At 41.6% G+C, this 122,532-nt stretch overlaps 1 protein-coding gene and 1 long non-coding RNA gene across 5 annotated transcripts in view; both read right to left on the bottom strand.

Moving 5' to 3' along the window:
• The window catches only part of LOC308595209, an 18,200-nt gene extending 6,990 nt beyond the window's left edge, over positions 1-11,210 (bottom strand). The window contains exon 1 of the long non-coding RNA XR_014011918.1: positions 10,947-11,210. This is a non-coding gene — a long non-coding RNA (uncharacterized lncRNA). The remainder of the gene's footprint in view (positions 1-10,946) is intronic.
• A 50,725-nt stretch (positions 11,211-61,935) lies between these two features.
• VEGFC (vascular endothelial growth factor C) lies at positions 61,936-105,677 on the bottom strand. Of its 4 annotated transcripts, none has more exons than XM_081208980.1 (7): positions 104,746-105,677; positions 80,383-80,602; positions 73,995-74,185; positions 71,857-72,008; positions 69,814-69,923; positions 69,230-69,563; positions 61,936-64,556 (listed from the first exon to the last, which is right to left on the bottom strand). In XM_081208980.1, exons 1-7 carry the CDS (start codon positions 104,890-104,892, stop codon positions 64,442-64,444), a joined length of 1,269 nt encoding a protein of 422 aa, XP_081065106.1. In that variant the 5' UTR covers positions 104,893-105,677; the 3' UTR covers positions 61,936-64,441. The 4 variants fall into 4 exon arrangements, with proteins under 4 accessions (XP_081065106.1, XP_081065105.1, XP_081065107.1 ...); XM_081208979.1 differs by having other exon boundaries at positions 80,383-80,605; positions 104,746-105,676; XM_081208981.1 differs by lacking the exon at positions 104,746-105,677 and adding an exon at positions 102,155-102,219 and having other exon boundaries at positions 80,383-80,605.
• Between the last annotated feature and the right edge of the window lie 16,855 nt (positions 105,678-122,532).

Raw genomic sequence — 122,532 nt, 5'->3', positions numbered from 1 at the left:
CAGTGCATGAGTGAATTGCAAGTGGCTCAACTCTTAAACTGAAGGTTCCTTGATATATGTGTGTGAGTGTATGTTTATAATGGGTGAAATCTGGATACCAGCATCTGGTTTTAACTGGTCTAGTAATCTCATTGGTATTAGTGTATATGATTTAGTAACATAAATCCCCCCCACCAATGCCTGAGATGCTGATAACTGCCAACATGCAATAAATATGATAATGTTCAGAAGTCTTTAGGGACATAAATGTCAAAGATATTTGGAGGCGGGAAGACTATGTGAGACTTTGTGTCCATGTGGCTTCCCCCCTCCTCTTTTTTGAATAAGTCTTCTGACTATAAATGGAACAAAAATGTTTAGTCTCTTAATCTAGAGATTTGTCTCCTTGTGAAAATGTCAGCAATGCCAGAACATCTGATAATACTTACTTAAAATCTGATTTAGAATTATAGTTATTAATACATTTAAGTAAACGTTGGAAAATATTCAGAGTTCTGAGGGGCTTTTTATATAGGGTATAAGATCATCTGTGTAAAATAAGTATATATAGATCTGTCTCACTACATATTCATACTGTGGTGTCAAAGCTGAAGCCAGTAACTGAAAGAACTCGGAATAATAATAATAAAAAGGCAAAATTCTATTAACTGATAATGCAATACACTGTAATGGGTGATTTCTGAAACTATATTATTTAGTTGATGGAAGCATGTGGAAAACCTCTTAGAAATTTGTACAAAAAGTGTCTAATTATCAGATTATGTACTGTTCAAAGCAGTCTGTGAACTCATGCAGACTTGAGGGTTCTTAAGACTGAGGTCACTTAGTTCCTCAGTACTTGCCAGCAGAGACCACTTCATCTCTTCATGTATACTCCTAAAACAAATGTTCTGTTATTCATCTGTAATCTTTAACCTGGTCAGTCTCTAGACAATGTGACCTAAGGACTGGCTTCCCTGCTCTTTTAGTAGAATGTGTTGATTTGTATTTTCATGTTCCTAATTTAAGTAGTTGAACTAGGCATTAAGATCAGCTTTGTCACTTTGGGGCATCTTGATCACCCACATGGTGTGCCACGACTAAACTAGCCCATCTACTTTACATGTTCCTCTTTCCAAAGTGTAGGAAACTGGACTTGCATGAAATACCACAAGTACCGAACGCACTCATAGGAACTTACCTATGTCCAGAGATTTCCTCAAGATTCTGCTTTGGAGGATGATAGATGCTTGTGATTGTGCCTTTTCACCATGAGCACTGAGATAATGCAATTTCCTCTCAGAGAAGGGAGGGTTTCATTTTTGGCATTTTGACATTGCAGGTAGTTCTTTTTTTGGAGGGTCTTTGAGAACCTCTAGTAATGTCTCTCTGCTTCTCTTTTGCTTTCCCCACCAGATTATTTAACTAATTATCCTCATGGTTATTGTGGAGTGTTGTTCTTTTTATGTGTACTATGGAGCTTTATAATCATTTCCAAGCTGCCTCATAGAGTCAAACGATATAGATCATTTCAGAGCAAAAGGTGGGATGCGTATTTTGTGCTATACAAAGAAACAAATATATACATATTTGCATGCTGTAGAAACCTGAGTTTGATTTACATATTAAATATAAATATTAAGTGGACCCATATTCTGTGATTTGCTGTTGTTGCAACACCACAAGTAGTAACTTGCACTGCTGCAAGTAACTGAATGCCTTGGGAATGTGTCCCACAAAAAATGGATCCCTTCCTTTATGAAAGCTAATTGCTGGGACATGTTTGTGCAGGACTGCTGTACCATAGAACGGAAGGGAAAGTAACCCCTTCCTGCACAGTGTGAGGGAGGCATAAAAGCAGATGAACTTATGTTTGGTGCTAGTACCAGAGCAGGGTTCCTAAAATAAGATAGGTAGTCAAATTAATAATTTAAGGCTGCAACCCTATACCTGCTTTCCTGCGGTGTTACAGCATGAATGTTTGGAGCCACTCCTGTGCTTGGTATCAGCAGCCTCTTACACTTGGGGAAAGCTCCGTTTTTCTTCCCTGGTGCCCCAGCCTGCTTGGTCCCTCCCCAGGATCACCAGCCAGCAAGTCTTTGAGCTCCTTGCACCCCTCATCCTGATCTGACCAGCCCCTCCAGGTCATCTCCTCAGGGCTCATGACAGAGAGCTTCACAACCTTTGCAATCCTACACCTAGTTAGGCTCGGGCATAAGAAGGACACCTCCTCTAGAGTAAATTTAAATTGGTTTATTAAGGGAATTTTTATATACCTAAGGGGAAATGGAAACCTATATTGGGCATCTAAGTGCTAGGTGGCAATTTCCACAGACTTAAGAGCCACAGCTACTATCTTAAGCGGGTGGCGTTGTCAGTTAAACCACAGAGCCTAGGGCTTGCTGATCAGAAGGTCGGTGGTTCGAATCCCCGCAATGGGGCGAGCTTCCGTTGCTCGGTCCCTGCTCCTGCCAACCTAGCAGTTCGAAAGCATGTCAAAGTGCAAGTAGATAAATAGGTACCACTCTGGCGGGAAGGTAAACGGTGTTTCCGTGCGCTGCTTTGGTTCGCCAGAAGCGGCTTAGTCATGCTGGCTACATGACCCAGAAGCTGTACGCCGGCTCCCTCGGCCAGTAAAGCGAGATGAGTGCCGCAACCCCAGAGTCGGCCATGACTGGACCTAATGGTCAGGTCCCTTTACCTTTAAGAGCCACAGCTTGAGATAGAAGCTTAATTTTCTACCCCCACCAATTTACTTCCACTCCTCCTCTCTTCAACCAATTCCCAACTATCTCTCTCTCTTTGATGATTGACCCCCAACTGAATGTTGCCCCTCCAACTGACTGGAGCCTCCAACTAATCAGACTGAAATCTGTCAGATCCAAGCTACTAAATCTTAAAACAACCCAGCTCTGCCACAAGTGGTCACTAAGCAACCACAGGCTTGTAACATCCGGCCAATATAAGGCCTCCTGACACTCAGGGAGGCTACAGAATATATCTTCCTTCACAGCAATGAACCTAAGCAGACACCCATACAACTTTCTCCACAACCTGAATTAACTTTTTGCCTATAATGATGTTATTAATGGCAAAGAATCTCTGTCAACACTCTTCTTGTAGGGAAGCCAAGGCATCTCTCTCCCCTGACTAGAAATTGAGATTCCACTCTGGAGCATGCTCAGTTGGACACTTTGGAGAGAAATTTCCAGGCTATTAAACAGCCTCTCAGAGAAAATGGTCACTGAAGAGAGTCAAAGGTCCATGCTTATGTCAGAGATTTAGAAAACCGGACTCCATCCATTTACAGGTATGTTTTAGGGTTAGTGTCCTACCTTAGGAAACCTGTCAGGAACTGTTTTTGTTTTAAGGAGAAGTTACAGTTTCTACCTTCATAGGCTTCAGGCCTGTTTCTGTCAGCAAGTGCCTTTGGATGATTGATTATTTAATTTCTAAAACACTTAGTATGTTTACAATATCTCAAAGCAACGTACAAAAAAAACAGCCAACAACAAACAACTTAAAATATAGCAAAAAACAAGCAAACAGTTACATATAAAAAAATTACAAAAATAGTTACATATAATAATGTTACAATAATACAAAGTTACACACACACACACACACACACACACACACACACACACCCCTCAATTCAACTTCCTTCTGACACACCCTCCCATCTCAGTCTCTTGATTCTCATTCAGGGTCCAACAAACTCTCAGCTCATCCCCGAAAGTCTCACAACAAGAAGAGTTCCTGGAAACAGCAGACATCACCCTAGTCTCTCATTCTAGACTTGCTTTTTATGAGCAGGCCCAAGGTGGAGGGTACTTCCTTAGGCTGCCCACAGCTGTGTCTCATTCAGCTACACTCTCCACATCCAGTTCCATGCAAAGCAGGCTTGTTGAGTTTCTCAGGCACCCAAAAGATGGGAAGGGGCTTCCCTTACACTCACAGCTCTTTCTTTCTTTTTAAAGAAATAATTTGTATTAAAGATTTTCCTTGTTTACAAATGCACATGCATTCAGTTTGCGTTTTTTTACAAATCAGTTACATTTGTCATGAGACATTGGTGTTATCTGCAACATAGGGTGGATGGAGTGGAAAAGTTTGTGTTCTTTTACTTAGCGTATTTTTTGCGTCAATGTCCCTTGGGTGAGTTCTCTATTCGCTTGTTATGTTTTCTTGGTGGTGAGAGAGGCTGGGGTAGCCTAGGGTGTGGTTGGCTGCAGTGGGATTTGTTTGTGCGTGCGTGAGGGGAGGGAGTGGTTGGGTTAAGTTTGCCACATTGAATCATTTGCTGTTGGTGGGTTTGTGTTGTTGGGCTGTGATGGAAGGCGTCATCTTCTATTTGTCCCCATGTCACGTTTCAGTCTATTGGTTAGCTTTTCTAGTAAGGCTGTTTCCAATACTACTTGATACCAGTGTTCCATGTTTATCCCTGACAGGTCCCTCCAGTGTCTGGCTATGATGTTTCTGGCTGCTGAGAGTAGGTGGGTTATGAGCTCTTTATAGTGTGAGTGGGCATTGTGATCAGCAGGGCCACTTCTGGGGTGACTTCTAGTACCTGTTTAGTTATTTTGCTTATTTCTTGTATGACTACTGACCAGACAGCTGGGTTTTGGGGCATTCCCTTTTCTCTGGCTTTAGATAAGTTCTGCTAACAGTTCTATTTGCTGCTGCTTCCAGTGCTTATGGCAGGGTTGTTAATTGTTTCTTGATGTTGTTTCTGTTATCTTTAAAATATGTTATAAAGGTGTTCTAAATGATATTAGTGGCAAAGTCGGATATAATTATTTTGTAAAAAATCAAAATGGGGTGGTATCAAGGATTTCTACATGATGCAAGCTTTGAGCATACTTACTAAAACATATGTTTGACTTTTTACACTTTCACTGATTGTAAAGATGGAACATTAGCATCTGCTTTGTTTCTGAGATGACCTTAGTCTTTTAGTGCCGAGGTGTGGGAACCTGTTTAAATATCACCAGGAAACATTTAGAAGACTATTGTGTGCACAAAGTTTTCCTGACACAGCATGGGGCTTTCAGATGAGAGCTCCACAAACAAGAAGTAACTATCGGTCAGTTTGGGTTTTGTTGATAAAAGAAAATGTGCATGTCCCACAGCCAATATTTAGAAGACAAAGACAGCATAAAGGGATAGGATGTTCTGTTCATAGGATAATTTTGGATCCTTTTAACAGTTCTTACAATGTTTTTATTCTTTTGGGTTGGGGAAAGTTTTTGTTGTTGTAATTTTGATTGTTAATGCTACAAATAGTTTTCGCAATGCCAGAACCTTTGGCCCAACATGGGGCTCAAACTCATGACCCAGAAATTAAGAGTCTCATGCTCTACCAACTGAACTATTGATGGGTACTTTTCAAATTTGGAAGGTGCATTTTCTTCTGCTAGGCCTATTACTCTGCAGATAATTATTTCTGTATCCAAAAACATCCAGTTCATTCTAACAAAAACTGATGCATGCTTGGTCTCCTCTTAGATTGAAAGAAAGATATTTGACATTGTGGAAGTTGGTTTAAAGGAAAATTTGTGACTGTATTCAGCATCGGAGGAAGTAGCTCAGACACCTGGGGTGACGCGCCCAGCGGTGGGGCGAGCTGCCCATAACGGCAGGGCACACCACGGGGCCTCTGGAGTCTGCCTGCCTCCTCCCACTTAGCTGCCCTACAGCTGGGGGAGAGGCAGCAGGTGGACCGTTTGGGCAGTACGGAGCCTGTCTGCGCCCAAGCCACCATGTCTCTCCCAGGAGAGATGCATGGCTCGGGTGCGCTGCAGGCCCCGTGGTGATTGCCGCCCGGCATTTTGTCACCCCCCTCAGTGGTGACATCTGGGGCAGTTTGCACCCACCGCACCCCCTTCCTCCACCCCTGACTATATTCCACAGGGGAAATGGGTTTGTTCTATTTTTTAATTATAAGAATTGTTATTTTTTCAAAACAAAATCACTTGAAAATATGTATTTTGATCATTTATATTGAAATATTGTGCAGTATAACACACACACACACACACACACACACACACACACACACACACATGAACATGGATACAAAGGGTTGAGGCACTTACAAGTTTTTTCATTCCCCCAAATTGTGGATATTGTAGGTGATGGCACCTGCCTTAACACCATGTAAATAGTATGTTTTGCAGTCTTATGTAGGCTTCTATACCCATGCTTTTCTTTACTTGCTTCTACTGTAGGTTGGGCTCAACCACAGCACTGAAGCTGGAGTCTTTAGTATGTCAAAATTTAATGAGATATATGTGTTTACATTCTAAACCCATAATTATAACTGCCAGCCACTTGCATAGCCTTTCTTAAGCTGCAGAGTGCATTCTTGTACATATTTTAACCAAGAGTAAAACAAGCAATTTATCCCAAGCATTGTCAGAGTGTTAGACAATTCTAACTAATTTTAAATGAAGCCAATTTTTGCAAAGGTGAGTCATTTACATTTTTACTAAGAAATGGTGGACTTCTCAAAAGAGTTGTGTGTGCCATCTTATGATGAAAGACGCTTTCCTGTTGGTCTCCAGCCTTGTATCCCTTTCTTCTCTACTCTCCCTAAATTGTAGATAGTTAGAACTATTTATTTATTACATACCCTCCAACATTTCTCAGATGGAAATAGGGACATCCCATTCCATAATGATAATTTTACTATTTATACCCCACACATCTTACTTGGTTGCCCCAGCCATTCTGGGCAGCTTCTAACATATATAAAAACATTATAAAACATTAAACATTTTAGAAGAACTTCCCTATACAGGGTTGCCTTCAGACAGCTGGGGGGGGGGCAGATAACTCCATACCCTCCAACATTTCTCCAATGAAAATAGGGACATTCTAAGGAAAAGTGGGACATTCCAGGATCAAATCAGAAAGCAGGACAGCTTCTCTAAATCAGGGATGTCCCTGGAAAATAGGAACAGTTGGAGGGTCTATTAGTCCATTCTCTCTCAATGAAAGCTTACAGGAAAAGCAGTAAGCTTTAGTTTTCCTCCAGCACTGGAAGAGAAATCAGGGTGGAAGACCAGGGAAGTATGAGTGCATGGAAGTTCTAGGCAAACAAATATAGGAGACTGAAATGTGTTTAATGTTGACATGGAGTAGAAGTTAAAGCAAGTGCCTTAACTTACAATTTCCATGCTTTTTGGTGCATGAGTAGATTTGTAATTGCCTTAAGTGTTCTCTTAAACCAGACGATTTTTTAAAAAACCCTAGAATAGGATTATAATGACTGGCAGCTATTAATATTCATAATGTTGTTCCAAAGTATTTTTTTAGTGTAAATTCAAAAGCACAATTCTTCTTGCTTTATTATGCAGTGTTGAACCAACACTAGGATATTCTTTGCACACACTTGTAAAGTTGATTATTAATATTGATCTCTTGCTTTTAAAAATGTCTGCAATTAATCTGCTCATAACGCGTACAGACAAGCTAAAGCTGGCTTATTTAAAGAGCAGTAGAGTAGCCTTCAGATTAGCATATATATTTTTTGTTTTGTTTCCTAGGGACCAAGTGCTAAGTCTATTAGACATTTCCTGCTATTCTTTTGAATTGTAAATACTATTCTTGTGCCTTGAAAAGGCTAGTGTGGAGAGAAATCCATGAAATGTCCCAGCTTCTATGGACAAAGATTTGAAAAGCAAGAAATGATTTTTAAAAATTCAGATAAATTAAGTTCAGTACATTTAAATGTGCAGTTCCGAGCTCTGGGGGTTATGTATTTGGGATTCCCCAAGCCTTGCTTTTGACCTTTTGCCACCGTTGTTTTAAATAAAAAAGAATGTACTGATAATTTCATAAATATAAGTATGTTCATACTTGGAGAATTGTATTTGTACCAGTTCATACTCTGGAATAACAATGATAAGCATTTGGCCTTGTGGGTATGTTCTGCTTTAAAATGTTCCTCCAGTAGGCAAGTGCAGATGTTTTCATTCTAAGGTTCAACTGTTTGTTTAGTTCATGGGAAAAAGTATGTTCTTAAAATGCAGAGAGACTGAAACACAGTGTACACTGTGAGACTTCTGATGTTTACGGCAGGAAGCAGCTGATTGAAAAAGACAAGAAATCACACAACCTAATGAATGTTAGCTTTGCGTAAGGTACTGAAAATGAAAGAAGACCACCCATGCAGAAGACAAGTGTGGTTAACTTTTCCTTCTGTTTCTACACTAATTTGAATGGCAGTATCTCTCCAGAACTCAGTCACTGCTGTTTATACCTATATTTAAATGTTTTCAATGCCTGGCGCACTTTTTGTGACCTTAGTTTTTAGGATGCTTCCAGTTGGAGCTTAATATTGCGAATGGGTCATTTGGATATTAGATGTTGGGAACAGTAAAAAAAATAAAATAAAAATACTTACCAGATTTTCCTCAGAAAGGGTAAATCTGAATTAAATGGTGGTGGTGGGGATTTGGGCTTGCATTTTGATACCAACTATGTCATGTGAAAAATGTGAATGTATATGGAGCATAGATCGAGCAAGAAATCCTGCCTAGGTATTTATTGAGGGTGGGGAACAATGATGACCTGGTCTGATTCATTTCTACTGAGGCTAGGGATTACTTTTTTAGATTACAGTGGTACCTCTGATTGTGAACAGGATCCGTTCCGGAGCCCCGTTCGCAACCTGAAAGGAACGCAACCCATGTCTGTGCACGCACAGGTTGCGATTCGCTGCTTCTGCGCATGTGCATGATGTCATTTTGCGTGTCTGCGTGAGTGGCAAAACCCGGAAGTAACCCTTTCCGGTACTTCCAGGTCGCCGTGGGACACAACCTGAAAAGACGTAACCTGAACCGAATGTAACAAGAGGTATGACTGTAGTATGTTCTTACTATAGTGGACCACTGAGGCTATTCTTATCATCTCCATATCAGCAAGGGCTGCAACAATTTTCAGATATGGGTGAGCTAATGATGCTTTGAAAACTTTTCATTTGGCTTATAGCGTGTTGTTTTGAAGAGAGGGAGTCCTCCCTTTGAATTTGAAGGCAACTCTCTAAACTGAGAGAGGAGGGGAGGATATTGCTCTTTCATAGAGGAAAAGGTGATCAAATGGGGGACAGCTGCCAGTGGGCGTGGGGACGCCAGGCAGGGTTGCTGTTTTTATTTCCTGCAATTTTTGGCGCTCTGCAGAAATGCAGGAATCGTTAAAGGGCTGGGGCTCTGGCCAGCGATCTAGGTGAGACAAGCACAGGAGCCCTGAGAGAACAAAACATTGGCAACACAAATAGACAGAAGCTTCTACTGGGGTTTCTCCCCTTTTCCACCCTTCCACCCACCTATTTCCCCTCAGCCACCCTGTCCATTTGTGACATCACAGGAAGTTTGTAGCCAGCGCCAACTGCTAGGAATGCATCTGTACAGCCTCCCATCCTGGTACTGGAAAGGGGAATGTCATGAACATTACTTAGATCAGTGTTTCCCAACCTTTTTTGGGCAAAGGCACACTTGTTTGATGAAAAAAATCTCGAGGCACACCACCATTACAGCCCCGTGATGTCAGCGCGCAGCGTCACGCCGGGAGGGACGCACGAAAGTGTAAGTTTCAATTTTTTCCCCTCCCCCTTGCCGGGGAACCTCCAAGCTTTGGGGGTGGGGGGGGGAGGAGGCAGCAAAGCGAGGCAGGAAGGAGAGTGCGGCTTGGCTGGGTGAGCTTTGGCAGGGAATGAGAGCCGCGAGGCGGGCGCTGTGGACGGAGGCGCTGCCCGCCGAGCTCGCAGGCAGCCAGGCAGGCAGACGGCGAGAGCCCCGCGCTGGGCGGCCTCTCCTTGCCGCCACCGCCCCGCCTCTCGCCGCCCGCCTCCCTCCAGGCAACATCTCGCGGCACACCAGGCAACATCTCGCGGCACACTAGTGTGCCGCGGAACAGTGGTTGGGAAACACTGACTTAGATGTATTTAGAAATACATTGATTTAGAAGTAGAAGATGGCTTGCTTAAGCTCTGCTGTCGTCTTCACTGCTGCTTTTGGGGAAAGCCTTATTGGCTTCTGACATCCATGAAAAGCAAACACAGATACAGTGAGGGGAATGACCATCATTCAACAGTATCATCCAGCCACCTCCATTGACCAGCCTGACAACCTCCGCTGGCTTCCACCGATGAATATCCAGTGGTTCATTCACCCAGAGCCTGAAGGGCAGCTTACACTGCTATCTGAACATGCAATTCCCAGGCATACCGTGTCTGGTGGGTGACCTATGTCTATTCTCCATTCATACTTATCCCAGCATCAATCCACAAATCATCATCATCATCATCATTTTTTAATTTGTATACCGTGTTTCTATCTTACAATACTAAAGGCTGTTTACAAGCTAAAGAAACAAAAAATGTACTTCTTATAACAATCTAATGCAATACAAAAATGTGATAATAATTTTTTTAAATAGGCAACCTACATCAAAAAAGTAACATTCAACAATAATTAGAGTAGTATTGAATAATAACATATAAAAGTTAAACAGAAATTCACTCAACAGTTACAATAAATAATTTCTAAACTATAATCAATAAAACAATGGCAAGCCACAGTACATAAAATACAAATTGAGAAGCAGAGACTAGAGGGTGGGGCAAGGCAGGTGGAAGGAGGCCTTGCCTGACGAAGTCTCTCCCCTCACAGTTCTTCCTCTAGGACCTGCTCCCTTATGAGGACTCCGAGGTTGGAGGGTGGGGCAAGGCAGGTGGAAAGAGGCCACACAGCTTTTGTCAACAGCCTTCTGAAAGTGAATTTCAATCAGCTTACATGCACAAACTTCAGCCTCCTTCAGACCTGCAGCATCCCGGGCTTCCACATGCTAATAACAGCTTCCGCCCACCAATACCTGCTAGCTTCTGCCAGGTCCACCACTAGCTTCCAACCATGGATATCTGCCGCTTTCAAACCATGGTCCTACTCAGCAGGTACACTTGCCTTCTCGTTGCTCCACATCATCTCATTGACAGATGATGGCCTCCTTCCATTTTCCACTTCGCCTCCATGTGGAAGGAGACCACCAAGTACTGAATAACACAGCTGTTGTCCACTGTGTCCTCTTCAAGCTTTTGCCTTGGCTTTCCCCTTGGGCTGCTTTTGTATATCCACTGAGCTGCCATGTGCTTATGTGACATCACAGGACTTCCACAGCCAATAACAGCAGCTGGAGAGGCATCATCATCATCACTTCCTCAGGCCTCATAATGGTGGGTGGAACTCAGCAGCCATTTCCCCTTTGCTTGTTTATTATGTACAGCTCACGCCTTATCTGTAATGACACCAGAGAAAGGGGTTATTTTTCATCCTGATGGCTGCATTCCCTTGGGTCAGATTTTCCAACTCCTAAGGGCCAAGGTCTCTTCACATCCCCTCAAAAATATTGATTAGTTGATTAGTTGCATCAGGTGTGCTTGAGACAACACCTGTTTTGTGCTGTTGTGAGGGATTCTATTCAGGGGGTTGAACAATATGCCGGAGAAGCCAGTATAAACTGCAATTTCTGCTGATTTTGGGGGAACCACTTGAAGCATCTGCTGTGTTGAGCTATTTCAGTTGCTTTTGTTTGATTTGCTCATTGCCAACAGATAAAAGTCTGTAAATTTTGATAATAAACCTGATTTGCAATGGGGGAAAAATGGGGGACAGCTCTTCTATTTGAGCCCCATTTCCTTGGTTACTAGAGGAGCCAGTATGTTGAAGTGGATGAAATATTGGGAAGGCCTTGGTTCAAATCCCTACTTGGGAAATCACTGTTTCCCAGGCTAATTTACCAGGTGACTTTCATGAGAATAAAATGGGACAGCAACAAATATATAATCCTGAACTCCTTAAAGGAAGGATAGGATGAAAATGCAGAAATTTTTCATTGCTGTTTTTAAAATAGGATTTTGCAAATCTGAATCATGTAACCAGGCTGCTTATAGTGTTTGTGAGTTTGAGTTTGTATGACAAGCGACACCTGCTGACATTCTCTTTTTGTGCAACTATTACGTTATTGACCATTTTGGCCAAGAACCTTGAAGGCTCCAGTTTTTATATTCTGGTCAGGCAAGCATTAAACCATTAAACAAGTCTTACTCTTTTCAGGCCTTATGCCTGCAATTCACCACAGTCAAGGCAGATTCTGTGCGAAGGGTATGAAATGTAGCCTTAGGAGTTTTTAATTTGTTTCAGAGTCCTACAGTATTAATGTTCAGTGGACAAATTTAAGCTGTCTCTCTAGTGCCTTGCTCTCTTACTACTAAATGAGCAAATAAAGAAATTTATTAGAAACTAGTTCTGAAATGTATAATCCCATAAAAGGTAAAGGTACCCCTGACCATTAGGTCCAGTCGCGGATGACTCTGGGGTTGCAGCTCTCTTCTCGTTCTATAGGCCTAGGGTGCCAGCGTTTGTCCGCAGACAGCTTCCGGGTCATGTGGCCAGCATGACTAAGCTGCTTCTGGCGAACCAGAGCAGCGCACGGAAATGCCATTTTACCTTCCCGCCGGAGCGGTACCTATTTATCTACTTGCACTTGACGTGCTTTCAAACTGCTAGGTGGTCAGGAGCTGGGACCAAGCAACGGGAGCTCACCCCATTGTGTGGATTCAAACCGCCAACCTTCTGATCAGCAAGCCCTAGGCTCTGTGGTTTAGACCACAGCACCACCTGTGTCCCTGTATAATCCCATACAGTACAGTAAATCCCCAAAAGGCATAGCCCACCATCTTTTCAGCACTATATGACAGTACTTGAGGTTCAGACATATAAAGACTGAAGACAGTCAAGTCAACAGCATCCTGTATTCATAGACCCCCCTCCCACCCTGAATGTCTGTGGACACACACGGGCCAGTTTCTATCAGTTTTCATTCCCCTCCATCCTCTTCATTTTTCAACACTCTTACAAACAAGTACTAGAAATATGGCCAAGCACATGGAGGTTTACTAATCAGCAAGTAGGTGGCAATAGTGCAAAGACATTTTACAATGTGCAACGTGTATTTCCAATGGAATTTTTTTTCTCTTCTTTGTGATGCTGTTTAAAATCAAGCCTCCTCCAACTAGTCGCTAATTGGTGTAACTTCCTCATATATCAGTGTTCTGTATCTGAGAAACAAGTGCCAACATGAGATAAGACACCTAAATGGAAACACATTTAAATCAAGATTTTGACAAGATTTTAACGTTTGTTGCACCTCCAGCTATAGGAAGGCTCACATGCTTCCTTAGGCCCCCAAAGTCTGCAGGTACAGCTGTGTTTTCCTTTCTCCAAAAACCCAGTTCTTCTCTTCTTTGACTCACAATGGGTGTGCTTTGTTCTTTAAGATAAATGTTGCCTAGTTTACAGAATAAAACTTTTTTTTGGAGACTAGCTGTGAGGCCTGACATTATACTGCCAAGAACCCCATCTTCAAAAGCTCTTGTCCTGCTAGCTATGGCAAAGTGATGCATCTCCTTATAGTTCTCTGCTGGAGAGGAGGCTAGAAAAGGGTTATAATCTGAATGGACAGATGACGGTCTTGCACCTGATGGAATCACTGGGTATATTGTTATTAGTTTTTTGCTAGAATCAGGAAGCAGTCCAACATATGCTCTTCAGTCTCTTTCATGCCAAGTAAGGTGGACTTTAAGTAATGACCCCTATCCCGCACACTCTTGAAGTCTCCCCCTCTCTGGGTCAGTGATTTACGAGCATTGCACTTTGCAAAAAGGAACTTTTTAAGGCTAAACAATGTTTCATGGAGACTTAGAATAAAGCATAAAAATATAATAAATAATAAAAATAAATAAGTTACTATGACCAGCAACTAGTTTCCCAGATTCAGATAATAATAATAATAATGATAATGATAATTTATTATTTATAACCCCACCCATCTGTCTGGGTTTCCCCAGCCACTCTGGGCGGCTTCCAACTGAATATTAAAAACAGTACAGCATCAAGCATTAAAAACTTCCCTAAAGAGGGCTGCCTTCAGTTGTCTTTTAAAATTAAAATAGTTGTTTATTGCTTTGACATCTGCTGGGAGGGCATCCCACAGGGCAGGCACCACTACCGAGAAGGCCCTCTGCCTGGTTCCCTGTAACCTTACTTCTCTCAATGAGGGAACTGCCAGAAGGCCCTCGGCGCTGGATCTCAGTGTCTGGGCTGAACGATGGGGGTAGTATGACAGCAGCAGTTGTTACTGGACTGGGAGAACTTGACAGCAGTAGTCCAAGCACAGGTGATGTCAGGGCAGGACTACTGCAGTGCTGTCTATGTGGGGCTTAGCCTGCATTTGGTCCAGAAACTACCATTGGTGAAGAATGCTACAGCACCATTGCTAACTGGAGTGAGACCCTGTCAGTGTTGTTATACCTCTGCTCAGACATCTGCATGGGCTGCTGATTTGTTACTGGGCCAAATTCAATGTATTACTGTTAGTATATAAAACCTTTCACTGCTTGAAGCCCGTCTGCTGCCTTACCCTCATTTGTCCATTCAACCACTTTAGTCTGTGGAACTGGCACAAGTGCCATGCAACGACTTTTCTGCACTTGAAAGGGATGTATATTTTAAACTACTTATTTTATTAACATTAGGAATTCTTTATATATCAATTTGTTGTTGTTGTTTTTAAAAAATCTGACTATTATAGTAATTTCAGGTTTTATGTAAACCATGGAGAGGTTTCAACAACGAAGCAAGTATACAAACTTATTAAATAAAAAAATAAAGAAGAAGAAGCCATGATTGTCTGAAAGATTGATTTTATGCATGGGTTCAACCTCGGCCCTCCAGATGTTTTTGGCCCCATGTTGTACTCCCATGATTGCTAGCTAGCAGGACCAGTGGTCAGGGATGATGGGAATTGTAGTCACAAAACATCTGGAGGGCCGAGGTTGAGGAAGCCTGGGTTAAATCCATAGCTGTCAACTTTTCCCTTTTCTTGCGAGGAATCCTATTCGGAATAAGGGAATTTCCCTTAAAAAAGGGAACAGTTGACAGCCATGGTTAAACCATGCATCTTTTATGTCTTTTTTAGAGCTAAGTTGTATCTCATGGGTACAGTGTCATATTTTCCTTCTTCTAAAACTATATTTTTTCTTTATAGAACCATGTTTTCATGGTGTTTATCAGCTAGACTGGTAAAAAAAAGTGATTTATATGTGTTGTATGTGCGATATAACATTGTGCCGTCAGATGGCGATGTGGAGTCTCGTTTTTCTCTACCTGTTTTCCCTGTTTAAATTTACAACGCTTTAAACTGAAACACTTATTTGATGTGTCTAGATCCAGCCTAAGCATTGATAATAGAGTTTTACATTTGGAAATGCCAGAACCCCTGCTTCTATTGATTCATACAATATGCTAGATGGTACTCTTGCTATTTTCCCTTTTTATACAAAAAACAACATAGCATTTTAGTAGATAAAGCACTTCCAGTGAAATATTGAGAGAGAGAAATGCAGATTCTTGGGAATAAGTTAATTTTAAATTCTGGTAATTTACCCAGCTTTAAGGTTTTAAATTCAGTCCATTTTGTTGAACCCTTTTTATTTCTTGTAGAAGTTAAATTATGATTAAACTGTATTAATTAATCCAAGTTAGGTGTTAATCAAACTCTTGTACTGCCCCCCTCCTCCCCACCATGGGACAGGTCAGGTCCACGCTGAATTTTCTTTGGTCTTCTCCATATTAAACCCCATCTATTTGGACTTGGTTAAATTTACCCTGTAGGCTAGTATTTGACTATTCCCCCATCCTCCACCCCCCCCAACAGCCTTGTCATTCTCAAAATGGTGCTCACTCAGAAACAGTACTACATCATCTGTATATAGGTTAATTGTCAATGATTCTTTTCCTACCATTATGTTTTGGTCTGCCCATATTGGAAACCCTTTTGTGAACAACAGTGGAGACAATGGGCAACATTGCCATTCCGGTTGCCAGTATTGAAGCTATGGTTTTTCTGATATATTAACTTTACCCATGCCATTTTTCTTCTGTTCTAAATTAAGGGCTTTTTATTATAATTACATACGTTATGTTTAAAACTAGCTATTTTCACTATCTGCCTCTATAATATATAAACCCTTTACCTGCAATTATATTTTTAACAGTGAACAAAAGAATACCGGGCACTATGCCAAACCCATAATGTGTGTGTGGAGGACACTCCAAGAATCAAGGGTTCCCTAAAGGTTCAAATGGATGACCTATAATAAACTAGCCTGGCTTCGGAGGCTGATAAAGATGTGGATGTGAGTCTTGTGAAGTTTTCTTTATATAAATAAATTGCATTTATTTATAAATTAGAATAAGACAACTCCTCAGTGGTGGGGGCTGACATAGCTCTAGGGTTATATATCATGTTTTAGCTGAGCCAATGTCAGATTCTTGTTCCATAGAACGTACAATCCTCAACTATTCATAGATCCACTTGTAAATACAAGTGGATCTACAATAGAATGCCATGCAGGGTGCCCTTGTTCCAGGAGGTAGCCAGCCATGCCCTCTTGCAGGATACTCCATTTCACCTCCCTGTTTTTGGCATTCCATGGACACTAGCTGCTCTATTGGACTGTTTAGGGCTGTTTACTGCTTAGGATGGTCTTCCCCGACTAAGGTCCCCCCTCCCCCGTATTTCTGTGACACTTGGGACTTCCCTGAGTCTCTTGGGCATGGATAGTACCTTATTGATTGCGTAATGATCCATACTTGGAGAAGGAATTTTCTATTAGAATATAGGATTGCTTACCAGAAGTTATTATGTGTTACTGCACATTGAGCTGCAGGCAATGTTAGCAGACCATGCTTTCAGTAGTATAGCAGGGGAAACAAATGGAGATTTTCCATGTCTAAGTTTTCGCCAAAGAGGAATCTGTTTAGAAAAGAAGGTTTTAGAATTATCACAGAGTCCAGAAGATATAGAATGGGATAGTAATTGAAGAGACAACTTTATTAAATAATACTTCAGGGATACATGGTACTCTGTGTGTGTTGGTTTATGATGAATTATATAGGCTTAGCCATTTGAGAATGAGCGAAAATAAATTCTGGTGCTCTGGAACTGAGTGATTTACATGATGTCCCTGTAGCTTTTTAATGTTTGGTTTTGGATAATAATCTAGGTGTTTCATTTAATGATTTGACAGCATGTAGCACTAGCTGGAAAAAGAAGTTTTTCAAGTTGCACATGGCACATCAACTCTGTGTTAATATAACTGCAGTCTGAGATACTGAATCTTTTTGTCTTTCTTTTTATATGTCCAGTATTAATTGATATAACACTGCCTTTGTGCAATTCAGATGAGTGTGTGAGAGTTTAAAACATATCAGTCGTTGTACCCTTTCAAACACCAAGCAAAGTACATTTCTTCATCTTAAAGAGTACCACCTATGCCTCTCCAATATTTTACCTAGTTTTTAATCCATTTTTGATGAATGTTTTCCACATAAAATACAATAAAAGCCAAACTAAATTAAAAAGCCACAATAAAACAGAGAAAAAAGAAAAAAGAAAAGAAACAAGAAAAAGAAAAGCCCTCTATCACAATTTTATCATACCCCTATTTCCACACACACACAAAAGTGAACCCTCCCAGCTCTCACCGGGGAGCTTCCTCCTCTTCCTCCAGCCCTCCCACAGTGGAAATCATCTCCACCCTGCCTCTTCTTTTCCTGTCTTATCACCTTCCTGTGTGTATCTTTGTTTTTCCAAAACAGGGAACTTCAAAAATTAACAGAAGGAAAGCATAAATTGTCTGTCCAAAATTTTAGAAGATGCAAGGTAATATCCAACATACACTGAGAGGCGCTTCCAGAGCCCTCTTATGCATATGTGGTGCTGGGGTGCAAAGATCCACCCGGCACCCCCCCTCCCCAGGTTGCCTAGAGTTGTTGACCTTTTTTAGGGCAGGCCGCTGAGGTGCGCACAGCAGAGCTGGCCTAGCTGGCCGCCTCAATAGCAATAGAGGAGCCCGAGGTGGCGGCAGCAGCAGCAGAGCAAGGGGGGGGGGCAAGCAGAGCCCAGCGCAAACAACAGTTGAGCCTGAGGTGGTGACTGAGTGAAGCTGGATGCCTTGTGTGAGCAGTGTGCACTGGGCGGGCCTCTCGCGGTCTGCCAATCCCAGGCCTGCCAATCCCAGGTGCACAGGAGGGCGGAGCCGGCCGGTTGGCTCAGCACCTCGCAGAAGAGCTGTGGCGCTCCGACGGGCTCTGCTCTGCTCAGCAATGGCTGTTGGTTCTTCCCAATCCCCAGACTCCAAATCTTGCCCCGGACTCTCAGCCTGGCACCCCTGAGAGCCCAGTGCCCAGGTGTCCCGCACCCCTAGCGCCTATGGGTAAGATGGCCCTGGGTGCTTCATTATGTTTAAAAGAAGCAGCAGCAGAGAACCACAAGTAGCTTGTGTTTCCTGTCCCAAACCTGTAGGGCCTTATCTGAAGGAAAATATGAGCAGATGCTCTTTGCAGTGATGTGCATTCTTTCTCCGCATTGGGAGAGCACATGTGTCTCCCTTTCCATAGGGCACTGAAGTGTGGGGAAAGGAATCTCTGAAGTCATTGCCACACAAGGTCTGCCCATCAGATCAGTAAAACTTACTGTGCTTGCTTAGACAAACTTTAAGATTTGGACCTTCCAGAGTTAACACAGTAAAGCTGCAGAAAGTGTTTTGTTGTTTAGTCGTGTCCGACTCTTCGTGACCCCATGGACCAGAGCATGCCAGGCACTCCTGTCTTCCACTGCCTCCCGCAGTTTGGTCAGACTCATGTTTGTAGCTTCGAGGACAGTGTCCAACCATCTCGTCCTCTGTCGTCCCCTTCTCCTTGTGTCCTCAATCTTTCCCAACATCAGGGTCTTTTCCAGGGAGTCTTCTCTTCTCATGAGGTGGCCAAAGTATTGGAGCCTCAGCTTCATGATCTGTCCTTCCAGTGAGCACTCAGGGCTGATTTCCTTAAGAATGGATAAGTTTGATCTTCTTGCAGTCCATGGGACTCTCAAGAGTCTCCTCCAGCACCATAATTCAAAAGCATCAATTCTTTGACGATCAGCCTTCTTTATGGTCCAGCTCTCACTTCCATACATCACTACTGGGAAAACCATGGCTTTTACTATACGGACCTTTGTTGGCAAGGTGACGTCTCTGCTTTTTAAGATGTCGTTTAGGTTTGCCATCGCCTTTCTCCCAAGGAGCAGGCGTCTTTTAATTTCGTGACTGCTGTCACGAAACTGTAACAGAAAGTGTTAAAGTGTATTTGAGTGCCGACCATCTGGTAACTTGTGAGAAACCATCTTCACCAAAACACCTGATTAAGCAGCTATTAATTAACTATGTGCAATTATCCCAAGGGAAGTTTAAGTTATCTCAGCACAATTCAATTTATAGAAACATGGTAGTAAAGCTGTTGTTAGATCTTAAAGGAGCAAGCATCTGACCACAGGTTAACTCCTTATAAAAATACAAATGAGATTACATAACATGTGACCAAGAAGTCATGTTGTTCAAAAACAAGCTAATTGTGACAATGAATTAACAGATTATGGCTGGCTGGCAAAGTGATATATCTTAGCCTGCATCTGATATTTTCTAAGTCTTATTTTTCTTCTTGTTGTCAGAAAGAAGTACTAAAATGTATAATATGGAGTACATCAAAGAGTCATAAAATGTAAATTGATGGTATAAATTATTCTTCCAGAGTAACTGCTTTACAGCATTTCAGTTGGAATTGATTTTGACCTTTATAGCACGAACCCCCATATAACCACCACCAGTTTTTGATATGTTTTATAACATTGGGAACTTAGGACTTCCCTGTAAATTTTTGTCCAACCATGGAACTTGAATTGTATGTGCATAGTCCTCATTCTGGCTTATGTCTGAGATTTTTTTCTCAAGCAATCAACCCTTTCAAATAGGATAGTGGCTCCACTTCTTTTCAGAGAGAAAAATAAACCCCAGAGAGTTAGTGAAGTATAAACTGGTTTTAATCTGTAAATGCTATTGTACCACGGAGTAATATAGAGGACAGTAGGGTTTCAGTTTCATTTGTGTTGTCAAATTGATGGATTAGCAAATATTATTCATGGGTTGCATGCCAAATGACATCTTTTGAATTTGGTTCCAAGGAAAACAGCAGGAATCCCAAGTGATGAAAGCCCTGAAGGAGTTGTTAATTCTGGCTATTTAATAGAAGTAATGGGTGACTGGAAAAGTGAAGCATATCAAAATATGCAAGCCATTCCATTCAAGGTAGTTTGTCCATTAGATGAAGTGAGATGCAGGAAGTGCATGACATGTCTAAAAAACTGTTGGGAGATTTCATTGCACTTGACATCACCCCAGCAACGCTTCCATAGTCCAACCCTTTGAAAGACTGCTGCAAACAACAGAAAGTGAACATGTGTGGCAGTTTACAGCACAGGCAAAGGAGATGAAAACCATATTGTTTAAACCTTCTGTTTGTAGTTTGATAATACAAATGAGTTCTTGGTAATTGCTGTTATAGCCCTTTGGGTCATATGATTTTCACAAACACAGGGCCCGGCACATCTGTTTGCATACTAATAGGTGCAGTTTCCTTTACCATTACGATGTGCTTCTGTCTGTAATAATTAGAATAAGTATTCAGTCTGAGGCCTGTTCAGATTTCAAATAATAAGAAACCTCTTGACTCTGTGATTGGCTTAGGATGCATGGATTCAAGTGTGTGTGTGTGTGTGTGTGTGTGTGTGTGTGTGTGTAAAAGCAACTATGTATAGTGGGTTAGACTGGGACCATGACATGGGGGGGGAGGGAATTTAACCCTTTCTTTGTGCTAGAAAAAAATTGCTTCCTCCTTATTACATTAATGGAGATTCTGCTAGATCAAAAGCCATTCCACGAGAGGAGTGCAGCACTGGATATCATCCGTTATTTCTGTTTGAATCTTGGCTTAATGCTGAAGCTTCTAATTCTTTCATGCAAATACCGTATTTTTCGCTCTATAAGACGCACCAGACCACAAGACGCACCTAGTTTTTGGAGGAGGAAAACAAGAAAAAAAATATTCTGAATCTCAGAAGCCAGAACAGCAAGAGGGATCGCTGCGCATTGAAAGCAGCAATCCCTCTTGCTGTTCTGGCTTCTGGGATAGCTGCGCAGCCTGCATTCGCTCCATAAGACGCACACACATTTCCCCTTACTTTTTAGGAGGGAAAAAGTGAGTCTTATAGAGCAAAAAAATACGGTATCTTTGCTTTCTACAGTGCAATCTTATCCCAGGTTCCCAGGTGTGCATGGTGCAGACCCATTTGATTTGCATGTTGTCCCACCTATCAGTTTGTAGTGCAGAGATGTCAGGGACTGGCTGGGCTCTGAAGTGGAGAGGAGGGGACCAGGAGAGGGGACCATTGTTGTATGGGGTGCAGTACCAACCACAAGGCAGGAAACAGGGCAGGGGCAGGAGGAAGAGACAGGGTAGTCTGAGAAGAAGGAAGGCACACAGGATGTGGTAGAAGAAGAAGAGGCTGCTCTGGTGACAGATGGGCCAGTCGACACCCCGCTTTTGCCCCCACTGTCTCATAGAACCAGGCACAGATCTGAGGAATGGCTGCCTGGTGGCTATAGCATTTGTGCATGTACTTCTTTTGTCAATAAAGGCTTGACTATCAGACATGTGCCTTTCTTAGCTGGCTCGGGAGAAGATGTGACGCTAACCTGTGACCCTCCAGATGCTGCTGAACTACAACTCCCATAATCTAACCACTGGTCATTTTGGCTAATGGGAGTTGTAGTTCAACAATATTTGGAAGTGCATTGGGTACAGCTGTCACTGAGTTAATGATAAAACACGTTTAGTTTAGGTTGTCCCAGTAGTTTGTGCATGTTTTAGATCCTGAGCTTATAAGGGGGAAAGCAATGGTGTTGTTTGAGAAGAATGTCATATGGACTGCACAAATTAAACAGGAATGCAAACAGCTACCAACACACAGTCAAGTCTGATGTGGTCAAGCCCCTAGAGATATACATGCATTTGTAAATAAACAAAAATTTACCAGAACAAAACTGCAAATTGAGGAGCAAATACTCAGCCTTTTGTTGATTATCCTATTATGGCTCTACTTCTAACTATTGTGTCAGTCCATCTAGGCAGGAACTATAACACGTTTTATATGGTGCCTAGCATGTACTGTAGCACTAACTAAATGGTAAGTTGCAATAATAATGTACAGAATCCAAGTGTATTAATTGTGTGAATAATGTTAGTTACTTCAGATGGAAAGCAGCCCAGTCTCAAAATTTTTATTACTTTAAACTTGTGAGGTACGTTGACCAGCAGGGAACTAGCAAGCAAATACTTTGCATCTCTTTCAAAACACCAGATGTTGTACTGATATGGTGAAAAAAAGAGGATGGGATATTGTTCATTAGCTTATTGCTATGCCTGGAGGATGCTTGGGAAAATCTGTTGTTTCCTCAGCCGTGTAGCGCTGGCTGCTTTGTGTCTCCTCTCTCTCTCTCTGTTTTGACTATGATCACGGCAGAGAAATTAAATAGGGAATATTGTTGAATATCTTGTTTTATAAGGATATGTAACATTTGCATTACTTCTGGCACACGTATTTGCCTTGGGATGTGAGAGTGATAATCTCTGCCTATTGAGGTCATGTATAAAATTAATCTTGTCTATAAAGATTCGTATAGCTGTAGCATAGGCTTTCTTGGGGGAAATGAAACAGCCTAGAAATAATAATGTATCATGATTCAGGTCAAGTCTAGCTATTGAGCTTTGCAAAAGGCCTCTGGATACTACTGCATGATAGCATTCGTCACCTTTCCATTAACTGGTAACCATTTTTGTCCATGTTTAGGGACTGGAGTGACTAACATTGTAGTTTTTCCAAGCCTTGATTTCCATGAAGGATTACCGTACTTGCCCTGTTCCCAAATATTTTACTGGCTGGATGCTCTCTCTCTCTGTGTGTGTGTGTTTAATAAAACCACCAGAGAATGTACAAAAGAATGGTCTTCAACATTTATAATGCTGTTGCAATATAACGACATTATACTGGTATTTGTTTTTCCCTCAATAAGCCATCTATATGTGACTGCTCACCTCTCACAGAAGGGAAGAATTTAACTCAGACACTTGTCACTTCTTCATGTGTTATGCTGAACACAGATAGAGGAGGTAGCAGGGTTGAGCCAATATGCATATTTCACATGATTTATGAAAGAGCCTGCTGACTTACAAACTATGTGTGTAGGTTTCATCTATGTGACTGGGAAGCCTGCCAAAATTTGGGCAGAGCCAACATACAACAAGTAGGATCTTTTGCAAATTATACAAAACTTGTATAGGGGTGGGGGAAGGGCCAGTGGGCGCTATCATACTCCCCTCTCTTTCTGTGATTAGTGTCATGTGTGAAGGGTTTACTGTTGGCTCATTCATTCTAGAATGGTGGTTCCCACTTAATGATTTTTCTGCCTCTTGTAGCAATTGTACTGTGCTGTATGCATTTTAATTAACAACAACAACAACAACAATTCTGAGTGGCTTCCAGCAAAATATATATAAAAAATAAAATGTCATTCATAAAAAACTTCCCTTCTGATGTTTTCTAAAAGTTGTGTAATTCTTTATCTCCTTGGCATCTGATGATAGGGCATTCCACAAGGAGGGCGCCACTGCCGAGAAGACCCTCTGCCTATTCGCTTCCCCTCATTCTGTCTTTCTGGCTCCTAATCCTCTCCACTCCTCTCAAATCACTTCCTCTTGCTCTGTCACATTGTTTATCTTCTCAACTCCATTCAAGGGGCTCCCCTCCCTCCCTCAGCACTTCTGGTCCATCCTGCCTACTTCCTGGGTGAATTGCTGGGTTTTTAGGATGATGCAGCCACTGCATCCAGCTTTCATGAGAAGAGGGAATCATGGTTTTTTTGGGGGGGATTTTTCATTAGGGTCTATTTTTCTTTCCTTTAAGCACTTCCCCAGAGATTGCTGTGCCATGCTAATAAAACTGATAGGCTAAAGAACAGGAGCTCTGACTAGAACACAGATTGACTGGCATCATAAGTGCACCAGTGCTCAAAGGTTAATTGCTTCAGCAGGGATGGCTAACCTGTCACCCTTCAGCCCAAGCCAGCATGGCCAATGAACGGGGATGATGAAAGGTGTAGTCCTGCAACTTCTGGAAGGTCACAGCTTGGCTTAGCTGCTCCTGTGGAACATCATGCAAGTGAGCACCTGTAGCAAGAACTTTTTGCATTTCAAAGGAGGAAAAGTACATAGAACATAAATGTATGCATTTAAGAAATTCTCTCTCTCTCTCTCTCTCTCTCTCTCTCTCTCTCACACACACACACACACACATCCCCCCCTCTATCTCTATCTCTTCAGAAGACCTTGCTTTATTTCCATCAGACTGGAGCTGTTCCATGAATATGCAGGCCATGTATATAAGGCATGCACTGCATACCAATCTCTTGCCTGAAGAATAAACACTCTTTAAAATAAGAGGGTTAGGAAAGATGTAAAGAACCCCGTGGCCTTTTGAAACATAAGCTTTCCCTCTTAAGGGCATACAGAGCATGAAGTGTGCTTTCCTGTTCCCTTGACAACTTGAAATTAATTTTCTTTCTTAAAGTTTCTTTTGCATTTCCCATACCAGCCAGTGTCCTGGAGAAAAGTGTTGCCAGGACTACATTTTTCATGGTGTGGTGAATGAGGGACAGGATAACTTTTTGGCAGGTGCTTATTGCCTCTTTTCTCCTGAGCACACAAGGTGGTTTGCAATACATTTAAAACAATACAAAATGAAACCTAAAGTTAAAAACAAAACTAAAGCACAAACACACACATTGCACACAAATGCATGTAACACTATAAAAAATATATAAAAGCAAACTTCAGGAAGAATCAATTCTGAGCTAAGAAGGAGCAGGAGGCAGAGGACCACTTAAACGGCTTTCACCCTGTATACCTGAAAGAGCGTTTCCACCCCCATCATTTAGCCCGGACACTGAGGTCCAGCGCCGAGGGCCTTCTGGCGGTTCCCTCTCTGTGAGAAGTGAAGTTGCAGGGAAGCAGGCAGAGGGCCTTCTCTGTAGTGGCACCTGCTCTGTGGAACGCCCTCCCATCAGATGTCAAGTAGATAAATCTGACTTTTAGAAGACATCTGAATGTAGCCTTTTTTCGGGAAGCTTTTAATATTCAATGTTTTTGTGTGTTCCTTTATACTTTGTTGGAAGCCACCCAGAATCAGTGAGATGGGTGGGGTACAAGGGAATCATCATCATCATCATCATCATCATCATCATCACCTCTTCCCACATTCTCTGCTTGAAGTTGCTTCCCAGTCTCTTTCCCAACAAGATTACAAACTTGTTTGCCCTTGTAGCCAGGCCTCCTGGGCTTCACCATTGGTGCAGATACATTCAGCATTCATTCTAAATCACCTCTAACACACTTGTGTAGTTATGGCTAGCAACGCAATATCTGTAATGGTGACAAACTTTATTGGGAAGCTAGTCTAACATCGGTAGCATTATCACCGAGGAACCCAGGATTCAATGAATACTTTGGAAACTTTTGCCATGGGGAAAGACAACCACTGCCCTCTTTGAAGTGTGACTAACCATCACATTCCTTAAGTATTAGAGAACCTAGACAGGGCACAGGTCTAGTCCACCTGTAATTCTGTCTTTATATGGCTGTCCTTGATGCCCTAAAGCAGGGCTAGCCAATGTAGTAACTTCCAAGTGTTGTTAGACTACAACTCCCATCAGGCACAGCCAGCATGACCTGTAGTCAGGGATGATGTGAATTGCAATCCAGTGACAGCGGAGGGCACCATGTTGGCTACCACTGCTAGAGGCACATTTCCTTATTCCAATGGACACAAAAACAGAAGCTCACAGGATAACCTTCATAAATGAATCTAGTTCTTTTGATCTTTAGTTCATTTTGCTGACAGTCTAACAATTTGTGCTTATTCTTTTTTTTAAAAAAAATGATGGGTTAGCCCTGGGAGTAACACTGACCTTGTGATTCCTCATGCATGTTGATCCTACAGTGCTTCATGGTGCAAAGGGTTTTTTGGCTGTCTTCGTTGTGATAATAATAATAATAAAATAATTTATTATTTATACCCCGCCCATCTGGCTGGGTTTCCCTAGCCACTCTGGGCGGCTTCCAACAAAATATTAAAATACAGTCATGACAACTACACATTAAACGGCCATGTTCTGTACGCTGATAGTATTGGGAGTTGGTCTGGTTTTGCTCTATTGCCTTGGTGACTGGATAGAATAACTATTTCATCACATAGCAATTCCATTTAGGAAGCCTTTGGGTGTTTTATCCCGTTTTGGGAAAAGCCTAGTTTGGCTAACAGCAACATGAAAACAGCCTGCTGGATCAGGCCAATGGCCCATCTAGTCCAGCATCCTCTTCTCACAGTGTCTAACCAGATTCCTGTAAGAAACCAGGCGGGCAGAACCTGAATGCAAGAGCACTCTTCCCTCCCAGCAACTGGCATCTGGAAGCCTTTGCTGCCTTCAGCTGTGGAGGTGGAGCATAGCCTCATGGCTAATGGCCATTGATGGTCCCTTCCTCCATGAATTTGTGTTTGTGTTGTCTAGTTGCTGCTAGGTTGTGAGCCTGATGGCAGGATTTCTCACCGCCCTTAATGATGTGTCCTGTTTGGGGAGACTGTGAAAGCAGGATACGAATACTGAGAACAAATAAATTTGTGTACCGAAATTGTCTTCCATAATGATGCAACAACTCTGCAATTTTGACATCATGACTTGTTACACTCTGCTAACTTTGTCAGAGCTCTCCCCTCTCTTAAGAACTTTGCTGTAAGATTTTTTCTCTCCAAAAGAATGCTTAACAAGAGCAAAACTAATCTTACCTTACCATTCTAGATCATGTTTGTTGCTTTAGACTTAATATAGACAGCAAATATTGGGTGGTTTTATATAGCAAGAAGAACTGTTTTTGATTAATGTGAATATAGTTCAATTTGGTAATTATATATCTAGAGCTACTATCTTCCCTCCCCCTTTCATCCCTGTGCCACTAACTGTGACTAAGAGGGAGTATTTCTCCTTCACAATAAGAGGAAATCTCATTTGTTAAACTTTTAATGTTATCTCTCTGAGCACTACTTAAAGATAAACGACAATACCAAACACTGACTTAATGGGAAAAAGAAGTTTGTATTTAACATGAGAAAATACAATAAAGTGAAGATGATTTTCTTAAACTGTATTGCTTTTACATTTCCCATCACTTTAACAAAATGTTGAAGAAATATTATTTTCATTGCTAAATTAAATATATTCTTAGGGAATGTTCATGAGCATTTCGTCTTTTTGTTTTGTTTTTAACCAGTACTAAAACTGATTCAAAAAGGTGTGGAAACCATGATGTAGGCATTCTGAATGGAATTCTGAATCCATAGATTCAGGGGATAGGTTTTTTTGCACAGTTTGGGGCCTAGTCTGAATTTTGCCCCAAAACAGTAGTTTATGGGATATCTCCTACAGGCTGCACATGCGGCTCTACATCTGTAACTAGTGTGACTAAATGACATTATTGTGTATTAGCCTCTAGAAACCTCTGTGAGTGGACTTCCGGTTTGGATCGCCAGCAGTATGGGAGCATAGAGAAGTTGCTGCCCAACTTCTCCGGACTGCACAGGGGTTTTTGAGGGGGCAACGCAAAGGCACTGCGACCCCCGAAACCCCAAGGGGGGCCCCCTTGGGGGAAGCGCGACCAGCAGCGTCGGAGGGACCTGAAGCTCCCCTGAGCCTTCTCTATTCCGGGACGACTCGGGAGTGACGGGTCGAGAGACGCATCATGGTAAGCCCTGCGAACCCCGTGCAGTAATGCCCTAAAACTCCCACTGAAAGCGGCGACAAATCTCCGTAACTTTAAAAGCAACCGCTTTTGGGGCTGTTTAGCAAATGTCAGAAGTGAAGATTTGAAAAATAGAGCCCAAGGCGTGTTGGAAGCAACCAGATTAAATCAAGGAGCCCGATCTGTATGTTCGGAGTAAAGATGGCGCTGGGAAGTGAATCGGGAGAGTGATACAAAGAAACTGTTACTTACCTGCGGTAGAACATAGAAGGGGAAAGTCCCCGCTAGGAGTTTTACGGGGCAAAGTGTCCAAGATAGAAAGTAGCAATTTAGAAGAAAGAATTTTGAGACTTTGTATCGAGCGGAGGGCTGGGAGCGAGCCCAGGAGGAGCCCTAAGGGGGTGCTTGGTGAGACTGAACAGGAGAGACGGAGCAGAGACGGAGACGGAGAAGGCGGGGAGGAGAGGGGAGAGGACCTAGTTTAAAGCACAAAAGAAATAAGACAACCCCCCCCGCAAAAGCCAGCGAACTGTGTTAGCGGCAAAAAAGAAAAGAAAGAAGAGGAATAACTTCAGAGCTCCGTCCCCCCCCTCTCCGCTCGCTAGTGCAGTGTGCCAGCAGCGGGGGGAAAGCCCGCGTGAATTTCTGCACGTACGCCAGCTTCCTTCATCATTGGGTTGCACTTAAGTTGGAACTTTGATATTTGCCCTGCAGATGGCAGTATGCTGAACTTTGATAATTGAAACCTTTGATATTTGACTGGATTTTAACGGATCTAATTATAGCTCTGGAACTAATCCAAAATACAGAAGCTACCACCTCTCAGTTTTGATCTGAGGAACCCCTTTTCCATCTAGAGGTAGCAGAATCCCTGCATATTTACCCACCTTTGCTCTAAAACTAAGAGTGAACTCCAACCACCACCTTTCTTTGTGGACTACTCAAACCTCTTAGAAAGACCTGAAAATCTGCAGAATTCCAACCCCTGCACCTGCCCTGTACCCAACCCAAACCCCCCCTTTTTATTTTTTTTTATTTTTTTTTTGTCTGCCCCCCCAAGCCTTACCCCCCCCTCCCTGTTGGAAACCTGCGCTGCTGTTATGGAAACATTGACCTGACTAAAGGACCTGTCTAGTTGGAAGTAAGGTCTAAAACCTAGCCACCCCTCCACATTCCTTACCTGCAGAATACCTAAATCCTACAGAAAGACCTGGAAACTTAAAGGACCTTAAGCGGTGTACCACCCTCTGCTCATTTTTGCCCCCCTTTTTCTTCCTTTTTATCCTTCCACGTGTGCTCCCCCTCCCCGCCTTTCCTGTTTCCCATCCTTGATCTGTAGTTCCGGCTGCCCTCATGGAGACATCAAGTTGAACCTGAATAAAACTACTACCTGAACTAAATTTGAACATTGGGCTGCTATTAAAACCAGAACCTTGGATTAGGCCAAACAAGTGGCTGAAACCAACTCAGAAGAAAGATTTACAAGCTTTCCCTCACTGCTTTTGGACCTTTGGACTTTTTATACCTCTTTCTTGCCTCTTGTTTCTCTCCCCTCTCCAACCCCCCTGCCCTTCCCCCCCTCATCTGCGTAACCCCCTCTCCCCCCTTTTTTCTCTACTTATTGAACTTTAGTGCCTTAACCTATCAAAGGAGCAAGCCAACGGAATCTCCTTTTAGATTGTACGCCCCTTGGGGGTCAGCAGAAAGAAATACAAGGCTGGTTATCTTCTAAGATTGGGGAGGAGAGAGGGAATAAACCGGGAGGATGGCGGGAAGAGATGGGAAAAAGTCGGTGGGAACACCTATAGAGAGGAAAATTTCAAGGCAAGAGGAAATAAGGGACCTAGATGCCTTATGGCTGAAAATAAAAGAGGAATTTAGACAGAATGAAACACACATGGAAAAAAAGCTAGGAGAGATGCAGGACTCCTTTGATAAAAAAATAGAGGTTGTTGTAGGGGAATTATCAAACAAAATTAAAGATCTAGAGGTCCGAACAAAGTCCCTAGAGGACTCAAATAGGAAAATACAGAAAGAAACGAAAGACCAGCGAAGAGAAGTAGAAAAAATTAAGGAGAATTTTGAAGAACTAAGTAAAAGTCAGGATCAAGTTTTAGACAATTTAGCCATGATGGAAATGAAGCAAAAGCAGCTAAATCTGAAATTTAGAGGAATAGGGGAGGCAAGGGAGGAAGATATAAAGGGAAAAATGACAAAAGAATTGGCGAGGTGGCTAGCACTGAAAGAAGAAGAGGTTGCACAAACCATAGAAAACGCTTTTAGAATAAAAATAAGACCGAAACAAAACAAACAGAAAAGGACCCCAGGAGATTGCTTAGTGATTTTCAGATCGATAGAGATGAGAAACATAATTCTGAGAGAAAGCTACCAAAGGAAATTAATGATTGATGGGAAACCAATCATTATTTTCAAGGAAATACCAATCAGGCTCCTTCGCAAGAGAGAGGGCTACAAACAGATAGTCAATACTTTGAAAAAGAATGGCATACAACACAGATGGGAATTCCCTGAAGGGATCTCATTTTTTTACAAAGGGAAAAGATTCAAGATAACAGAGATTCAGGAAGTCAGTAAATTTCTTCGCAGATACGAAAAAGAACTCGGGGGGTTGTTGGTGAGATATGGGGAGAGAGGTGGTGAGAGGGAGGGGAGGGGGGGAGCAGGGGGAGGGGCGGAGGGAGGGGGTGAGGAGGAAGAGGGTGGGGGGGAGGAAGAAGAGGAGGAGGCGAAGGAGGAAGAGGAAGGGGAGGAACAGGAGGAAACAGAGAATCAAAACACCCGAATCTAAACTAGTTAAAACTTAAAACCGAAACAGACAAATTACTGACTTCTTAATTAGATAAAAGTAATAATGAATCTTAAAATTTTAACATGGAATGTAAATGGATTGAATGAAAAAACAAAAAGGAATAAAATCGCAAATGTGTTGAAGAAGAAAAAATTAGATGTAATTTGTATACAAGAAACTCATGTAGCCAAAAAGCACAAGCATGTATTAGTAAATAAGAACCTGGGAATAGAATTTATAAATTCTGGGAAAGAGAAAAAAAGGGGAGTGGTAACATATGTCGATGAAAAATGGGAACCCAAATTGTCCTACAAGGATGAAGAAGGGAGAATTTTGGGAGTGCAAATAAGCTTTCAAGGAGAAAAGATTGACGTGGTAAACATCTACGCTCCAAATTCAAATAGGTCTGAGTTTTATAAAAAATTGGAACAAGTGTTAGTAGAACTAGGAAACAATAAGTTGATATTATTAGGAGATTTTAATGCAGTGCCGACACTAGAATTGGATAGGCAAACAGAAAAGAGAAAACGAAAACAAGGAAAGTTACCGGAATCATTCCAAGATCTGAAGGAGAACATGGAACTAACGGACGTGTGGAGACACAAGCACCCAACAGAAAAACAATTTACCTTCTTCTCAGAAGTACATAAAAGCTGGGGAAGAATAGATCAAATTTGGACCTCAAGAGAAATTACCCTAAGAGCGATAAAATGTGAAATTCAACCGAAAACCCTCTCCGACCATAACTCAATAACTTTGGAATTAAAAGGAAAATCAAATGGAGGTTTTAGATGGAGATTGAATGACTTTCTGTTGGACAACGATGAGGTGATCGAAAAAGCCAAAACTACATTAAAAGAGTATTGGGACTTGAATCTTAACACAGGGATAAACATAGAAACAGTTTGGGACGCCAGCAAGGCGGTCTTAAGAGGTTTCTTTATCCAGCAAAACAACCACAGGAAAAAAATAAGGCAGCAAAAAACAGACGAAATACTTAAACAGCTGAGGGAGTATGAAAAGAAATTAATAGAACATCCGAAAGACGAACAAAGTCTACAATCAATAAAAATACTACAAAGACAATACTCAATATTAACGAACCAAGAAGTAGAATGGAAAATCAAGCTAATGAAGCAGAGATACTTCGAATCAGCGAACAAAACAGGAAAATTCCTAGCCTGGCAACTGAGGAAAAGACAGAAGCAGAATGTGATAAATAAAATAATGGTAGAAGAAGAATCAATAACCGACCCAAAAAAAATACAAAAAAATTTCCTTAATTTTTATGAGGAATTATATAAGAAAGGAGAAGACCCAGCCCAAATAGAAAAATATTTAGAGAACTGCATAGGAAAAACTGTCACAGAAGAAGAAAGAACCCAATTAAATAGACCTATAAATATGGAGGAGATTGAAAATGCGATAAAAAAATTGAAATTAGGGAAGGCACCAGGCCCGGATGGGCTATCGGCCAAATATTACAAAGTGTTGGGAAGCCAATTAGCACAAGTACTCTGTGACACCATGAACAATATTTTAAGAGGAGGGAAAATTCCTGAGACGTGGAGAGAAGCCTTTATAACACTAATCCCGAAACCAGATACGGATAATTCGAACATGAAAAATTACAGGCCAATATCGTTATTAAACAATGACTACAAAATATATGCGGACATCATGGCGAATAGACTGAAGAAATGTTTAATAAGGATAATTCACAAGGATCAAGCGGGTTTCCTCCCAAACAGATTCATGAAAGATAATGTGAGGCACGTCATTAACCTAATTGAATATTTGGAGATTAACAATAATATTCCGGCGTCCCTGATTTTCATAGACGCAGAAAAAGCGTTCGATAACGTTTCCTGGTGGTTTTTACTAAAATCGATGGAAAAGGCAGGGATTGAAGGTGAATTCTTAAAAGGAATACAGGCAATATATTCAAACCAGCATGCTAAATTGATAATAAACAACAATTTTACGAATAAATTCAAAATAGAGAAAGGAACAAGGCAAGGATGCCCCCTCTCCCCGCTTCTATTCATTCTGGCCTTGGAAGTCCTGGCGAATAAAATTAGGTCCAAAACAGAGATAAAAGGGATCAAAATAGGATTTAAGGAGTTTAAATTAAAAGCTTACGCTGACGACCTGATGTTATCCCTAGAAGAGCCGCAGGAAAGCGTGGGCAAAGTATTGGAGATCATGGAGGAATACGGCAAATTATCGGGCTTCAAGTTGAACAAAACCAAAACAAAAATGTTAACGAAGAACCTGAGAAACGATGCGACGGAAAGATTAGAGAGACAATTTGGAATTAAAGTGGTTAAGAAAATAAAATACTTAGTGTCAGGGAACTGCCATCAGAGCATCAGGTGGTGGAGGGACTCAGGCAGGATGAAAGAGACTCAACTGCTGAAGCAGGGACCAGCAGGGGGAGGAGTGGGTCTCTGAGGGAATGCGAGCAGGAGGGAGGGCTCAGGGAGGCTTCCAGCGAAAACAGTGGGGAGGTATCGGAGTCTCCCATAGGGAGACCCATACCTCGCAGGAAACTGTCACGCCGTGAGTCCAGGAGACGCGTTTCCGTTAAGGAACTTCTTTGTTGGAAACGCTTCCGCAGACAGCCACTGTCGGACTCTACTAGTGACTAGAGCAGACATGTCTGAGGAGCTCCGTCACACACGGAGGTTTGTGGGGGCGCACAAACTCTGAGGGAGCACGTTTTCACGCACAAGCAGCTAATCAAACCCTCACAGCAGTCCGACAGTCTTTGTACGCTGCCTGTGCAAGAGAAGGCATCATGAGCGAACCAACCGGAACCGGAGGAGCAGGGGCTGGAGCTGGTCCAAGCTTGGAAGATAGATACCGAGCGTTGGAGGTTCAACTGGCCCTGCAGACGGCGAGGCTGGAGGAGAGAAGGGCTCAGGATGCAGACAAGAAGGGGAGAGCCACTCAATTCCCCAGAAAGGTACCAGGATTGGTGCAGAAATTTGGGGGGGACCCCAAGGACTACCATGCTTTTAGGACAGAGATGCAATATGCCCTTAATGTGCAGTTCGATGAGTTCCCTGATGAGGAATCGCGAGTTGCTTTTGTAATTGGGCATCTTGAGAAAGGGGCTAGAGACTGGGTGCGACCCCTAATGGCAACGCACAATGACATACTAAAGGACACAATGAAGTTCTTTCGTGCAATGGATATCATGTTTTCCAGCGATATTGAGGAAGGGGTGGTGCGCAGACAGCTAATGGCTTGTAAGCAGGGGAGTCGATCTGTCCGTGAATATTGGACTGAGTTTACCATGCTGATTCACAGACTGAGTTGGGATTTATCGGCGGCACCCGTTCAAATGCTATTTGAAGAAGGTCTTTCTTCGGGGGTGAAAGACGAGCTGGCACGGAGCCCCAGGGCGGAGTCTATGGATCAGCTGACCAAATCTGCGCTGACCATAGGAGCGCGGCAGGAGGCAAGAGCCTTGGAGAGGCGGGAAGGGAGAGGGGAACGTTGGAAGGAGTTCCGCATTCCAGACATTCCTGAGCCAGCTTTCCCGCCGGCAGAGCCGATGGAAATCGGAACAGCGCGCGCGCGCGCATTTTCAAAAACCAGCGAGGGAGCTAAGAAGGAGGGAAAGGGCCCCCGGAAATGCTATCTCTGCCAACAGCCAGGCCACTTTGCCAGAGTCTGCCCCCAGAGGAAGGAATGGCAAGGGATGGTGGGAGCTGTTGAGGGGGGAGAAGAAGGGGGAGCGGAGCAGGTAAAAGCCAACGCCTGGTTGCCACAATTGGGGCACTGCAGCCAGGCCAAAGAGCAGTGAAAGTGCCCGTGCCAGAAGCTCCTCGACCTGCTCTAGTGATTGAAGTGTCGCTAGAGCTGCAGAATGGGCACCCCCTAAAAATAAAGGCGCTATTGGACTCAGGCAGCTCCTGCAATTTTATGAGCAAGGAGTTTGTTGCTGAACACCAGATACAGACCATCCCTTTAAGCAACCCCCTGCAGGTGACCACGATTGATGGCAGGGAGTTGTTGGGAGGAGGAGTCCGCTTGCAGACTGTCCCAATGATAATGAGGGTGGCAAGGCACACAGAACTGATAGCGTTTAATGTGGCCACCCTGGGAGGCGCTCCCATTATTTTGGGAATGAGCTGGCTAGCTCTACATGATCCGCTGGTTGGCTGGCATCAAAGAGTGGTGTCCTTTGGTTCAGCACATTGCCTAGAACACTGCAAAGGGGAGAAGGGTTCAGTAGGGGCCCAAGCCACCCTAGCAGGGACTGAAGTAATGGGAAAGGTGAAGGTACCACCACAGTATGCAGATCTCAGCGACGTGTTCAGCGAGAAGGAAGCTGACCAACTACCACCTCATAGACCCTTTGATTGTCAGATCAATTTACTCCCTGGAGCACAGCTTCCCGTGGGCAAGTTGTATGCCATGTCAGACAGGGAAATGCAGGAGTTGCGAGGGTTCATTGACAAGAACCTGAAGAGAGGCTTCATCAGAGAGTCCAAAGCAGCAGGGGGGAGCCCAGTGTTCTTTGTGGACAAAAAAAATGCGGACAAGCCGAGACTTGTATGTGATTTTAGGCGGCTGAATGCAGTGACTGAACCGGTGGCGTTCCCTATGCCCAGAATTGATGATATTTTGACCATGGTGAGGAAGGGAAAGATTTTCACAAAGCTGGATCTAAGGGGGGCGTACAACCTGATACGCATAAGGAAAGGGGATGAATGGAAAACCACCATGTTTACCCCTTTGGGGGCGTTTGAATACCTCGTTATGCCATTTGGATTACAAGCAGGCTCCGCGTGTTTTCAATCTTTTATGAACCACGTGCTGGGCCCTTTGCTCTACAAGAATTGCGTTGCCTTTCTAGATGATGTGTTGGTGTATTCTGAGAATGAGGAGCAACATGTGAGAGACGTCAGAGAAGTGTTGAGCAGACTGCAAGCCAACAGGCTGTGGGTCAAACTGGAGAAGTGTCGGTTCCATACCAAGGAGGTGGAATTCCTGGGGTACCGCCTGTCAGACAAGGGATTGGCCATGGATCCCGGCAAGGTACAGGCAGTGCTGGAATGGAAAACACCCAAAACCAAGAAGGATGTGCAGAGGTTCCTAGGGTTTGGAAACTTTTATCGTAAGTTCATCCGCAACTTCGCCCATCTGACGGCGCCCATCACTGACTGTCTCAGCAGTAAGAAGAAGTTTGTATGGACGGCGGAGGCGGGGCGAGCGTTTGAGGAACTGAAAAGGGCCTTCGCCTCTGAAGAACAACTTCTGCATGTGGATTTACGAAAGAAGCTAAGGGTTGAAACAGACGCATCTGACAGAGCCATAGGGGCGGTGCTTCTTCTGTAGCCGGGGAAGGAGGAGTCGGAGTGGCGTCCGTGTGCCTTCTTCTCGCGGAAGCTGAACAAATCCGAGAGGAACTACACGGTGTACGACCGAGAACTGCTTGCTATTCATGAGGCGTTCCGGAGATGGAGGCATCTGCTAGTTGGTGCACAACATAAAGTGCAAGTGTGCACGGACCATAAAAATCTAGAGTACTGGAGAACGGCGCGAGTGCTCAACCAAAGGCAGTTGAGATGGGCCCAAGAGTTCTCCAAATTTAACTTTGAGATTTGTTATGTGCCAGGCCCAGAGAATGTTAGGGCGGACGCTCTCTCACGCAAGCCTGAATATTTGGAGGGGGAGGGAGCACCCGAAGAAACCCATATCATTCCAGAGGACCGCTGGGTGTGTGGGGCGACTTTGGTGGGGCAAAGGGAATTGGTAGAGGGTACGGTGCAGGATGCATACGCCCAGGGGAAACTCAGGGATCTCAGAGGGGAGGAAGACAAACCCGGTGGTTTTGAGGAGAGAAATGGGGCATTGTATTATAAGGGAGCGTTATATATACCTGAAGGGGAATTGAGGGAGAAAGTACTCAAGCAGCTGCACGATAGCCCCACAGCAGGGCACTTTGGGCAACACAAAACCATGTGGCTGGTTACCAGGGAATTTTGGTGGCCCAAGGTCAGGGAAGATGTGCGGGAGTATGTGAGAGGGTGTGAACAATGCCAAAGAGCCAAGGGGGAGAGGCAGGCGCCGGCTGGTTTATTAGAACCACTGCCCACACCTGAGAGACCGTGGGAAGCAGTGGCAATAGATTTCATGACTGATCTGCCAAGGTCTAGAGGGAAAACAGCCATCATGGTTGTAGTAGACCTGTTAACTAAAATGGCCCACTTCATAGCCTGCTCACATGCGGTTACAGCAGAAGAAACCGCCAAATTGTTTGTAGAGAATGTGTTTAGGTTGCATGGCGCCCCCTTGAGGGTGGTTTCAGACCGAGGGAAACAATTTACTTCCAGGTTCTGGAGGAAGCTCATGAGCTTACTGCATGTAGAGGTTAATTTCTCGACGGCCCGTCATCCTGAAACCAACGGGCAGGCGGAAAGAGCAAATGGGGTTCTCCAACAATATTTGAGGTGTTATGTTAATGACAGAGAGAATGATTGGGTGGAGAAGCTGGCGTTGGCAGAATTTGCCTACAACAATGCAGAGAACGTGTCCACGGGGATGAGCCCCTTTTTGGCTAATCACGGGTGCCATCCCAGAGCCTTCCCAGGGGGGGAGGGGGAGAACTGGAGCGTTCCAGCTGCAGAACAGTTCGTGGAAGAAATGGAAGCGATCCATCGCCAGCTCCAACTCAACTTAAACAGGGCTAAGGAGGAATATAAGAGGCAAGCAGACAAAAACAGAAGGGAAGGTGAAAGCATCAGGGTGGGGGACCAGGTGTGGCTGTCAACCCAAGGGTTGCCATTCAAAGGAGGTTGTAAGAAATTAAGACCCAAAAGGCTGGGTCCGTTTGAAGTCATACAGCAGGTCAATCCAGTGGCTTTCAGGCTCCGGTTACCGAACCACATGAAGCTGCACCCAGTTTTTCACAGGTCGTTGCTGTCACCGTATAGAGGAGACAGTGAGGGGAGGGTCACTAGGGGACCAGCAATGGAGGAGAAGGAACACAGCTACCATGTAGCGGAGATCCTCGATTCCAGGTGGAAGGGAGATCAAGTAGAGTATTTGGTAATGTGGGAAGGGGAACCGGAGTCGGAAAACACCTGGGTTAGGGCAGAGGATGTCAATGACGAGGTTTTAATAGAGACTTTTCATCAGAGGTTCCCACGTAAACCTCAGCCTGTAGCGAGGTTCCGAAGGGAATACTTTGCCACCACCGACGAGGAAGAGGAGTTGGAGGGGTTCCCAGATTCTGAAGAGGAGGAGGATTCAGCTGGCCAGGACGACGATCGATGGAGAGAATTGTTCGAGACGTCAGAAGATGAGGAAGATTCGTTTCGGGGTTTTAGCCCTTCACCTCCCAGGGGGGAGGAATTGGGAGGGGGTGAGGGGGGCCCTGGAGGGGAGGTGGATGTCAGGGAACTGCCATCAGAGCATCAGGTGGTGGAGGGACTCAGGCAGGATGAAAGAGACTCAACTGCTGAAGCAGGGACCAGCAGGGGGAGGAGTGGGTCTCTGAGGGAATGCGAGCAGGAGGGAGGGCTCAGGGAGGCTTCCAGCGAAAACAGTGGGGAGGTATCGGAGTCTCCCATAGGGAGACCCATACCTCGCAGGAAACTGTCACGCCGTGAGTCCAGGAGACGCGTTTCCGTTAAGGAACTTCTTTGTTGGAAACGCTTCCGCAGACAGCCACTGTCGGACTCTACTAGTGACTAGAGCAGACATGTCTGAGGAGCTCCGTCACACACGGAGGTTTGTGGGGGCGCACAAACTCTGAGGGAGCACGTTTTCACGCACAAGCAGCTAATCAAACCCTCACACTTAGGAATTTGGCTTACACCCAAAAATATAAATTTAATCGAAGATAATTATACACCAACATGGAACAAAGTGAAAAAGGACCTGGATGTTTGGAACAGGGTGAATCTCTCGTGGTTGGGCAGGATGGAAGCAATAAAAATGAACATACTCCCTAGGATGCTATTCTTATTTCAAAATATACCTGTCATCAGAGGGTCTAAAATATTTAAGGATTGGCAGAAGATACTTTCAAGATTCATATGGCAGGGAAGAAGGCCAAGGATTAGATTTAAACTACTAACAGACCGTAAGGAGAGAGGAGGACTGGCAATACCTGACCTAAAATTATATTACGAAGCGGCCTGTCTTTGCTGGGTCAAAGATTGGATAACCTTAGAAGATACGGACTTATTAGATCTGGAAGGGGCCGATAATAGATTCAGTTGGCATGCCTACCTCTGGTTAAATAAAGAAAAAGTACACAAAAGGTTTTCGAGCCATATCATAAGAGGACCCTTGTATGAAGTCTGGGAAAAAAATAAGAAATTGTTGGAACAAAGAGTACCCTGGTGGCTGTCCCCAACAGATTTGTTATCAATCAAAAAAACAAACATGGAAGTACAAAAACTGACATATGAAGACCTATTAGTGAGATCCCAAGACAGCTGGAAACTAAGACCATATGAAGAACTAAGGGAGAGGTTGTCGGGTTGGATACAGTATCACCAAATTAATGCAATATGGACAGAAGATAAAAAATTAGGAATGAATGAAAAGAAGTCCAAATTCCAGATTGAAGTAGTCGAAAGTAAATCGAAGATACTATCCAAGATGTACAACATACTACTGGAATGGGAAACCAAAGATGAAAAAATCAAACAAGTTATGGTCAAATGGGCAAAAGATCTGGGACATGATATAGAATATGAAAAATGGTCAAAGCTATGGAGAGAGGGATTAAAATTCACGGCAAGCGCTGCAATCAGGGAAAACTTAGAAAAAATGATATACAGATGGTACCTCACACCAGAAAAATTGAATAGAATGTATAAGACCACAGACAAGGCTTGCTGGAAATGCAGGACAAAAGAAGGTAATTTCATACATATGTGGTGGACTTGTGAGGAAATTAAAAAATTTTGGGATCAGATATACAATGAGTTAAAAAAGATATTTAGATATACATTTCCCAAGAACCCAGAGGCCTTTCTATTAGGGATGGTCGGGAAAGAAATTCAAGAAAAAGATAAAATTCTATTCCAATATTCAACAGCAGCGGCCAGAATGCTAATTGCTCAAAATTGGAAAAGCACAAATCTTCCAACGGTGAGGGACTGGCAATTAAAACTACATGACTTTATTGAATTAGCAAGATTGACACAAAAAATCAGAAATCACAAAAATACAAAGTTAAAAGAAGACTGGAGTAAATTTATGGCCTATTTTGAAGGTAATTTTAAAAACTTACCAAATACAGCAGGTCTGTTGTAAAACTCCCGATGTGCAAATCCAAAACAAAAACCAGCGGTAAAAAGATAACTACTGAAAGTGGAAACCCGAAATCAGTAGGGAAGGAAGTCGACAGTTTTTATGTCTTTATGTTGTAGTTTTTTGTCTTTCTTCTTTTCTCTTTTGTCTGATTCTTTATTTCTCTTTTTCTTTCTTTTTTTTATTTTCTTTCATAGTACTTAAGTGTCGTGATTTTTTGCTGAATGTTTTGTTTTTTTCTTTTGTGTGCATAAAAGAAATTTAATAAAAATTATTAAAAAAAAAAAAAAGAAACCTCTGTGAGTGTTCATGGTCTGCATGCTGCAAGAGCTGAGACTTCTATAGGACCTCTGTTGGGTGTCCCTTTTGTGAAGTTAGTTTAATGGTGGGGAGCTGGCGGAAGCTCATTTAGTACTGGCCAGAGATGGTTACTACTATCACACATGATCAAAAACACCCAAGCTTCTGTGGTTTATTACAACTAAAACATGTTCAGGAGCATTCAGGGCCTTGCCCTGGCTATAGTCAACACAGTGGTGACTGCGCCTTCCCTGATGCCCCACTCCTGAGTAGCTCCATATAATTGGCAAGGGGAGCAGGAGAACTGTTGTGGTGTCTTGCAGCTATTACCTGCTCCCGTTAGTGCTGAAAATGGAAAGAACAGCAGCAAGAATACAGGATCACGGTGCCCAATCAGCAGCCCCAGGTCATAGAATCATTGTAGGAAAGTTAGGAAAGGACCATGAGGGTCATTAAGTCCAATTCCGTGCAATGCAGGAATCTTTTGTCCAGTGTGGGCTCGAATCCATGACCCTGAGGTTGAGTCTTATGCTGTACAGACTGAACTATTACAACCTTGGGAACATTCCAGAAACAGAGCTGTCCCAAAATTAATATAAGAGATTATTTAATATCCTTAGAGCAATTGCAGCCAGGTCCCTCCTTTAAAAACACATACAGAGAAACCCAGCGGTCACTTGAAATATTGTTTCATAGATGTTCACATTCCATCCTGCGCCCAGTTAAGCAGTAACTGAGTAGCAGAGAGAGGTTGATATGCAGCCTGCTCTGCACTCTTTAAGCTTGCCTGCTGCCTTCAGGTATAGTGGAGGACCCTGGATCCAATGTGGATCCAATGTGGAAGTAAGATTCACCTGTCAGTCTGTACATGGAATGGGGGAATGGATGGACAGGACCACCTTTCCTTTCCTTAGGGGGTAGTAAAATATCTTGTACTCTGTATGACTCATCTGTGCCAATGGCTATCTAGGTTTCTGCACAGTGGTCTTTCCCAGGCCTACCTAGAGATGCCAAGAATTGAACCTGCCTGCAAAGCATGTACTCTACCACTGAGCTATCGTGTCATGGGCCAGGAGTCAGCTTTGCCTGCTGAACAGCAGCCTGATGGGGGAGAAGGTGGAGTGATTTCACCTGCAGCTAATCAGCAGAGGAGAAGGCACTGATGAGAACCAGCTGGTGTCAGTCTTCTTAAGCAGAACTTCCAGCAGCAGTCAGATGCTGCTAACAACGCTTGTAGTTCTTGGCCTTACCTTGCTGCTTCCTTCTCTTCTTGACCCCTGCCCAGTATCATCGGATTCACTGGCCCCAGGACTGTCTGACCACATAGATTGCTGTTTGCCCAGCCCTCAGACTGGTCCTGACTTTGGATGCTGACTCTGCATTTCAGGCAAGTTCACCTCAGAGACTCTTCTCTTTGATTGGCCTCCCACTCCACTGAGCTCTACACGTTGTAGCTCAGCAATAAGACTAGGACACATTGCTGTATTATATATAGAAAGTTGCCTCACACCAGGCCAGATAATTTGTCCATCAAGCCCAGCATCAGGTGTGCCAACTCTAAGGGACTGGGGTGTCTTCAGCCCCTGAAAATATGTTGTAATGGGGCTGGGTACTCTCAGTATTGAGGGAATGGGACATGCAGTACAGTATCAGTGGCCAGCTTCTCCAGAGAGCTTGGCCTCTTCTAGATGATGTGACATCACATGCGCGTGATGCACGCCAGATCCCCTCAATCATGGGGACAACCTGGTGCCTCTGCTCAGCATTGTCTACTCTGACTATTTAATGGGAGATGCAGAGGATTGAACCTACCACTGAGCTATAGGCTCTACTGGGCCATAACCAGTGGATTTTTGTCTGGAAACAAAATCTGTTCTGTTTTGAAAGACCTTTTAAAATGCATGTATTTTGCATGAGTTTTTGTGTTTCTAAAGAACTATGCAGATCACGTCTGTTTTTACTGATGTGCAATCAAAGTAACTTTTTTTAAAAAAAAATATCTATAGGATTGATGAAATCAGTGTTTGGCCCTTAATAGCCCATTCACGGAGGTTCGTTTTTCTTGCAAGCTACCATACAGCACCTTCAAGTTACAAAGGAAATAATTTCTTAAGATAGTTTCTTTAAAAAATACTCTGTATTTTCTGGCTCATAGCTAAATCAGTAATGAAGAGGCAAGCAGGAAACGCAATGAAAATAATACAAGGAAACCTTTTCATCAACACCCATCCTCAAAGCTACATCTCACAGGTCACTGTTTGACTTTTCCAGGACTCCTTGCAACACAGCCTATGTGAGAATTGCTGATCAAAGACCAGGCAACTAATAGTTTTCTCATATTGACATAAGTATGCTAAGTACTGCCAAGCAAGCAAGCAAGCAAGCATCAATTAAAATCAAATTTTCTTTTTTCAGGAACTGCATGTTTATGTAGCAAACTCCCTATCTCATTCTTGCACTCATCACATGCTCTCTCTCTTTTTCATATGATTGAAAAGGCACCAGGCTAATTCATCCAACACATATAGTTTTTGCAGCATAGCCATCTAATTTGAATCATTTTTTTAAAATAACCTTATGCTTGAAATCATGTTGTGCTTTAACTGTCAGGTCCTCTGGCATAATGGTTGTTAAATGGATAGTATTTTATTAGTGCAGTGATATTTTGCAGAGGTACTGATTTTGTTTCGAAAGCCTGAAGTGAACACACCCTAACCGTTCATTTTAAAATGTTTATAATGTGTCTTCTCATGTGAAAGGAAATATGGAAAGGATTCTAATTAACCTTAAGGAGTGTAAATCATATTGCACTTTTATTTGTTTAGGTAGGCAATTACGTGATAGGGAGGAGGCAGGATATCCTATTCATCATACACTTTTCCTAGATGATGGGCCCTGCACAACATTTCTTGCTTGCAATACTCCCATTAGACTCAAATGAGTTTTTAACTATAATAAGGAGTGCTGACTAGGATCCTCTAAAAGACAAATGGACAAAAGGCAGTTGGACCCAGCAAAGCACTTTTTAATGAACGGTGGCATACTCAGAACCACATATTTCAAATTTAATGTTAAAGTGAAATGTTCCCCACCCCATTCCAGAATCCCATGCTTGGGGTGTGACATCAGGGTATTTCAGGGATTTTCAGGATGGCAAAGCATGGGGCAAAATTTTCTGCCAGTGCTGCACCACCCCCTGGGCTCCCAGCCACTGGTTTTTGTTTTTTTTAATGTCACAATTCCCTAAAGTGAGGCACCGTCCTTGCACAAGCTGCTTTTAGAACAATGCTCTATAATGGGATATCATTATTCTGAAACGAGTCAAAATGAGAACGGTGCCTCCTGCCTTCATGGTAAGGGAATAATGGGGAGGATGATGGGTTCTTGTTCACTTGAAGATCTCCAGGCGAAAGAGACCTTAAGCTGTTTTGGGACTACAATTCCCCTCCCCTTCTATTGTTCTAAGGGTGCAGCCTTATCCACGCTTACCTGGGAATAAGCTCAACTGAAATCAGTAGTACCTGATGCTGAGTGAACATGCATAGGATTGCATTGTAAGCCAGTTAAAGAAAATTACTGTGGAATCTTGTAAATGTGTCCAAAACATTTTCACACAATATTTTGAATTTCAGTCAAGACTTTACTGTGAGCTAACTTAACCACAGCCTTTTCAACATAGCTCGAGTAGCTTTTGTGCATATTTAGGCAGTTTGACAGAATCAGTTATCGAATTATTTGTATGTGGCTTATATTTAAAGATGAGGTCTTGAATGTGCAGACATCCAAATTGGGGTTTGTGTGCTAAGTCCTATAAGGAGTCTTGTCCCTGCTCCAGAGAGATGAACATTCCTACATTCTGATGGTATGGAAGGGTAAATAACAACAACAAGAATAACAATAATAATAGGAGGCTAGGAAGTAGTAAATAACTGAGTTAATGTCCAACTTTAAAGACAATAAATAGTTAAAGTATTGTGCTTAAATACAAACCCATTTCTAGCTCAGACACAAAGGCTTTAGGAGGCATGGAACTATTCTGCATTTATTTCTTCTACACCAGTCCGTAAAAAGGTAACCTTAAATTAAGCTTCCACAAAACTGGATTTCATGGTTCTACAAAACCTTCACATGTTGTATTCCACAACATCTGGAGGGCACCACGTTGTAGGGACTTACTGAAACAGTTTGCTTTTGGCATGACGACAGAGTAGGCAGTGAATCAAAGCTAAATAAACAAAAGCAAAACCTCCTGTGTAATCAAAGGGACTAATAGTAGTGTATTCCTGTACACATCTATTCAGGAGTCAGCCCCGTTCTGTGCCATCAGACTTAGTCCTAGGTGAGTGTGTACAGAATTGCTGTCTAAGTACATTTTTACCATGCATAAATGCAAAGCATGCATACAATACACTTTGGATAGCCTGCAAATAAAAAAGGATAGAAGAGAATAAATAACAGGGAAACAAGGGACAGGCATCAAATGAGAAATAACAATGTATCTTACTGTGCTATTTCAGTGTTAAAATATATCATAAAATTTAAGGGACTGACAGTCTTCCAGGAAACTGACATGGCTTCAAAATTTGTTTGCAGAGCATGCATGAGAAAAAGGGTTTGGCAGTTTTCAAGCTTGGGAGTTTTCAAGTGTGCTGCATTGTAGTGGCATCTTTTAGCAAAACCTTCATTTTAAAAATAATCTTATAGGCTTAATTTACTTTTATGTGCCCTGACCCCTGATTACTGTTTTATGGTTAATTTATTTGTGTCTGTGTTTTCAGGGGAATAAAATATGTATTTGCGTGTGTGTGCACGACCCTTCAACTTCCCCAAAATAAAACTTCAATGACCTCAAGAACTGTAAATAAAACTTCTAAAACATAGCTAGATTTTACAGTGCAGGAGTATTTTTATAAGGACTCAGCTTTTCCACATAAATTATATTTCAGTTTGTTCACAAAAATAACAGTTTTGATTGCCAGACTTTGAATACTCTCTAGAGCAGGGCGGTCCAACTTTTCATACCAAGTGGGCTGCAAGAGCACTTTGACATGGGACCCACGGACCACACACTGCCTTGTCATGCATGTGAGGGGGGGGGGCAGGGCGGGAGGCCAAAATTTGATGCCCCCGCAAGGCCTCGTGTTGCCTTCCCAAAGCTTGCTAAGTGAGGCACCAGGCCTTGGGAAGGAAACATGAGGCTCTGGCAGGGTCCTAGAGCCATCCCACCTCCTCCTCAAAGCTGGGCTTTGGGAAGAAGACAAGAGGAATCTAGGATGTTGTCAGAGCCCTCATGCCTCCTTCCCAAAGCCTTGCTTACCCAACTTTGGGAAGGCAGCACAAGGGTGAGGTGAGGGAGGGGGAATCAAAGGTTGCTGAGGGCTTCCCAAAAAGGCTTTGAGGGCTGCATGTTGGATTTCCATGCGCTAGAGCCTAATGGAATGCTCGAAACCAGCCAACTTCTGACAAAAATCTGGTTAACTACTGATTGCCCTGCTCTCATCATTTTTGCTTTCTTCTTTTCTCCCTAGTCATTATGAAAAGGACTATATAGTAATAATGGCATAACACTAAGCTTATTCATGGAACATGTCTTTGTATATATACCGAGCCGTGGATGGGGTGGGGTGAAAACACCACTAGCTGGCTTCAATATGTTCAGCTGAAAGGCAACTGCAGATTCTGCCTTCTACAGAGATGTGGGCTCTGCTTGTGTTGTGCTCACCTCTGTAAAAGGCAGTGTCCCCAATTGCTCTTTGGCTGAACACATGGTAGCATCCCATTCCTCATACTCCCGGGCATGTTGTTATCTTACGGATGGGGGAGAAATTAGATTTTGTTCACATTTAAAATTGAGCACAGCTAATTCACACTTTTCAAAACAAGATGGAAACTAAGAAGTATGCATCCTTTGAAATTTCACACTTCTCTGAAATTTGAAACTATTATTCATTATATTTTTTAGATGCTTTTTCTTGTCACGGGCGACTCAGAGTGTCTTGACGAAAACAAAACAAAGCAAACCAAACCAAACAAACAAACAACTGCCCCTGCCAAATAATTAAATGAAAACCAAGGCAGGGGTAAATACGTTTTAAACATCCCTTTCAATATGGCTTTGAAATGTGGCATGTACTATACAGGGGCAGCGCACCTGGTTTCACTGCTTGAAGCAAAATGGGAAGTGCAGACCTGCCCTACTGCTCTGCCTCTGGGCCCCTCACCTCAGCTGGCACTGCCACTGCACTACTCAGCTCTGCCAGCAATGCTGCCGTGCCCCCTCTGCCACCAGCACTGGTGCCAATTTCCTTTTGATTGACTCCAGCAAAACTCACAACATCCTGTGAGATCTGGGCATCCCGAATAGATTTAACAAACATGACCTAAAATTTAACCTCAGTTTTTATGTTTTCAGTAATGTCTCCCTACCCAGGTTAGGTACTCCTAGACTCCTGGTATAGTGGGCCCACTGTATTCGCATACATCTCCCATGCTTGGGCCCTCTGAAGGGCTCTCACATGTGGTATTATATGTGTACAGACAGGAAGGCAACCCCTTTTTCCTTTTTGCACGTAGGGCGGCCAGTTTCACCCACCTTTGAACTGGCCTCCAAACAACTTGAATTGCTTCCTATAGTCAGTGGATCCAACTTTGAATACTTAGAGCTCTAAAGGGAAGGCAGTTCCTCCTTCACACTATCCAAGAGATCTTTATCTTTGCTATGACGATATCCAAGGTTATTAAAACCAACTGCCCTGAGCAAGTATAATGGGCGGTAAGGATGTTATTGTTTCCTTGACCTTGACTCATAGTATTTTATCCTACGTCAACACATTTTTAGTGCAGTCTTTCACTTGAAAAAATACAGAGGCAGTAAAGAGTACAGTGGTACCTCAGGTTAAGTACTTAATTCGTTCCAGAGGTCCGTACTTAACCTGAAACTGTTCTTAACCTGAAGCACCACTTTAGCTAATGGGGCCTCCTGCTGCTGCTGTGTCACCAGAGCCCGATTTCTGTTCTCATCCTGAAGCAAAGTTCTTAACCTGAAGCACTATTTCTGGGTCAGCGGAGTCTGTAACCTGAAGCGTATGTAACCCGAGGTACCACTGTACTAGATCTTTTTTTTTTGCAAGTAAATTTTTATTCAGAATTTGTAAAAGAAAAAAAAGGACAAACAGATACAAAAATAAACATTTTAACATAAATTATTCATCCTATTTTCGTGCTATACAAAAAGTAAGTGTACAATCATACAAAAAAATAATATAAACATTAGGCTCTACTTAGCCTTTGACTTCCCTTCACCCTTTTGGTAAGTATCAAATAAATCCCGGATTGCGTAATTAGTTTATTAAAGTTTATAATTATTAGCTGATAGTTTTTCTAATACCGCCAGTTCCTCCTATATATCCGTTCCAATATATTTCCAAAATTTACTCCATTTATTTTGAAATTTCTGGTCGTCTTGGTCTCGTATTCTGCCTGTTAATCTATCTAGCTCGGCATAGTTAATCATTTTGACCTGCCAGTCACTTACGTTAGGTATAGTTTCTGTTTTCCAGTTTTGTGCCAGCATAATTCTTGCGGCTGTGGTGGCATAGAGAAATATTTTTTTATCTTCATTTTTTATTTCCTTACCCATAATTCCCAGCAAAAAGGCCTCAGGTCTTTTGGGAAAAGTATATTTAAAAACTTTTTTAAGTTCATTATAAATTGCTTCCCAAAAAACCTTCACCTTGTTGCATTGCCACCACATATGGTAGAGGTCTCCCTCCACTTCACCACATTTCCAGCATGTCTTATTTTCTGATCTATAGATTTTAGCCAATTTTGCTGGCGTAAGATACCATCTATAGAGCATTTTCCAAACATTTTCTCTCAAACTCGTACAGGCCGTAAATTTAATATCTCTATTCCACAATTTCAACCACTTTTCAAACTCGATGTTATAGCCGAAGTCAATTGCCCATTTAATCATTGCCTCTTTGACTTCCTCGTCTTTTGTATGCCATTCCAGTAATATGTCATATAATTTAGACAATGTTTTGTTTTTACCTTCTATTATTTCTATATTGAATTTTGATTTCTTGTCCTCAAAGCCCATTTTTCTTTTATCTTGCTTTAACATATCATTCACCTGATGATATTGTAACCAACCGGTGAATTGATCCTTTATTTCCTCATAAGGTTTAAGTTTAAGCCCTTGTTCTGATTTTCTTACCAAATCTTCGTAAGTGGCTGTCTTCCCTTCCATGTTGGTTTTTTTTATTGTTAAGACCTCTACCGGTGAGATCCACCATGGTGTTTTTCTTTCAAGAAGGTTCTTATTTCTTTCCCAGACCTGATATATTGGTCCCCTGAAAATATGATTTAAGAAAGCCCTGTGGACTTTCACCTTCTCATACCAGAGATATGCGTGCCACCCGTACCAATTATTGAAACCTTCTAAATCCAATAGGTCTCTGTTCTCCAGTTTTATCTAATCTTTTAGCCACTGTACTAGATCTTACTAAAGGCATCTTATTGTACTAGCCAATAAAGTGAAAAACGTCACATTCCCATTTCTTACAAAGAATTCCTGTGGAAAACAGAAGGCTTGTCCACATACACCTTTCCTCTGCTTTTTCCAGGCACTGTCTGCAATTTAAAGCTCCGTGTCCAAGTCCACCCCCCCCTTTTTTTGTTGCTCTGGAGCTTTCCCTGTGAAAACCCCCTCTTTAAAGCTCAATCACAGCAAATGTCAATCGGTGAAAAATCTGAATTGATGACTGTCCCAATTCAGCTTTAAAGAGTGGGTTTCTATGGAGAAAGCTTGGGGCAAAAAGAAGAGGAAGAGAAGCTTGTACACAGAGAGTTAAAGCATGGACTTCTGTCTGGAAAGAATGGGGGAAAATGGTATGGTGCAATTTAGGGCCAACTAGACATGAACGTTAAAAAGTGTGAAAGCAATTAGCATGCATATTTTAAAAAATGTAAATAGCAGACGAGGAGTAGCCTGAGCCCCCTCAGGACCTTGTGAAGAGGGGGCAATTGGAGGTTTCTCCCATGCAAATTGCCTTTCTTCCATGCCTGGGTCCCAATATGAATCAAGGCCAGTGCTAGCTATTTCTGAAAGAAAAATGGCAGACTCAGAGACAAACCATGTGATTAACTTCATGTGTAGCTTGGCTCTCAGTTTAGTTTCTGAAAAAATCTTACGAACATTTTCACTCTAAAGTCAAATTATGAAGTTTGTATTCCTCCTGTTTGTTTTTTTAAGGCAGGTTTATGGTTGCTAGAAAAAGAAGCACCTATTTCTGGATGTATATTTTACAAGAAATGGAGAAGCCATAAATTTAGAGAGCAAAGGACAGTATTGCAACACACTAGGTGGTGCTGTAATCCTAACTGGAGTCTTGTGAATGAAAATGTAGTATTATAATAAAAAAATTGGAAACACACCTGTTTAGTTTGCATTATATCATTACAAAATATTAGTGTCCCTTTAACTCAGTTTATTGGCAGTAATACTAAGCATATACTGAGTTCCTTTGAGCACCCAGAAAGCATGACAATAGGGTTCTGGGACATGTATTGAGATAATTCTTTGAGGTTCTAGACTAGAGGGTTTACATTAAACAGTAGCTGGCCACACACAACATAGAAAGAGTGCTGTGTGATAAAATTATAAGGATGGTAAAGAGAGATGCCGCAAAAATGGTGTAGAATATTTGGAGAAAATTGTACAATGTGGTCTTTTTCTACTTGGGGTGAGAAAAAGAAAACTCAGAAGTTTTCTCAGAAATTTTGGCTCACTCTGAAAGAAAGATACTAGAATTCTGGCTCAGTTAATGAAGTTAATTAGTTAGGCTCAGGCTGGACTAAATAAGTTCTAAAACACAATTATATCTTGAAATTCACAACTGCAAAGATGTGGTGATAAGTTAGATGGCTTTTAAAAAGATTAGACAAATTTATGAAGGGTATGTCTATCAATAGTAATTAGCCATGATGGCTAAATGGAGTCTCCAAGATATATTTTTCCAAGATATATTTCTCAGTACCAGATGCTGGACACAATCAACAGGATATGATCACCACCTTCATGACCTGCATGTGACCTTGAAGAAGCATCTGGCTTGCTGCTGTTGGAAACTGAATGCTAGAATGGATAGACCTTAGTTCAGTCCAGACAGTTATCTTTTTTAAATTACCTGGAATATTTATGCTCTTTACTACGCTATATATGTTACAAGCTGTAACCCAACAAGGCCAAAATATTCTACTAAAAGGTTATCTCACGTTTTCTGGTAATCATGTCTACAATAATAAATTGCACTGGTCTTCCAGCATAGCAGCAGATGCTAAACAGAGACCTTTTTCAACAGTGTGTGAGAGTTCTAGATGGATGCAATGCCAATTGCCTGGAGAAAATTGAAAAAGCAGTGAGGTGCCAATTCAGATTTTTTTATTGTCTTCTCCATTTTGACGCAGAGGGGGATAATTTGATTGGTCAAACGTTTTGGAAACTCATATGAAAAGTGGCAATCTTCTGTAGTCTCTCCTTTTCTGAGCAAATTCTTCAATCATTTACAACTTGGAGGCAAGTGGGAGGCCAAAAGCTGTTTGCCAGGGATGAATACCCCCACCTGTACAATAACTCCATCAGGGCATTGTCCTTTTCCAACTTCGGCTCGGGCTTTCCTTGCTCATCCCACCTGATCTATTTGGCATGTGAAGGAAACATTCCCGCTGAAGTAAAACATTTTATCATCCTCTGTATCCTTTAGCAACTTCCTTATCACAGACCTCTTTGTCATATTGAGTTCTCTAGCAGCTGTGTTTATACATGGGCACATGATCATAGTGTGCACTCTGTTCTTTCTGTTAGATTTCACTCACAGCTTTATGTGAGTGAAAGGTATCATAGGGAGTGTAATGAACTTTTGTGATTTGTGGTGGTGTGGGACAGAATGGGATAAAGCTGGCATTCAGAGAGTGTGGAAATACTCAGTTTAGCTGACAGGCAGATATTTGTTAGTGATGTTTGAGGCACCCAACATGCCTAAACATCAGCAACTTTGATCAGGAAGGGGGATTGTTTTTCATATATTCTTTTTTTTTTTAAAGATACTAAACACATTAGAAACTATTTGTTGTTGTTTAGTTGTTTAGTCGTGTCCGACTCTTCGTGACCCCATGGACCAGAGCACGCCAGGCACTCCTGTCTTCCACTGCCTCCCACAGTTTGGTCAGACTCATGTTGGTAGCTTCGAGAACACTATCCAACCATCTCGTCCTCTGTCGTCCCCTTCTTCTTGTGCCCTCCATCTTTCCCAACATCAGGGTCTTTTCCAGGGAGCCTTCTCTTCTCATGAGGTGGCCAAAGTATTGGAGCCTCAGCTTCAGGACCTGTCCTTCCAGTGAGCACTCAGGGCTGATTTCCTAAGAATGGATACCTTTGATCTTCTTGCAGTCCATGGGACTCTCAAGAGTCTCCTCCAGCACCATAATTCAAAAGCATCAATTCTTCGGCGATCAGCCTTCTTTATGGTCCAGCTTTCACTTCTATACATCACTACTGGGAAAACCATGGCTTTAACTATACGGACCTTTGTTGGTAAGGTGATGTCTCTGCTTTGAATGCTACGTAGAACAGAGGAAGTGTGAGAGAGCTTTGGCTGGGTTTGTTTTTGGTTCTCTTGTCTGCTGGAACATATAAAGTGCAATATTATGTAGAAATATGTGAGCTGTACGTCTGTGGCATATTCAGGTGCACATTGGAGAGATGCTCTAGTTTTTATGTAGCAAACTATACTGGAAGTACAAAAGGGGAGGAAAATAAAGGAAAACTCATCATCCACACTTCCTTTGATGTTTTTCTTCTTAAGTCTGAAGTCTCCTGAACAGTCATAGACAAACTGAATTAAACCTGAACTACTTCTGTTTCTCTGGTCTAGAGTTCATGAAATCCTTACGGATCAAAGGAAATGCAGCTTGGTGTAGAACTTCAAAACTGCTGCATAGCTTTGCAGTCAGCCATTAAATCTGCGGCTAGCTGTTCTGTATTTTTAAGGCATGTCCAATAGCCACTGAAGCTGACAAAAATGCTTGGTCCCTCCACTGCACCCAGAATGGAAATGAAGTGAACTGCCAGAGGTGGGAATCTTGCGCACAGTGGGGATGGATTCCCTCTCTCCCCCTATCTCCTCTGGCAGACCCCAGGAGGCTGGCTAGCTACTTATTTATTTATTTAGCAGGTTTGTAACTTTTGTGGGATTATTTGCAAGATCGGTAGCAATACCTTGCCTACATTCCAAACAGTTGAAATTCTTATTTTAACTAGGCTTGCCATATTTCAAAAAGTTGAAAAAGTTTTGGAGCTATTTTTGAGGAAATCAGCCAAAATCTACACTACCGACATGGCTTGCCATGCGTCCACATTTCCCTGGACATTTAAGTGATTTCTGCCCAGGCACTGTTTCCAACTGCCTAATCCTGGGTATGTCCAGGAAATTTCGGACGTATGACAACCCTATTAACTCTTTGTATTAGGGATTTTGGTTTTCCAACAACTCAGAATCATGACGAATGGGTATTAGCATGGGTTAGAAAGTTTGAAGGACCTTTGACCTGCATAATGACATTGAGTAAATTTCCTGAAAGGCAGAGAGTCAAGAAGACTTGCTCATAGATAATAAATGTGATTCATATTATCATGTTGCACTTTTCTTCCTCTTTATTTTAATGGGGACTTGAGAAAAAGCAAGCATTTTAAACACTTACTTGAATAAAGCTTCCAATCTTAAAGTTAGGTTTTCCACTTCTTTGGTGTACGCTCTGTTTGCCTCTAGAGCTAGATGGTTTGTTATTTCAGCAGTCTTCAAACATGTAATAAATAAATTTCCACTGGGTTGGCACTTCCTTTTTTACTTCCTTGTTGCAAAGCTTGATTGTTCTTTGGAACTCTCTGGGGATTCCAAGGGCTTTCTCAAAATGACCAAAATGGTCAGAAGATTCAGTTATCAGATTCCTTGTGCCATTTTCACACAGAAAATTCAGCAAATGCAATTTGGTAGAACAATGGAGGTATGGCCAAGCATTGCGATCACAAGAAGGCTGAGGTGGAATAAAAATCAAACATTGATAGGCATATGTTCCTTCTAGGATTCATTACTCCTTTGGGCTAATGTGTGAACAAATGAAGGCTATTAATGACAGCGATTATGGCTTCTTCAGAAAATATCCCTTACCAATTCATAATAACAAAAGATAAATAAATAATAAAAATCAGTCTAGGCAATATTGTATAAAACAATATAAACTAACCAAATTTAATAACAGTCCTATTTAGGACTTCTCAAACTTCACAGACTAACCTGGTATAAATCACCCTGTACCTTACATGCAGAAGTAGTCGTGCAGGTTTCTCTGTCCTGCATTGTTAACTCTTGCAACAATACTCTGTATGTTTGTGATTCTGTTCTTCATGCTCTGCAGGCTGCAATTATTACAAAATTCTGAAAAGTTGGAAATATGGTCACAAGTGGTCTGCTGCTGCTTTAAACTATGGCAAATTCTAATCGAATAGTAAAGCTAAAGGTAAAGGGACCCCTGACCATTAGGTCCAGTTGTGGCTGACTCTGGGGTTGCGGCGCTCATCTTGCTTTATTGGCCGAGGGAGCCGGCGTACAGCTTCCGGGTCATGTGGCCAGCATGACTAAGCCGCTTCTGGCGAACCAGAGCAGTGCACAGAAACGCCGCTTACCTTCCCGCCGGAGTGGTACCTATTTATCTACTTGCACTTTGACGTGCTTTCGAACTGCTAGGTTGGCAAGAGCAGGGACCGAGCAATGGGAGCTCACCCCGTTGCGGGGATTCGAACAGCCAACCTTCTGATCAGCAAGTCCTAGGCTCTGTGTTTAAGCCACAGCGCCACCCGCATCCCAAAATGAATAAAACAAGGTGTTTTCAGCACAATAGCTGGCTTAAATGATATTTCAGCCCTCTTAGGCATCCCATTGAATAGGCGTTTATTATACAGCCAGTCTATATGTTGTGGCCATATAATCATGGCTGCCTGAAGCAGCCTCACTATGGCTGTTGCTCCACACTTGTAGCCATAAAATCAAGAGTTGCTCACTATCTAGGTTGCCCAGTTGCATGTCTTTCCCACAATACTACTAGATATTGAAGGGATAGAAATTCTCTGCACACAGAAGGGAAAGTCACATGGAGCAGCTGACACAAGAAAGCTGTTTGAAGAACTTCCAGATACAGACCATGCCTTAGGTATCTGCCGAGAGGTGTTTGGCACTTCAAAGCTGAAAATGATACTTGCGTAGGAAAGAGAATGAAAACACAGACACACAATACCTACTATGGATGCTCCAGGAAAATGTCAATTCTGATATGAACAGATTCTGATTCAAAACTCCCATTGTTCTAGGCATGTTTTGCGACAGGGAACTTCATAAACGCAAGCTGTTTCTGAGCTCTGGGTGCAGTACTGCACCTAAGATTTCAGATTAAAATTGCCACTGTTACTCAGAAGTAAATCCCAAGCAAGTTTAATGGGGCCGCCTCCCAAGTAAAATGTGTATGGATTGAGGACCTGAAAACTTTTTCTTTTCTTTTCTTTGAAACCCAACATGTTTTGTTTAGGTTTTAATTGCCTTGTTTAATGTACTTTTAATGTATGATGTGCTTTTAATTTGAAATATGCTAGCCAGTTAGTTATGGTGGTTTAAGTAGTGCATATTATAGTGTTATCTACTTCAGGCTCTCACAGAGATGCTTAAAATCAAAACAAATTTTGGAGTGGGATCACTGAAGGACCCTTAAGTCCTAGGTTTGTAAACTGGACACTCAAGGTGGGTGTCTCTGCCATCAGTTGTATAGGCCTTTAATACGTGTTAATTGTGGTGCAGGAAGATATATTTATATCAAGGAAAGGGGGTGTAGCGATAATCCAGGACTTGTCTGCCAGGTGGAGGGAAAGGAGGACCTTTTCTGCCTCCCCACTTCCAGCTACTCTATGAAGACTGCAGAAGGGATCCTCCTAGGACCCTTAAGTCCTAGGTTTGTAAACTGGACACTCAAGGTGGGTGTCTCTGCCATCAGTTGTATAGGCCTTTAATACGTGTTAATTGTGGTGCAGGAAGATATATTTATATCAAGGAAAGGGGGTGTAGCGATAATCCAGGACTTGTCTGCCAGGTGGAGGGAAAGGAGGACCTTTTCTGCCTCCCCACTTCCAGCTACTCTATGAAGACTGCAGAAGGGATCCTCTTCAGAATATTAGGGTGGCAGGCAGGGGAAGCATGGCTTTGTTTTTCGAAATCTTCAGATGAGGACTAGACCATGTGAAAAATGAACATAGGATTTTAGCTGCAGTTCATTCATTTTCAGCTTTGTATACTTGTTATAAAAAAGCGCACCTAGACGTTCTGTTGTTGCGCCCATAACCTGGGTTAATGTGTTCATTGGATTGGATTCCACACTTTTCTGAATTTTGCAATACATTTCTCATCTCAAAAAAATGTACTGAAATGCATTTAAAATATGCATATAGATAACATATATAATCAAATCAAACACAATTTTAATATGAATTTTCATGCCACTGAAACATTGATTAATGGGAAAATGGGGGAAAATGGACTTATGAATCAATACATGGCAGAAATTGGAAACAGATTAATCGGCCCAACCCTAGCATCTACCAACAACAACCACATTTCCACATTATTATTTTCTCAAAGATGACTGCAGAGGCCACTTGTGCTAGATAACAATGATGTAGTGAAATACGGCCATCAATAGATGCTACACACTGTTGCGTTCAATTTTCCCCCTCATTATATTTTACAAACTGGAAACAACTTTGGGAGACCATGGATTTAAATAGAAAAGCTCTTGGAAGGATTTTAAGTGAGACAGCAGCCAACAGGATAATGGTTAAGTAGGCCACCCTTCTCTGTTTGTAGCTTTTCAAGGCTGCATTTGAAATTTAAAAAAAACCTGAGAAAATTGTATATATAAAGTACAGCTTTTGTCTAATTGGTTCATTTAGTACCAATCTGATACTGTAATACTGAACAAGGATGTTAATTATTACAGTCACTACTCTCTGGCTTTATTGAGCTCAGAAGATTTACAAAACCTGTATAGACACAGTAGCCCTTTTAAAAATGATTCCAAGGTAGCCTAAGCTTGTGTCTATTATGTCTATAGTGCTGGTTGGCTGCTTAAGAATCAGTGTTTCCCCCCCCCCCCCTGCAGTTATGATGGTGTAGAAATATGCAAGGGTTAAAAAAAAATCCCTGTACATTATTTACTTGCTACAAAAAGCTGAAATTAATATTGTGACATTTAGCTCTGAGTACGTAAGGTCTAGTAAAGTAAATAGCAAGACTGCTAGATTGAAATTTATAGCTGCATTAGGCCAAAACAATTAGAAGACTTGCCAGAAAGTGTCCTTGCTTGAGAGAGACTAGTGGCAGAAGAATTCTTGAGTGCTGCCTGCAAAATGTAATTGATTGTACAAACATATGCACTGTTGAAAGAGTCACAGAAAATGCATTTGCTTGTTGATGTGAGCCAATTCTTCCAAAACATATTAGCAGCTTAAAGTGTGTGTGTGCGCGCATGCGTGTGCACACATGCATGCATGTATTTAACAATGTTCAGAGTTGTTCTGTACTGTTCCATTGCTGTATGGTTTAACAATCAGATTGTTGGGTTCGAATATGGGAAACACAGATTAAAAACCTTTATAGACACAATGAAGCATATTGGGTGGTACTGGGCAACCACTAGCTCTCAACCTATCTTTGTTGTGAAGTGAAAATGCTGTTTTGTGCTTTTGAACAATACAAACTTAAAGAAATTTACACTTCTGTTGTAAACGGTCTTAATTGTCAGGATGTCAAGATTTTGGGAAACTGACGATTTGAATTTCTGTGCTGTGGTGCAGTCAGTATTTGTTATGAAGCTGCATAAGATTGCTTTGATGGTATTGTTTATTCTGTTAGCCAAAGCTCTTAGATGTATTTGTAAAAATAAAACAAAAAACATTTTTTCATATCCATGTTCTAGAAGTAAGTACACCATGTTTCTTTAGTACCTGACTATATTCTGTTGCACCAAGCAGGGAAAGGCTCATAGCTCTGTTGTAGGGCATGCATTTTCCATGCAGAAGGTCCCAGTTGCAATTTGGGGCATCTGGTTAGGGCAGGAAATGCTCCTGTCTGGGAGCCTGAATAACTGCTGCCAGTCAATGTCGTCAGTGTAGAATTGATAGTACTGTGTTTAATGGACCAATTGTTTGCCCGGGAGTAAAGCAACTTCCTGTGTTCCCATGGAAGGGCAAAATAATGGAATAAACTATTTTAGGAATGTCTTCTTTGATTGTCATGCATAGAAGCAATGAGCAGAACGGCACAGATATCTGCAGACCCCCAGAGCACATTACAGTCTTTTTTTGCTCATTGTGCAGCCTTAGCAGAAGTGATTGAAAACCCAAACCCTCAATTATTATTCCCATATCTGGGATTCAGATGCTCATCAAGAATCTGCCCTAGTGATTAAAAAGGTGGAGGTAGTGCTTAATTTGCCTAACTACCAAGGACTTCCTTGTGACTTTTGTTCCTGGGTCCTTCAGTGTATTTGTCTCTTAATTAGCCAAAGCCAATAATTTCTGCAAGTCATTTATTACCTTTTAATTATTGGCAGAAATACAGCCTCACATTTTTAAAAGCTGAGAGCCAGGATAGGAAGGAGAATATGGTTGTTAACAGAAATCAAAGGACACCTTTCAAAAAACACTTTTGCCACCAAATGAGATGGATCCTATTAATATCGTATTCAGGCACTGAAAATATTCCAGAGCTAAAATAACTTGATGAATAAGTATATTTTATATGTGTGAAAGTTGTGCTTATCAACCACATACAAATGAAATATTGTTTCTGGAGTTGAATTTATTTCTGAAGAATCACAATATAAAACAAAGAAGGCTTTGTCTTCAACTAGAACATTTAAAATATCATTTTGACTTCTTTCCAAGAATCACGGAGTTTTCCCTTTCAGTTTGTACATGACAGTAACCAGCTCTATCCTTTCAGAGTTTTGAAGTGTAGCAATAGTTGAATTAATGTCAAAAACCTAGCATGCAAAACAGCAAAAGAGACCTGGAAAGGATGTTTAGGACTGTTTGACACTTGGCCCTTTTTATAGCAATGTTTCTGGAACACAATTCGACAATCCACGTAATGACCTGCACTGTTTCAGGGTGTCTCATGTTCACTGAGTATATGAGAATACATGTATGGTTTCTTTGGAAACCAAGTGCTAGCTTGTTACTTCTCAAAGAAGGGACATACTGAAGCAGAATTCAGTGAATGAGATGCTTCAGAAGTATATGTATGTATTCCAATGACAGTGGTAAAAATGGAAACATCTGGATTTTTTCAAGTCTCTCTGAATGGCTGCATTTTTGTGTCTTCCACTAATACCAGAAAATGTGTGTGAAGTTTGTGAATGGGTTTCGACGTGACAATGAGCACTGAGCTTTCCATAACTTCCATTATCAGAAATCCTGCATGTAACTTTTCTTTTTAAAGTCTATTTTAAAATGGCTTAGCAAGTGAGAAGTCCTGGAGCAGGACCAAACAATGTCTAATTTAATCCTTAGCACCCGATCAAAGCATCCATGTGAGAGCGTAGTTGTAAGAAATCACCATTTGCCAGTAGTTCCCACAAAGCAATATCTGAGACACCACAGTCATTTCCTATCTCCAAGTATGGGTAAGACTGTGGTGTCTTTTATATGAATGTCTGGTTAACGCTGGCAAAATGTTCCTTTGTTATGTTGACCGCTAACTCTAATGGAAACAGAAGATGATCAAGCCCAGAAAACCAATGTACTATTTTGCATATTAAATTTCCCTCCATGTTAGAAAAATGTTTTGTTTTTGTAATAGAAACACAATAACATTTTGGGCTGTGTATGCAGGGTGCTGTTCCATGAAGTGGCCTTATAAGCTGTGCCCATGTTTCTCTCTCTCTCTCAATATAATACTGTCAGTGTGCATGGTATGTTAAAGCTATCTTATCTATATCTGTCTGTCTGTCTGTCTATCATCTATCTATCATCTATCTATCTATCTATCTATCTATCATCTATCATCTATCATCTATCATCTATCATCTATCATCTATCATCTATCATCTATCATCTATCATCTATCATCTATCATCTATCATCTATCTATCTATCTATATCTATCTATCATCTATCATAAACTCTGCATTCTGAAATTTGACACAGGATAAAAGAGCAGAAAGAAAGGGGTAGCAAGGCCTTGGTGGTCTTTGAAGTTAAGTATAAAGAATTTGTATTGATCCAGGAGTGCAAAGGAAGCCAGTATGGGAATTTAACGTGGGGCACCACCTAGAGAAGTTAGAGAGGTGAATGGTTTTGGAGTTGAGTGCTGAATAAACATGAGAAGGCCAATTTGAGAAAGCCAGGGAAGCAAAGATTGAATTAGTTTAGGTGAGATGATCAGGCTGTGGACAAGAGAAGGACCATAACCAACTGGTAGAGGAACTGCTTTGCTTGCAGAAGATTTCTTGGAGGAAACTTACTTTCTAGATCCGTTTCAATCAGGGTTTTGGCACGGAAACTGCTTTGGTTGCCCTGTATGATGCCCTGTCTGGAGATAGACAGGGGAAAGGTGTCCCTGTTAATTCTCATTGGTGTCCCAGTAGCTTTCAATACCATTGGTATTTTTCTGGAGTGGCTGTTGGGGTAGTTGGTATCACTTTGTGGTGGTTCTGGTCCTACTTGGGGAGTCCAGAAGGTGATGCCTGGGGAGTGCTCTTAGGTTCCATGGAGGCTTTGATGTGACGTTCCTCAAGGTTCAGTTTTATCCCCTGTGCTGTTTAACATCTACGTGAAGCCGCTAAGTGGGATCATCCTACTAGTCCAGGCCAAAGCATTTCATCACCTCTATATTCTTTTGTGGAGAAAAAGAGAGAGGGTGAACAGAAAGAAGAAATGGGACACTGTATATGGTTTTTGAAAATCCTGAAGTCCTATGCTGTTGGCTTGGGTTAAAGGTGGTTCCTGGGTTTGAAAAGATGACAGTATATAAGTTCTAGCGGTTATTGGAAGAGTAAAAGGAGCAATGCTCAGTTTTGTAAATCCTTTTGGAAATGCAAGATGTTGGCCTTAATATCATCCCCCCCTTTTCCTTTGTTAAAACAGGATTAATAGTATTGGACCCATATTTTTTATTACACAAAAACTTTGAAACATGTTCAGCACAATTTGTAGTTAAGAGTCCCTAGAGTACAAGCATAACATTGTTTTCAGTGATTTACACTGACATGGGAGGGAGATTAGGTCTTTCACTTAATTATGTGACGTTAGGCAGATTCTTAAACTTAGGCAGTGTTAAGAAATAAAGAGAATGGAAGAGAAATATATTTGTTTGAATGGTTCAAATAGCTGACATTCCCTGTTCCATACAATGTTAATAGTTCTCAATAGCCCATTTAAACTTTCTGCTTATTACCTAAAAAAACTTGTGTAACAACAACCAATGGGTAAAAGAATGCAGAAGGAAATTTCAGTGATTGTTTATTTGGAGATCTGGTTCTAACATACACAAGATACTGATACAAAGGTTGCATGCCATACAAAACAAAGATAGCTGATATATATAGCAATATCCCCCCCCCAATACAAACTAGAGATAAGTGGATTTCCGCAGTTTTATTTGTTTTCCTGTAAGTTGACTCTATTCAGCTTCACCTTTCTTCTAATTTTATGTGAAGAATTTTGAATTACCGTATTTTTCGCTCTATAACACGCACCCGACCATAACACGCATGTAGTTTTTAGAGGAGGAAAATCCATAGGCATGCCCCCCGCAGGCATTCCCTCCATAACACGCACAGACATTTCCCCTTACTTTTTAGGAGGAAAAAAGTGAGTGTTATGGTGCAAAAAATACGGTAATTTTAGAATTGTAAATGTATTAATTGCTTCCACTTGTTTACAGTGTTTATACATGTTTGTTTCCAAGTAATCCATGCAAAGCAATAGTGGATGGTATCCTGTGGTGTATGTCTGTTGACAGAAATAATCCACCAGCCTTATTGATGAGAGAGGTGTTTTTCAGCAGTTCTCCCTCACCTCTGAATCCGCTTTAGGTCTTCCAAACCTTTGCAGAAGATTTAGGGGGACACAGGGAACTGCAAGTGTATGGGAGGTTAATCCAAAATTGTCACCATCTCCTATTCCATCTATGGATGGACATGATTGGATACTGCAATGTTAGGGATGCAGGTGGCACTGTGGTCCAAACGACTGAGCCTCTTGGGCTTGCCAATCGAAAGGTTGGCAGTTCGAATCTGCATGACAGGGTGAACTCCCACTGCTGTGTCCCAGCTTCTGCCAACCCAGCAGTTCAAAAGCATACCACTGCAAGTGAATAGGTACCGCTGTGGCAGGAAGGTAAACACCATTTCCATGCTCTCTGGCACTCGTCACGGTCCTCCGTGCACTAGAAGTGGTTTAGTCCAGCTACATGACCTGGAAAGCTGTCTGGACCAACACTGGTTCCCTCGGCCTGAAAAGTGAGATGAGCGCCGCACCCCATAGTCGCCTTTGACTGGGCTTAACTGTCCAGGGGTCCTTTACCTTTACCTTTTTTAAAAAACAACAACAACCCTTACCACCATGTTCTGAAACAGCAGTTTTATTTTTTTAGAATTTGATTGTCTGCATGAGTCCATATCTGCAGCAATTAAAAACCATGGGTCTATTTCAGCAAGTGAAACAAATCTGCACCCCTAATTACAACATTACATTAGCAAATATCTATATTTGCTAATATAGCAGTTCCTCCTTTGGGAGGAAGGTTCATATAAAAATATAGTAAGTGAATTATATATATTTATCAACAAGTAGAACTGGATCAGGGTGCAGGTATATGAAGCAAGGGTCACAGATGGTGTGTTGACTATCCACAACTGACGTTCGAGAACTACATTCTTCCTTCCGGCGACAGCTGTTGAAGAAGTACTTTTGCTGTCAAAAGCTTACAGATTTTGTAATAGCATTTGGTGCCAAAATCTTAAGTTCTTGGATGTTCTCAATGATTTTTTTTTAAAAAAGGCACTACTTATTTATAGACATTCCTGTTGTAAGGAACACTACAAACAAAATAGAAATATGCACATTCCTGTGTTCATGATGATGCACAAATGCATTATCAAAAGGTTGCACACAGTATTTCAAATACTTTTGTGTGTGCATGACAGTGAAGGTATAGCAGATAGGAACAGAAAGACCGAGCAAGAGTAAACTGTATATACACAGGGATTTCTACAATGTCTGAAAGTCCTCTTTGAACTAATATTGGATTAGTAATGCAATGATGCAGCTCTTTCAGACACAGGGAACAGAGAAACTAAAATCCGAGAAAATTCAGAAGAGAATGCAAGCACTGCTTTCATAAAGTTATGAAAGTTTGCAGCCCATTTCTTGTACAAGTAGGCTTGTACAATTACCTCAACAGAGCTGTGCCACCAAAGTGTACTGAGGACACAAGTATAAATAATTCACTCTGATCCAGAGCCCACTCTGCAGTGCAATGTGCACATGGATTTCCAGCCAAGTATGGGCTTACAAACTTCATATGCAGGACCCTTTGAGTTTGTGGCGTTGCCTCCTTAATGGAAGTTACTGGCAATGCTTTTTGCCTACAAGGAATCTGTGGATCAGGTGGTTATGTTACATTATGTTATCAGATGCATGAACGCTTCCTTTGGAAGATGTTTTGCATAAATAATTGACTATTGAATTGTCTGTTTCGTATGATACTCTTAAGGTTTTTGTGTTAAAAGATGCACCATGACAGCATTAGATATATAGATGTTCAGAGTGCAAAATCTACCCAAAGATTCTTGGGGGCAATACTTCTAGGGAGAGAAGTAGAGCCAAGGGGATGGCCTCCAACTTAAAAGGGGAGTGGTTTACAAGCCCTGCTCTGATGCTGTATCGCCAGCCTCAAACCTGCATGCTATAGTGGTAGGGCAACAAACTGTTCTGTTAGTCCAAACCTACACTGAATGGCATTGAGGGAGGTTGGACCGCCTTTCCATGCCATATCAGGTCAATGGTGGGTGTGCAGCAAGCTGTACAGCTAGCCTGAATCTTTGGATTATAGTGTTGTAGGCAAGGCTGAGCAGTACAGTGAGAAAACATGTTAAGCATCTTCTTCCTACCGTTTGGGAGAGTGGGGTTTTGTCCTGTTGAAGTTTGTGAGTGTGCAGACTGCTCTGTTATTCTAGCACTCTATTCTCATTTCCCACCATCACCAATAGGGCACTGAGCTGTTTCAAATATTCTCTTCCTATGGGAGGATTTTGCACATGTGCAACTCCTATTGGGAAGGTGCTTTTTTCTGGGGAGGGGCGGTCTCTTTTTAAATAAGTAACAATTTCCTGCATACTTGGAGAGTCCTTTGAGTGTGTCAAATTCTGTCTCTGTATTTGGTCCCATTTCACTGATTGGCAAAGGACAACCAAGTTTGCTCTTAGAGAGACTGGTGAATACACTCTAAATAGCATAAGGTCAAACTCTGAAGTTTCATTGCTCAAAATATAACTTTTTTCATGTTCAGTGTTATAATAATTATGTATTGCTGCCTCTTGCAGTCTTCATTTTATCTGGATTCCAGTAGAATACTTAAAGTTGCCATTCATCTCCCCCAATTGCAGCTATAGATATTAATTAATGAGATAGTACAGTGAACATAGTCAGCAGCATATAATACAATTTCATTTTATTTAAAACATATTTTGCATAATATAAAAATATTGATCACAGTGAGATTTAACAATTGTTACTGCTATAAACAAGAATGCAGTACAATATTTTTAATGGAAATAAATTATATAGTTATTATCTTTTTAAAAAATCACAAGGAAGAAAATGTAGGCTGTTTGGTCATTAGGAAAAAAAATCAAGTTCTTATTGAGTTCTTTATAATGAAGAAAATCCCAGGTTTTGTTTTCTACATTTGCTTTCCACACGTCTTAAGAGCACAAATGAGTCTGTGTCCAATAGTCCTATGATGTCTCTTTTGCACAGTAAATCCAAAATGTTAGCAGTCTTTTTTATAAAAAAACACAGGAAAAATGTACACCAATTTGTCAGATGGTATCTTCACTAATTAATAAGTGGTCTTTTCCAATATGTTGGCACACAACGGCAAACTTCTTCACTGTAATAAAATCCAGGTTCACAGCGTTTCGTTCGAACTGTACATGGTGGTCTGTAGCAGCTGAAAGAAGTTGGGGGGAAAACAGTTGTAAAACTGACATGAGAAATTATTCTGCCTATTCTGAAATCTACAATGTGCTCTTGGAAAAAAAGCAATTAATCTATGCAAGGATTCTCTGTAAGGTGCGTGGATTCAAGTGGCTGGCAAACAGAACTGGATACAGTTATAAGTCTTAATAAGTGCTCCGCCTACAGCTGCTTGTCTCTCTCATGTAAGCTCTCCATAAATGGAAAACACCACACAGAGAGGAGCAAGGAAGAGGTGGGTGTAGTTCTGTGAATGATAGTTTCTAGCACCCAATGACGGAATGGATTTACCAGGGCTCTCTTTCTACTTAGTCATGTTGCTTTCGGAATAGGAATTCCGCCCTCTCAACTGCTAATTTTCTGGCACCAAGGAAGACATGGTGGTTTGCCCTGGTCCTTTCTGGATTTTCATGCAGGATGAATATTTATTTTATTGTCGCTTGTTGTAACTGAATTGTGAACTGTTCGGTTGTTGCTGTTCTAGTGTTGTTAATGATGCCTTGGATCCAAGGTGAAGTGTGATGTCAATATCAAGATGAGGCAATCACATATCTGACTCGTTGAGATGGGTTCTGAAGCAAATACTTCTTCTGTGCACAGCGCTAATAATTACTCATTGTCAAGTGACTATAACTATGTAACAACTTTCAAATATTTGAAAACGTTCTAGCTATTTACACAACTACTAACTTTTTCTAGTACTGAGCTTCTAACTGCAATATCTTCTAGTCTGAACAATTCGTCTGTAATGAACTATCTTACAGATCAGAGTTATTTTCTTTCTTTTAAAAAAAGCCAAGAATTTCTCTTTGAAATAGTCTAATTTTAAAATTACTCAAGCCTGTTTTGCTCATGTAGAGTTCCTGTAACATCTGTGGAAGCAACGTGCAGGTTCAGAGGCTTATATGTATAACATTATGAATTGAAAATGGGATGGAAAGACATCAGTTATTTATAGCACTTCAGTCAGGGAAGTAAAAAAGTACTTTACTAACCAACACTTCATGCTTAGAAGATAAATATTTTGCATCAGTGGATAATTTGTTTCTACAGGGATTGCAGGACAAAGGCTATAAACAAGTTTGTCATAGCATGATAATTCCTTATGGTTGTTTTTAAAACAGGTTGACCTAACATAACCTCACACTGATAGTGCCAAATAGCCTCTGGTGTGTAATGTAGACAAAGCACTAGTCTTTTGCTATTTCAAACACTGGCAGCAAATCAAGAGCGAAAAGTATACGTTTCAAGTTTCAACACAGCTATATTTTAAATTTGTTTTAAAAATTGTCTCTGTTTTTATAAAAGATAGTTTAATGATCTCAATTAACATTCCTCCTGATTAATAGCTTATGCATTTCAGTTTACAAATAAAATATTAGATGTCTGCACAACAAAATACACGGGGGGGGGGGGGAGACTTCCTGGACAGAGGGAGGACACTTTCTTTCATCTCTGTCCCTACATGCCTTTCCCTGCTCCCATCTAACTTGAACCCAGAAAAGTGCTTCTGTATCTGGATTTTTAAAAGTAGATTGGTACACCTACCTCCATGGACCCAGCTCTGGGGACAACCCCCATTTCTTGAGCTGGAACTGCCCTGGTTGGGTTTGCTCTGAAAATGTGACTTTTAGAAGACATCTGAAGGCAGCCCTATATTGGGAAATTTTTAATGTCTTATGTTTTTACAACTTTTTATATGCTGTAAACTGCCCAGAGTGGCTGGGGAAACCGAGCCAGATGGGTGGGGTATAAATAATAAAATTATTACTGTTGTACTCATGGAGCACATGCCCTTCAAGGTAAACCCAGCCCACCTTGCTGTATTTCTTTTCCAGGCAAGTGCCCGCCTGCTTTTAGTGGTAGAAGTATCCTTATTGTGTGTGGGGGTGGGGGTGGGGGGTGGGGAACAGTGTTGAGGACATACATCTCAAGGCACATGCCCTCTAAGTCTAATTCTCTTTCCCCTTGATACCCTGATCCACTTCCTTCCTTCAGCCTTCTGTTGATTATATATGCACATTACTCTCTAGTGCCAATATTCAGTTCTGGACCCATATCTGTTTTTAAGTATGTAGGGAAATATTCACTAAAACACATATATATTAGTGAAAGCAACATGCAGAACTGCATTAGGGGAACTAGTTTTGCAAAATGTGGAAATTTATCAACATTTAAATGGGAGAATCTGTTGCATCCTGTTTCAATGTCCAAAACACAGCAGAGTAATGGCATCACCAACAGTTCCCTTCCTAATAAATAAGGGACATTATTGGGGTTCAGGCATTCTATGGAAAACCCATGTGAGCATATCCCTCTTTGGGAGAATATGCAAACAGCCTTAGCTACTTTTGCAGAGGTTATTCAGGGAGATGTGCCATACTCTTTTGTACAATGGACTACATATCATGCTGTTTTCCTCACAGTAGAATCACATTCAGTTGTATGGCTTATTCTAGGTTGCTCTTGGCTCTGCTTTCTATAGCAAAAGTAATATATATAGTAGGCAGATAACTACTGGGAAGAAAAATGCTAGATAATGCTCATCATATGAAAAACTGTGCTGGAGTTAGTGTTGTGGCTCTTCTCTGCATGAATCATACAGAAGTTAAAGAGGAATAAGTCCTTACAGTGCATTCATTTAACCACAGTGTGTGTGTGAACCTACATCCAACAGTGACAGCTTGGTTTTAAGGACAGGAACAGGATGTAAGTTGGATTTGAAATCTACTAGGATGTAATTTTGCTAGTATATTTATTAGGATTTTCAAATACAGCTAAGGATGGCACATGCAGAGAAATGTGTGTACCGAAAGGTTGTGTTTGAAACAGGAGATTGTATTCTATAAAAACTAATTCGATACTGTATTATATGTTTGTAACAGGATTATAGTTACACTGGAGCCAATTCTTGCAACAAATTAGCACAGCTATGAGGAAATCTGCAAAGAATGAGGAAGAAACATCCTGGGCCAACCTGTTCCATCTTGTGGTGAGCTTTGTTAAAATAACTTGTCACATTTGTTCAACTCATTTGTATATAATACACAATTCTAAATCTCAAGTTACTCAACACCTACTGGAAACAAAACAACCTGGTGCACACATAATCCTAGAGAATATATTTAAAATTAGATTATAATGGGAAATAATCCATAATGGAGTAATTGTTCAACTATGAGTTTACTCCTGAAGTTTCTTCCTATTAAATTAATCCCCATAACCATATTGTGGTAGGTCTTCCAATAATATCATTTTTCTAGCAAGTCTTTAATTGGCTTAAGGAGAATACCCTTGTTGGGCTGGATATGGCCTGTAGATTGTACATTGTCTATGGTGTTTCCCCTTGAAAAAGCTTAAAACTTGCTATATAATCTTAATAATACACTTTTCTCCAGGTCCTAGATGACACTGTAAATAACAACTATTAGGTGACTTCCATAATTTTTGGGGGGATAATATCTGACATCAATGCTATCTGGTATGTGCTAAAGAAAATGAGATTATTTAGTGGAGGGAACAGCATTGTTCAGAGCTCTGCTTTTGCAAACATCTGTTTCATCAATGATGTAGTTGTATACAGTAATGTTCTCAAAGATGGATTACATGGGCAATGTAAACATACATGACTAGTGCCAAACACACTTTCTGTTCAGGTAGTCCATTCTGTATGACAAGTAACATGTTTTATCTCCAGACTAGTAAAGTACTTTAACTCTGATAAGCATCAGACAACTGCTAAAGATCAAATATGTAGCATGATTATTAGAAAATTTGAGAAACTGTTACCAATGTCTTTTAGCAGGACAAAAATAACATCTACTTTATTTTTCGCTGTATAGGACGCACTTTTTCCCCTCCAAAAATTAAGGGGAAATGTGTGTGCGTCCTATAGAGCGAATGCAGGCTGTGCGGCTAAGCCCAAAGCCAGAACAGGGAGACGGGGTGCTGCGCAGCGCTCCGTCTTGCTGTTCTAGCTTGGGGTTGGCTGTGCAAAGCCTCTGCAGGGCAGCGGGGTGCCTTCACCCCGCTGCCCTGCGGAAGCTACAAAGGCTGTCCCCAAAGCCTCAAGCCTTTGGAGCGCAGCGTGAGTTCCCGCTGCGCTCCAAAGGCTTCAGGGATCTTTGAGGCTGGCGGTGGGGGGAAGCAGCGCTTCCCCCCACCGCCAGCCCCACAAGCTCGGGGGGCAGCGGCAAGGCTGTGCGCAGCCTTTGCGCTGTTCCCCAACCTGCTTTTTGGGGTTGGCGGTGGGGGAAAGCAGCACTTCCCCCGCCAGCCCCAAAGAGCAGGTCGATAGGAACCTGAAGCCTCTGGAGCCCAGCGGGAACTCCCGCCACACTCCAGAGGCTTCGGGTTGCCTTCACTGAAGCCTGGAGAGCGAGAGGGGTCAGTGCGCACCGACCCCTCTCGCTCTCCAGGCTTCCAAGGTAGCTGCCTGAAGCCTCCAGAGCGCAGCGGTAACTCCCGCTGCGCTCTGGAGGCTTTGGGTGAATGCACTTTGAACGCACCTTGTTTTAGAGGGGGAGAACAAGAAAAAAAAAATTTCCCCTGTTCTCCCCCTCCTATGGTGCAGTGCGTCCTATAGAGTGAAAAATACGATAATTTAATAGAAGTTGCAAGACAAAGTATTTCAGTTGTTTTACTTACCTGCATGTCTGGTGATTAAATCTTTTTCCTTTCAAGAAGCACTTGTTTGGAGATTCTACACATTCACAAATACACTTTGCAGAATTTAGTGGCTGATGTTTAGGACATGTTCTTTTACATACACATTGGCACTTTTCTTCATCAAAATCCTTGCTGGGGCCACATGAGCTAGGCAGCAGTTTATTCTTACATGTACACTGGCATGATGTTCTATCCAGTTCTTTGTGAGGTCCACAGCTGGAAGGCCTCACTCCCCCTTTACAGACACACTGGCAGGTTTCTTCATCAAGCTCCTTATTAGGTCCACAGATATCATGGTATCCTTCAGCAGTGTCTATAAACACAGCAAACATTAAGAAAATAAATAAATTTTGCTTCAGGCATTGAAAAAAGTGAAACATATCTGCTAGTTTCACATTTTTCATACCCATGTCTAAATCACTGAATTTGTAATGTGGAGTGAACAGCCAGTTACAAAGGATTAGAGAATTCTTAATTTTAAAAAGTTTATGTGCATATAATTTTTATTTTGCTAGAATAATGCCACGTTAAGTGAATGCAACTTCTGGAGCATATTTGCTTACCGGTATCCCCAAGGTAAGAAGAAAAACTGAAGTCATGCTGAGCCAGACATCTGCAAATCTGATTATTCCAGATATGATTTTTTGGGCATGTTTTGTTTGCCACATGACACCTAGGGATAAAATATTGCATTATTTAGTACACTGAAAATGCAAGACAAGAGTTTTTGTGCATGGGTCACAGATGCAGACAAATGAAACCTAAGATATATTTGATTGCATTCACATTGGATAGAGAGAGATTTTTCTTCCTTCCTCATAATACCAGAACCCAGGGTCATCTAATTAAGCTGAAGAGTGGGAGCTTTAGGACAGACAAAAGGAAGTACCACATTTTTTGCTCTATTAGACACACCGGACCATAAGACGCACCTAGTTTTTAGGGGAGGAAAACAAGAAATAAGAAAGCAATGCAAAGCATCCTGAGCTAACAGGGAGCGCTCCTCCATCTTCGCTCAGGAGGCTTTGTGGGTCTATCCCTGAAGCCAGGAGAGCCCTCCTGGCTTCAGCGAAAGCAAGCCTGTTGGCTTTCCCCCTACCTCCCGCAAGAGCCGCACACTCTTTAAAGGGAGCACTGCTCTTGGGGGCTTTTCTGGGGGTTGGGGGAAGGGACAGAGCCCCCACCTCCCGCAAAAGCCAGGGATAGCCACGCGAAGCCTCCGCAAGGCAGCGGAGCTTCTGCTGTCCTGGCTTCTTGCTTGGCCGTGTGCAGCCTCTCCCAGGCAAGGGGAGCCTTCATCCCCTGCCCAGGAGAGGCTGCGCATGGCTAAGGCTCCCCCAAGAGCCGCGCTCCCTTTAAAGAGCGTGTGGAGTGTGTGGGCTCTTGGGGGCTTTTCCTCAAGGAGGGAGAAGGGCAGCTCTTCTCCCTCCTCGGGGAAAAGCCCCCAAGAGCCGCACACACACTCCACATGGCTCTTTAAAGGGATCGCTGAGCCAGAGCCTCCTGCCTGCATTTGCTCCATAAGACGCACACACATTTCCCCTTACTTTTTAGGAGGGGAAAAGTGCGTCTTATAGAGCGAAAAATACTTCTCACAGAGTATAATTGAACTCTACAAGAAATAGATATGAACATCAGCTTGAATGGTTTTAAAGGGGTACTGAACAAATTCAGAAAAGGTAAGAGCTATCAATGGCTACTAGAATGAATCAGGATTTACAGAATTAGTATTGCCTATTACAGCATGCATTTGTTGTAAGGTGAAGTGGCATTGTTCACTGCCATTCCATTTCCACCCAATACATGCCGCATCCTAAAACCCCTGCAAAGTCCTGAGGGCCATAGTGGAATATTGGGAAATGCCTACTGCATCAATTAATCCAGTAAGTCTGTGGTTTAAACTCAATTTGCAGACATTAAAACACTCAGGGTAATGAGCTCTAACATATACAAAATGTCTCCTCTGGAAAATTCCCCACAAACTGTTTTATGATATTTGTGTGTTTTTTCCCATTCTTCTGTATGCAACTCAGTATGTTTTGAAATAACAATTAAAAGAATTAAGCAAGCACAGACTGAAAGAGCACACCTCAGACTTCAAATTGATGTATAACACTTTGAATTTACATGCAATTCACAATAACTAAACAACTGTTGTATTGTTGTTTAAAAGTTGAAAAACGAACTCCCCGCCACATTCTATGATCCTTATTCAGTATTCAATACTCTGGCAAACGGTTGTGGAAGACTATTCATAATTTAGGTTGAAAATACTTCTTAATATCAAAAACAATTGTTTAATTTAAAAACTAGCTTGACTAAATATCTGAAGTGTTGCAGTCCTTTCATGACTCAAACTGAGTCACACTTTTTGATGTAAGGTTCACACTCTAATACATGAATCTGCATGAATTTTTGCATAAAGCTAATGATGGCATAACCTCGTCTTCTGATTTTTTTATTTTTTAAAAAATCAACTAAATAACTTTTTCCTAAAATTTTGTATAACTTTATAATACACTTGTTTAAATATTTGTCACCAGGAACCTGCATTGTATTCTAGAGTTTTTAAAACAGAGTAAGAAATATGCAAATCTAATACTTACTGTGTTTGTGTAACTGACAATGACCTTCTAATGATTGAATGAACTTGTCTGTAGACATCAAGTTTGGACATGCACCGGCAGGATGTATGATTCGCGAAACTGATTGTTACAGGTTTGGGACCATGAGACAGTGGCACAGTTATTTCAAATAACTGCACAAAAATAAAAGGGGAACAAACAGAAATAAAAGTTTTTATTAAAAGCCAAAATGAGAGCAATGTGTTAGCATGCTGCTTATAATGTTTTTAAAATGTTTTAATTACTTAAACTGTTCCAGAATTCTTAAATAAACCTGTGGATGTGTTTTGATGCTCTGGGCTCCTTTGGGAGAAAGAACAGTATATAAATACAATAAATAAATCTATCTCTCTTTTAATTCGGAACCAGCGAAGGCAGTGAATGTCTGGAGGTGGTTGGAGGATGGATGGCACCTAACAGATTGAGGTTGAATCCTGACAAGAAAGAAATACTGTTCTTTGGGGACACTTGGTGGGTGGGCGTGGGGGACTCCCTGGTCCTGAAGGACCAGGTGCGCAGCCTGGGAGTCATAGCTGTTCATGGAGGCCCAGGTCAATTCTGTGTCCAGGGCAGCTGTCGACCAGCTCCATCTGGTACTCAAATAGCAAACAGAACTAAATTATATGACATCATTTCCATGCAGCAGCAAATACATCCAGAGGGTGCCCTGGTTGTGGTGGGGGACTTTAATCAAGCATGTCTGAAGACAGTTTTTCCTAAGTTTGAACAGTATGTGAAATCACCCACTAGAGGGAAGAATATCTTGGATCGAGTGTACTCTAATCTGAAGCAGGCGTACAGGGCAATCTCCCTCCCCCCAATTAGGTTCATCTGACCATTCCTTACTCTTTTTATGTCCGAAGTACATCCCCCTTAGAAGAATTCAGCCAGCTATAAAAACAGTTAGAATCTGTTTTTGAAAGTACTGATTGGAGTGTGTTTGAACATCAAGATCTGCACAAATACACATATGCTGTACTTTCCTATATTAAAGTGTGCACCGACAATGTAACGGCAGAGAGGAGCATTGGAGTTTATGGGAACAGCAAACCCTGGATGACTGCTGAAGTTAGGTCACTCTTGAAAGCCCGGGATACTGCCTTTAAGGCAGGGAGCATAGACACATATAGAGAGGCAAGAATAAAGCTTAGGAAAGGCATCAAGGCGGCAAAGCAACAATATAAGTTCAAGGTTGAGAACTGCTTAGCTGAGAACAATACGAAACAAGTGTGGCGAAGATTGCAGCACCTAACCAACTATAAAGGCAATATGACAAACATGGTCACGGCCAATGATATGTTGGCAGAGGAGCTGAACATCTACTTCACCCGCTATGAGGCAAAAAGAGCAGATATCTTGGCTCCTGTTTGCCAGCCTACAAATTCACAGCCGCTTGTTTTATATGACCATCAAGTGAAAGCTGCATTGCGGGCGGTGAATCCCAGCAAAGCTGCTAGCCCAGATGGGTTCTGGAAATAGTGGTAAAAGATTGTGACGATCAATTAGCAGGGGTCTTGACGAGGATTTTTAACATCTCTCTGCAAACCGCTTATGTTCCATTGTGTTTGAAAGCGGCCACCATTATACGAGTCCCAAAGAAAATAGCAATTAACTGCCTAGTTACAAAAAAACCAGCCGTACAAGGCGAATGATGTAAATAATGTCACATTATTGGCCATATTTGGACATTCTTCTCACAATTAATACTAACATGTGGGGAAGTGGGACCATGCTGGGAAACTGTGCACAAAATGAAAACATACAGGAAATGTATGTTTGAAGGCTTTCCCTTTCCTTTAAGTGTTTGCTTGGTCACATGGTAGCCAGAGGAAGGGGCTACTCAATGTCACCCTGCTTATTGCGTGTGTGTTAGTATTAATTAATAATAAAATTAGGCTTTTGTTTGGTCCCAAAATAATGATATAGTGCTCGGAGATCGGGACAGAATGTTGGGATTCTTATACTTCTACAACAAATGCATTCATATTATATTTTACAATGTAAACAACAGAACAATGTATTCCTTTTAAAGCAGATCCAAATTTCAGTGCATATTTCAACCACATGCAGACACTTAGAGCTTAAAACAAACCCAGAATGTAGCTGAGATAACAACCTACCGTTTTACTGATGAAGCTTGTGCTGATATTCATACACTGCAGCCCTTCACTATTGCAGCAACCTCCACATCTGTAGATGGACACACATGGAGGTTTAAAGAAGGTGTTTGTTGTTGCTCCATACTCTTTCCCCACATCTACACATACCTCACGTGGCATGCATTGAGTTTTTCTCCACTCATTATCAATACCTGCCAAGTTACAGGGAAAGCTCATAAGTTATAACACAGGTTTTCTTAATAGTTCAAAATCAGATTCCCCTGAAAGTAGTTAAAACTTGCTTATTAAATGGACCATGTTTATATAGAAACTCAGTTCTGTAAAAAGCAAACACAACAGCAGCAACAACGATAAAAATATCAGAGTTGTTTAATGCTAGTTCTCTAACAGTAGTCTTATTACCAGGGCTTATCCACACTAACCTCCAGAGCTTTCCCCGTGCAAACCCACTCTTTAAAGCTGAATTGTGGAAAACCTGGATTGTCATTTGTTGTGCTTCAGCTTTAAAAGTGGGGTTTTTTTGTGGGGAAAACTCCAGGGTGAAAGAAGAGCGCTTGGAGATGGAGCTTTAAAGCATGGACCTGTACCTGGAAACAGCAGGACAAAAGGTAAGTGGGGATAAGTCCTTAGGTACGCTTGAGACACTGGCGCAAATGCTTTGTGGAGCAGGCTAGAATAGTCTCTAGAAAAGGCACTGGGGATCTAAAGAAGGGCAGAGCAAGCAGGGGGTGGGGCTTGCAGGTGGATTTAGGGAAGAATAGGAAGAAGAAACAGGAGCAATAAAGAAGAGAGAGGTATGGCAGCTAGAGACCAATGAAAGAGTATCAGAAGGCAAGTCACATAAATTAAGGGAAGGCCAAAAAGGAGGATTCCGAGAAGGAAAGAAAATCTGACAGATGGAATGGCAGAGAACAGAGGTAGATATGCCTTGGAGCATTAGAGGTGAGGAATCACCTACTGGCTTGAAATAACCAACCAAATACTTGCTCGTGGGTTTCTAGCACTTAGAAATGATTATTGAATGGTTCCTTAGCAAGGTTTCAATAGTTGTGAGAAAACCTAGCTGGAAAAAAATCTACAGAAGAGAAGAAAACTGATGTTGCTTACCTTTAACAGATGTTGTTTGAGTGGTCATATATGTAGTCACAAAAAGGGGATCTGTGTCTGTGCAGAGCACCATCCTGGAACTTTCTAGAACTCAAGCCTGAGAGCTGATGCTCATGCCCCTAACCCTCAAAAGGGAGATATATCTCTTTTACATATGCCTGAAGGGGCAGTACGTGCACTTCTATTCAGTTTCTTCATGATTGTTGTGAGAATATCCCACCAAAAGAAAGGAGGCACCTGCAGTGGGAAAGGAGGGTGGATTGTGACTTCACAGATGATCACTTGAAGAACATCAGTTACAGGTAAGCAACGTGTTTTTCTTCTTCATAGACTCTGTGCAGCTACACATATGGAAGACTAGCAGCCAACATACATGGAAGGAAGCGCTGGTGTTATTATGGGGGGGGGGGGGCTGTCCAGAAGAGCTCTCCCAAAGATTGAGTGAGAGGTTATTTTCACTTCCAACACATAATGCTTTATTAAAGTGGAAAGGTAGAACAATATAGCCACTTTGCAGAGTTTTGTTAATATTGTTGGCATCCATCTGTCTCAAGAGACAATGGAGTGGACTTCTGGGGATGAAGTCAAACTGCTGCAATAGCAGCACTGACGTGACCTACCTGGGGCGCAAGCCTGGGCATTGTGGATGGATATCCTGGGCTGCCCAGACGACAAGAGCCCTCTCTCGGCCTCGCTGATATAGTCCAAAGGAAAGCAGAACAATATGCTTGGGACCAGCTTGGCTGCAAGAGATGCCAGAAGGAGGCGTACAAGGCGCCATCCGTCGTAATGTAATGAAATACCCTAGAAAAAAGGTAGCAGCATCTGGGGAAATGAACACTATTGGGAAGAAACACAAAAGGCCCTTTTCAGATTCTCATAGCAAGAAAAAAAAATGCTTATGTTGTTGTAAAAAACAACTGTTCTGTCCAGATAGAAAACTAAAACCCCTCCAATCATCTATGTACAGACAAGACTGGAACAATGAATCCACAGGACTGGAACCATCAAGTCCCTTTGGAGAAGAAAATGTGAAACAATCTAAAGGAGGACAAACCACAAACTTTTCTCTGTCGCCATTCAAATCATAGAATCATAGAGTTGGAAGAGACCACAAGGGCCATCGAGTCCAACCCCCTGCCAAGCAGGAAACACCATCAGAGCACTCCTGACATATGGTTGTCAAGCCTCTGCTTAAAGACGTCCAAAGAAGGAGACTCCACCACACTCCTTGGCAGCAAATTCCACTGTCGAACAGCTCTTACTGTCAGGAAGTTCTTCCTAATGTTTAGGTGGAATCTTCTTTCTTGTAGTTTGAATCCATTGCTCCGTGTCCGCTTCTCTGGAGCAGCAGAAAACAACCTTTCTCCCTCCTCTATATGACATCCTTTTATATATTTGAACATGGCTATCATATCACCCCTTAACCTCCTCTTCTTTCTCTAAACATGCCCAGCTCTCTTAGCCGTTCCTCATAAGGCATCGTTTCCAGGCCTTTGACCATTTTGGTTGCCCTCCTCTGGACACGTTCCAGTTTGTCAGTGTCCTTCTTGAACTGTGGTGCCCAGAACTGGACACAGTACTCCAGGTGAGGTCTGACCAGAGCAGAATACAGTGGCACTATTACTTCCCTTGATCTAGATGCTATACTCCTATTGATGCAGCCCAGAATTGCATTGGCTTTTTTAGCTGCCGCGTCACACTGTTGGCTCATGTCAAGTTTGTGGTCAACCAAGACTCCTAGATCCTTTTCACATGTACTGCTCTCAAGCTAGGTGTCACCCATCTTGTATTTGTGCCTCTCATTTTTTTTTGCCCAAGTGCAATACTTTACATTTCTCCCTGTTAAAATTCATCTTGTTTGTTTTTGCCCAGTTCTCTAATCTGTCAAGGTCGTTTTGAAGTGTGATCCTGTCCTCTGGGGTGTTAGCCACCCCTCCCAGTTTGGTGTCATCTGCAAATTTGATCAGGATGCCCTTGAGTCCATCATCCAAGTCGTTGATAAAGATGTTGAATAAGACCGGGCCCAAGACAGAACCCTGTGGCACCCCACTAGTCACTCTTCTCCAGGATGAAGAGGAACCATTGATGAGCACCCTTTGGGTTCGGTCAGTCAGCCAGTTACAAATCCACTGAGTGGTAGCATAGTCAAGACTGCATTTTACCAGCAATAAGTTGAATCAAAATGCAGAGCACATTGTTCACCAAGTGTCCTTGCCAACATGTGTTCACCAAAAAAGATTCTTAAGAAGAACACATCCTGAAGCTGAAATGAATTCAGGGAAGCTCACACCAGCAGAGTAAGAACTGAGGGAAACTCCAGGACTGGACACTGATACTGGGAATTGTAAACTGTCAAGACCTTTAAAGGAAAATGTAACAAATGAATGAGCAAACACTTAACATTACTTCAATAGGATGGTGTAATGAAGAACCCAGATGTTGAGAATAGCTAAAACCTGAACAGCAGGTTGAGCATATAATCTGAAGTATGATTAGTGGAGTTTGCAAAAGTAATAAGAATTGAATCTATTTCATTGTATAGGATTGCCTCATGGAAGAATATCATGGAGCATTTTAGAGAGCCCTAAGGAAGCTGTATATTCAGGCTGTTAGGCTCATCATTAGTGCATTTTGGTGCACTAAGGTCAATGGGGATGCAGTTTGTCCCGTTGAGTGACACAATATGTAGCACTCTTGGAATGATACAAAAGTGCAGGAAGATATATAGAGAGGTTCTTTCAGTGGTGGGGATCTTGATCTGCTCTGCTGCAGAATTAATGGTATTTAGAGATGGTGAAAAGGTCCATCAGGGGATAACCCTAGAGACTGAAGCAGATATCAAAGGTTCAAGGACTTGAACAAGTTTGTGTCAGCTTGTCTCTTTCCAATATTGATTCCAATATTAATAGGGAATAGGGAATGATTATGTTGAAGCCAATACCACTAGTACTGGAAGTTTTTAGAATTGAAGGAATAAAACAGGATACTGTTGCAGGAAGTGGCACTGATATTGAAACTGAAGCTGTAGTCTCAGGGTCCAGAGTTAGGGTTCAAGATGAGATGTTCTGAACAAGAGCAGTCAGCACGTCGGTAGGAGTTTCAGCAAGGCCAAACTTGGAAGTGGTGCAGGGCTTGCTACTTGTGTTGAGGCAAGTGGTTTAGGATGATAGTAGTATAATTGTAATGCTGCTTTTCCTTTGATTCATGAACGAGAAACCTTTTTTGGATGAAACCAGTTCTATGGGCTCAATTCTTTCCTTTTCAGTCTTTGTCCTTAAGTCTATTGGTAAGCAGAGACTGATGAACTGACACCTGGGTCAGAAGGTTAGTAGAGACAGTGGATAAACTGAGATTGGGGACAGATATGTTGTCTCTATGTAGGAAGTCTTGGGTACCATACTTTTTGTGGTCTGCAAAGCTCATTCCACATAGATAAGAACAGCAATTCCTATGAGCTTGCTTAGTGCAGTTTTGGCAATGAACAGGAATCAACTGTTTAGCTTCCTAAACTGATCAGATAGCAGTTATTATCCTGCTTTAAACAGCTTGCTATCAGAGGTGGGAATCTTCCTCCCACAATTTCAGCACTTCTTAAGAGAGATCAGCTGCACCATAGGTGCATGGGGACAAAATGCAAGGGCAATACTACCAAATATAAATGTAGCTAGTGATTATTTTTTAAAAAAGTTAGAAAGCAAAAGCATAAAGAAGCTTTTTTTTTTTTTTTTTACTAAAATAGGGTGAAAGGAAGGACGTAACAGAATTCAATGAAGAGCAATTTCCTGAGAATATTTTCCATTTTGTTGCCTTTGTGGTAGTCAAAAGAGAAATGAGTGGGAAGCCACAAACTCAAGGCATGATTAGAAAACAGCTTCTGATGAATGGGTGGGGGTGGGCATGACACCAGCTTCTGGCCATGAGCTCTAGAAAGTTTCCAAATGGTGCTTTGCTCAGCTGCAGAACCCATATATGTGCCTGCACAGAGACTACAAAAAAACAGGGCTGGAATGAAAGTACTATAGATCCAGACCTATTTCCAGATAAAGGCTTCCTTGTTGTAACTTTCCACAAGTCTAAAGCTAGCTATCCAAACTGGAATGGGATGATAAATCCTCCTCCTAGTCTAGGACTGGGATGCAAAACTAAGGCTGCAGTTTTAACCCCTTAATGTTGGACTGGGTGGGTGGTTGTGCTGCATCAGCTGGCCTCCTACAAGTGCAACCTCCCACTTCTGTCCACGAAACTGCTGGTAGTATCCCTGCCAGTGGGCCCAATTGCTGTGCCAGCCTGCAACTGGAGCATGAATAGGGCCCTATCTGACTGCCCTATTCCCTTTAACTGCTACCACCAAGAACACACATGGCAGTGGCAGCAGGGAGCTAGCATTGCTCTATTAAGTTGTTACATCCAGAGACTGCATCAGGAGGTACACCTGTCAAATCATGTGACTCCTAGATATCAGCAGATAATACTTCCTGCTTCTTTGGTCTGAATAATTTGTCAGACAAACTGCCAGGTGAGCAGTGTACTTCACATTTGGTCTGCCCTCTTTTTCCTAGCTTAGATTTCACTCTGTCTGCCATGCCTAGGTTGCTGATCTTCGTCTTGGGAAAAACCTGCACGCCTCACCTATTTTTCACTATGTACCATATTTTTCTGTGTATAAGACAATGTTTTTTGCAAAAAGAAAAGTCAAAAATGGGTTTTTCTTATACATGGATGGTGAATGCACAGGGAGGTTTTTTCCTCCCCCAAAAAGCTGAACAATTCTGGATGATCTCGGGTGTTGGTGGGGCATGCTCCACTGCTGCCAACACAGACCCCCACTACTGGGGGTTGCTACGCTGGTACTGGTGCAAAGTTGTTCTGTTTGATGTTTAAAATACTGATTTCATGATTTTGGGTTAAAAAAGGGGGGTTGCCTTATACATGTGGGCATTTATACACAGGAAAATATGGTAGCTCAAAAAGCTGCAAACAGTTATGGAATTTCTTGTTATTAGTGAGGGTTTGACAGTGGCGTAGCGTGGGGGGTGCAGCGGGGGCCGGCCGCAACATCTGGGGGTTAGGGTTAGGGGGCGCAAATCCACAGGTTAGGGGGCACAAATTACTTGCCTTGCCCCGGGTGTTAACAACCCACGCTACGCCACTGGGGTTTGAGGTTCTGACTATGCTGAATTATGCTTTAACATAACATTTTAGCAGTTTTGTTTTCAGCATTTAAATTTTAAAAAACTGATTTACAGTATCTGGTGGACATTAAATTTTCAACACTTACTTTTCAAGATCTCGGGATTGTAATGTGCCGCAGCAAATTTTACTGGATTTGAATCCTCTGATCTTGCATCGAAGCTGGACTGTTCCCTATTGTGTTGCCAGCTCCCTTTTCTCAACTGACATTTGAACATTTTCCAGTATTCTGGATAAAGTACTGTCATGAGTTCATCCACACTGGATACAGACCGCAACTGCTCTTCCAACTCTTTACTTGCATGAGTCTGCTAAAAAAGAGCAAAAATAATTACTTTCCACATTATACAAATGTTTATATATATATATTAATATGATCAACAGCAAGTAAGGAAGTCTCTTTCCCTATAGAGACTTCATTATCAAAAATTCATTTAAGTCTGTCTAACTATCTTCCTACCTTCTTAGTTTTGTTAAGGCTGTTATGAAAGTACAAGGAGGAAACAATATATTGACTTTGTTAGCCCAATATATTGCCATTATTGGTCCAAACAAACTGCCATTGGGGACACTTACAAATGAACACTAACACCAAATCTAGTTTTAGGCAAATGTGAATAAACTACAAACACAGATTCTTCATTCAATATCACTTAGGCTCCAATTCTATGCACGCTTATTTAGAAACAAGGCAGGCAATGCCACCTAAACTTATAAAGCCTTCAAACATTGATTTTGTGTCCCACTATGGCAATGATTTAGCATAAAAACAGTGCACTTTAATCTGATGAAAAGAAACATTTAAAAATTAACTAAGAACCAGAGAGAGAGAGAGAGAGAGAGGGGGGGGGGCAATGCAGTGAAAAAGGCAGCAAGGGGAGGAAGAAATAAAAGCAGGTGAATGATCTTTTCTGAATTTCATTATTCCATTTTCTATAACTATATCATTGTATACTTTTAATACAGTGGTACTTCGGGTTACAAACACTTCGGGTTACAGACTCCTCTAGCCCAGAAGTAGTACCTCAGGTTAAGAACTTTGCCCCAAGATGAGAACAGAAATTGCATGCCGGTGGCAGCGGGAGGCCCCATTAGCTAAAGTGGTACCTCAGGTTAAGAATGGTTTCAGGTTAAGAACGGTCCTCCGGAATGACTAACCTTGAATTTGCAGTATGTCATGCAATTAACATGGGGAAAAAATACTTTTTTCAAGGTAATGGTCTCAAATATTTAATGCCTTCACCCTAAAGGAATTTCAGTCACATATGAAATTCTCCTTTATTCTATCTTGTCATAATATAATAGCCTTGTTGGCTGATGAGCTTAGAATTAGTTTTAAGCTACTTCAGGTGCAAGTAAGTTTATTTTGCATGAATAATTGGGGAAAGTATATTCATTGTATATATTGTTACCAAAAAAACACCCCAGCAACTGTAAAAATAAATCAATCCTCAGTTGCTTAATGAAATAAATGCTCAAACATCTGCTCAATCTAGCAATACAAACTAAATGTAGTTTATACTTTCACACCATGGCTTTTTTCTTTAAGTCATCCCTGGTGCCCATTATTAATTATAAAGGTCAAAGTACTTAATACTTGGCTGAGCCTGCAACTCATAATTGACGGTGTGACATGCAATAATACAACTTAATGGATTTATAGTGATCATAGTTGTCAGCACATTTCATTTTCAAGGATTTGTTGTGAGAGCTTTTAATGAAAAAGTGATGTCTATAAACCTTTGTGTTCATTTACTTGTATGCAGGACAAATTGGTTAATGGAAATGTATCAAGAGGGGCCAAAATATGGTTGGCTGCTGGTTAGCAGAGACAGAATTATAGCTGTTGGTGCTTGGTGTTTGTGGAGTCCACCAGAAGAAGACAACAATGATAGAAGAAGGGCATTGGAGAAGAAAAGGAAGTCCTGAGAAGCAGGCTTGGTTGCTGGCTTAGTCACAGACAAAGAGAGAACCTGTAATTCATGTCCTGAAAGAGAGCAGTACTGCACTGCTGGCTCTGAACTTCCAATGCCACCCCAATTTTGAAACTGCAAAATTTTGAAAACCATTTTATCCAATCATTATGTTATTAACAATTTTATGTAACAATGCATTTTTAGAAATGGAATGTTTTCTGTGAAAATTATTCTGCCACATATTATTCCCCAATTACAATTCAAAACTCAAGCTATATGCCTGGTCTTCTCCTTGCCTACAGAGACACATACTTGGGAGGTAAAGTGCCTTGCAGTGGTGAGATGGAAGGCTATCAGTTACTTGACATAAGGCAGAATGCAAGTGCTGTTTAAACCTTTAAATAGTGGCTTGTGTTAATAAAAGGGAAGCATCTGTTCTTCATCAATTAAAATATTATCTTTCACATACAGTGGTACCTCGGGTTAAGAACTTAATTTGTTATAGAGGTCCGTTATTAACTTGAAACTGTTCTTAACCTGAAGCACCACTTTAGCTAATGGGGCTCCCGCTGCCACTGCACCGCCGAAGCACGATTTCTGTTCTCATCCTGAAGCAAAGTTCTTAACCCGAGGTACTGTTTCTGGGATAGCGGAGTCTGTAACCTGAAGCGTATGTAACTTGAAGCGTATGCAGTGGCGTAGCGTAGGGGGTGCAGGGGGGGGCCGGCCACACCGGGCGCAACATCTGGGGGTTAGGGTTAGGGGGCGCAAATCCACAGGTTAGGGGGCGCAAATTACTTGCCTTGCCCCGGGTGCTGACAACCCACGCTACGCCACTGAGCGTATGTAACCCAAGGTACCACTGTACTTGTATTATATTTTCATTAAGATAATATCCTTATTTACTATATAACATTTTAATCTGTGATAATTTAGTGGACCACATCTCAAATGAATGTTGCTCATCTCACTTCTTACCACTGTTTATAAAATGCTATAAATTAATAAGCAACAGTCTTTCTCTGGCATGTGTTTGAATGGTAATAACTAGAACTTTTGACTAAACAGAAGTAAACTATAGCCCAACTGTTTAGCAAGAGACGATCAAAGTATGTGAAGTAAGCAAATATAAAGAGCAATTCTGGAGAAAACCCACCCCCGCCTTAGTCCATAAGTAACATGCAATAAGTTCCAGTGCAAATGCTGAACTTTATTCCAAAACAAATGGAATAATGCCATAAGGCATGGATTCAGAACTGTTAAACAATCCTTGTATAGTTTACAGATCTGAACAGAAATATTAATTGGAAGACCACCTACTTTGTCATGTTGCCTTGTTCTAACAAATATTTCAAATTTAAGCATAGTAGGCCATGAAGAAAAAAAACTACATAAAGGATTGCCAAGCCAACAAATGGCTCAGTTCAAAAATAGTGAAAAGAATAGTCAATAATGACAACATAAATTAAGTCATTAACATCACTCTCAATGATTCAGTGCACAAATAACATCTCAAAAAGTAAGAAGGAATGTAAAGGTAGTGATAAGCCAAGCATAAACATAAAAAGGAAGACATTTTATTGGATTTGTCTTTTGCTGTAGAAGGCCCTATGTCTGCAGAAACAGGTTACCTAATAAATAATCAGGAATGGCACAGTGAAAAAATATTTTTGCCATTTCAATGACATTTTAACTTGCAATCCACAGGCCATTTAGAACGGATCTGCCCCTCCCACACAAATTAGTATCAAAGACTCCCACAAGCAAAACCAAGTATTTTGTGTACTTCTAGAAATGATCACGAGTGTTATTGGATTTTCTTTCTTCTTGTAAATGTACCATCTGCTGCGAATATTGAGACTGCTGCTTATATATACATTCACTTTAAAATACCTTCACTATGATGATACAAAGGCTATTAGATGAAGGAGAAAACTGGTTTTAACATAGGCATTTGTAATCTCTACACAGTACAAGATCTGAACAAGGAGGCATGCAGCCATGGCTTCCAGCTGAAGGAAAACCAAGTGAATAAAATCTCTCTAAATGAGATTTTACAACCTACATCATTGCTAACCCAAATATTATATAATACTTTTTGTAAGGAAATCAAGTTCTTTCCTTTTAAGTCATTTGGAACCTTTTCTTTATCTTACTGCCAATGGATGGAGACTGGTTTACTGTATAATCTGCATCAAGATCTTCACTTGTTTGCAAAGCTAGGTGTTTGTGACTTATTCTAGCCTAAGTATTTTAATGGGGAACATTTGTTTTAAGATGGATGAGGGCAGATATAAAATCTAACAAAGTTTTAATGTGTTGGAGACATTGCCATTTTGCTACAAGAGAGTAAGAATCTCTCTTCTAAACCTTCTTCTCCAGCAGCACTGTCCTGTAATCGAAAGTGCTACATATCCTACACACTGAAACATAAGCTAGGCAATGTTTCTATTTACATTCCATTAACAGGTAGCTATTTAATAACATTTCAGTATTAAAATTGGCACTCTATTTGCAATCTTACTTTTCAGTGTTCACAGAAAAATGTTTTCTGAAGAAAAAATGTGAGAAATTCAGTTTTATTTTACTATTTATTGCAGTTCAAATTACCAGTATTTTCACTGTAAAGGAACATACAAAAGGTAAAATTGAAATATTTTAATATGTTTTATTTTTATTTCATGACTGTCTAGTCCAACAATTTGATATTTCAAACAACATATCTTTCTTTATAATTCAGGGTTATAAGTATTATGGGTGTGTGCAAAGTTTCAGTCAAGAACTAATTCTGTTTAAGTGTTCCACTTAAATATGCTATAAGCTACATGATTTATCAAATCCAGTATATAAACAGAATAGTCTGGTCTTAAGTTGAGAACAGTTAAATATGGTTCTTGTGTAACATGTAAAAAAGTCCAAGAAGCAAGTTAAGATGAAATATTTCCATGAGAATTTCTAACATTTTACACAGAGAGAAACTTCCAGGCAGACACTAGAAATATTATAAAAGGTCACTGTGTGTCAGTTGTTAATTTACAATGGCTAAAAAGTCCAATTCCAGATGTTAAGAAGTTCTCACATTGAATATATTATGTGGTCACTGTGCTTCCTGCATGTAATAACCAAAATGACTTAAGAAACAGCTGAATTCATTTAAAAAATTTCTTCAATTTTCCGTAATTTAAAGCTCTGCCCATCATACAAACCAAAGAAAGAGTTTGTGGAAAACTTTAATTGAACATCATGTTTACTTGCACACTCAAAATAAGAAAATAATAGAGAAATGAGATATGCTAATATATTCAACCTAGTAGACCTAAATCAGAAATACAGCATCTCATTCTACCTGCATAGTCACATCATATATTCCCCTCTCTGTACAGATATGTAATTTCCCTACTTTATAGCTGAAAGCAAATCCGGCAAACTGTAGAATATAATTATTATAATCAGATGATATACAGGTAGCTCACATCTTATGCAGGGGTTACGTTTCTTGCCATTGCATGTACAGTATAAGCAAAACTGTGTAAGGCCGGAATACCCCCAGATACCATGGGAGATCAGCATAGAAAGTTACCATCTGGATCCAGCCTTGGATAGAAAGCTACTCAAAAAGGAAGTGTCATTCCTGGATCTTTTCAGCATTTCTTGAAAGTTTTATGGTGATTTTTTGTTACTTAGGATCATTCTGAACACAGAAAAAAGTAAGGTGCATTGCAGAATGGTGCCAGGGATTTTTTTTTTTAAAGCTACATTTGCCTGCAGGCTTCCTCCTGCAACCTTTGTTTGCACATTATTTTTCGTAAATGCACTCATTCTTGTGATGTGTCTTTTGAAATAGGCATATCTACAAGAAGTAACTGGAACTGAGAGTATGTCCATATAAGGACATCTTTTAATCCTAATCTTCCTTCAATGTGCATTTCAAGGGAAAAAAATATCCAGGATCACTTACTAACTGGAAATCTGAAAGGGATCTTGTCCTGCAGGTCTCAGCCAAGGATGAGCAGCCAGAGCATGAGATGCTGGCCAACAAGATATCATAGAATCACAGAGCTGAAAGGTGCCATGAGGATCATCTAGTCCAATCCCCTGCAATGCAGGAATATTTAGCTGGCCTGCACAGGGATCGAGCCTGCGACCTTGGCATCATAAGCACCACACTCCAACCAACTGAGCTAACTGACAGGTATTCAATGGACCATAAGACGGAGCAGGCCAATTTGCTCATTGCACTGCTAAATAAACAAATGGTTGTGCAGTACCATGTTGTGCTTCTGTACTTGGAACTGAATGGATGCAAGTAGTTTGATACCCCCCAGGTGAAATACTGCTCTGGTACAGAACTGGGCCACTCTCAAGTAAGGGATAGGAGAGGAGTATTAGATGGCCTGGTGGGTATGGGGCATGAGCCCATTAGTGCTTTAGAGATGGGGAGAAAAACTTGCATCTATATGCTTGGCAGCAATCCTTTGTATGTGGGTTGTAATCCTGTTGAGTATGAATGGTTTATGTGTGACTAGGTAGTAACTGAGGTAGTGAATGACTGTAATGGTTGTGTAGGATGGGATAGTAAGATTGGATGAGTAATTGTATGAATAGAATCATAGAGTTGGAATAGACCACAAGGGCCATCGAGTCCAACCTCCTGCCAAGCAGGAAACACCATCAGAGCACTCCTGACATATGGTTGTCAAGCCTCTGCTTAAAGACCTCCAAAGAAGGAGACTCCACCACACTCCTTGGCAGCAAATTCCACTGTCGAACAGCTCTTACTGTCAGGAAGTTCTTCCTAATGTTTAGGTGGACTCTTCTTTCTTGTAGTTTGGATCCATTGCTCCGTGTCCGCTTCTCTGGAGCAGCAGAAAACAACCTTTCTCCCTCCTCTATATGACATCCTTTTATATATTTGAACATGGCTATCATATCACCCCTTAACCTCCTCTTCTCCAGGCTAAACATGCCCAGCTCCCTTAGCCGTTCCTCATAAGGCATCGTTTCCAGGGCTTTGACCATTTTGGTTGCCCTCCTCTGGACACGTTCCAGTTTGTCCAATACAATAATGTGTTTGATTGTAATTTCATACTGCTTTGTAAAAGGTTAAAGGTAAAGGGCCCCTGGACAGTTAAGTCCAGTCAAAGGCGACTTTGGGGTTGAGGTGCTCATCTTGCTTCAAGCCAAGGGAGCCGGCGTTTGTCTGCAGACAGCTTTCTGGGTTGTGTGGCCAGCATGACTAAACTGTTTCTGGTGCAATGGAACACCGTAACAGAAGCCAGAGTGTGTGGAAACACAGCTTATTTTCCCGCTGTAACAGTGCCTATTTATCTACTTGCACTGGTGTGCTTTTGAGCTGCTAGGTTGGCAGAAGCTGGGACAGAGCAATGGAAGCTCATCCCGTCACGCGAATTTGAACCACCAACCTTCTGATTAGCAAGTCCAAGAATCTCAGTGGTTTAGACCACAGCGCCACCCATGAGCCTTGTAATGCTCTCTGACCTTATTTGATATTGTTTTTATATATAGGGATATTGCTTCTTTGTGTTTTTTCTTATGTAAATCATTTGACATTGTACTTATATTTTTATGATTGCAAACCACTTCAAAATCTTCAGATAATATAAGCTGCCCACATTTTTGGGGGGGAGGGGAGGGGGGAGATTAAGTTAAATTAAACTAATCCAGAGAGTCTAACCTCAGAAACTCAAAAGACAATATACTCTGATGTTTCAATTTCCCCCAAAGGCTTGAGTGAATAAATATGTCATTAAAAGAGGTTGGAAAGAGCACTGAGGGACCCAAACTGAGGGAGTTCCTACCAAGATATAGGTTGAATACATCTTCATGTGTGTGAAGTTGAGAAGAAGCAGAAACAGATATGAATCACTTGAGCTTACGGTTCATTCTTAACTCTCTGAACTATAGAAACATTTGCATTCAAGCTTTCCTTTTCTGTCTGAATGCACTCTCTGTTTTATTCATCTTATGCCAATTGTAAGACCTCCTTGTACAAGACTGTGTATTTTATGTATTCTGTAAATATAACAGGGTAACTTTTGAACATAATGCTAAACCACCATTTGACACTATAGGAATGAGCTGAGTAAACTTTGTAGGCTTGTAGGCTTTCCTACTCCAACACAGATGAGGGAAGGATATTTAAGTTTTTGCTTTTGTTGTTTATTGTGCAAACTTTTGTTGTTTAGGGCAGAGGTTGTGAACCTGTGGCATTCCAGATGCTGTCTCGTTAGCCACAGCCATCATGGCTAATGGCCTCGTGTGATGGAAGTTGCAATCTAGCAGCACCTGGAGGGCCACAGTTTAGCTAACCATGATTTAAGGAAACAAGTCAATCATGAATTATGGTTTGAAGTTGGCTTCCTTCCTTCCCTAAACCTTCACCAGCCTGGTGTCCTTCAGATATTTGGGACTACAGCTCCCATCCAGCATAGCTGGAGCGCACCAGGTTGGTGAATGATGCCTTGAACTATAGTTAAGACAAATCAGAGTTTATCTGGCTTCAGACACAAAGAGTAACTGCAGTTAGTTGAAGATAGAAGCAAAAACTTCCTATCTCCTTGCAGCAGTACCAGAGGAAAGGAGGGGGAAAGCGCATAAGTTTGTAAAACCTTGCATGTATGCTAAGCCATAGTTTAATATTACATGCAAACCAATATTAAATAATATCTAATTTATTTGCTAAACTACATACATTTCCATATGACTAAGACTTCTTGTTGCTGTGAATGCCACTTCCACAAACCTGTTCTAATTTCCCTTATTGAGTTTATTTTGATGAAAATATTTTGCATAGATGCAATGTACCCCTCTCAAAAAAATGAAAGTGAACTTGAAAACGGAGCAATTAATTATCATGTCAATAGTAAACCCCAAAAGGGATTAGATTTAGTGTTTTTTTGATAGATAAAATAAATAAATGCAAGGGAGAGGGGAAATGAAATACATATGGACACAAATGTATTTTAAAAATGCAACTTAGTAGTTAGCCAGAATGTAACATTTTGAAGATCAAAATATATTTGTTTAATGGTTTATAACATCAAAACTGCAATGCACCAATATTTTCCTTTCTTTCCACAACAATCAGATATAGCCATTACTCAAAATATTTTGACAAAGAAGAAAGGAAGTCTCTATTACCATGAAAACAGATTTGAGTCAACTAGTATATTAGATTTATGCCACCTGCCTCCTGACATTTGCTTGGCATACATAATGAGTCCAGGAATTCTAGCTACCATGGCTGTTATGAAATGCCAAAATAGATTATGGGCGCCGCAAAAATGATGTCTATAGTAAATGTAACATAGCACTTGTTCTCTTTGTGCTTAGCTTATTCAGGAATTTTTAGAAAAGTGCAACCTGTGCAGTTAATCATACAGTGCAACGCATACAGCACGTTGGCAACAAACATTCACACAGTTGTTCCAAAATAATTTTACACATTTATCAAATGTGAGAAAGAGACAATAAATGCCATGAAAACTTACAAACTGTCTAAAATAAAGTGAACTTGCAATTTCAGATATTACTAGGTTCTTACAAATTATTGCCTCAGTTTTTCGTTTTTTCTTGTTTTTTAAATAAGTTCAAGAAGGTTCAAGAAAAGGGTAAGTTCAACGTTGTTCCCGTAGCTGTGAGGTGCTGATGAAGCAGCATATGAAGTAATAAAGAGGACAGGGTGCCAGCGTTCTATCCCCGTTTCGCCCTAGCAGTCCATGCAGTTGAGAGGCTGCTGTTTCGCCCCCGGTGGGACCAATTTGTTGGGGTTGGTAGATGGCACACTCCCTGAGCACAGTTTTCTGGGCTTCTTCAGTTGTCTCGTGCCATGGATGTGTCTACTAGTGCTAACTGATAATAATCTAAACGGAATCTTATCAGAATCAACACAATACACTTCTAGGTGTTCAATTAAATACAAAGTAAATATAAATTATCCCACTATATACAAAGAATTAATTTTGATGCAAAATTTGATGCAAAATTGTCTCTGAAGAGACAATTTCTTGATCTTAAATTGCACGCATCGGGTTTCAGCAATGGATCAATACACTATTGTGTGAATATTTGTTGCCAACGTGCTGTACGAGTTGCACTATTCAGGAATTGTGGCAGAAGCATCCAGTGCATCATTGAATGAGAGCTGGTGAGTGCTTAGGGGCCTGTGCTATGAGATGGAAGCTTCTAGTGTCAATCTCAGGTCTACCGTGAACTTTCTGGTTGTGCTTCAGCATGTCTCACAGGCTCTACTTTATAAGAAAGAATAAAATTAAGCAATCTTACAAGAGTGTTGCAAGTTTACTGTGATAATGAATATGAAATGCTTTGATCAATTATAATTATGTATAAATATGTATATTTGTATGTATAAATATTAAGAAGCTATACAATACCTGTGTATAGAGGATTCCCCTAGGACTCAATAGAATCCTGTTGCCTGGGCTGTCCATTGACCAATGTATGTAAGAGAATGCTTCTAGGAATGGATGCCCCTCACCTCTCTGCCATGCAAATTATTTGTGCTCCAGAGCAGAAGTAACTTGTAGAGTACAGAGAGAGACAGTTAGATGGACATTGGTGTTCATAGACATTTCATTCCCTGCAATGACATGGGTTGATATGCAGGAGAAGACAGAAAGAGAAACCTATGTGGATCCCCATGCAGAGAACTTGTACCTGTACTCAGAACTGATTGGGCCCTAACCCCTCCCAAAACTGAAAACACTATTGCAATGTGCATTGCAATGTATTTGATATGGGAAGTTTTATGTCTGGTCTGGTAAAAGTTTGTTTAACTGTTGCCTGGGGCCTTAACTGACAGCTGTGCGGAAGGACTGGTGTATGCATATTTTGATTGATGGGTGCAGGTTTAGAATTTTCAGTTGGATAGCATGATTGGCTGGGACTGGAGTAGAAGAGCCAGAATAAGTGTATGTAACAGCTGAGTGCTGGTCAGCAGAGGGAGAGCTAGGGTTGTTGGTGCTTGGTGTTTGTGGAGTTGGCCAGAAGACAACATCAAAGGAAGAGGTTTGTTAAAGAAAAAGGAAGACCCGAGAGGCAGATGGATTGGCTTGGTGGCTGAAGACTTGTTGAGTATGGCTGAATCATTTGGCTTAGGTTGAACAGACAAGATCTCTAGGGTAGTACAGGAAGACCCACCTGCACTTCAATAAGTCAGTAAAGGGTTTGGGGAAAAGGCTTCTGGCAAAGTCCTTGCTTATAGTTTTGGTGAGGCTTAACTGAGATGGAGAGATTAAAATGGTAATTTGGCTAAAGGGTTTTAACAGGATAATCAATACCTTAAACAACCTTAGTTGTTTAAAAATTTCTGAGAACAAGCATTCAGAACAACATGAAATATGAAAACAAAAGGATCATTTTAAAATGTTTTTAAAACATGCAATAAAAATCACATCACTTACGCACTTCTTAGAAAGTGCTTGATGTTTGATACAGTCCCATGATTATATCTGATGTTCCTGTGTACTCCATTTGTGAATATTTTTTCCAAAATTTGCAATTCAGAGATCAAATAGAATGCTAGACTGTTATTATTTTCACCATAACTAAATGAGAATGGAATTTTTCATATAGACTTCTAACCTTCCTTCCATTAAAGGACAAAGAAAAGTTTCCTAAACAATGTTGCAGAATAACAGGGAGAAGCAATAGAATAAATCTCTACAGAATGTCTGAGGGAATCATTTTTAGATAGGCGAAAGCATCGAGCTCTTAAAGAAGTAAGGCAGAGGTACTGCCTTTTCTGATTTTTGGAAACTCTTGTCCATCTACCCCTAGTGAAAGAATAGGCTGTTTTTCTATCTCTTTAGAAAGGTGGGGGTGGAGTGGGAGAAAGAATGAGAAAAATTCTCAGAGATGCATGGATTTGGTATGGCATTTACCTTTTATTGATGATGAAAGGTAGGTGAGAGGTGTGTTCTTCTTTTAACAACAACAATAGGCCCCCACCCAAACACCCCTTGCATAGATTTCTGTAGCCTCACTGGCTGCCACACTTCCTGGAATGCATTTCCCAATGGGGAAACTAATGGGTAGCTAAAGAGGCTCCCTCTGGAACACCTAATGGTGGGACAATTTTTCTTCTCCCTTTTCTAAAAAAGGAGAGAGAGAGATGTCCATAGTTCTACCAGGTTTGGGTGGTTATGTCCAGAATCAGTGCAATTTTCATAATAATTATTTTAAAAAAATAATTAGAAAGAAGATATTCACTGCCAAAACAAATGAGTGTCATTAAGAAATGATATCTATGTCAGTATCTTATCCTCCTTGTGACAAAGCAGAGTTCCATAGGATGGCAGAAATCTACATTAAAATTCCAGACATTTCATCCCATATCTGGAAATAATTAGTTCACTCTATTTTCAGGCTGTTGAACTGGGTTTCTGTATCTCCAGTTATTTATAGGAGCTGAAAGAAAACAAGAGACATATTATAGATAGTTTTAGGTTTCATGTTCACAAACTCTTACAATGTGAATAGCTCTCTCCATTTAAAATTCCTTTGTGTGGAATATGAATTTTTGGTCTGTACAGACATGATATATTTATCTTTTTGAAACCCTGAATATGCTCGTAAGAGGCATCTGATATTTAAAACACCCACAAGGAACTCAGAATGAACAACCCTATCCAAAGTTTGTGAACATGATGTACTACACGGTAAAACTAGCTGTATATTTATTGAGGTGGGTTTTCAATGGTGCAATGACAGTGTCAAGATTCATGGGTTTCTTAAAAAAGGTGAAAGCTTCTCAACAAAACAAGGAAGTCTGCCAGCCACAATCAAAAGCACTTACAGCTACCCTCTGTAAGTCAAAATCATGCCACATGTTAATTTTTGAAGGGCACATAGAAAAAGTATATCTTATGCATAAGCACATGCAGATTCGTGCATGTGAAAAAATGAGAGATTCTATGTCTTTATGAGAGGACAGATCTGTGTCCCTGGGTAAAGCACACAGCCCAAGGAAGAATTGGCTTACCAAACTCCTTGTGAGAAAGGTTTTCTTATTAACATCCCCCACCTTTCTGCTTTAATTTCAGTTCATGATATCCAATATGTCAATAACAAGATACAATATTCAGGATGAGGTCCAACCAGTGAGTTTACAGCAAGGGGGAAAAGTCAGAACTACATAGCTCTAAGCTTACATACATCACTAAAATCTCATTCTACCCACACTCCAGCAATTTAAGATAATAATTTATTGACAAAGACTTATTGCTTAAGAAAAAAAAAGCAAATTCTCAAAACTAATGTACTAAGTTCAATTCTACCTCTTATTTTTCACATCTGTTGAGACAAAGGATAATTAATTAAAGTTAAAAAATTATAAAAACCTGTTTTATAAATTCTGTTCTAGTTTTAGGAGCACTATAGTCACAAATGGCTGTTATGGAAAAAATGTCTTTGGGAAAAGCTGATATAGGCTTTACTTTCCACTGCAGTTTTCGGAACTTCCAGTTCAAGGCAAAATGTCTATCAAAGCTGCAAGGAACTGCTTGACTGAGCTATATTTCAGTTGTTTTAGAAGTATACAGTACTGCTAAGTATAAACAGTCAGCTGACAAAACATATACAATGTGATATAAAGGAACTTAAAATCATAACATTTCAAAGCAACTTTTATTTATATTGAACATCTGGGTTGGTGTATGCAACCTGTTCAGCTCAGAGAACCATACTAGAAAAGTATCCTCAGTTGGGGGGATGCAATTAATTTACACATCAAATTTCCATTAATGTGGTAAAGAAAAAATCACAAAGGGCTGGAATGTCACACATTCTTTTTAACCATTTGAGCAAAGCTAAAAATGACTATTTATTTAAACATTTCTATCCCAGCTTTCATTTAAAAAACCCCAAGGCAGCTAAATAGAAATAAAATAACAGAAATTATATAAACTACTAAAACACTGGAGAGTCACAGTTAAAGCAAAAGAAGTCTGGCTATTCTATCAAAGCTGTGATTTTCTAGATATTGTTGGGTTACATTAGCCTCAGCCAGCATGGCCAAACATCAGGGATGATTGAAGCTGTAGTCAGCAACCTTATTTATTGTAAGCCACCCAGTGAACTTTATGTCAGGAGGTGGTATGCGAACACCACAAATAACAAATGAGTATCTCTGAAGGGCTACAGGTTCCCCTACCCCTACTCTCACAACTGAAGGCCTTCTTAAAAGGGAAGGCTTTTATACTATGGTGGAAAGTCATCGTGGATGGGACAAGATGACACTCTCTGGGCAAGAGCCTCTAGAGCCTAGATCTACCTCAGAATCCATAAAAGGCTCTATCCCTTCCTCCAATGAAAGAGGAGTTTGGGACAGATAAGAAGGCCTCTGCCAATGATCCTAATGCACAGGCAGAAGAATACATTTCAGATGCCGGTCAGTTCATTGAGATTTCCACTAAATAATGAAAATCATTGTATATGTGTATATATAAATTTACATTCTGCAAAGTTAAGAAGTTATAGTACTTAACTGGACAGGGCTGGGGCAGTGTGGCAGGGAGATAGGGACCATGTCAGTATAACAGCATGAATGCTGCCACCAGTCTGGCATTCCCAACAGTGCACCCAACCACATCCGTGGAAGTAGAAATGATCCCAATGTTAAGAGGGAAGCTTTGGGCTCCACCACACACATTACTATTGCATGCTTTGCACTCAAAAGCCCAGACTCAGTAGATTCTAGGTAGGTATAACAACAACAACAACAACAACAACAACAACAACAACAACAACAACAACAACAACTGTCTACAATCCTAGAAAGATGCTGCCAACACTGAGCTAGACAGCCCAATGGTCTGATTTGGTATAAGGCAAATCCAGTATTTTTATATTTTCAAACCTTCTTTGTAATCATGAGCACTAGATGCATACTTCTGAGAATAATTCTCAGTCTGCAACAGCAGTGAAGAAGAAGAAGAATAGGAGGAGGAGGAGGAGGAGGACGACGACTTTGGACTTGATATCCCACCTTTCACTCCCTTTAAGGAGTCTCAAAGTGGCTAACAATCTCCTTTTCCTTCCTCCCCCACAACAAACACTCTGTGAGGTGAGTGAGGCCAAGAGACTTCAGAGAAGTGTGACTGGCCCAAGGTCACCCAGCAGCTGCATGTGGAGGAGTGGGGAAGCGAACCCAGTTCACCAGATTACGAGTCCACCGCTCTTAACCACTACACCATGCTGGCTAGAGAAACACTGCACCTCCCTGAACAAACCCAATCATAACACAAAAGATGTATGCACTCCTGTTGGGGTTCTTATGCCCTTGACCATTCATTTCCAATTCATACCTTGCTCTGTTTCTTAAATCTATTCAAGGTGAGGCAGACTAATTTATCACACAGTAGCTTTAATATTGGCTTCAGCCATAAATTAAGTTCAACTGTGTTGCTTTCTGTAACAACTACAGCAACTAATGGGCTGTGTTTGACTTGTTGGTTGTAAGTTAGGCAGTCTTGTAACAGCAAAAAACACACGCCACCCATTACACTATATCCAACACAAAATGGGGCAGGGGATAGCAAAACAAAGAACACTGTAACAGTAATTACTATCTTAATTAATAGTTTAATTAATTTAATTAACTTAATACCTATAGTATTAAAAACTGCTGACATGATATAGCACATGGAAATTGTGTTAATAAGGATACCACTTTATGTTATGATAGTTTTCAGTTGTAAACACAGAGATACCTTTGAATTTCAACAATTAGCAAACTATCCACACTGGCATAAGTGAAATATTACAGAACAACCTTGCTACTAAGGCATATCAGCTTCATTGTTCTAAACTATTTCGCCTTCTTTAGCCAATTGCCACCAGCTAGCTGCATTGGACCCACTGCACCTGATACCTATTTTGGGAGCCTAACATTGCCCTTTCAAGCCAAACTGGCAACCACCATAGTACTTTGCTGTGCTTTCTTCCAAGATAAACGCTGCACAGCACTATCATGGCTGTGCTTGCAGCTCTCTCTCTGTTACACACACATTTGGCCAACAGTTGGAAAGAAAGCCAGAATTGGCAGCCACCACTGCATTGTGCTGTGCTGTGCTATATCTCCTTGGACAAAGAAACACAGTGCAATGCAGTAGAGGTTCTTAGCAATCTAGCAACACAGTTGATCCAATAAAACTAACTATCCAAACAGTTTTGGATCTCTCTCTCTCTCTCTCTCTCTCTCTGCCCTCCCCGTTCTCTGGAACCAAAACAGCAACTTCTCTTGTAACTGCTACATTCCAGAATGATGAAACGAGTAAAAAACTTACACTATGACACAAATCAAGGATAAAGCCAAAATATCTGTTGAATATTTAGCCAAAAAACAAGAGGGAATTTCATTCTGAAATGTGTACAGAGGTGTCTGGAGTTATTAAGCAGTGTCCTGCTTTTTTACAGGATACTTTTTTTTTTTTTGGTGGAATCACAAATATAGTACATAAAAAAGCTTATGACAAAAACCCTCCCAACAGCTAGATTTAAGGATGTAAGAACCACCCCGCTGGATCAGACCAAGAGTCCATCTGGTCCACCATCCTGTTCCCAGATATGTGTAGATGAGAATTTTAAGATGCAAACATATATGACATCTGCACTGCACACATCTACTATAAGATACACAGGTGTAACAATTAGTAACAGTGTTTCCCAAAACCATATTCTGCTCTAAGATGCATCTCCAATGCAGCCATTATGTCCTGAATGGCCACCAGGGGGTACTCCTGTGGCAAAAGAGTATGAGTCAGGAAGTACTGTTTCAGCAGGTTTTTTTGCATATGGACAGGGAAATCCCCAGGTACCAAACTTCTGAAAGCTAATAAAGATGCGGCAACCTAGAAATGTTGTAAGTTGGAAATGCTATTTTAGGTAAAACCTGGTGTGTGTGTGTGTGTGTGTGTGTGTGTGTGTGTACATGTTTGTATAAGTTATTGTGTAGAAATACAAAAGGATTTATTCTAAGTTCTAAACCCTTTTGTGGCAGGAACCTGTCTATTTATCTAATTACCTAATTCTTACCTAATTCTGTAACTTCAATGTACAGTGGTATGCTCTGTAAATAAATAATAATCATAAATAATAAGTTGGTGAGAGGAACAATTAGGGTGTTGCAACCGAAAACTGATAATGGATGTTTCACAAGGGTTCATTAATGAAAGAGAAGAGGTAAACGTGCAACTGATTCCAGAGCCCGAATTCTTGGTGGTTAACACTTAATTAATTAATGAGATTTTAGAAAAAGTACTGTGTGGTCTGGACTGGGCAACACAGAAAAAAGTTCACATTTCCTGGGCTATAATGCAATGTGCAATTGCTCTGATAAGTGTAGCCTGATATTTTTATATTTAGTGAGTGGGGCAGCCTAGGGAGTGGATGGGACTTGAGTCCGAGGCACCAGGCAGAAAGACCTGGAATGCCACATTCCTAGTGTAGGGCTTTGTTGGACTAGATGACCTATGCATTCCAAAGAAAATAAAACAGAATATTGAAACTGATGGTGTAAATAAGAAATATGAATGCATAAGCATCTCTACATGCACCCCAAAGTGGGGTTGATATTTGGCAAACACTGCATCTAATTGCTCAAAATGCATCTCTCCTGAAAGACGCCCTTGGTGGAAACTAATTTAAGTCGGTTAGTGGGCCCTTGGGAAGGGATCAGGGACAGGCAGGCCAAATAGTTGCAGGCATTTGAACAGAAGTTCTCCTAAACGCTCATAACATTCCAAAGCAAAGTAATATAATATAATTGCTCACATTGGCCATAGGACCCAAACGTTTTGGCTTCCGAAGTATCATATTATAACAGAATCAATGAATATACTTAAAATAACTAAGAGCATAACTTGCCCCATAATGTTTTAATGGAAGTTTGCTGGCATTTGAAACTGGGAGCCTCCACACTGGTTGTCTGCTCAGCAATGTTTGCATTTTCAAAGATTAACAGAAATAACAAATAGATTATCTGTATAGCATGCCAGAAACAAGCCTAATCAAGGCAGCTATTTTAAGCTCCCAGACAGAACGGCTGAGGGTGCACTTGAAGCTACGAACCTCACCATCCACTGGTAGAAATGGAGTTCTTGGACAGAGGAGTTTCACTGCCATGGGCCTCTTTCTTGCAGTGGTGGAAAGCTCCACCACCGTTGCTCTGATGGCAGAAGACATTGAAAAGAGGAGTGCTGAGTGTGGATCCACAGAATCTAAATCCACCCCATTTCCCTGGCAACTCCAACATGGGATGAAAAGCTGCAGTGGCCCTGGAGCTGGTGCTTGTTATTTTCCCTTCCACTGAAGATAAGCCAACCCTTGCCTTCTGCCTTGACCACTGCAAGACCAGAAAGGTTTAGGAACTGCCTCTCCCTGACCTCCATAGGATTACTCTGCCCTTTATTTCTCACACAAGTTTATTAATGATTATACTTTCTATAATTTACATCAAGAAACAGCCTAATAATACTACTTCTCAATCTTTATAACAATAAGCGGAAAGAAGCAAGGGAAGGAACAGGTTATATCACATATGATTTGGCCTGCTCACATGTGACTCAGTTACTGCAAATTAAGATGTGTAAAATAAAAGCTATCTGATTATATTAAACATTAAGATTTTTTTTAAAAGTGCTAATAGAATGGTCTGCCTCTACAGTAACATCAACATATGAGCACCAAGGAAGAACTGCTTGTCCTGCTCTAACCTTATCAGTGACTTTCACATGTTGCTTTGCTCACAGATGTTGTTGCACTGGGGTTGGGTCCAAGGCTTCTAGCACTGGCATTATAGTATCTGTGTCTTCATGGATGAGCAAGTTTCCTTAAGTGTATGCTAATAGAGCAGTTTCTAGAAAGAGACTGCAGAGCACTCTAAATATAATAGAGCAGTTTCTAGAAAGAGACTGCAGAGCACTCTAAATTCCATCCTCCATTATAATCAGCGAAGCAAATCAGTTGGAAAGGAGTAGTATTTGTCTTAAGCCTCGTATACTTGGCCAGGTTTTCATTTTCTGTATATGAAACCCATCATACTGAGTTGTGAACAGGTGTACTCACACATAATAAATTTAAAAGTGAACTAAAATATATATTCCTAGCAGATGATGGTTCCCTCCTTCCAACTCCAAGTTTTTAGGATTTTGAAGGCCAGATGATCATAAATGCAGGTACTTATTTATCTGTCTATCAATTTATACCCTGCCATCAGGTCTACCACTCCCCCAAGAGTTTACCCTAAGACAGGCAGAGATATCCTAAACCCTGGCTGGAGAGAGCAGAGCAGCAGATCAATTGACATACCATTAGCCTTGCCACTTACCCCAGGCAGGGTGAGCTGGTATATGTGCTGTGTCAGCTCCAGTCCAGGAAGCTCTGTAATATTGGAGCCCACCCTACCTCCACTAGAGGTCAGTGGAAAGACACCTCCATCATACCTCAACTCTGCCCAGAAGCAGGGATCAGGGGGTTAAGAGTACTCTGTTAGTAAACACATGGCAAATATGGAGCATATTTACTCAAAAACAAATCACACAGAGTTCAAGAAGACTAATTTCCTGGAAAGTGTCTTGGACTGCAATATTAGCCTAATAAAATTAACAACAACCCAAAGAAAAACAGATGCAAGATGCATAGAGGACAAGGTCAAAACTAGCCCCACTGTAATATAACAATTACAAGTTGAATGGCATATTTGATTATATGTTTTATAATCTCTTTAAACCAGGGGTGGCTAACAGTTTTTGGCCCGAAGGCCACATTCACCCTTGGTCAATGGTCCTCATGCCAGTGGTGTGGATGTAGCTACCCCACACTCGTATAATGCACACTCTTGTATGCACAAACACATAGGACTCGCATAGCTCCCCACCCAGCTGACCCATGTGTCCAATTATTTTTTTCAGCCTTTGATGTGTACACATCTACAGTGGTACCTCAGGTTACATACGCTTCAGGTTACATACTCTGCTAACCCAGAAATAGTGCTTCAGGTTAAGAACAGAAATCGTGCTCCGGCAGCACGGCAGCAGCAGGAGGCCCCATTAGCTAAAGTGGTGCTTCAGGTTAAGAACAGTTTCAGGTTAAGAACGGACCTCTGGAACGAATTAAGTACTTAACCTGAGGTACCACTGTATTCAAACAATGGATCCCCTTCTCTGCAGAGTGAGCCATAAAGACTCAGGACAATGCTAAATTGTGTGCCGTATGAAGCCATGTGTCTGGAAACTGGCCAAGGGCTTCTGGAAACCAAAGCGTGGCTCACCACTATAAAATTCTGGCTCCGCCTACATTTCAAGTCTGATCTGTCTTCTTTAATTTTCCATATGCTGGTGGCATGGTTAGCTCGCATTGAGAACAAAATCAGAACCTGTGGCCTATCACTCGAGTCACTGCTTATGCTCCCACAATTGGAAGCATTCCAGACAATCAAGCGTAGAATTCTAGAGATTGAATTCCAAACCCTTAGCAGCACAGCCAATAAAACCTTTTCCCCATTAGGTTTAGGAATTTGACCCTCGTTTGGCCAGGATACTCCATTTTTACATCACCTTTATGAGCCCCACCGACGCAGAGCTTCTTCCCTCACAAGATTTAATGTTTTGCTGCTGCAGTTTTGCAAGGTAGATTCTTGAAAACCCCATATACTGAAATCTACTGCTCTTGTGGCACAAAACAGGTCAAATCCATCACACACATTTTATATCATTGTCCATTTTATGCAAAAATGTATGATAAGTATCTGGCCCCCTTATTGAAGGAGGGGAATCTATCACACTGACTCTTCCAGGGTATCCCGAATAATTGTAGGAATGACATTGTGGAGAAGGTGCAAGATTTTTTGAATGACCCATGAAATTACACCACCATAGGTCCTAAGAGCCGCTTTTGTATCTCACGACATCTGAACAGTTTTATCCTAAAGTACCTCCTACTATGTTTCGCTATCCGTGCTGTGTTCTGATCCATGTATATGACGCACTCTTATTATGCCAATAAAGGAGATTGATTGACTGACTCAGGACAATAGAAAAGACAGAACTCAAAATCAACAACTACCTACAGTTTTCTCCTCCTTTTAATACAGAACAGAGCTGGATGAAAGTTTCTTTAATTTATCCTAAAACCAATAGGACTTATACACCCATGCAAATAAACCAGAGGGGGATTCTGCTTCAAAGGAATGGAACGACTTAAGGTGAGAAAGAAAACACCCAGTGATTGGTCTGGAAGCACCTGTTGCTATGCCATTGTTGAAGCCAAGAAAGCAGGGACCTGATCATTTCCTGGATCAACCATCAGTGGAAGCTTCATGTCAAACTGCTCTGAGCTTTCTTAAGGAAGTATAAGGGGATCGAAGTATAAAAAATGGATAACAGCCGACAGGTTGGCTTGACACCAGTTGAGATACTCAACAGCAGGAGCTAAGTGTCTCCTCTTCCACCTGTGCCCCCACCATAGCCCTATAAGAACTACTTGTGCTACCTCAGGTTTCCAAAAGTTAGAGGTTAAATAGGAAGACACGACTGTTCTGATGCATAAGGAGCCACCTTTCTTCCACGTCTTTGAAATGTTAGAAAAACCAACCAATGTTATACTATTTTCATCAGTTTATGACATAACACCTAAAAAAGCAGGTCCATGATACCCACCCATCTTTGTATTAAAAAAGCTGATGTCCACTAGAAGCTTCCTTCACACCACCACTTTAAATCCTAATAGACAATATAGAATCTATTAACACAAATGGAAACAAACTTTTCAGTCCTATTTCAAGTAAAAATATGGCTTGAATGAGGAAAAGCTAAGGAAATCACAAATTTCAAACAATCAGACTTGGCTCTAGAATACTCATTTTTATCTGAACTGGAAAAAAATGACACCATAATGGCTGCTCACCTGGTTCCAGGGTGGGCGGCATTTGCAACCCACCACCATCACCCACAGCTCCCTGGGGCATAATGCTCTCACATGGTGGCTGGCCGTTGGGGAATTGCCCTGGCCGGCTGCAAGGGATGGTGTGAAAGCCAGCCACCCTCAAAATTAAACTGCCCAATCATGGGCAGGTTGGGGGCGGAGTCTTGTGCAGTTTGTTTACACCTGTTGTCGGTCTTGCCTTTCACCCACCAGGGTGGGGAATAATGCATTGCGGGTCTGCAATCGTACTTTCCTTGAAATGTTTACCTACAGTTTAGTTATTGAATCGTATGTTAATTCCTTCAAGAATTTCCTTTTAGCATTCTCTCATCACACAGGGACCAATATGCAGAATCAACAGGGACCAAATCCTTCCAACTGTTCTTACTTGAGCAGTTCTACTTAGGTCAATGACATTATTCATGCTCATGGACAGCAAAGGTAAGAGGGGGAAAATGCCCTATAAAAACTGTGTGTTTAATTCCCTCCCCCTCCTCATGCATGCCTATATACACACATGGAGCACAGGTGCTCACCCCCAAAACAAATATATATAACCTCCTCGATATCCACTGTTCATTGTCTTTCCAGTCTCACATACTCTTCACTTCCTTTGCTTTATTGTCCCAGGTTTCTCGCAGAGTCATGATACTTCAGTAAAACACAGAGCAGACTGTGGTGGAGTATCGACGGCGGTGGTGGTGGAAGTTTAAGACTTCAAAGATGCAATAAATGCAGAAAGCACATACTTTGTTCCACACCATTCATCTTTCAGCAAACTGTTTCCTGTGAGTGTATGCTCAATACACTGTAGAAACTATTATTACTGAACATAACTTGCAAACTAAAAGTCGTCATAATAATAAGCAACCAAGTTCAGCCTTTGTCAACTGATTTGCATGAGGTAAAACCAAGTGAGAAATATGTCTGCCTTTCAGTTTTGCTACAGTTTTGGCATATATTAGCTTTAATCAAATTAAAGTGATTACCAATTGGACTTGTTCTGTGTTCACACATTAGAAATTGGGGGTGGGGGGAAAGACACAGCAAGCCAGCTTTTATCCTACAGTGTGTGGGGATCAGCTGTTATATTTTAAAACTGTCAGCACCAGTCTGAAATGTCCAGATTGTTGTGGAAATATCCCATTAAAAGGGAGATGCAATGTGCAAAGAAACTTTCTTTTATAAAGAGTTTTAGGTTTCCTTTGCAAAACATGGTATCCTTGCAATGCACATAATGCAGACAGAGGTAGACAACATATCCATAACTGATATCTTCTATAAAAACTCTGAGTTTGATATTTCTGATGTTATTCATGTATTCTACAAACATGAAAACACTATGTATGCCCTATGTTTAAAGTTAATGCTGTCAAACGAGAATTATCCAGGCAGCACCATCAAAGGTCAAGTTAATTTCCTGAAACCACGTTGCTCTTTAGAAATTATGACTTTCATAAATACCACCACAGACCTTTAGAAAATAGGAAGACATTCTAATGCAATTATTTCTCTTTGTGGGTTTACGCTGCAGTTGCACTGCCTTGCACACCAGTCTTCCAAAAGGCTTTTAACGATTTTAGCCAGCAGCTAGTCAGATCCCACTGGAAAGTTTCGAGAACACACACGTTTCACTCCAAGGACACAGACCTCCTTGCTTTCCACAGCTTTGCCCTTGATAAAGAAGCTAGGAATGCATACAGTCAGTGAACCGCTTCTAGTAGGGAGGCACTAATACTGAATTCCCCAGACCAAGCCTGTCCTTTGACTAGTTTGTAAACTAACATGACTTCTCTGGGAAGCAATGGTGCTCTGAGTTCTTATCTGTCTGTACAGTACTTAGAGCCCTGTGCAAGCAAAAGATAACAGGATAAACAACTAGGGTTACGGATCTCCACATCCTCGGGGGCCAAATTGCTTTCTTTAATTCTGCATGCTAGGAATCACCTTTATAAGCTCACTGCAAAGACAGGAATGACCAGAAGTCATCGTGTCCAAACCCATAGCCCAGAAACAATTATTATTGTTTTATTTATTTAATAAATTTGTATACTGTCCTTCATCTGAAGATCCCAGGGCAGGTCACAACAGAAAAACACAAAATGAGAACACAAAATACACAAGAAAACAAAAGCAACAACAAAAACAAACCAATATTTCCCCCCTCTCACAAACATATTAGGCTGCCTAAGACTTCAGAAGACAAAACTTTCATAGAATCCTTAAGCGTTCTGCCTAAATGCAACAACCAATCCCGGACAAGTGATAAACACACAGTGTATTGCATGTTAATCTGGAGAATTTCTGACCAGCCTAAAAATACCTATGGTGGGATAGAAATGCCACTTCCCACCCCCCATTGCACTGGAAGAGAGGTGGAGGGAGGTGGGAAGGCACCTTTCCCTCTCCGTTTCGAGCACCCTGGTTTTATGAGCGGCTGGTATGTATGCACTTCTGGAGGGGCGCTGCATCTGCACCAACCAAGCGCTCGGGTCACATGACGCTCGGGGAGCCTGAGCGAAGTCCCGGCGGTCCGTGGCCGGGCCGGGCTTGCGCCCCCCACCCCTGCTTACCTTGGCATCCCCCACGTCGGGCTCCTCTTCATAGTAGCCCTGCCCGGATTCATAGGCAGCGGCCGTCGCGGGCTCCCGAGCTCCCAGCAGCACCACCGCGCCAGCAGCCAGATAGCAACCCAGAGAGAAGAATCCCAGCAAGTGCATTGTGCAGAGGGCGGCGAGGCGGGAGCCGTGAAGGCAGCGCGTGGGCAACGCCGCGCGGCTCCGAGCGAGTCCCGGCGGCTCTCTCCGAGGCAGCAGCGAAGCGGCAACTTCCCCAGGATGGAGAGAGGAAAGGTGCGCAGGAGCCCCCTTCGCCGGCCCAGGCGCTGGCTCGCTCGCTCGCTCCTTCTCCGACGAGTTACTCGGAGTTTGTCAGGTTAAAATAATAATTAAAAAAAAAAGGCACCAGGAAACCGGACATCCGAAGCGGGCTCCCTCAGGAGCACGAGGAGGTCGAAGGAGTTCCCGGGCCAGTTGAGGGTAGTAAGGCGGGGGGGGGGGAGGTTTCCTCTGCAGCCACCAGCCCCCCTGGGGGCTATATGCCAAGGAGGGACGAAGGCGGTGAGGGGCAGCGGCGCGGCTCCGTCTCCTCGCCGCTTCCCCGGGCGTCTGTCAGTGGCAGCGGCAGCAGCAGCAGGGGCCGGGGAGCGGGAGCCTCCTCAGCGCGTGGAGCGGAGCTGGAGCGGCAGCAGCAGCAGCAGCAGCAGCAGCAACCGCAGGGGGCGGGCATGGCTAAAGCGCCCTCTGCCTGTACCTTGGAGAGACTGAGTGGCTGGCGAAGGAAGGAAAGGGAGGGAAGGAAGGAAAGGACGGAGGGCGTCCGGGACGGACGTGTGTGTGTGTGTGTCCCTCCTTTTCCTCCACACACCCCACGCCACCGCCCGCTCAGCTCTTCTCCTTCCTCCCCTTCGGTTACATTTTCCCACAAGTAGCCGCTCGCCTCGCAAAAGCCCTTTCCAAGAAAGAAGACGTGGTGGAAATGTGAGACGGGAGGCGCGCGCGCGCGCGCTGCTGGCCCCCCTCGGGAAAGCCTGCCGGAAAACCGGAGGCGCGCGCGCGCTTCGTTCGAGCAACTGCGCCTCCCGTAGCGCTGCCCGAGGCGCCAGACCTGTTGCCTCGCTTTCCCGCGCTTTCGCAGAGCGGAGGGTGAGCGCAGGGCTGGCTCTGGGGTCTGCGGTGCCTTCTTCCACGCAAGATGCCGCGGAAGGCTTTTTGCAGAAATGATAAGCAGACGAGCCGAGGTGGCTCAATGCATACTTTCCTTCCACCCACCCTGTGGGAGAAATGGTTGGAGGATGGTACTCAAGGCGCTGCCTATAGGCAGAAAACGCGCCAGCAGTTACCCGCTTACCGTCCAGAGAGAAGGCTGGGAGCGAGTGGCGTAGCGTGGGTTGTCAGCACCCGGGGCAAGGCAAGTAATTTGCGCCCCCTAACCCGTGGATTTGCGCCCCCTAACCCTAACCCCCAGATGTTGCGCCCAGTGCGGCCGCCCCCCTGCACCCCCCAAGCTACGCCACTGCTGGGAGCCTAAATACAGTGGTACCTCAGGTTACATACGCTTCAGGTTACAGACTCCGCTAACCCAGAAATATTACCTCGGTTTAAGAACTTTGCTTCAGGATGAGAACAGAAATCGCACGGCAGCGGCACAGCGGCAGCAGGAGGCCCCATTAGCTAAAGTGGTGCTTCAGGTTAAGAACAGTTTCAGGTTAAGAAAAGACCTCCAGAACGAATTAAGTTCTTAACCCGAGGTACCACTGTACTGTATTTCCTTGGTCTCCCATCAAAACTTTACTTCAAGTTTTTCCATCTCTAGGCGCAACTGACTGCTAGGCATCATGGCCCTAAGCTACCTCTGAATTGCCACTAGCTGGGGACCACAAACTTAGAGCGCTATTCAGCTCATGTCCTGCTTGTGGGCTATTCTTTGTTTATATCCTGACTCCCCCCCCCCCCCATAATCAAGGCAGCTCACAAAAATAGAAACAAATACAGATTAAACAGGCAGAGCTAAAAAGGTTATCATGAAAAAGTAATTGAGCTGTTGATGGAATTAAAACAAAAGGTAAAAAAATGTATGGTTAAAAAAAACAACGAACAGCACACAACACACCATTAAGAGCCCTTTCATTGAAAGGAGTCAGTTCCCAAAAGCCTGCCAGAATAATAATAATAAAAAGTCTTCACCTGTCATCTGAAGGACAACAAAGCCAGTCTGAATTTCTTAAGAGGTAAAGGCAGGGGTGCCAACTTAAAATAAAATATTGGGGAGGGGTCACGTAAGTCCCACCCACATGGTGCGGTTAACGCACACTATTTGAATGGTGATGTCCATCAACTTTGGGGGGTCCTGGCCCACTCAAATATTTTATGGGGGGGGGGGAGCTGAAGACCTCTCAGTCCCTAGGAGAATTCCAACGCAATTAGCCTTGAATCTAAAAGATAACACACACCATCAACCTGTTATTTACTGTAATACTCCAGAAGGATGAAGCTCACAAAACATCTCATTACAAGACATGGCACTGTACATACACACTAGAAACAGCTTTGTTCCTGTGCATGAAAATTACAACCTAAATCTCAATTTTCTGAAATGCTTGAAAAAAAATTCTATGTGCTGTACTTAACCAAGCATCTTAATTTGCTGGAAAACACTAGCAGGGCAACATGTTCTCAGGGCTCAGGCTACATAATTACCGGTATATACTCTTAACTCACCTCACCTATGAGCCAAAAGATTTGGAAAGCAGACTATTAGATCTGATATAAAAGCTACTAATCTTCCTTGATTATAAGGGTTTGTTCACTCATGTTTTGTTTAGCTCCAAGCTGAGCATTGCAATGCACCCTACGTAGGGCTGCCCTTGAAAATAATTCAGCAACTACAGCTAGGACAAATTATGTTGCCTATCTCTAAAGGCAACTGCACTGTACATTAGTTTATGATTGTGCTCAACATAGTTCACAAGGCCACTGCAAGGTCTGCATAAACTTATTTTAAGAATGCAAGTGGGATTCAGCAATACACAGGCTCTGTGGTTGCTAAAACCAGATAAGCACATTTCTAAAAAGCACTGCATATGCTGTGATAACTACACTTAGCACAAGTGAGTCCTAAATAGAACATTTTCAAGAGTTCTGTCAATAGAATCTTTAAGTACTGCTACTAAAATTCAAGCCTTTTAATTGATGTGTTTCGTACAAGGTACATCTGTCAAGCACATTCCTCTGTGCTGTCTAGACATACCTGATATGGCCACATTTCGCACAAATGCATAAAGACAGAAAATGGTTGTTGAAACACAAGGCCATTTCAGAAGTAGCATACATCAATGATAGGATATGTCAGATGGGCAAAGAAATAAGGAAACATGAGCTTGAAGGGCAGGGGTGGGACATGAAGAAATTTATTGACCTCAGTGGCACAATTAGTACTGTGCTCTTTGACTTCCCACTGCAAAACACATGAGACTAAATACTGAAAGTATAGAAGTCTTAAAGAAGCAGCAGTTGGTGTTATTTTACTTTTGTTACACACAATAATGCTAGAGTCTTATTTGAATTTCATAATGTTTTTCGTAATCCAGATAAGACAGCATGCTTACATTGTACCACAATGACTAGGATATTCTTGTTGACTGTTTTGATTGTATTGCCCCTTAGGGGACAATTTTAAAAGTTTCCCAAAGTAGTTCCCTAAGTGGGAAATATTGTTAAGGTACTTCTAGATCACAGGCAGGAAATCTCCAGCCTGCAGGCCAAACTAGGCCTATTAGGCCTTATTCCCATTTGACCCACCATGCCATTTTCAGGATCCGGAATCTATATAGGGGATCCTGAGAGTAAGTTGGCTTAATTTAGAATGCCTGGCATCCAGCATTAATGTGTTCTCAAGTTGACTGCTGCTGCGGATGGCACAATATATTAACGTCTATGGCAAATTTAACCTTCTCCGCCCCAACACGGATCATTATTCTTTAAGGCAGTTTCCTACATTGTTGCTAGCTGAAGAAATCGCCACTTGGAAACATTCTTTTGTAACTTTTTGAAAAGCAGCACTCTTCTTGAGGTTTACTACACAGAGTGCTAATCATCTGGGTAAGCCAAGGTTTTTAAAGGTTCCATTTGAAAACTTTAAAGCAGAAACAGGCAACATATAGCCCCTGAGGTAATTTTATGTGGGCTGCAAGTTCTTGGTGTAATTCCATCTTTTACTTTTTAAAAATGTGTTTTTAGACATCATCTCTCAAAAATTTAACAATTTTTGACATCACATCACAATTTCAAAGCACCTTATGCAAAAAGGGAAGTACAGTGCGAGTACCTCAGGTTACATACGCTTCAGGTTACAGACTCCGCTAACCCAGAAATAGTGCTTCAGGTTAAGAACTTTGCTTCAGGGTGAGAACAGAAATCGTGCTCCGGCGGTCGGCAGCAGCAGGAGGCCCCATTAGCTAAAGTGGTGCTTCAGCTTAAGAACAGTTTCAGGTTAAGAATGGACCTCTGGAACAAATTAAGTACTTAACCCGAGGTACCACTGTACAAAGAAGACTTAAATTATTTTTATCCTCTTTATCCCTTATTTGCAGTTACATGCATAAAGAGTTTTCAAGGCTTAGTTCACATATTTAAAAGTGCAATAAAATACCAGAAAGCTGTCTGTGGACAAACACTGGCTCCCTCAGCCTGAAAGCAAGATGAGCGCTGCAACCCCATAGTTGTCTTTGACTGGACTTAACCATCCAGGGATCCTTTACCTTTTTTTAAAAAAAAATAAAAAATACCTTACCTTGTACAAAACAAGTTGCCCACCTCTGCTTTTAAAATGTCTTCATTTTCAGAGTGGTCTTCAACAGTACCACTATAAGCAGGCTCCACAGGTTTGTGTGTGTTAGGCACTCAGCAATTAGAAATATCTAGGCCAGCTGAGGACCGGAGAGGACACTATCTGATCCAATTTTGCATTGTTTGTAATGAGTTGCAGGCAGCTGATCCTGATTTTTCTATCACAGAGCAGGCTAAAACCTTGTTATTTGCCAATATGGAAATGCCTGCAAATAAAGGGTTTCCCTTAGAGAGGCAAGCATTGCACACATTTCAGTATGTTTCTTGAAAAGTTGGTTTAATTTCCTGAAAGCCAGCTTTTTGCCTTTTTTAAAAAAAACATAGTGCTACAGTATAGAATCAGAACTCCTGGATAAATGCAATAAAATAAAAGCTTGATATGTACCTCTTTTTACTGAAAGGACGTGTACAATCTCTGTCATGTATAATCAGAACCATACAGTGATATAAATAGCTCCAGATTCCACAGAGAAAATATTTGAAGTCAATATAACAACACATCTCCTATAACATTTTATAACTCTTGCCATGCTGTTCTTCAAACATACAAATTACTGACTTAAAAGTTCCCACCCCCGCTAGCACTTCTAATATTGGAAAAACAGGACATCAAGCACAAATACCTTTAGAATATCTGCTTAATTACTAAGCATTGTGCTAAATCCAAACCTTAGGTCAGGAGATTACAGCAGTTATTTTTTCACTTTTCTCATTCCCTTTCCAGTTTATAAACTATATTATGTTGTTTGGTGGTATTGAAATCTAGATTTATTTGCTGTTTCTCACTATCCATAAGATTCATTTCACATTGGTTCACTTTTTGGATCAAGACTATCAAGGAAAGTAAAACTGAAATTCAAAGCCAGAACATGTATGCGTAGAATGAAACATGAGCACAACTGGAGTTTTGATTGCAGTTTTGTCTACAGCCGCACTCAGAAGAGACCAGCCACATCAAAAACTAAGCACTGTATTTTCTTCTGGACAATGGGAGTAACAGTAGGTGAAATGTAAAGACCAGGATGTATGTCCATGAAAGAGAATGTTTTTATTATTGTGAGTTGCTGGACTTTCAGTGTGGAGGAAGGGCAAGTAATAAATTTGAAATAATAAATGATAACAATAAACCCTGTGCACAACTGGAGTTCTTCTTTCTGTTATCTTTTCTGCAGTTCACAGAAAGATAAGCAACATTCAACATTGAACAGTAATTTTCCTCTGCAAGAGCAGGATCACCCCTCAGGGAAAGTCTGGATGAACGGATGAGTTTTAAGCAGATACCTAAATGACAATACTTTAGCTGCGTGTCTGATGTTCATTAGAAATGCATTTCAAACTGAAGGTGCCACCACACTAAAGGCCCTAGACTTAGAAATATAAGATGAACTTTGGGAGCATACAGTGCTACTGAGAGTGTCTTTCCCAAGGACTGAAGTTAGCAGCCAAGGATAGATAATCTATTGGTGTTCCTAATGGTAACCTGAATCCAAGTTGTTCAGGACTTTGTACGCCAATAGCAAGATCTTAAACATGGCCTTGTAGCATACTGGCATCCAATACAGCTTTTTCAGCATAGTTGGTACGTTCTTTCAATACCACACCCCTTCAGTAGCCTTGCTGCTTCATTCTGAACTAGCTGCGGCTTCTGAACCAAACTGAAGGGAATCTCCATATAGAGCACATTGCAGTCATTCAACTGGGAGGCTACCAATGCCTGGCAAGCCAATGCTATCGTGAACCAGGAGCAGCCATAACTGTCACACCAACTAGCAGAAGGCAGTTCTAGCCACTGAAGCCACTTGGGACTACAGTCAGAAATATGGATGCAGGAGCAACCCTAAGCTACGTACCTACCTACTGCTTCAAAGAAAGTGCAACTCCATGCAGAACATGCAACTGACCTATGTGCTAGACCTGGGGACTCCTCATCCCCAGAGCCTCCATCTTACCAAGATTCAAGCTCAGTTTATAGAATTAATTTATTTCAGGGATGTATTTATTCTTTTAAAAGAAGCAAGTCTGCACAGATCACTAATGATCCCACACCTTAGGCTTCATAAAAATGTAATGAGCTAATACTCTGACTCCTGTTCTGTGGTTCACGGACGAAATACAAAAGGAATGGCAGGAAATAAGCTAACCGTTCTGCAAACGAAAACATGAAATCTTATACAGTCTGTGCCAAAGCGGCTGAGCAGATTATGTCATCGCCTACATGACTATTGTCAATATTGGTTAATATACTGTTTAGATTCTTAGAACAAAAATTTGACCCTATTTAACATTTCCTAAATCCTTTTTCCATGCTTGAGCTTATTGTTCACTTAATGTGAACAAATCAGTTAGAGGTAAATTGTAATGTCAACTGCATAGTGGGAATAGTAAATAGGCTTAAGTATGCTGGAGTGTAGAGTCAGTGGCGTAGCGTGGGGGGTGCCAGGGGTGCCGGCCGCACCGGGCGCAACATTTGGGGGGGGCGCGAGTCCAGAGGGAAGGGACAAGTTCCTTCCTCCGCCGGGCTCCCCGCCGCCACCACCAGCCTTGCGCCCTAGCGCGCGCGCGCCCCCCGCTGCCGCTGCGGCTGCGCTCCACTCACTGCTCGCAGGAGGAGCAGCCGCTGCAGCAGCGCCGGCGCCGCCACCGACGCCTGGCCGGGCACGGGCAGCCTCCGCACCCCGCCGCCGCCGCCATCCCCTCGGCCCAGCCACAGGCGACGGCTGCTTCTGCCGACTGGGAGGGAGGAGAGCTCCGAGGGGCCTCGCCGCGCCCTGCGCTCCCCAAAACCCTCTGAGAGGAAGCCAACGGGTGGGCGAGGGTCTCCCGGCAGAAGGGGGCACCGCTGGCTCCGGCTCTCAGCGCAAGGGGGGGGCGAGGACGGAGCACGGCTGGAAGCCCCCGGACCCGGCCGGGAGGAGGAGAGGCGCTCGCCAAGCCCGGATCTGGAGCTCTACCTACAGCCCAAGGAGAGGAGGGGGCGGGGAGGCGCCCGAGGGGAGGGGGCTTCGGCTGCCTCGGCCCGCGGGGGCTCCGCAAATAATAAATTTAATAAATTCCTGCTGAGCCTTTGGGGGGGTCCTTGGCTCCTTCGCTCGCCCCCAGCCCCAGTGGCGTAGCGTGGGGGGGTGCAGGGGGCCGGGCGCAACATCTGGGGGCGCTCGCTCGCACACGAGTGCTAAAATCCATGGGTTAGGGGGTGCAAATTACTTGCCTTGCCCCGGGTGCTGACAACCCACGCTACGCCACTGTGTAGAGTCCAGGCCAAACTGGGATGCCATATGTGTGTGACTGGTTCTTTAAGTACAAGGTCCACATAGCACTTGGTCGTGAGTCTCGGAAGACCTTGCAGGCCATATTCCACCTGGCCAGGAGCCCTCACTGACTCCAGCTTCAAAATTTGAGCATGCTGAACAGACTCTTGGACTGGGCTATTGTTTAGGAGGTTTGTTTGGACTGAGAAATATTTGTGTTTGTCTAAATTTTGGCAGAGAACAGCGTATAGAATATGAGTTAAAGGGGCATGGCATTCTATATAATGTGGTGGAGCACTGTTCTCCGTCTTTCAATTCAGTGCTGCTCCTGTGAATTTCAAGTAATTGTGAGTAACTTTCCCTTTTAAGATTCTAGCCCCTTCAAAAATACAAAGCTAAACTGCATCTGTTTACAGCGGACTTAATTTTAAAGGGGCTTGAGATTAGAATTTAATATATAGTAGTACAAAAATACTGCTATAAGAAAACACTGAAGGCGTATGAAAGTGTTTTTCATTGATGTATATGGAGCTACGTGAAGAAGGCATAAAATGACAATGGGTGTGGCCTAAAATGGAAATACATTTTGCTTTTTCACTACACCATGTATGTTAATAATCGATTATATTTAGTAGTCCTACTGGGTAGTAGAGGGGAGGAAAACCTTAACAACTTTGCTCCACATTTCAAGGTCAGACAGAACTGTGAATGAAATACCTTGGGTTTTTTTCTTTTTCTTTTTTAATAAATGTATTCCTTGTCTGTCCACTTACTGCCGAATTCAACACTAGAGGAAAAAAATCCATAGCCCCTGAGCTGTTTTGTTTGATATATGCAGTGTTGTGGTTATGAAAAACACTGTTAATTCTTTCAGGTTGGCTTGATAACTTGACCTTATATGAGATTCCTCTTCTCTGCCCTGAAGTGCTAAACTAAACTGTTGTAATTTTACTGATATCAGCTTAATAGCTTTTAAAAAACAGTAGTAAAACAATGAAGAAGCAATAAAAAAAAATCTAAGAGGATATTTAACCTTTGACCTTCTCGGAGAGAAGAGGGCATAGTTGTTAACAGAAACAGAGAAGGAGGCTTACTGCAAAAATGGAGAATTGGAATGGGTTTAATATTTTTCTCCAGTTCACCAATGTAGTTCTAGGGTGGCCTGATGCAAGAGGGACAGTGCTCTTGCACTTTTCATAGGTATGTAGATGAGGGGAATTCAGCAGGTATAGCTTGTCATGCAAGCAAGATCTGCTGAAATCTCCTTTTCTACACAACTATAATAGATGTTGGAACCAAGGGAGGTATTCAGCAAAGTTTTACCCAGAGTAGACCCATTAGCATTAATAGACCCAACTTAGTCAAGTTCACTCATTTCAATGGATGTACTCTGAGCAAACATTGTTCTCTTTTGCATCTGGCAATCCTAAGTATCTTCTGCAATACCAAACGGATTCCAATTTCCTAGTTATCTGAAATCTATTAAAAACATGCAGATCATGATAATGAAAACAGCACGGCACCAGCCCTTTCTTTAAAAGCAGCCAGTTTCCATAAGCGTCTGGAACAAGAAGGTCTTCATCTGCTGGTGGAAGGACAACAAGGAGGGAGCCAGTCGAACTTCTCTAGGGAGGGAGTTCTAAAGTCCAGGAGCAGCCAGTGAGAAGGCCCTCTCCTGTGTCCCTACCTAGCATGGCTGTGAGAGTGGCGGGACCAAGAAAAGGTCCTCTTCCAAACATCTCAGAACCCGGGCAAGTTTGTAAGAGGAAATGCAGTCTTTCTGGTTAGGATATGAGCTGGCAATTAGTTATTAGTTGTGGGGACTGAGAATAAGCAGTGCAGTCTAGTTAAAGTTATTAATATATCACTTACACTGGAGAAAGTGAATAATAAAAAAAGAAAATTATGTAATTACCTTTTAACTGGCTGGAAAGTTAAACACTGCTTATTGTTGTGGATACAGAGCTCTATTTAGAACACAGCACATTTTCTAGCTGTTACATTAACCAACAGGAAAATTGCTTCATCTTCTTCAGGGTTGCGTGTTTTGTGTTGTGTGTAATTAAAAACCTAATGAGAAAGAGTGGTTTATTGCCTGACAAGAAATACAAGGTTGACTGATTTTACATGTCAGATGCTGACAAAGTGCAATGAAGAAACTAAAGAAGATGGGTGGCTGGGAAGCAAGCTGTTGTACACCTAGGCATAAAATAAAACCAAACATAAATTATGGACTTTCCCTAGAATCTAATAAACCACTGGGACGTAATTTTCATAGTTATATAGTCACCTATAGAACCCATTTGTTTTTGTGTCTAAAGTAACAACATGACTTAAAGTTCCATCCACAAATCATGTAAGACAGAATACTTGGACTTAAGCCAATAATAATATCATTGGCTAGAGGGGCTAAGCAGAAATTCAGTGGGAGAATGCTAGGAGGTTAATGACAGACACTTCCCAACCCTCTTCAGAAGAGTAGTACAAAAATGTATCAATAACTGAGGATCATGGATGAAAACCATAATTTTTATTCCACTGACATTTTCAGCATTGACTTGATTTGGAAAAATTAGTAGAGAACGGTTTATACTTATTTATTTACTCATAACTGTTTTGGATTGTGCATAAAACAAAATAAATTCAGTAAAAGGAAGGGTGTTATTGCTTTGTAATGGCTGAAATATATTTATATGGAACAGTATCATCATCCTCATCATCCTCATTAAAGTATAATCAGTACTGCATTATGAAGTACTATAAGACTCCAGTCCTAATGATACTTTTTCAAGACTAGAAGGGCTTCACATACAGGCTGCAGTATTTAAATAGTTTAAATGAATTACATACTTAGAAGATTTCTCTATTGTGATCCAGTTGTATGTGTCTTTATTTTTTTCTTGATTTTTTTTTAAACCAAATGTCACATGCTATTAATCACAAGGACTTGAGTCTCTCCAATAACCAGAAGGAGTCGATAGGATTGGCAGAAGGCCATTATAAACTGCAAAGCGATTAGTGAGGCCTTAGCTCTTTGGTAGACATATGTAATAGAAATTCTCACATAAGACTCAACTCAGTGGAACCACAGAACAATAAAAAGGCTACAGGGCCCATGGCCTCTGCTCTCCGATTCAGTAATGCAAAGTTAAAATGGAATTCACCAGGACCTGTCAGCTTTGAAACATCTCAGTTCAACTTTATTTCACCAAAGATCAAGTAGAGAAGGCTAATCTAGTTTTCTAGACACTTAAATCTCATTTTCCCAGGCAGCTTTACACTCCTGGTTTGTTTAAATGTGCTTTAAACAGAATATCTTATATTCCAATGTGTTTTGTTGTTGTTGTTTTAAGAACAGCAAATACAATAGAACCAACTATATTGGTGTAATAGTTACTGTGGACACCAAATAAAGAAAAGGCTTCTTAGCAACTGTGGAAATTCCAGATTGAGATGACTCTCTTATTAAAAAGTGAATACAATTTTGGACTCACACTTAATCATGTTAATAGTTTCTGACCATTTTGGATTCCCATTAAATGAATGTTTTAGATAGAAATATAATATTTTGAAATAAGGCTTCCTTTTCAGATACGTGGAAGTAAATTGTTTCAGCTAGTTAAAATTTGATTAGTGTCTTATATACAATTGGCCATTGTGCAGCTTCTTTTATGTTTTGCTTTCATATGAATGGTATCATACTATTCAACTATCCATCAACACGATACAAGAACAAAGATAAAAAGTCAGATTTACTCTGCAAATTTCATTGCTAATTCTTTTATCTTATATTCTTAGAGGTATGCTTCATGCACATTCACAATATGAGATTTTCTTTCTTTCCTTAGATGCTAGTGTGCCACACTAACAGGATTGTAGCAAGATGACCAATATGCCTTCTTTCTTTACATTTTCATTTTAGCTCCATATATTTGTTTGCTTCTGGCATTAGCCAAAGATTTGCTATGCTAATAAATAAGTGCATTTTATGTGCTTCCACAAAGCAATGTTCCAGTATTGACATTGGAACTGCTGGCATTGCAATTTTCTTAGTACTGGCTTTGCAGTACACCAAAGCAAATCTTAGGATGACAAGCATGTAGTGTAATTAAGTCTTAACATTTCCACATGATTTTTTATTTATTTTTTGAAATATAAATCCTAAGCATCATTCAGAATCAGTTCAGTTGTTAGTTCTGTTGCATGGGAAATTCCAATTGAAGTATAAACTGACAAACTGGAACGTGTCCAGAGGAGGGCAACCAAAATGGTCAAAGGCCTGGAAACGATGCCTTATGAGGAACGGCTAAGGGAGCTGGGCATGTTTAGCCTGGAGAAGAGGAGGTTAAGGGGTGATATGATAGCCATGTTCAAATATATAAAAGGATGTCACATAGAGGAGGGAGAAAGGTTGTTTTCTGCTGCTCCAGAGAAGCGGACACGGAGCAATGGATCCAAACTACAAGAAAGAAGATTCCACCTAAACATTAGGAAGAACTTCCTGACAGTAAGAGCTGTTCGACAGTGGAATTTGCTGCCAAGGAGTGTGGTGGAGTCTCCTACTTTGGAGGTCTTTAAGCAGAGGCTTGACAACCATATGTCAGGAGTGCTCTGATGGTGTTTCCTGCTTGGCAGGGGGTTGGACTCAATGGCCCTTGTGGTCTCTTCCAACTCTATGATTCTATGATTCTATGATTCTATGATTCTATGATTCTATAAAGATAAGGCAATGGGGCAGAAATTAAGTGCTGGTAATAAAAAAGCAGAGACATCACCTTGCCAACAAAGGTCCGTATAGTTAAAGCTATGGTTTTCCCAGTAGTGATGTATGAAAGTGAGATCTGGACCATAAAGAAGGCTGATTGCCGAAGAACTGATGCTTTTGAATTATGGTGCTGGAGGAGCACTCTTGAGAGTCCCATGAACTGCAAGAAGATCAAACCTATCCATTCTTAAGGAAATCAGCCCTAAGTGCTCACTAGAAGGACAGATCCTGAAGCTGAGACTCCAATACTTTGGGAACCTCATGAGAAGAAAAGACTCCCTGGAAAAGACCCTGATGTTGGGAAAGATGGAGGGCACAAGGAGAAGGGGACATCAGGACGAGATGGTTGGACAGTATTCTTGAAGCTACCAGCATCAGCATGAGTTTGACCAAACTGCGGGAGGCAGTCTAAGACAGGAGTGCCTGGCATGCTCTGGTCCATGGGGTCATGAAGAGTTGGACACGACTAAACAACTAAATAACAACAATAAAAATAACAGAATGTTTGCTTTGCTTTTTAGGGTCTCAGGTTCAATCTCAGAAGTTCTCTGTATAGCAAAAGACCTCTGTTGGGGACCTTTTATAACTGTTACCGGTCAGCTAGATAGTACTGGGCTGGATGAACCATAGATACTTGAAGGTAAGTCCCATTGAACTCAGGGGGACTTCTCAGAAGAATGCACAACCACTGTATGGCTACATTCACATGAATCAATGGAAATGGGGTTGAGTAAAAAGGTCATTCAACAGGGTATGTCTTAGTGTTCATTTACAGGAGTCACTCTATCCCTCCCAAAGGGCTAGTGTATAGTTAAGCCCTGTAAGAATATCCCATTTTTTCATTGCTGTGCCTTCCATATTCCCCCCCCCCCCAAGACCTCATCATGATATAGATAGAAGCTCTTGGGGAGTGAAGGGTTGGTTTGTGGTGGTCTAGTGAATGTTTCCTCTGCAGAATAATCACAGTATGTAATTCAGCCAAAGCTGTTAAAAGGCACTCCTAGATAATGAGGTCAGCTGGTCCTCTTCTTGGACAAAGATGGACCCAGAAAACCCACCAACAGTGAGCCTGTTCTTTCAGGAGAGGTATGACCCCATCCAAAGCATATAATAGACCAATTATCTAGATTCAGGAACTACCCACCCAGAGTGCCTCCAGGATTCAGAGTCATATTTCACATTGAAACATTTCTCAGCAACATAGTGCTGATTTACAAAAAACGTATTCCCCCTCCCCATTTACATTATGTGAAGGAAACCATAGTAGTGAAATGCCAGCTGCTGGTGCTGGCAAGTCATAATTCTTGATTCAAAATCAAGTTCAATCCTGTACACTGGGAAATTGTATATAGTGCTCTTCTCCCAACTTGGCACAGTTAGGCATTATAGTTTCAATTTCTTCTTACTAGAGAAGTTTGTTAAGTAAAGCCTATACATGATGAGGCACATTGAAGGCTTGCTCTATTGTTACCAGAATGACTTTTCTTTACATGAGGAATTTATGTTCTTTACATGAAGCAGGGGAGCTAAGCCAAGAATCTAATGAAACCATGCCAATATTATAACCCACATCTTCCTTTAAAAAAAGTTCTTCTTTGACCTTGTTAAGCAGAAGACTTATGGAATGGCAGTGCATTCACTGGAAGTCAATTTAGCTGGGCAACTCCTTTGATCCACATCTTAGTTAAAGACCTGCTGCTGACCTCCAGAGCTTTCTTGCTTGGCTGTGTCTCTATGCTGCCTGCTTCCTTCAGGCATGTGACCCAGTGAAATGTAGCTGCAGTGGTGAATCTCTGAATATAAAACAAACCACACTATTTATACACTTTGAACCATTTACTCCAGCATGGCCTCATTTGAGTCAGCAGAATTGTTTTGGAACAAGAGGTCTGAGAATTGCTACCATTGACTTGGATGACTTCTATAGGGTTTGGTGCCTAAATGCAGCCTTATTTCGAAGATAAATTCCCTTTAGAATTGCAATGGGGGTGGGTGGGAACAGCATGTAATATTTTCTTGTAACTTGTTTCCAGCAAAGTTAGAGAAGTCCGGGTTAGTCTCAAAGACATGTAACATAATAACCTAAGAAATGGCCTTCAAATCAGTTTTAAAATATTATTTAGACAGAAAAAAGTTCATGTAGCTATTTTTAAACTGCAGTGTCTGCTGCGAATGATCTTTGGAATATTATTGCAAGCCATTGGGGAGGTAGCCTTTGCCTTAATCCAAGCCATGTGTCAGTAATAAACAAACAGCTGACTTTTTATAGACATTTTACAATATGTGTATTGACAGAAGGACATTCTATATTTCAGTAGAATAATTTATGCCCTGTTTTCACTGTTATAGCAGCACAGTTTCAGCACTTCCTCTCTAAGGGCTACATTTAATTCCCAGTGAGGTCAATGGAACGACAAACTACTGCATAAGCGTTTGGTAAACGCACAGTTTTACACATTTAAGCATAGACCTGCTATTGCTGAAAGGGAGTTAAATAAGCCCACTAGTCTTTATATCTATCATGTTTATGTTGTTGGAGTTTCAGGGTCTCAACTGGCTTTCCTTGACTTAGTATCCTTACCCAGATGTTGTTGAATTACAACTATCATCATTCCAAATGTTCAGAAATGATGGAAGTTGTTGTCCAGCAACATCTCGGAATAACCTAGAGACCCAAAAGAATTACTTGAAAGCTAGAGTGGATAAGATTACTTCAGACTAAAATGTGACTGGTTATGGTGTACCTGACAAATGACCTGCAGTATAATTTAAAGCATGTTTACTCAAAAGTAAGTCCTACCTATTTCAATGATTCCAGTTACAGATAGGTAGCCGTGTTGGTCTGCCATAGTCAAAATAAAAAAATTCCTTCCAGTAGCACCTTAAAGACCAACTAGGTTAGTTTTTGGTATGAGCTTTCGTGTGCATGCACACTTCTTCAGATGTGTATCTGAAGAAGTGTGCATGCACACGAAAGCTCATACCAAGAACTAACCTAGTTGGTCTTTAAGGTGCTACTGGAAGGAATTTTTTTATTTTGACTATTTCAATGAGACCAACTTCATCAAAATTGGGTTTAGAATTGGTCTTAATGATTCAAAGTCCCCCAGGAAGCTCCTGAGTATTTTTTGGGGGGGAAATACCTTCGCAAATGCTAATGTGATACTGGTTAGCAAGAAAGAGTATTTTATGCTGTATGACTTTCACGTTTTGTTTCTTTTATATCGTCAAATACTATTATTGATTTCTTTATTAAATTTCAACCCCATTCTTCTTCCCAAAGGATCCGAGGCCTGTGAAAATCAAAATGCTTGAACAATAAAAGGTAAAGGTACCCCTGACCGTTAGGTCCAGTCACGGACAACTCTGGGGTTGTGGCACTCATCTCGTTTTACTGGCTGAGGGAGCCGGTGTACAGCTTCTGGGTCATGTGGCCAGCATGACTAAGCTGCTTCTGGTGAACCAGAGCAGCACATGGAAACGCCGTTTACCTTCCCGCCAGAGCAGTACCTATTTATCTACTTGCACTTCGTGCTTTTGAACTGCTAGGTTGGCAGGAGCTTGAACAATACAGTAACATATTTAAAACACTTAAAAATGTTTGAAGGCATTTAACATATCTAGAAACATCTAAAAGCAATCACATACATTCACAGTTGTTACCTTTAAGGTTGCCATGGCCAGTATGTTTAGCCATCAAATTATCTACCATGAATTAAATTCACAACCAGTAGATTGGGTGAACTGCAACGTGACAATTTCCATGGGCCCATCCACACTTTTGCTTATCCAGTACCTAGAAAGCATGGGTCCAAAAGGTTTTCCACTTGTCTCATACTTTGTAGGCATATGTCTGAATGGTTTTCCATTTGCCCTGCTGCTTTTCCTGAGGAAACATACTTTTTACCACTGAATCGGAGCAAATGTCAATCCTTGGAAAACCCAACTGATGTTTGCTCTGATTCAGCAGCAAAGAGTGGGGTTTCCCTGTGGACGAGCCCCATGTCCGAGACTCAGCTTAAAAGAGCTGTTTAGCTAATATGTGGTCATCTAAGCAGTCTTAGAGGCATACGGTTGTGTGAGATATATAGTGCAGTAAATGGGGAGAAGAGGCGCAAGTGGAATTAATTGTTTTAAGTGGAGAGTGGCTCATCCCCTGTGCAATGGCAGTAGGAACCCAGGAGATGCACAGGGAGAAATAGGCAATACAGCAGATAATTGAAGCCTAAGGCAGTAGCCATTGAAAGCTTATTTGTTCCACGTTTCAGCTTTCTCTGGCATCATTTTATAAAGTTTTTAGCTGCGAGCACTGCATCTTCCATGGGGAGGATGTGTTCCCTCCTCCAGACACATCTGAAGATTGCCCCCTACTTTTTATGTTCCACAGGAAGCATTAGTAGAAGTGTTTGTGCTTCTTCTCTCCCTGCACTGAAAGAACATTACACAACATCTGAAACTGAGTGAGATGAGTTTTCAAGCTGTTGTTAATATTTGTGGGGTGGGAGGGGGGGGCAAAGTTGCAGATATAATTTATTTTATAACCTTAGGACAAAGCCAGTTTATGGTGATGGCCAAGAACAGCGTCCATGTATCAGAGTAGCACAGGCATGATGAGTTCTCAACTCACCTCTGGTTATGACAGTGCTCTCTGTGTCAGCCCAGAACTACATGCAAAAGCTGACTGCAGTACTATTTAATACATTTTTAGACCTAGAGCTTAATCTCAACTTGCTAAATGGAATTCGCTTTTAATTTACAATTTAAAAACTTGTGTGCCACTGCTTTAATGATATTTTATTACGGTGATGTGTTAATTATTTCAAGTGATGCGCTAAACTGCCTTGGGAGCATTATTGAAATTCCTTCCTTCATTTACTTTCCTCCCTCCCTCCCTTCCTTCCATTTCTCTATTTCACCTTACTTTTTATTCCATCTAGTTTG

Source organism: Podarcis bocagei (genome assembly GCF_964188305.1).
Source record: "Podarcis bocagei genome assembly, chromosome: 9".
NCBI classification, from domain to species: domain Eukaryota; kingdom Metazoa; phylum Chordata; class Lepidosauria; order Squamata; family Lacertidae; genus Podarcis; species Podarcis bocagei.
This window is presented reverse-complemented; position numbering and strand designations above follow the sequence as displayed.

What these genes read in the sequence shown, in the direction of transcription:
- VEGFC (XM_081208979.1), bottom strand. Translation starts at nt 104,892, where the DNA reads ATGCACTTGCTGGGATTCTTCTCTCTGGGTTGCTATCTGGCTGCTGGC. An exon ending in CAATCCCGAGATCTTGAAAA is followed by an intron (nt 74,186 to 80,382) that starts GTAAGTGTTGAA and finishes GTAACTTGGCAG; the next exon opens with GTATTGATAATGAGTGGAGA. An exon ending in CAAGCTTCATCAGTAAAACG is followed by an intron (nt 72,009 to 73,994) that starts GTAGGTTGTTAT and finishes ATTTTTGTGCAG; the next exon opens with TTATTTGAAATAACTGTGCC.